The 143,503-nt window shown below is 29.7% G+C and overlaps 18 protein-coding genes, 3 long non-coding RNA genes and 2 pseudogenes across 30 annotated transcripts; 12 read left to right on the top strand and 11 right to left on the bottom strand.

Moving 5' to 3' along the window:
* The first annotated feature begins 20,755 nt into the window (after positions 1–20,755).
* Positions 20,756–32,441, top strand: LOC128388291 (8-oxo-dGDP phosphatase NUDT18-like). The gene is made up of 5 exons (XM_053347684.1): positions 20,756–21,210; positions 23,600–24,137; positions 31,445–31,550; positions 31,626–31,745; positions 31,835–32,441. The coding sequence occupies exons 1-5, from the start codon at positions 21,078–21,080 to the stop codon at positions 31,955–31,957; spliced, it is 1,020 nt and encodes a 339-aa protein (XP_053203659.1). The 5' UTR covers positions 20,756–21,077; the 3' UTR covers positions 31,958–32,441.
* A 126-nt stretch (positions 32,442–32,567) lies between these two features.
* On the top strand, positions 32,568–35,276 carry LOC128388283 (aspartate--tRNA ligase, mitochondrial-like). The gene is made up of 6 exons (XM_053347674.1): positions 32,568–33,177; positions 33,268–33,444; positions 33,516–33,695; positions 33,760–33,837; positions 33,902–34,132; positions 34,240–35,276. Exons 1-6 carry the CDS (start codon positions 32,575–32,577, stop codon positions 34,789–34,791), a joined length of 1,821 nt encoding a protein of 606 aa, XP_053203649.1. The 5' UTR covers positions 32,568–32,574; the 3' UTR covers positions 34,792–35,276.
* Positions 35,277–35,708: 432 nt separating this feature from the next.
* Positions 35,709–41,059, top strand: LOC128388298 (TLD domain-containing protein 2-like). Its single transcript, XM_053347689.1, has 4 exons — positions 35,709–35,944; positions 36,075–36,227; positions 40,305–40,474; positions 40,587–41,059. The coding sequence occupies exons 1-4, from the start codon at positions 35,828–35,830 to the stop codon at positions 40,720–40,722; spliced, it is 576 nt and encodes a 191-aa protein (XP_053203664.1). The 5' UTR covers positions 35,709–35,827; the 3' UTR covers positions 40,723–41,059.
* LOC128388279 (uncharacterized) lies at positions 41,060–64,289 on the bottom strand. The gene is given in 6 exon segments (XM_053347669.1): positions 41,060–41,695; positions 42,748–42,921; positions 42,924–43,054; positions 43,121–43,346; positions 43,429–46,302; positions 63,717–64,289. Coding segments are annotated over 6 exon segments (4,122 nt in total). The 5' UTR covers positions 63,964–64,289; the 3' UTR covers positions 41,060–41,225.
* On the top strand, positions 46,594–51,293 carry LOC128388307 (uncharacterized). 9 transcript variants are annotated; one of them, XR_008325254.1, is made up of 7 exons: positions 46,594–47,180; positions 47,517–47,650; positions 47,759–47,869; positions 48,097–48,305; positions 48,473–48,692; positions 49,908–50,418; positions 50,919–51,293. It is a non-coding gene; the product is annotated as an uncharacterized LOC128388307 (long non-coding RNA). The 9 variants fall into 9 exon arrangements; XR_008325253.1 differs by having other exon boundaries at positions 47,759–47,898; XR_008325250.1 differs by having other exon boundaries at positions 47,759–48,305; positions 49,908–49,968; positions 50,184–50,418.
* A 148-nt stretch (positions 64,290–64,437) lies between the features above and the next one.
* On the top strand, positions 64,438–65,396 carry LOC128388297 (NADH dehydrogenase [ubiquinone] 1 beta subcomplex subunit 5, mitochondrial-like). Its single transcript, XM_053347688.1, has 2 exons — positions 64,438–64,753; positions 64,870–65,396. The coding sequence occupies exons 1-2, from the start codon at positions 64,537–64,539 to the stop codon at positions 65,265–65,267; spliced, it is 615 nt and encodes a 204-aa protein (XP_053203663.1). The 5' UTR covers positions 64,438–64,536; the 3' UTR covers positions 65,268–65,396.
* A 273-nt stretch (positions 65,397–65,669) lies between these two features.
* On the bottom strand, positions 65,670–66,874 carry LOC128388303 (uncharacterized). Its single transcript, XM_053347695.1, has 2 exons — positions 66,479–66,874; positions 65,670–66,374 (listed from the first exon to the last, which is right to left on the bottom strand). The coding sequence occupies exons 1-2, from the start codon at positions 66,549–66,551 to the stop codon at positions 66,031–66,033; spliced, it is 417 nt and encodes a 138-aa protein (XP_053203670.1). The 5' UTR covers positions 66,552–66,874; the 3' UTR covers positions 65,670–66,030.
* Positions 66,875–69,742: 2,868 nt separating this feature from the next.
* On the bottom strand, positions 69,743–74,093 carry LOC128388292 (clotting factor G beta subunit-like). The gene is made up of 4 exons (XM_053347685.1): positions 73,156–74,093; positions 72,442–72,526; positions 70,545–70,960; positions 69,743–70,459 (listed from the first exon to the last, which is right to left on the bottom strand). The coding sequence occupies exons 1-4, from the start codon at positions 73,295–73,297 to the stop codon at positions 70,128–70,130; spliced, it is 975 nt and encodes a 324-aa protein (XP_053203660.1). The 5' UTR covers positions 73,298–74,093; the 3' UTR covers positions 69,743–70,127.
* A 1,553-nt stretch (positions 74,094–75,646) lies between these two features.
* Positions 75,647–96,909, top strand: LOC128388284 (G-protein coupled receptor dmsr-1-like). The gene is made up of 4 exons (XM_053347675.1): positions 75,647–76,784; positions 81,286–81,531; positions 84,373–84,514; positions 92,016–96,909. The coding sequence occupies exons 1-4, from the start codon at positions 76,342–76,344 to the stop codon at positions 92,808–92,810; spliced, it is 1,626 nt and encodes a 541-aa protein (XP_053203650.1). The 5' UTR covers positions 75,647–76,341; the 3' UTR covers positions 92,811–96,909.
* Positions 87,567–90,242, bottom strand: LOC128388293 (band 7 protein AGAP004871-like). Its single transcript, XM_053347686.1, has 5 exons — positions 89,368–90,242; positions 89,009–89,112; positions 88,650–88,805; positions 88,326–88,585; positions 87,567–88,012 (listed from the first exon to the last, which is right to left on the bottom strand). The coding sequence occupies exons 1-5, from the start codon at positions 89,420–89,422 to the stop codon at positions 87,676–87,678; spliced, it is 912 nt and encodes a 303-aa protein (XP_053203661.1). The 5' UTR covers positions 89,423–90,242; the 3' UTR covers positions 87,567–87,675.
* Positions 96,910–98,946: 2,037 nt separating the features above from the next.
* Positions 98,947–99,390, top strand: LOC128388186 (GMP reductase 1-like). Its single transcript, XM_053347553.1, is given in 1 exon segment — positions 98,947–99,390. A coding segment is annotated over 1 exon segment (444 nt).
* A 289-nt stretch (positions 99,391–99,679) lies between these two features.
* Positions 99,680–101,148, top strand: LOC128388185 (GMP reductase 1-like; annotated as a pseudogene).
* Positions 101,149–101,677: 529 nt separating this feature from the next.
* Positions 101,678–102,912, top strand: LOC128388294 (GMP reductase 1-like; annotated as a pseudogene).
* Positions 102,913–105,141: 2,229 nt separating this feature from the next.
* Positions 105,142–111,482, bottom strand: LOC128388281 (ATP-binding cassette sub-family D member 3-like). Its single transcript, XM_053347672.1, has 5 exons — positions 110,821–111,482; positions 108,664–109,523; positions 108,169–108,582; positions 107,585–108,086; positions 105,142–107,090 (listed from the first exon to the last, which is right to left on the bottom strand). Exons 1-5 carry the CDS (start codon positions 110,952–110,954, stop codon positions 107,030–107,032), a joined length of 1,971 nt encoding a protein of 656 aa, XP_053203647.1. The 5' UTR covers positions 110,955–111,482; the 3' UTR covers positions 105,142–107,029.
* A 481-nt stretch (positions 111,483–111,963) lies between these two features.
* LOC128388280 (ubiquitin carboxyl-terminal hydrolase CYLD-like) lies at positions 111,964–120,207 on the bottom strand. 2 transcript variants are annotated; one of them, XR_008325234.1, is made up of 4 exons: positions 118,892–120,207; positions 115,407–116,912; positions 112,935–114,919; positions 111,964–112,863 (listed from the first exon to the last, which is right to left on the bottom strand). XR_008325234.1 is itself a non-coding variant. In XM_053347671.1 (3 exons), the coding sequence occupies exons 1-3, from the start codon at positions 119,631–119,633 to the stop codon at positions 114,729–114,731; spliced, it is 2,439 nt and encodes an 812-aa protein (XP_053203646.1). In that variant the 5' UTR covers positions 119,634–120,207; the 3' UTR covers positions 111,964–114,728. The 2 variants fall into 2 exon arrangements, 1 of the variants encoding a protein (XP_053203646.1); XM_053347671.1 differs by having other exon boundaries at positions 111,964–114,919.
* A 1,463-nt stretch (positions 120,208–121,670) lies between these two features.
* Positions 121,671–124,237, bottom strand: LOC128388301 (cofilin/actin-depolymerizing factor homolog). Its single transcript, XM_053347693.1, has 3 exons — positions 123,894–124,237; positions 122,889–123,067; positions 121,671–122,453 (listed from the first exon to the last, which is right to left on the bottom strand). Exons 1-3 carry the CDS (start codon positions 123,996–123,998, stop codon positions 122,288–122,290), a joined length of 450 nt encoding a protein of 149 aa, XP_053203668.1. The 5' UTR covers positions 123,999–124,237; the 3' UTR covers positions 121,671–122,287.
* Positions 124,238–124,266: 29 nt separating this feature from the next.
* Positions 124,267–125,727, top strand: LOC128388309 (uncharacterized). Its single transcript, XR_008325256.1, has 3 exons — positions 124,267–124,881; positions 124,945–125,446; positions 125,540–125,727. It is a non-coding gene; the product is annotated as an uncharacterized LOC128388309 (long non-coding RNA).
* A 284-nt stretch (positions 125,728–126,011) lies between these two features.
* Positions 126,012–129,198, bottom strand: LOC128388302 (uncharacterized). The gene is made up of 3 exons (XM_053347694.1): positions 128,790–129,198; positions 128,538–128,699; positions 126,012–126,442 (listed from the first exon to the last, which is right to left on the bottom strand). The coding sequence occupies exons 1-3, from the start codon at positions 128,859–128,861 to the stop codon at positions 126,230–126,232; spliced, it is 447 nt and encodes a 148-aa protein (XP_053203669.1). The 5' UTR covers positions 128,862–129,198; the 3' UTR covers positions 126,012–126,229.
* Positions 129,199–131,430: 2,232 nt separating this feature from the next.
* On the bottom strand, positions 131,431–132,520 carry LOC128388295 (uncharacterized). Its single transcript, XM_053347687.1, has 2 exons — positions 131,940–132,520; positions 131,431–131,882 (listed from the first exon to the last, which is right to left on the bottom strand). The coding sequence occupies exons 1-2, from the start codon at positions 132,387–132,389 to the stop codon at positions 131,688–131,690; spliced, it is 645 nt and encodes a 214-aa protein (XP_053203662.1). The 5' UTR covers positions 132,390–132,520; the 3' UTR covers positions 131,431–131,687.
* A 2,379-nt stretch (positions 132,521–134,899) lies between these two features.
* On the bottom strand, positions 134,900–136,041 carry LOC128388308 (uncharacterized). Its single transcript, XR_008325255.1, has 2 exons — positions 135,423–136,041; positions 134,900–135,337 (listed from the first exon to the last, which is right to left on the bottom strand). It is a non-coding gene; the product is annotated as an uncharacterized LOC128388308 (long non-coding RNA).
* A 133-nt stretch (positions 136,042–136,174) lies between these two features.
* On the top strand, positions 136,175–138,454 carry LOC128388285 (ran GTPase-activating protein 1-like). Its single transcript, XM_053347676.1, has 3 exons — positions 136,175–137,018; positions 137,110–137,568; positions 137,655–138,454. The coding sequence occupies exons 1-3, from the start codon at positions 136,414–136,416 to the stop codon at positions 138,160–138,162; spliced, it is 1,572 nt and encodes a 523-aa protein (XP_053203651.1). The 5' UTR covers positions 136,175–136,413; the 3' UTR covers positions 138,163–138,454.
* A 131-nt stretch (positions 138,455–138,585) lies between these two features.
* LOC128388278 (serine protease filzig-like) lies at positions 138,586–139,879 on the top strand. Its single transcript, XM_053347668.1, has 2 exons — positions 138,586–139,166; positions 139,560–139,879. Exons 1-2 carry the CDS (start codon positions 138,602–138,604, stop codon positions 139,877–139,879), a joined length of 885 nt encoding a protein of 294 aa, XP_053203643.1. The 5' UTR covers positions 138,586–138,601.
* LOC128388299 (serine/threonine-protein phosphatase 2A 56 kDa regulatory subunit epsilon isoform-like) lies at positions 139,642–141,780 on the bottom strand. The gene is made up of 4 exons (XM_053347690.1): positions 141,499–141,780; positions 140,247–140,476; positions 140,020–140,166; positions 139,642–139,849 (listed from the first exon to the last, which is right to left on the bottom strand). Exons 1-3 carry the CDS (start codon positions 141,661–141,663, stop codon positions 140,067–140,069), a joined length of 495 nt encoding a protein of 164 aa, XP_053203665.1. The 5' UTR covers positions 141,664–141,780; the 3' UTR covers positions 139,642–139,849; positions 140,020–140,066.
* Positions 141,781–143,503: the final 1,723 nt, after the last annotated feature.

Below are 143,503 nucleotides of genomic sequence, written 5' to 3'. Positions count from 1 at the left end.
GCGGATGCTAATCTGTTGATGATTTGATGATGAGTTGAATTCATCTACTAGGATGGTAGATGAAATTTCAACAATCTAAATGACTGATTAACTGATGGATGATGATTATGATTAATTTACTGTTGGATAAACGTTTTTTCAAACACTTTAATCATTTGATCAACAATTAAAAAGGATTGGTCAGTGATAGAAATCAAAAACTGACCAATGAAATTTTTATTAGTTCATTTTGTTTGTTTTTTAAAAATTAAGTTGAGATTTAAATCAATGATAAGGATTAAAACATGATTTTCATGGTTAATATTATAACGTTGATTGTGACCAACGTGTTACCCTGATTTAATTAATTGCCTTAATTAATTAATTGCTTGGATCCTCTTTAAACTGACCACCATCAATGGTTATCCATGAACTTGAGTACAATCAAACGATAAGAATCATGATTCTCAACATGATGGTGAAAACAATGGACTCAGAATTTATATTTTCTCTCTCATTCTGATGATAGTTTCATGATAATATTCATCAGGTTCATGATTGAACGTGAGTTTAAATAAATGTATCATGTATTTTGGTTGTAACGTGTTAACGTGTTAGGAAAAAAATGTTGCGAAAACAATTAAATGGTGTCAAGTGAATCAGGGTAACAATTAATTCATTTAAATCTAATGTAAATCTGAAGGAAAAAAAATCATGTAGATTTTTAGTAGATTATAATTAATGATGATGATTATTAATACTATTTTAATCATTTACCCATGAAATCAATTAATTTTAGTTGATTGCATCTAGAAAATCATGAATTTACTGATGGTTTCATGAAGATAACATTGGAATCCTAAATGTTCATTGTTTTTTTTGCTTCTTCTTGAATCATTGCTTTTGAATTGTCGAAGATTATAAAATCATTATTTATCCATATTAATGATCATCATGAGATAATGATTATTCTGTAAGGTGAAAAGTTCTGAGAAGAAAATTGGATTTTTTTTCTTCTTTTTCCACAAAAAGTTTCAACTCAATGAATTCGATGAAAATTTTCGAGGATAATTCAAGTTAAATTTTTCTATTTCTTTGGAAAAAAAGAAAAATAAAGCAATAACACTTTGGAATTTAATAGTATTCAGGTTTAGAATCATTTGTTTCAGATGATCATCATCTTCTTCTTCATGATGCTCATGGATGATGATGATGATATCAATTCAGAGACATTATATGAATTCAAAATTTTTCCCAAATTCTATTTGATATTATTTTCTTTTTCGTTGTTTGCAAACATCATGAAATTTTTCCATAAGAAGATAACGAAATTCTGTGAGAAATTCAACCAATGAAAAACTATTTGAGTTCGAAATTTTTTCCCTTCGAACCAAAAGTTTTTTGGTTTTAATTAATTCAGATAATTTTCTGGAATCGGTTATAAAGATAATAGCGCCACCTTCTGTTATCATCTGGTAGCATTGAATTGAAAAAGAATTACATTTAATTGTTGATAGAATTAATTTGGTTTGGACTTTTCTCTCGTTCGAATTGATTATTAAGATGGTTAATCTATTATTTACATATGGATTATTGAGATGGATTATCTTGTCAAGTGATAAAGTTGAAGTGAAATTTTGTCCATACAAAAAGATGAGGATGAGGATGATGATTTACTCTCTCTCTCTCTCTCTCTCTCTCTATTTTTGTGTCTTTCTCCTCCATTGATATACCAAAGTGTCCAATGGTGATAAAAGACTGAACTATTTTCTGTGTTGATGGTTGGCTGAATTGAAAAATAGACTTGATTGATGGCCATGGAGAAAAGGAGGAGATGAAGATAATAATCATTATCATCCTGATGGTCATCATGGTCAACATGAGTTGCAACGAAACTGCAAAATGATTGGGTAACTGTTTATAAATTGCACTTTATACACCAAAGGTTCAAAACAAGTAGCATGAAGATTGAGCAACATGATGAAGATGAAAATGAGCAAGATGAAGATGAAAATTGTATTGTGGAAAAATAGTCTCTCGAGTAAATCAGTTAATCATCTTTAATCAACTGGACATTTTTCTTTGGTCTTCTAATTTTTCATCATCCCTTTGACTTCAATAGATTTCCATTTGTAACTTTGCCTTGTGAATTATTTTTATCATCATCGTTAATCATACTCACCAAGTGGAGTATTAATATGAAGTAATAATAACAGAATCAGAAGTGATCAAAGTTTCATGGAAATTTGTCCTGAGTACATCGTGTATACATCGCTGGCAAAGGTCAGTTTCAAGTGTTTCAAGTACTCAGAGAGACATTCAGATGACAGATAGCATCGAACTGACCAATTTACTAATAAGAGAGGGAAAAGGTGCTGATCTGTTAGACCATGAAGTCTAATTTGTTTCTCTTTCCAGTCAGAATTTCCTGATAAATATTTAATTACTCATGGAACTTTCTCCCCCTGGTTCATGGTGTAAATATGGGTAGAAAAAAAGAAACAGTAATAACAAAGATGTCGATGGTTCCAATTCGAGAGTTTCCTGAACTTTTTCTGGTATTCATAGAGAAAACATAATATCTGATATGTATTCATATCCATTAGACAAGATAAATATCAAAGTGGACATTGGTCAAGCTCTCTTTCTCTTTCTTTTTTTTTGATCATGATCATGATAATATTATCATAAATGATATGATAATATTGTTCTAATAATACCAAATGTATATTATTTCATCCTTGTGTGTCCACTTCCTTTTGTTTATTTTATCCATTGGAATCATTGACCATGGTGTTTATTTATTTCCTTTACCTAATCATCATCACCATGAAGATCAGAGGTAAATATTGTGTTTCAATGATAAACTACTCATCAGAATCTTACCATTGGCATAATTTTGATTAACAACAGGATTGGAACAGTTAATTGACCATTTGATTAACTTTGTGAACAATTTTCCACCTCAATGGTCAAGAATTAATTCAATCAAAAGGTAAACAATTTTCATCCAAATTGAGAGAAAGAAAGAAACAAGAATCAATATAAAACGTAATTAATCCCGAAAATCCGTTAATCATTCAACTGACCATAAGAAAAACATACTTATATAAGGTAGGAAATCTGATTGATTTTGAGATGAAAGAAAATTAAGAAAGGAAAAAGTAGTGACCACTGACCACCACCAAAATATATATCATGGAAACACCCAAACAATACAAGCAAAGTATAATAGCGATAATAATATATACTTGGAACTAGAATTGAATGGAATCAGAAAAAAAGGTAAATCAAACAAAGAGATGAAAATATGATGAGGATGAAGATGATTCTATGTGTATATTGATATTATTACCTGAACGTTCAATGGTCAATATTATTTCAAAATCTTTCCATTCATCCACTGGTCATCATTGTTCGTCTCTCTCTCTTCTAATCCTTCATCTTCATCATTTTCTTCAGAGAGAAGAGATAAACTGAGAATACAATTTATATTTTTTTCTTTTCTTCTTCTTCTGGTCAGTATTTATTTTTTTCTCTTCATCTCTATTGTAGAAAAAGTTTTTTTTTCTATTATCATTATTTGTCAGAATGAAATTGATAATGATTGACCCAAGAGTCTTTTTATCTCATCTTCAACTATCTCTTCAAGTATATTGACCATTGGTCAATGAAGTATTATCATGATTGAATCTCAATCAATATTCAAAATTAATTATCTTTTATCATTTATATGAAAACTGATCCTTCAATTTGGTCAATATGATTTTACTTGAGGTCAAATATCATTTGGTTGTTGAGGTCAGTGTTTAAATTAGCAAAGGTAGTTACATAATCTTTCTGGACATTTATTGATTTGATGGGATTTTTTTTAATAGCACCAATGATGAGCAATAATTAAATCTAATTTCTTTGTTAATTGTAACACTTAATGTCAATCTAATTTCTTATCAATTAAAGAAAACGTGATTAAACTTCAACCACTTTTAATGGACACTTTTTTTTTACTATTTTTGTTCACAATTAAACTGACCAGTTGAAAAATCAAATAATCGTGATGATTATTTCAACTTATCAATGGTCAATATCTCAGATAACTTGTCAATCAATTAACTGGTCAGATTTATCAATCAATAAAGTAAATCAGATTATCCAAAGTACAAATTGAATCTTCATCTTGGTTTTATCAATGAACGATTATCTCGATCAACGATTCTGAGTTTCCATGAAACTGAAAGAGTGAAACAATTGAACAGATCAGATTGAATTGAATTTCCATAAGAAAATAATAACAAAGGTTATTTATGATTCATTTCTGTTGATGATTGTTCAGATATGAGATACTATTATTACCATGGACATTATCATGAACATAAATTAATATCAGATGGAAATAATTTCATAAACATCATCATGATAACCATTAAATTGAATACAAAATATCAAAGTTATTGGAAACAATGTATAACATGGGATTGAGACGAGAAAGGAAAAGGAAATGAGAGGAAAAAAAATCGAAATCAAGAGAAAAAAAAATTAGAAGGAAAAAAAGTTCCAACAAGATTGAAATTAGATTTTCAATTAAATCTGTAATTTAATTCTCAATGGAAATTGAATAATCTCGTAAAGTAATTAAATTTGATAAGATTGATGATGATATGAATATACTAGTGGATTATAATTATGGGATTAAATTGTCACCTATTGTGACATGAAGATGAGTAATCATGTTGACCAGAAACTTGACCATCACCATGAATCCAATGTTAATACATATTAAAATATTGAATCATGAATCCATTTGACTGATTACATTTTAATTAGATTTGGACACAATGTCCCTTGGTACACTTAGATGACCATTATCATCCTTATCTTGTTGGTCATCTTTTATCATCTTAGTCTAATTTACTTTACTTTAATCAACCCAGAAAACTAAAGGTGAAATGTAACTGTAAACCCTATTGAGAATTGATTAAATGATAATTGTAGTTGACAGTTTGATCAACAATTTAATTGATGTATCTCATTACAATTAAATCTCAATAGGTTGGAAATTGGGGGAAAGGAAGAAAAAGTTCTTGATTAATTTGATTATTCTCATTAATCATAACTAATTAACCTCAAGATTATTGACCCTATTGGATGACCAGTAAAACTTTGAACAGAAACAACAACAACAAACAACAATTAACTTTATCTAAATTATTAGCCAATTACAATTAACTGACTTGATAGTGAATCAATTTAACAACCTGATGAATGTAATCAGTTGCAATTTACAAATCAATTAATTTAATCAACAATTAACAAAGCTAAACTGTTTACCCTCATCAAACTGGTCACTCTTTCAGTTTTAGTTTAGGCTTTTGAGTTTTGTTGATTACGAAATTAAATTTTTTCCGTTAATCCTTAACATGAAAATTGATGATAATCTTGATTTAAGCTCATTTAACCTCTCATTTCTTGGTGATGGTGATGATCCTCATCTTCATCTTCATCAATAGGGATGAGAACACATATAAATATATAAGACAACATGATCAGGTAAGATCATCGACCTACCTGTGCAAAAATAATAAGGTTGATGTTTAAAGGATCACCAATCAATCAGGTAAAGTGAATGCTCATGTCCATCAAAAAATTAACCTTCATCTTGATCCACTACACCTCCTTTTGATTTACAATGCACGATGTGCTTATTTTATCATCCTCATCACTATTATTATTATCAAAGATGCAAGAGCAATAAACAGTAATAAGAGGAGGGGGAAAAATTAGACATGAAAGTGATGAGGATGAAACATCAATGATATATAACTTTTAGGTCAATCCGGAGATGAAGATGATGGTCAATAGTGTTAATAATAAGTGAGTAAACTCTGATATGTGATTTTACAGATTTTAAAATGTAATTAACACGAATGATGGATAAGATTGATTAAGATTAAGTCCTATTAAGTGTTTGATGGTCAATTAATGGTTAAACTTCATCTTTTTCATCAACTAATGGCCATTGGTCAAGAGTTGGCAAAGTTATCCCTTCATCTTGATTTAATCGTATCTTTTATGATAAAAATCAATTGCTCTTCTTTAAAGTTTTACTGTTTTAATCTCAATGGTTTTAAACATTTGATCGTTTACTTTAATCATCATCAATCGTAATAATAGTTATCTGATTGTTTGAGTTTTAATCACTAATTGTTGTATCTAACAATTAGCTTAATTGTGTTTTCATTGGAATATCAATTCATCATCATCATAATGGTAATTGGAAAGTTGAAAGTTTATTCTAGATTTTGAAAAATATTTTCACAATAAAATTGTTAAGATATATGGTAGTGACCATTGGTCAGTCTTTTTGTTTTGTTATTGTTTGATTATTTTGGCTAATCAGATAAATAGAAAGCAGAAATTAAAGTTAATTTATCATTGGGTTAACTTTTATCTGGTGTCACTTAATTTTTGCTTAATCAGTTGAATTACAATTATTATTCTGAATTCTCTGGATTTTTGTTTAGATAATAAATAAGCGATTATTTACAGTTTTTGCTGACCAATGGTCAAGATAATGGTTTGCAATCTCATGAGACTCATTAGGATGAAGAAGATGAACTTAATATGAGGTTAATTTAGCTAAGAATCAATATGATCTCATTTTATGGATAACATGAGATAATCTAACCCATAGATCTTTGAATGTCTTGATTACTGTTTCATTTGATGATAATGATTACGAGTCCAGGGGAAGAGGTGGAAGAGAGAGAGAGAGTGAGAGTGAGTGAGAATCGGATATTAGGTAGTTACAGGGAAATCACCGGGTAGCCGATGAGGTTGATAACTAATCTGGAAATGGATGGAGTAAACTATTAGTGATGAAGATGCTACCGGCAAGAGATTCAAAGATTATCATTACTATTATTTTGAAATAATGGAAATGATAATAAGGCCAAGGTCAGTTTTCTGGTCACTCAATTACCATAAATGACCAAAGATTTATAAAGATAAATCTTTATCTATTTTCATGATGATGATAATGATAAAAGATTAGAGATGATTAAGAAAGTAAAATTGTCTTTTATTGATAAGTAGACATTTTATATTCTTGACCAATGGTCAGTGTATATTCATTTTCATTTGTAATAATAATAATATGTAAGCTGTATTATCTAAACATAAGAATGAGATAAAATCGATGATAATGATAACAAGTGAGAGAGATAAAGGATAAGTGAGTTTCCCCTCTTATCGAAACTGAAAATGAGTCAACCAGGAATCTTTCATGAGATTTAATCTAATTCAATGAGTCATGTGATTTTCCATCATCAATGATGATAGAAATATGAAGATACTGATGAGCCGGAATTAAAGGTCTAAGAATTAAATTGATGAGGATGCTAAAAATAACGGAAATGAATCGAAAAAAAAATTAAAGTCAACAACTTTTTGCTTTTCTTTGAATGAAAAAAATTATCATCATTAAATTAAAATCTAACGGTTGATCATACAATCAACTCGATTATCTTGATTACATTAACAAATGATTGTGAAAACATTGGCACTTGATTAACACACTAATCACCTTGTGATTACCATATGATTTTGAATGGGATAAGATTAAATTACCAGAAGAAGCAAAAAAAAGTTAAACATGATTAGTTTAATTTGATTTTCTTTTTCTCAATCTAATCAAAAGTTGGGTATCATTGATAAACTTTTCATCTGCATCAATAAGTAATAATGTTCAATGAGGTAGCACAAAAGTCATCCCATTTATTTCAAGATGATGATGATGATGATGATGAGAAAGCATCATGATGATTATGAAGTAAAAAAATTGACAATAGAAATGTCGTTTTATCTGTTGCTTGTGTATCATTGATTTAATGATGCTGAGAAATGATGAGAGAGATGATGATGCCTTCCCTCTGAAGTGAAAACCACTTCATCCTTTTTCATGCTTCTCATCATCATCATCATCATAAGTATCTTTCTTTTCTCTCTTTCAATTTGTCTACCTTTTTTACCCTTGAAAATTGAATTTAATAGGACACATCATCAGGAGTTTCCATTACTTGTGCTGTATTGTTATTGTGATGGTGATGAGGAGGCAGAAGATGAAGATGAGGATGATGAGGAAAAGTTTTCTTTTTCTTTTATTCTATCATGTTGTTTAATCCATTGTCATTTGCAGGCAAAAGCTGTTATGTGACTCTCAAAGGACTCGATGGGTTTTCGTTGAAATTTGTTCAAAAAATTTGCCTTCTCATTTTTTCCTCTTCATCCTCATCTTTTTCGTCTTCCACCCTCTCATTTTCTTCCTCCTTCTTCTTGTTGTTTTCAACTTTCACTTTCTACTTCATCTTAATCTTCATCCCTTTTTTTTATCTTCATCTCAAATTTTCTCTGTATATTCACTTTGGATGAGAAAAATGCATAACAATATCAATTCAAAAGTTATCAAAGATTTTAAATGTATACAAATAGTAATATCATTGATGATGAAGAGGAGGAAGTTGGATGAGGATGAGGATGAGGATGAGGATGCGGAGGAGGAGGAAGATGTAAGCAAATTGGGTTGACTGTTGATTGTCAAGTTACATTGTTAGTTTCGAATTTCTCTCAATTATTTTTTTTCCATTTAATTTTTTTCTCTCTCATTCTTATTATAACAATCATGTTTCTCTCACTGGTGATGAAGCTAAGAGAATACGAATTACCATTGATGAGGAAGAAGTAGAATAAAAAATTAGAAAGATAAAGAGGAAAAGATAATGACGATGGTTGAGGTGAATAATAATCTTTTCCCTTTAACTGCTCCTTTTTATAAGAAAAGAAAAGAAAAGAGAGAGAGAGAGAGATGAGATAATCCTGGTTGGATTAATTTGCCACAATTTTGATAGGAAAAAAATGAATTAGAGATCAACACCAATGAATTTATCTTATCCAGAGACGATCACAAAAAGATCACTAATCTCATAGACTCGCATTCACACTCCGTGTTAATCGGATTGAACAATAAAGAATTAGGAATATGAAAAGAGAGAAAAAAAGATCATCTCTTGTCATCCAAATTTGTCTTCATCTTCATCCTTTATTCGAGCCAATGTGACCTATCGTATTGCGTCGAGATCAGATGGCAATGAGATCTAAAAAAAGAGCGAAAATTTGATTTAAAGAAAAAAGAAGAATTTTTTTTCGATTCTGGACCATTGTTATCATTTCGCTATTATTATGATAATCGAAATTGTTATTGTAATTGGGTGAACCTGGAAGGTGGGAGTGATTTCTGTGTGTGTGACCGTTAATTTTGATGGAAATCATTTCCATGTTTATATTAATTCAATGTAAATAAAAGGCGTTGATATGGTTACTCCTTATTGAGACTATGGAGTATTTTTTTTTGCATTCACTTTGATTTGAATACTTCTCTTGACCAAGACAATGGGAAAAATAATTTGACCAATCAGTTGATTGGTAATATTTTTACTAGTTGACTGTTGATGCTTTTGATTATTTTTGATGATTTTTATTGTACTTGGATGTTGATATTATTGATCACTACCCTTGGATCAACCTTGTCTATTAAATCCAATGGCTTTTAACGGTTCTCTCTATGAGTACGTTTTTTTTGTTATTGTTACTCTGATGTTGGGAAAATGAAGCAACTAAATGAACCTATGGGAGTGAAAAGTTTAGTTAGTTAGTTAGTAGGGTTAGTTAGCTTTCGATACTATCAAGGGACATTAAATTTCGGGATGGAAAAAGAAAGAGGAAGAAAAAATAAGTTCGATATGAAGATAATGATTATGATGGTGATGAGACAGAAGGATGAGAGGTAAGTGAATGAAAGAGAGAGAGAGAGAGAGAGATGAGATAATCCTGGTTGGATTAATTTGCCACAATTTTGATAGGAAAAAAATGAATTAGAGATCAACACCAATGAATTTATCTTATCCAAAGACGATCACAAAAAGATCACTAATCTCATAGACTCGCATTCACACTCCGTGTTAATCTGATTGAACAATAAAGAATTAGGAATATGAAAAGAGAGAAAAAAAGATCATCTCTTGTCATCCAAATTTGTCTTCATCTTCATCCTTTATTCGAGCCAATGTGACCTATCGTATTGCGTCGAGATCAGATGGCAATGAGATCTAAAAAAAGAGCGAAAATTTGATTTAAAGAAAAAAGAAGAATTTTTTTTCGATTCTGGACCATTGTTATCATTTCGCTATTATTATGATAATCGAAATTGTTATTGTAATTGGGTGAACCTGGAAGGTGGGAGTGATTTCTGTGTGTGTGACCGTTAATTTTGATGGAAATCATTTCCATGTTTATATTAATTCAATGTAAATAAAAGGCGTTGATATGGTTACTCCTTATTGAGACTATGGAGTATTTTTTTTTGCATTCACTTTGATTTGAATACTTCTCTTGACCAAGACAATGGGAAAAATAATTTGACCAATCAGTTGATTGGTAATATTTTTACTAGTTGACTGTTGATGCTTTTGATTATTTTTGATGATTTTTATTGTACTTGGATGTTGATATTATTGATCACTACCCTTGGATCAACCTTGTCTATTAAATCCAATGGCTTTTAACGGTTCTCTCTATGAGTACGTTTTTTTTGTTATTGTTACTCTGATGTTGGGAAAATGAAGCAACTAAATGAACCTATGGGAGTGAAAAGTTTAGTTAGTTAGTTAGTAGGGTTAGTTAGCTTTCGATACTATCAAGGGACATTAAATTTCGGGATGGAAAAAGAAAGAGGAAGAAAAAATAAGTTCGATATGAAGATAATGATTATGATGGTGATGAGACAGAAGGATGAGAGGTAAGTGAATGAGAGAGAGAGAGAGAGAGAGAGCAAGTAGGAGGAGAGAAGAGGAGGTGAATAATGATAATGAAATGACAACATTGATGCTTAGTGTCTATGGATTTGTGTTCATCTCATTTTCTCTGTTTCCGATCGGTCTCCAGTGGTGATTTGAAATGTGGCCTGGCTTATGTAAAGATAACGGGACTTGATAAATGAAAAGGAAAACAGAAAAAAGAGAAATCTTTTAGTCTTCCATTCATCTTTTTCTCTCTATCATCTGTTTCATTCATTAATTGAAAATACATAAACTCCATTGATACAATATCAATGTTATAATCTCTCTCTCTCTCTCTCTCTCTCTCTCTCTCTCTCTCTCTCTTCTATTTTTATTCCTTTTCCCACCCACAACTTTTGTTCCACTCTTTGCCTCTCCATATATACTCTTTTCTCATCCACTTTTTGCCTTCTCTTTGTCTTCCCAAATTTTCACCTTGTCCTCCAATACTCTCACTCCTCGTCCTTCAATCTCATGGGCTTCTGATCATCTGACCATTCCAATCAATATTAACCTTAATTGAACTTTTTTTCCTTCATCAAATAATTTTATCTTACCTTCATCTTGAGGTGAAAATCTTTTATCAATCTATCGGTCTTTTAATGTACAACTTTTTGTTGGTTTGTTTTTTTTTGCCATCTTTCTGACAGATGATAATGATGAAATAACCGAAAGGACAAAAACAACAATCCTCATGTGGTCAGTCTGATTCCTTCAAAACTTATCACAAAAAAAGAATCATTATCATCACTCTTCATCAGATGTACGGAACAGTTTTTGGTAACTGGGACTTTTCAATGAATATCTCGAGAAGAACTGAATTTAAAAAAATGTTAAGGTTCGCCTGGACCAAAGGAAATCAAGGTCATTTGACAGAGGAAAAACCGCAATAAATTATCATCGTTAATGTAGATCATTCAATAGAAAATTATCTGATTAGAAAATCTAACTCGCTATCTTATTTAGTGCGAACGCTGTAGCAAACTAACCTTCAAACGATTTGAGTTATTTTCGTTCGATTTTTTTAAGCGTTTTGATAAAGAACTAATTTCTTCTGCTGTTAATTTCAATCAAGAGATTATCGCAAGTTTAATCGGGAGTATAATCTATCTGTCATATTATCCATTCAAACTTTTTGACTATAATCGTCTCACATCTATACATTTATACATCTAAACTTGATGTTTCTATGAAGCTCATAAGCTTCACTCTTTACTCAACCTGAATGTCAAGTTTTCGAGTTTCGATGAGTGAGGGAAAAAAGAAATTAGAAAAGTTCTTTTGGCTCTTACATGCCCCAATTAAAGAACTGAATTTTCAAGTTTCTCCTTTTCTACTTCCATTGAGCAAGAAACATTCCTTCCACCCACCTCACCTTCTCTTCTAGTGTCATTATTGCTTCAATTTCATTCTTGAACATTTTTAGTCTCATTCTCTACGAAAAGATTCAATGTTATATTACTCGAATCAGCGATGAAGATGAAGACGATAAGTAATATGATGGAATAGAAAGAGGCGGAAGAAATGAATTGATGAAGAAAATAAGAGAAATGAAGATAATAAGGATGAAAAGTGCAAGTGGAATAAAAGATTCTCTTCCGGTGAAAAATTTTTATCATTTTTACTCTTGAAGAATTTGAGATTCTCCCCTGAAGGCTATGAGCTTTTTTTCTTTTTTGTCATCGCCAGGAAAAGTTCACTAACTAACTGAATATCTACTAACCCTGAATGTCAACCAAACCTTTGGAAAAATTTGAAACTTTTCTCTACCTTTAATTTTCCTCTCATGAAGTTTCATGAACTTCTCGATACACATATATTATAAAATACTAGTTATAAGAACTTTTATCTCCATCATCATCATCATCTAAAGATCTTGGATTTTGGTTATCGTCAAAATTCACGGGCCATTTCCCTGGAATGGTGGAAAGAGAAATATCTCCAAAGTAGTGAGAACGGTGGTTGGTTTAATGCTAAAGGAAGAGGATGAAACCAAGGGAGTTGCCAGAGAGAGAGAGAGAGAGAGAGAGAGAGAGAGAGAGAGAGAGGTAAATATTACTACCATTATTACGAGAATCTTTGGAACATTGGAATTTTCATCATGAAAGAAAAAAGAACTTAAGAAATTATAGCTTTAACAATCGACGAACTGGAAACAATTTCTATTTTCAATTCTCTTCTTCTTAAACCAATCAACTCTTTTATTCCTATCATTCTGGTACATCACCATGAGGATATTCATGATAATCAACGATGAAAAAAGAGAAAGTTACAAACAAAGGAAGAAGAAAAAATCTCATAATCATTATTATTTTAACTTTTAGAAAAAGTTTTCATCTCTACAAGAGATTTTATCTTGAATTCTAATGAATTCTTATTGGATTCAATTGGATTAACAAGATAAATCATTTGTAATCGCGTTTTTGTTTCATCAATTAACTTTAATTGTTGTTTATAAATTGTAATCATTGTTAAAGTGTAAAGATATTGATCAACTTTAAAAAATCCTTAGTTTTACCTTGCCGACAATAAGATAATCATCATTGTTGTTTTATCATTTTACTGTTGATTATCATCATCATCGGCTTTTTAGTTTAGTCTCTTTATCTCAATTCCAATCATCATCATCATCATCATCGAGATCTTGATTACTCACTCATTAATCCTCAATCAATCATGTTATTTGAAACACAAGGATAATCACCCAAAGAGATCAGCATCTTGATCCTTTGGGCTTGAAATCCTATTGTGTCAATATATTAATACCTAAGAGAGGTAAACCTAAAGTGACAAGAATGAGAAATAATTGTTGAATTTGATGAAAATAAGATGATAAATGATGGATAAACGATTAAGATGATGGAGACAATTAAGAAAACCAAAATCTGATGAAATCAGATTAACAGATTATCATCAGATAATGTTTATCATCCTACATCAAGTCTAACAAGAAAATCAGTCTCAAGATATTAAAAGTTAGATAATAAAAGTAACAAAGAAAACTTTTTTCAATATAATCATTAATAATTGGATTTATCTTTAAGATGATAATTGTGTTGATTGACAATCTCATCACATGGTGATAACAATTACCAGGTAAGATAATCAGTGAGTTAATTCATATGACAGGTGAATTGGGTTAATCATTGGATTAATTTCTCATCTATTCTGTTTCTCAATCATGATACAACATGAGTCTATCTCTCATCCTCCCACCTTTACATTATCATCATCATCTTCCGACAGGTAAAATTTTTGATCCTTAATACCTGAAGATGAGGATCATCATCATCATCATCATCATGGTGATTCCGTGAATTTCATTGATCATGATGATGGAAGATAATGATTGAAGGTACTAATCATCATCGATGAACATGATTCCTTAATTTCGTGATACTTTTCCCCCCCTTTTGAATTGCTTCTTAATCACTCATCAAGAGAGTTAATTGTTACTATCGAACTAATCAAAATCTAATTGCAATCTGAAAACTTGTGATCAATTTAGATTCCAATGATTTCAGTAGGATGTTAATTGTTCAACTAATTGACAGTTTTTTTCCTTTGAAAACTCAAATGTTTGATGTTTGTTTGAATTTCCAATCATTTAATTGTCTTGGTAATAATTATCAATGACGAGTTAATTGTAATCTGTTATGATTTAATACTAATGATCAACAATTAATGATCTCAATCAACAGCAAAAAAGACATTGAGAAAGATAAATAAATATAATTACCCGCAGGTTGATCAATGATCAACATTTGATTAGTTGATAATTGATTTAGTTATTAGATGAATATTAATTTTTTTTCTCAATCAACTAATCATGTTGATTGATTGATTAACCAACAAACAATCAAATAACAAAATGGTAACATTAAGTTTGATTAACTATATAAATAAATGAAGAAGAAAAAAAAACTTGATCAGATTTAAGTTCATGATTAGATTTCATTTCTTATCATGAACCTTATCATGAATGATCATTGAAACAAAGGTACACACACACACAATTGTAATAAAGTTAATTGTCCTGTGGTAGATTAATTTGATTTGAAATAAGTTGATGTATCAATTATTAAATAGCCTGAGAGATAGTGACTGGTTCATGGGGATACTCATGAAATTTCAATGGTCAAAAGTTCAGTGAGATTATTTTTTTGCGTGAAAAAATTGTGACAGGTAAATATGATTAAGTTTTTAATGAAAGGTTTATCTAAAGATAATGGGATGATGGAGATGAAGATGAAGATGATATTGATGAAGATGTATTTTCATCATCCACTGGACATGAATCTTTACCTGATAGTGACCATGCAATGAAGATAACTGAGTCAATCATATGATAGATAGTGAGTAGAATGATAATTTTTTGTTTTGTTTTCTCTCTCAGAAATAACATCTTAATTGATGTTCCAATGAAAAGATGAATGACCAAAAGATTGTGTGAGACTTTGATTGATTGTTTATCAATTGAGAGAGAAAGTCTTCCATTATCATCATCTTTCTTGCCATGAATCTCAATCTCATCATATTTAATGTCCATCTTCAAATAAACTTGACCAGTTCCTTTATCATCATCTCGTTCAATCTCAAGCTAAAACTAACAACTTTCTTGGTTCCAACTATGGCCAATTCACCATGAAAATTGTGTTGAAAAGTTTCAGACAATAACAGGTTACAGTTACTGAAAGTTACTTTTCCAACTCAATGAACTTTTCATTTATCAGAACTTTTCCCCTATTCTTACCATGAACCTGGTCAACTATCATTGAATAGGTCAAAACCTTTTACAACCATAAACCCGTGAGTTTATATGTAATAATAATAAGGATAATCTAATAACAATCAAAGTTAACTTATCGGATATCATGAGAAGGAGATAATTTCAGAGTTGCTCTTGAAATTTGAGCGAGAAGAATGAAAAAAAAAGTTTCATTCATTCAATTGGATTGAAATCAAATAATCATCATGATATCAAATGGATAATCTTATTTTCACTGAATCAGAGAGATTCTGACATTTTCGGTAAGAATGAAAAATTATATTCTCACCTTCAATCTACACATACCCAACCCTGACCCATTCCTATTCACCTTTGGTCAGTTGAAAAGGAATACAAAAAGTTTATCATTTATCATTATGGTCAGTTGACCCTCTCATATTTAGCCTGAAAGTAGTGGACAGAAGTAAGAAGAGAGAGAGAGAGAAAAAATGATTCCAATCATCAATTGACCAAATGAATGGTGAAAACAATAAACAATATAAACTAAGATCTAGATGATTGAAAATTGGTATGAAATTGCATTCAATTGATTGTTATTATTACTATTATTGACCAATGGGCATTAGATGCAATCTATTTACAATTGAAAATAGGAACACAAAAAAATCAAAGTATCACTTTTCTGATCATTTTTATCATGACAATATTTTCAATATAATCAAGCTGACGACCACAAAAAAAGCTTAAGCAACAATGTCCAGTTACCTATGAATCCATTATAATATGAGTTTAATAATAACATTGGAAAATAAATTGCCTAATGGTCAGTGGTTGTTAGGTCAACTTGTCAACCTTTTACTCAATGAGAAGAGGAGGAATAAAAAATTATACATGTTAACCCGAATTGTAGTTTATTTTATTCTGGTTCAATGATCACCCTGAACTTTACATGAACCATTGGTTCAGATGTGTGTGGGTGTGAGTGAGTAAGTATACTGGTCATTTGTATTATATAAATTTTTGGCACTTTTACCTGAGACTTTGTGTTTGCAAACCGGTGACAAGTTCAATATGTAAGGTTTTAAATCACCATGTAAAAAGGTTGGACCATGATAATTATTCTGGCAAATTATTCAACAATGAAAAGGCGTTTTTTTAGCATCATTCTGTGTCATGAGAGCCATGAAATCTATCATGAACATGATTCAACTAGAAATTCAACCTTTACCATGTTTCATTTTGTACTTTTGCAAGATTTATCTTTAATCAACTTTGAGCATCATTGAATTAACTGATTGTTGTAACTTGTCAGTTACCAATTAATAATGTCAAATGAAGTTTATAATTAGTAAAACTGAATAGGAATACTTGGAACTTTTTTCAATCCTGACTTATTCACTTGAACTAATGCTGAACTTTTTATTTGCTCAGTGGAAATTGAATTTTAAGCTTTAATTATTTGATAGAAAAAAAAAGATTCTCATTTTCTCATTTCCTATCTTAATAATATTGAATTTGACAATATTCACTTGAATATCAATCCTGGTTTCCAATACTTTAACATGGTGGAAAAGTTCAGTGTGTTCATGAAACCGATGAATTTAATGTAGAGGTAATAACATAAATTCAGAGACCAGGTTGCAAATTCAGTCAAGTTAATGGAAGAAGGAAAAAAATGTTCAGGGTGAGAAATTTTCTCTCTTTCTTTTGTTAACATTTAGTCCCCTGATTGCTCAATTTTTTCAGGGTGAAAAGTGTGAAAAACTCATAGACCAAAATTTATGGGTCAATTTGAAAAGTGTCTCAATCCTTTTATTATTATGCTTTTTAAAAGGTTAAATTTATCATGACTTAAGTTGTGACATAAAATATTAGTAATTTCATCAGGAAATTTATTTCCAACCAAAGTTTCATGATGAAATGAACTCATGGATTTGTGAAAATGAAATTGAAATGTTTCATTTTTTTTCTTTGCTCTCTTCATGATAACTTATCAATGAGTTTAATGAGTTTTCTTGGATTCAATTTCTTTAAAGTTGATTCATTTTCTTATACTCTTATGAATTTACCTTAGATTAAACTTTTCCTCTTCATCAGAACTTTTTTCTACTCAGTCTCTCGAAATTGTCATGATATCAGATGGAAGTAAAGAAAAGATGACAGTTTGTATGTTGAGGTATTAAAAAAGTTCATTCCATGTAATAGATTGTTCAAAGTCGATCAACTTTTCTTTGTCCTTTTCATGTCACAGAAAAAAAGTTCTGATACTTGACTGATTTAATATCGATTTTTTTGTTCCTGATTCGAAAGAGAAACTTTTTCTTTTCTTTGAATAATTTCACACTGATTGTAGCTCTCTGATTCTCTGAGTCGGATTAATTTTCTCATGGAAACTTTTATTCACTTAAATTTGTTAGTGGTCGAATCTAAATTCAGCAATGATCAAAATCGAAAGAAAAACTTTCGAAAAACTTTTTTTCTTTCTTCGATTCTCAAAATTGTTTTCTTTTCCGATTGTATCTCTATCATTGAATTATACTGATTGAAAGGATAAGACTTATTACCGAAGTAGATTTGATTTGATAATGTTAATATCAGATAATGGAAAGTCAGTGAAAAGAATTTCGAAAAAAAAAATAAAGTTCTAAATAAGAAAAAATTCGAAACTTTTCTTTAACATCACTTTATTTTCTTTCTAAAAAGATAAACTCAAATCTCTACCATGCAGAGAGATGAAACCATCGCAATTAGAGATGATAGTAAACTATCAAAGTTCTAGAACTGAATTTAGAAATCAACTTTTCTTCAATGTCCAGAAATCACAGGTTAGTATGTCCGGTGAAACCAAAACGATGATAAGACCAAATTAGATTATCTTGACCAATACGGTGAAAAAGATACTGAAAATTTTGGTGAACTTTAATGCAGAAAATATTTCATGATAATAACATCAACAATCAGTAAAGGATGCGACAAGTAACAAGAAAACAAATTGAAATATCAACGATGGTCAGTATGATAAAAAAAAAAGATCCTCATCTTCGGAATGGTCATCGACATCATCTTTTGTTGCTGATAATGATGTTACTTTGTAAAAGGAAAAGAAAAAAATAAAATAATATCTCTCGTGAATCCAGATAACCGTTAACAAAAATACATCTCAAGATCTTGACCAGAATGCTGAGTTTCCATTATATTTTTGGAGATATTTTTTCATTGATTCTTATTCAATTTCTCCCCCAACTTATCATGAAATAAATTCAATTGAATGGTGAACAAAAAAAACTGATAAAGTTGATTTTAAGCTCAATTTTCATTACAATTCTGCAACAATTGTTAACCCAAGCAATTTACACCATTTGATTTGTTTGCAATTTTTTGTTGCACTTTTCACTTTCCATTGGTCAGTATGCTAGTGGTCAACGTTACGGATTAAATACCTTTTCTTTTGTTGATGATAATCAGTTTACAATCAAATATCTATATACTTTTATTGTTGATATAATAATTGCAATAATCTGTTATTATTATTGTTGTTGTAATAGTTTTCAAGTTTTATCATGTTGTTGATCATTTTTGTTTTGTTTTGTTTGGTTTGGTTTTTGTTTTTTTATATCATCAGCAATTTACTGTTGATTTGGTAACAATTAAATCAGTCTAGTATTAATTACACACGAGATAATATTGCCATTGGAAATAATTTATTATAACAATCAATAAATTATCACCAATTGCAATTATATGATATTTGAAAACAAGGAAAATATTATGAGATTAAAAAAAAAGTTTATCCTCTTGTCTCTGTGGGTAAATCAATTTCCTCCTCCTCGCAAATTTCCCACTCTCACCATTAAGTTTATCCCTCTACTCCACCCTGTACCTTACCCTCTCCTCCTCCTCCTCCTCTGGTAAACCAGGTCAATGGCTTGAAAATGGGTTTAAGGAGCAAGGAAGATGAAGATGAAGATGAAGATGAAGATGATGAGAAAAGTGAAATTGGCTTTTAAGAAAATGAAAGGAAAACCAATGTAACTTGAAATGTTATTTTCACACTTTAATGGACTGGGTCAGTTTTAAAAGGTTATCAGTCTTGTTGATGGTCATTTTGTAGTTTTCCCTTGTCTAGATTACACCCTGAATCTTCATGATCATCATGTTACTGAATTTAAACGAGAAAATATAACTTATCAAGATTTACAAACTTCCAAACAATTTACTTTACGATTTATAAATTATTGTTTTCCTTTTCATATTGTCTTCAACTATTATATTATATGATGGATAAATGTTATTATCTATTGGAAAATTAGTAAATTGTTTCATAAATCTTGAGATAAATTCACTTTCTTTTCCCTGATTATTACAATTGAATTTTATTGTCTGAGCTTGATCCAGTTGAACTGATTGTCTTTTTGATTAATTGATTGGTTATAATGTTTTTATATTATCTCTCATCATTTTGATTAGTTGAATTGTTCAATTATCTATCATTGATTGATTGAAAATTATTCCAATTGTTTTGAATTGTTTTGTTTTTCTTGTTCACCTTGTTAACTGATATTACTATGAGGAGATGGACATAATGGTCAGTTTGTATCATTTTTTACTGTCTTTACAACTTTTTTACAACCAATTGGTCAACTTATTGACATTATTTAGCTTCTTTTTACTGTTGATGAAACAAGAATGACCAATACACTGGACACATGAAATATAATAAGTTTGATTCTGTTTTTCAAATGATCAACAATATCAGTCAATCACTTTATCATCATCCGCATCCTTTAAATGGGACAACAGCAATGAAACATTGAACACGAAAACTTGAAAAAGTTAATTTACTTGATCAGAATTCAAATCAATTGAATATATATATAACCAACTGATTAGTTATGTATAATTAACTAAATTGTTCCAATCAATTGTTCAATGGTTCATCAATTACAATTGTCACTTTGACAGCAAACAAAAAGCATATTGATTATCAATCCAACAAATCAAATTGATAACGCTTATTGTCAATTGATAATTATCAAGTATAATTAGTTTGATAATTGTCTTCTCACACCAATGATTAACTGATTGTGACAAAACAATTTAAATCATTTTAATGAAAGAAAAACTTATGTAACATGTTACCCTTTACACCACCAGGTGTCATTAGTTTAATTCATTCATCAGCTGATCAATAATTTTGATTTTACAAAAATTTTGACAAAAATAATAAAAGTAAACAATTAAAGTTAACAACTTTTAATTAGATTTTAATTAACCTGTTAAATCCTTAACAATTTAGTTACATTGATCGATAAGTGTTCATCTTTACCTATTTTGTGTTGTTGTTAAATTTGTTTTCTCAACGTTGAGATTTGTAAACGTTAACAAATCAACAAAATCGTTGGTTTCAAATTTTGATTTGGTTTTTTGTTTCGGATTTTCTGGTTTTATTTTGGTTTTCTGGTAATTTTATTTTCATATCAATGGATATCAACATGGATATGGGTACATCGACCCTGGAAAATTATATAAAGAGGATTATCTCTGGTAAATCTTTACCTGAGATTAAGGATGTCTGTCATTTCTCACTCAAAGATCAGGCCATTGAATTGAAAGGTGAGTTTGTGATTATCCTTTACTTTTTCTGGTTCCCAACAATTAAGATAAATCTTGATAATACCTGTTGATTAACTCGATTCATTTATCTCCTTTGATTGTGGAGAGACAATTTCTATCTACCTGGACAGTAGTTTATTCAATCTCACCGTATAAACAAATGGTTTAAACAGATGCACTGGTCAAGCTAATGGTCATTAGTTTGTTGTTGTTGGTCAGTTGAAAGTTAAAACCATTTAAATTTACAAACATTTTCCTAAATCTTATCGCAATAATAACCTATTTTTATTTTGTATTTTCAAATCAACAATCAAACAAATTGCAATTAACACACAGTCGTAATGTTGTTGTCATTGATGATGATGAAAAAGTGACCATTTAAAAAAAGCCTTGACCGTTTTGATTTACTTTTTGCTTGACCATTGGTATTTTGTGTGTGTGTCTCTCTATGTTTGCAAACTTGTTTACAAATAAACAAAATGTTTACCCAAAATTTTGGTAGTAAATAAAAAATAATCTCAATTCCTAATGATCCCCCAATGGTCAACACACTTTATCTAGACTGGTCACTCTCTCGCTGTATGTGAATTAAGTATGTGTTGGTCATTTTTACCTTTTCTTTTTTAGTTTAAACCAAAGGGAGTCCAGAATCATTTTCATTAATCTAACCTCATGTAGTCTCAATGATCATCACTGTGAGTTCCAGATCATTATCGTTTCTCATATCAGAGATTGAGAAACATCAGTCTCACAATTTTGTTTATCCAAATTGATTCCTCTCTCTCTCTCTCATCTTCTCAGATCATCTCAAGATTATCTCGATTTGTAATTTTCATCTGCATCCTCCTATTTCCAATCTCTCTCTCTCTCTCTCTCTGATAATATTATTTTTCAGCTGAGAGATTGATTTACTTTTTTGATGATTACGATGTTCACATAATGGAAACACTCATCTTCAATATTCATCTTCCGGAAGATACTGAGAATATTTTTTTCTCTCTTCTTTTCCAATTTGTATTCAAGGTTATCACCATGATGATGATGATGATACTTGCTAATGATCATGATGATTGAAAATAATATTCACATTGAAATGTATTTTAACTTCATCTCTTTTTCTTTTTCTTCATCTTCTCTTTCTCTCTATAATATCATCATCTTCCTCATCAATTGATCATCACCATAATCTGTATCTCTTTTCTATTGCTCATCCATTTTCACCAATTCACTTAGCATCTTCATCCTTTCATCTCCTTCCTCTTACACCCCATCACCATCACCATCATCATTATCATCAATAATTTTCACTCTAAAAACCCAATCATCATGATAATCAAATAATTCTTGATGATACTAAATTCATATCTCAATCTCTCAATGATTATATATCATCATCTTCAAATTAAATTAATTTGTTGCAAAAAAAATTATAATTAGTTAGTAAAATTTGTAACAATCAAGGCAAAAACAATTAAATCAATATAGTTATTTCATATTATGTTAAAACTCATCAGTTTGTAACAATTTAATTGTTACCATTATTTCATTATAACTTTTTGTCTGTTAATGGTAATGATACAACAGTTAATCACGTTAATTGCAATCAAATTGATTATCATTCTCATTTGTATTTACTTGTTGAGCTTATCATTGATTCATTTTAATTGATCATCCTTCACAATAAAAGGTTCAATGATGCTAAGCTAATGATGAGAAATATATATTTTTCATCCTTTCCATTGAATATTATATTAAGATAATCATTAGCATCCTTGTTATTATTTTGAATTTGCAATTAATTTCATTTGCATTTCACTGTCACTAATTACAATTAATTTCTCAGACACTTTAATCATATATGCAAATGAGTGATTTGTATCAATGCTTTTTTTCAATTGCAACAAATTACAATGTTGTTGTATCTTCAGTTTGGTGAAGGGAAAATTTTTTTTTTCTAATCCAATTGATTTACAATGAAAATCATCATGAATCACATATTAAATCAGATATTAAGGATTTGAGCTCATAATCAATAGATAGATATAGATGATAATTTACTAATCACTTTTACAGTGATTATCATAATGATATATTCATCTTGATACTTATCATTATCATCCTCATGATGGTAATAATCATTTACTGTTAATTGTAAACAAGTAAATAAATCAACATCTAACATGAAGCTCATTTGAATGTCTAATTTATTACAATACTTATATTTCTGTAGGTAAACAGAAATATTAATGTTTATATCAGGAAATTAGGAATTTAGATCAGCTGATTAGCATGTTCATCTTTAAATGAATATAAGTAACACTCCTTAATTTGATATTCTATTTATTTATTTATTTTTCTTTCTTCTTCTTCTTTATTATTATATTTTTAGCAACCAAAGGAATTGAAAGTTCAACATGTAAATTTACACCAATCTGTAAACAGAGTATATTTTACATCGTAACTGCGGTTATATTCAATGAGAAAGATGAACTTCTCATGATGCAAGAAGCTAAAAGTGAATGTGCTGGAACTTGGTATTTACCTGCAGGTAGAGTTGAACCAGGGGAGAATTTGGTTGATGCGGTTCGTCGTGAGGTCACAGAGGAAACGGGACTACAATTTGATCCATTAACGTTAATCTTGGTTGAGAATGCGAAAGGTAATTGGTATCGATTTGTATTCACTGGTATTATTGTTGGTGGTCAATTGAAAACGGTTTCACTTGCTGATTCAGAATCACTTCAGGCTTCATGGATTAGTGATATTAATCAATTGTCTTTACGATGTCGTGATATATTGCCCATTATTGATCGAGCTCGAACTTATTGGAGAGAAAAACTTTCCTGGCATCGATCAATCTTACCTGTTATTCAGAGTCATGATAAAATTTTACTTCGTCTCATCATGATAATCAAAAAGAAGGCCAAGTAAGTCTTAATCATCAATATTAATCTAATTCTTTCTAATAATTGTGATATAATTTATATGCAAACTCTAAATTATTTGACAATCAAGTAAACAAAACAAAACTTTCACTTCTTGGTTGGTAATTGCAAAATTTACCAATGAAATTTATGATAAACAGTAAAAAAAGATTAATCAAATTGTTATTAATTGTAAATGACAATTATTTGGTTAAGATTTATTGACTTTTTTTCATGTTATCATATTAATAATCATTGATGATCAATGTCCATCGGTGTTATTATTTATTATCATTTTCTGTTCATCTATTAAACAAAATGCTATTTGTTATTAGTTAATAATACACAACAATCAGTGTGAAAATCTCATGTGATTTAGGATAATTTACCAACATTGACTTAAACAGAATTGGGACTTTACACATGATTAAGGTATTATCATTATCATAACTGCCATTCAATCAACCCGTTTAAAATTTCCCAAAGGTATTCATACAATGAGAGATATTATCAATAATACTATTGATTATTAGTACATGTGAATACCTTTTGTATATTATAAACTCGAGTCAATATCTCAAGTTTCAATTACATTTCTTCCTGAATATATTATTCATGTGACAATATTAATTTTATCACCAATGGTAATAAGATGACACATTCAAAGGCAATTGTATTTTCGTAATGATGATGATCCTCATCATTTATGTGACTTTTTTTTTCTTCTCTCTTTCTCTCTCGATTGGTCAATCAATCATCATTGTATCTCAATCCTTATCTTCATCTTCTACTCTCTTACAAAACTTTCTCTCTCTCTCTCTCTCTCTCTCTCTCTTTGCTTATCTTCTAGTTAATCTGATATAATACTTAAAGGGATTATCTCATCGGCAGATCAATGTTATCTTTGCGCTCCTTTTATCCAAATGATATCCTCTTGCAATTGAAAAGGCTAACTCATTGTCTATGAGTAACCTACTGTAAATGCTTTTCCTCTCGGCACTTTATTTGTGTCACTACCTTTAAATATCTCAAGCCTATGGGTCGATGTATCTCCGTGCTCAAAGTCATATATCTTATTTTAGTTACTCCCTTAATCTACTCTCTTCATCTGTTTAAGCCTTAATCTAGAGACGAGTTAATCTTATCCATGGTCATTTCCCTATTTATCAACATCTCGATAACTATCACCAGGTCAGAATATATTAAAATACGAAAGTTACAAGGACTGGGCAATTGATTGGCTTTAAACTTTCGGTCCTTAGGTAAACATTTGAAGAAAAAGTGAAAGGCCAAAATTTACCGATCACAATTGTATATAGATTATTATTAATCCATATCTATTAGATAATAAGATATATCCAAATCTAATCGAAGGGAGAAAAAAAAATGTTCTATTTCATTTTTCTTATTATTCTTTTTTTTTCTATCTTCTTATTGTTGAATTTTTTTTTCTCTCTCTCCCATTGATACATTTTATCTTCACTTCTTATAAAGTTTGTAATATATTTTCGGATATGAATATTATAAAGTTTCCCCTTAGGCCTCTTTCCTTGGTGATCCTTGTCCGTCTCCTTTACCTCACCAACCTCCCAACTGACCAACCCCATTCAACTCCCCTTTAAATGGTTTTACCTTTAGATTATTACTAATAACAATAAAACCCTCGCAGTAAAAGTTTGAACTAATTCTCGTTGAAAAATATATTACATCGGCTATTATTGTGCTGACCACCCAGAACTTACCATTGGCCTCTCTTTTACTCTTTCTTTCTCTCTTTCTTTATTGATGCGGTCTTTTGATTCACTTTGGATCCTCCTCTTACCTCTCCAATGGTCGTTCCTCCTCCCAACCAATTCAATGGTATTGCCCTAATAATCTTGCCCCCTGATGGTGATGATGATGAATCTGCATTCAAAGTAATTTCTTAATTTTCTTCATCTTTCAGCTCTCTCTCTCTCTCTCTCTCTCTCTCTCTCTCTCTCTCTCTCACTCTGTGAAAAGCATTGATGAAATGGTGAATGTTGAACAAATGCTAAGATGGTCAAGCGCAAGAAAAATGTCCATCAATTGAGAGAAGGAACAAAAAAAAGGTGCAATAGTTAATCGTCATCACAGAGCAATTGAAATAGTCAAATTTGGAGAAAATTTTCTTCTCTCTCCTGTGATGGACTCAACATTTTACCCTAAGGAAAAGAGGTCACTTTATCCTTACCATCTATTGACCTCTTCTCTAAAGTTTTTTTAGCTACACATCTTCCTTTCACCTTCTCCTCCCTCTCATTTTCTTCATCATCTTTATAAAAATGATAAATCACTTGACCGTGACTTGTTGTTAGTCTCCCTTCACAATAAATACTGACCATAGACTTTTACAGCTTCTTGGTAAATCTTCAGTCTTCAGTCTTTCTTTCTTTTCACTTCTTCCTGTATATTACCTGTTGTGTCCATTGTGTCCATTTCTATTCGATAAAGCTAAATAAGAAATTATTCTTCTCATTATTTACCTTTGACCTCATCTCTCTCTCTCTTCTCTTGACCACCATAACTCATTCATACCCCTTTCACCACAATCCAGTTCTCTCCTCATTCTATTGTCATCAGTTTCTTTCTCTTCATGGTCATCCTTTCATCTTCTGTCCATTAAATTTTTTGCCATCTTCATTTCATGGTCAATGTGATGACCATTGAACCGGCTAAGAGTTTATCTTAACTCTCGGATAAACAAAAAAATAATAATAATAAGAAAACTTTAACCAATGTTAATCTAATAACATTTTCTTCATCATTATTATATTAAAAATGCATTTGTTTCAATTTTTTAAAGATGATTATCATCTTAATCCATTGTCCATCCACTTCCTTTTGGTCAGTAATCTTTGAGAAACTTTTCAATTCAATTTGCAAACTTAATCAACCATTTATCTTGATGTTTTACCACAACAATCATCCTTTTTTTATCCTCATCTTCATCTTAATCTTTATCCAATGAAGGATATGAATGGTCAAGAAAAGATTAGTTTTTTTTTGATAAAATTTTTTTTCTCTTTTTTCCAAAGGTCACTTTGATTTCTTCCACTAACCTTATGACCTCTAAATTGAATATTTTTCAATGTCCAGTTGATAGTTTTTGGAGTTTCCCTCTGTCCACTAGTCTACAATTATTACTTCAAATGTTTGCTGACCAGTTTTAATGATAATGTTTATCACTAATAATTGATTATCATCAGAACTTGTTGATTTAAATTATTGTTAATATTTTCCTGTTTCTTTTGCTATTAAATTAAACTAAACACTATTATTATCACCTTCAACTATTGACCCATCAATTGATTGACCATCAGGTTTTACCTTTTGTTTTTTTTTCTGATCATTGATTAAGTGATCACTCTTTATCTAAATTATCATTGATCAGCTATAATCAACTTTGACAATCAGTTTTAATTCACTTTTACCTCATAATTATACAAGAGCTATAATTTCAATCTAAACTTTGTTGATTATTGTAATTAACTTTCTAAATTGTTCCATAACAAATCAAAAGTTCTGACGATGAAAAGTAATTAGAACAGTTTTCCTTTAAACTGTAATAATCAATTTTAACCAAGTAAATGACGATTAACAATTATCTAAATTGTTAGAACTTTTTTTTCAAACTTTTCTCATGTTCGATGCCTATGGCGACATCTATTGAATAAAAGCTCAACTTACGAACAAACTTCAAAATGAAACAATTGAAATTAATTGTTGTTCCGTTTTAATTGTAAATTTCTCTTCTCTATCGACAATTTATTTATAAGCAATTTACTGATCATAATCAAATTTTGTTTCTTTTTTTAAATCTAAATGTCACCTTGATATTTGTTTACAGTTTCTCATTAATCAAGTGTTGGTTGAGATTATTTAACTTGATCAGTAATTTAAATTGCTGATTATTATCAAGGGAACAGCAGATTAGGATTGAAACAAACAAAGTGATTAAACCATTAATAATAGAGATAATTATCATATTAGTTGACCATTTACCTGGTCAATATTGTGTGTGTTTGGTTGGGGAGGTTAGAAACAAGATTGATGACCATGGATAATTTTGGTCAGTTGACCCATGGTCACTTTGATTGAGTTTCTATTTATCTTTATCAATGTGACTTGAAAAGGTAAGAAAAACAAAGATGAAGAGACAAAAATTCAAACAATGATAATGATGATGAAGAAGAAAAGATGAAGATGGTCATCTCTCTCTCTCTCTCTCTCTCTCTCTCTCTGCATGGTTTCCTCATCATCCTCATTATCATTATTACCTGTGGTCAGTGGTTTTTTATTTGGACATTATGATGATTTCAGTTGTTGTTTCAATAATTATGATCAGATAAACTGATTGGAAGACGTTGACACTTGTAAAACTTTTAAATGAATGACCAAAGATTGGACCTGAGATGATGATGATGTAATCTATGTACAAACATTGGTCAAGATTGATTGTTTGACCAAATTAACAAAGCTAAATCAGCTTGACCATCAGTCTTACAGTAATTGACATATTTGTACAATCATCTTAATAATAATGTATTTCCCTTGAGATTCAACAATCAGCATAAATTAAAATTGATTATGATGAATAAAAAAATATTAACCTTCATCATATATATAAAATTAAACACTGACCATTGGTCAGTAAGCTAATCTAATCTTAATAATGTTGATTTTTTAGTATTTTCTCAACACAATCAAATGTAATATCATCAAGAAAACTAAATTGCAACAGTTTTAATCACTTTGTTTCCCCTAAGGAATTGAGCCAATTAAAAGTATAATTAAAATACAATCTAATTACAATAAAGCAATTGATTAATAATTAAAATCTTTATTCAATTAACTGTTTGCACTCTGATAAACTTGATATCTTATTATAACTTTGATTATGATTGCAATTGCTTTTTAATTAGATTTGTAAATTCATTTCATCTCATATAATTAGTTTACTGTTATTACAATTAATTGATTGTTGGTCTTAATTTAAATTGATTTACATTTGGATTAACTTGATTATTTTACTCATTTTAAATTATGAATCTTTGTGAATTAAATTAACATGTAATTAAATTGATCCGATGTTCATTTGAACCCTTTTTTTAAGCTTGGACATTGAAAATGACCAATCATCAAAAAAGTACAACTAATGTCCAGCTGATAAACATGATGGTCAGTTAACTGGAAGATTTCATTATTCTCATTATTTTTTTTTTCGATCTCAATTAAATTATATTCCTTGTAAATCCTTTTCTTTTGCTTGATTAACCTTAATCCCTGCACACCTTGTAATCCAATGTGTAAGATTAACTTGATTAGTATGAAGCCAAGCAACAACAAAAAAGTTTCATTGATTGTTGAAAATGTTTCCACTTCACCTGAGCTTCATTTAAATCATTTACAATTTGTAAATTGTTGATGGTTAACATGATGATCAATATCACACTTTAAACGGGTTAATCCTTTAGTTGCTAATCCTTTTTTTTTGGTTGGATTTTTAAATCACCAGGAAAAAGTGTGACAATGGAAATTAATTTGATTGCTTTTTTGTCATTGATAAACATTTACAAGAGATTTGTGTTGATTGGAAAGGTGATGATAATGATAAATGGACATCAATTGGTCAGTATTGATGATAATTAGATCATCTTATAATCAACTGATTCCATTAAATTGTAGTTAACAAGTCAACGGTTACATTATAATATGAATGGTCATCTTGGATTAGGCATATATTTATTATATAGACAGGGGTCAGTTTTTGATAGATAAGGATACGTATGGGTGATAATAATAAGCCTCTGTGAGAGAGAGACCAATGGTCAGTGTTCAGAATAGGATGACCATTGTGATGATGAGAAAAGTGGGCGAGATAATATAACAAAATGGAAATGTAAATATTGAACTAAAATGAAACAATGATAACAATTGAAAATCAAATGGTTTGTAAATTTACATGATAATATTTATCATCACCATCTTTAGCATCCTCATCATTTACTGTCACTTCTCATGAGAGACAAAATTCCCATTCATTAATGGTCATCCCTTTGGTCAAGCAAAAGGTTCACCATTTGAATAACTTTCATTGTGATCTTTTGATATTTGAATATTTATGTTTTCATTATGTTGACCCATCCAAGGGAAAGTAGCCCCTTTCATTTGACCTTAAGGGATTTTATTTTTCAATTTATCATTTGTAGCATTGATTTGTAGGTACACAGGTCAAAGGGAAAACCTATTGAGAAATATTTTTGTTTTCTTGTAGTATTTGGATTGATAAAAAAAACCCCATAGGAAGTTATCAATGGGGATCCATTGATTATCTGAGTGTCAAGGCGAGATTCAAGTTTTTGCTTACATGGAGATTCCGAGTTAACATTTCATTTTTTTTTCGTTCTTTTTGACTTTCAAGTTCGTTGACCAATGGTCATCAATTGTGCTGATAATCATCACATAATCAACATCATTTTCACTTCATCTTTTCTTTGGTAGTTTATTATTTTTTCTTGGGTGTTCAGATTGAGGTTATCTTTTGCTTGTTAGCAAATTGTTAAATCAAATTGAAGGGTCAAAGTTTGTTTATAAAAGATTGGTCAGTGTCCAGGGCTCAGGTTATTGCGATAAATTGAAAGGTTTCATTGTGTAGTATTAATAATGATGAGAGATGGAGATGATGATGAGGAAGATGTAAATTGAATTGAATAGTTTTCAGGAATTGATGATGGGATGAAGAGTGAGGGAGAGATACTCATGAAAAGAAATCACTTTTATATATTGATATTATCTTCCCATGTTGATTGTTGATTCATTATCATGATGATACTTGGAGATAGAGTTGTAGTAATGTAACTTGAATTATCTTAATCTCTTTTTTTTGTTCATCTTTATCAATGATTTCAATGAATCTCATTCAACTTTCATCAGTTTATTATCAACAAACAAACGACATTCATGTTTATTTCCGGACTTTTATACATTTCATGATATCTTTCAAACAGATTATCAGATTTATTAGCATCTCTATTTTTCTTCCTCTTGAATATCAGTATTAGTTTTAATCTCCATCCTCATCTTCATCTCTTTCTTTTGGCTCTTTTCCATTTTTAATCCTCCCTTTTCTTCATCTCTGTAAGTTCTGATTCCTAATTAGCACATGATAGTATTTCCACTCATTGTAAATGATCAAGATTACGATAATATAATTCCAAGCTGATTCGATCAAAACTAATCTATTTCATCTTATTTTTTTTCTTCTTCTTCGAAATCACAATTTATCTCAGTAATCGATTGCACGTTCTCGTTGGGGATAAAGATGGTAACCATTTACCTGTTTGCGAAATTAATCCTCTTCGAAGTGTCCATGCAACACTTAAGCGATTCGTTCAGGTGATTTGAGAGAGAAGTTTTCTTACTCTGGATATTTGCTAATTGTCTTTCATTTATCTTCTAAATTAATCACAGTATATATTCAACAATCAAGCACCACTTCATCGTCCACACGGAATCTTGTCCATTGAACATAGTGGTTTCCCTTTAACGGAAAAAGATGGCCTGTGCTTGACTCTTCTTGTCTCTTGTGTTGTAAGTTAATTCTTGAATTTAACTATTAATAATTAAATTTAATTGTCAACCTTTCATCTCTTTTTTTTCTCTATCAATTAATTATTCAGCTACCAATGGAACAATCAACTCCACGTGAAAATTTCTCATGGCAAGAAGTTAATATTGACACCGAATCTCAACTTTTGGACAGTTTACCCAAAAATCGAACCCTTGCTTTCCACATCGTCTAATTGGAAAAAGAACAAAAAAATCCAACAATTAACTTAATTGTCTCTCTTTTATTATTATCAACCTCTCTTCCTCTCTCTCTCTCTCTCTCTCAAGGCAATTCTCATTTTCATTTTGATATTACATGTAAATCACTTCATCTCCTTTAGATCTGATTCAATTGCAATTTCTATTAATTCATCGCTAATAAATTGTCATTAATTTTTTTTATTTACAATCATAATTATCTATTGTAAAAGTTGGGAACAATTAACTCACTGGAAATTGAAAATTTAGGCTAACAAAATATTCGTGGAGCTCCTGCTGCCATCTATCGGTGAACGAGAAAAAGTCAATCAGCTGATCGAGAAATTTTAATTCTCATGTGGTTATGTTGATTTCTGAAAGTTTTCCCTAATTGTGTTTATCACCTTAATTGTGTTCCAATTTTTTAATTTTGATTAACCATCAATGTAGTAATTAAATTGTCTCTTCTTCTATTTTGTATATTTATTGATTGTGTTCATTGTTTCTTTTTGTTTTCTTTTCTCATAATTTTCTCTATTTCTGTTTTTGTTTTGATTTCTTTAGTTTTACTTTGACTTTTCTTTGATCTTAATTTTTTTTTTCTCTGCTAATTATGATTAAATTTAATCACAAGTTTTACCTTTTGGGTAATTTGATTGGTGGTCGATCGTTTAACTTACCTTTTATCAGAAATAATTGGGGATTATCGGCTGTTAATCGGTTCACTTGTCGTCAACATAATTGTAGTGACCTTAAGATTAACGATGTTGGTAAAAAGGTTACACTTTATGGTTGGGTTAAACATGTACGAACTCATGGATCGGCACTTTTTCTGGTCATAAATGATGCTTATGGTGATGTCCAGTTGATAATAAAAAATCCTGATTCAAAAGTTAAAGAGCCAACCATTGGATCGGTGGTAAAGGCTGAAGGAATCGTCTCCAAACGTCCAACTGGTCAAGTAAATGAAAAGATGAAAACAGGAGCCATTGAGGTGAAAATTGAGCAACTTGAAGTGATTAACAAGAAAACAACACACACAACTATTGTCAAAGAATCGGATCGATTAAAGTACCGATACATTGACCTACGAACAAAAGATCTCAGTTCTAATCTACGATTGAAAAGTCAACTAATGAACAATATAAGAAACTTTTTCCACCAAGAAGGTTTTATCGAGATAGAAACTCCGATTATCCAGAAACATACGCCCGGAGTGAGTAACAATTACTGTTTAATTAACACTGTTAAATCGTTCACTTAATTGTAATCTAATTGTAATTCCAATTCTTTCATTCAACCTCAGGGTGCTCATGAGTTTATCGTACCAACCAGAGATCCAAATCAATATTATTGTTTAGCTCAAAGTCCACAGATATTCAAACAATTGTTGATGGTCGGAGGTTTGGATCGATATTTTCAAATCGCTCGATGTTTTCGAGATGAAGTCTCTAGGCCCGATCGTCAACCCGAGTTTTCACAGGTAAACAATTAAATCTTATGATTAACAATCGTTTAGATCATGTTTCTATTTTTTCCCTTTCGTTTATAAAGGTAGATGTTGAAATGTCTTTTACAACAGCCGATGGAATAATTGATCTGATTGAAACTCTTCTTGTCGCTATTTGGCCTTCGTTTGCCGGCTCATTGTCGATTCCTTTCCCTCGAATAACCTATCAAGAAGCTCTGGCCAAATATGGTTCAGATAAACCCGATCTTAGAAGTGACATTGAGGTTTGTCCATAGGATCAACAATTCAATCGAGTTTAAAAAAATATTTTTCTCTTTTTTAATTTAGTTGCATGATCTCAGTAGTCCATTGAGAGCAATTACTAAATCATCAACTTTGGGTCTTGCAATTCCTGGTGGAAGTGATGTAAGTTATATTAACTTTTAAGATTGATTAACTCTAATTGGATTTAAATTATCTTTTTCTCTAGGAAAATTTGAAGGAAAAACTTTACCAAGAAATGGTGACAACGGCAAATGATTTATCGTTCAAGGGCAATGTCATTGGACTATTTATTGATGATTTAGATGGTAACTGGACAATGGACAAAGAAAACGATTCGTTTAGTATTGATCAATCAACCAAACTTTATATTTCTCAACAATTGAAATTAAACAAAGGAGATTATCTTTTCATCACTTATGGAGATCCTAATGAAATTGTTCGTAACTTGATATTATTGATCTTTTTTTACTTCTGTTTCCTCGATAATTTAGAAGATTAATTTGATTTGTTTCTTTGTTTTTTTTAACTGTTTCGCCATTTTAGCGACGTTACATGGGAAAATTTCGAAATTCTTGTATAAAATGTATATCAGCTAATGGAATTGCCAATGTTCAAGATAATTCATTTATTTGGATAACTGATTTTCCACTTTTCGTTGAATCGGAAAACAAAATGACAATTGAAAGTAGTCATCATCCATTTTCATCACCTAAACCCGATCAATTAGATAAACTCTATTCCAATCCATTGGAGGTGATCGGTGATCAATTTGACCTTGTTCTTAACGGTGAAGAAGTTGGTGGTGGATCAATGAGAATCCATGATGCCAATATACAAGAATTTATATTTAAACAAATTCTCAAAGTAGATTATAAATCATTACAATTTTTCTTGGATGCTTTGAACTCTGGTGCTCCACCTCATGGTGGAATAGCCTTAGGGCTGGACAGATTAATACGAATAATTTGTAACGCAAATTCCATACGAGATGTAATCGCTTTCCCCAAATCATTCACCGGTAAAGATCCACTAAGCGGAGGTCCAACACAATTACCAGCAACGATTCTTGAAACATACAACATAAAACCAACATAAGAATGGAAAATTTAATCAACCAAACTAAATCGAAATCCCTTCTTACCTTACAATTGAAAATTAAATGATAAAGACAAAAAGAGGAAATTAAATTGTACAAATCAGCCAAGAACGAAAGATAGATCATACCCGCCGTTTTCAACTCTCACGAACGAATGATCAGATCCTTGGACATCGAAGTGAAATGAACCTATTTTTCACTCTCTCTCCCTCCCTCTCTCTATTTAATTACTTCGAATATGTAATAAAATTTTGATAGAAAATTGTTTTACTTTAAATGTTCAAGGATCGTTTTCTAGAATCTCATACATGTAAAACCTTTGGTTCTCGAGATATTTGGAAAAACGTTCGTTAAGGTTAAAAAACGCTTAGTACAATCGACGCAAAAAATGCGCTGCAATTACGATTTTGACTGGAAAATTTTTCATTAAAATTGATTGAGCTGCTAAAAATTATTTCTATCAATTGTGTTGATTATATTCAAATATTTAATTGTGAATACGAAGTTTAATTAAACCGTTATTAACAATTGCAATTTTCAACTTACTTTTGGGTCAACTGTATGAAAATATGAACTGTATGATCTTTTAAAGTGTAAAAAAAATCAAATTACCAAAACTCATTAGGAAAATAAAAATGGTCAAAATTATTACAACGCAAAAGTCTCGGGCTTAAGAGCAACGAGATCAACTGAAGTATCTGTTGAACTGTTATAATTTAGGCATCAAGTTGATCTTTGTGATAAGATGAACATAAAATTCAATTTCAAATTCACAGGTAAAGTTAATTAAATTAGAATTCATTTGGAGCGAGAAAAGTTGAACCTAAATCGTTAATCGATGGCTCCATCTATCGGTGTTAGAATTCATTGTATCAGTTGTTGGTGACATCTAGAGATTTTCGAGTTGAATGAGAATATTGATTGTTTATTTTGTTTCATCTTCTTCTCCTGTTTGGTGAGTTAATATGATGATGAAGAGAAGCTTTTCTGTTGTGATAAAATAAAACATCAACATCATTCCGTTGGTATTAAAATATGTGTTCGCAAATTGATCAGTGCAAGAAAGGAATATCCATCAAAGAGCCTATTGAATTTCCTCTTCCTGATTTAATCGGAGAATCAGAGATTCTCAATGAAGATCGAAGAAAAGAGGTAATGACGATAATCTCTCTCTCTCTCTCTCTCTTTCTTTCTCTCTCTCTCTCTCTCTCTCTGTCTGTCTCTTAGTGTTTTTCTCTCTTATTCTTACATCTTCATTTTCTTCCTTATTACCATATTATAGTTGGCACGTCATCTGCCCGCTCGTACCGAAGGCTACTCATGGGCTTTAATATATTCAACATTAAAACATGGATTCAGTTTGAAGACCATTTATCGTAATATGGTCAACTACGATAATCCAGTTCTGTTGATTATCCAAGACACTGACGGATCAGTATGTATCTTATCAAATTTGCTTCTTACATGTCACAACATGATGATGATTATTGTTATTATCCTTTTATGAAGAAGAGCAAATATTATTCAAACAATTAGCTTACAATATCCTTCCAATGGAAAAAAAATTATCCCTTGAATTTGATAGGTGTTGTTAATCGTTTGAATATTTTTCTTCTCGTTGATTATTTTTCTGAAATATTGTAAAATAGACAATCAACAATCAACAACAACACCAATTACGTCAATCATTAATCGCTTCAACCATGAATAAAATACATGATGAGAAAACAAATGAATTGTGCTGATAGAAAAACAATGAAAAACCTACTGTACCTGCATCCGGTTAATTGTTATCACTGATTGTTTTCTTTTGGGTTGCTTGTTAATTGTTATTCTACCACTGGTACCTTGTTACCTGTAGAAGACTCAGTTAACTACTATGGTTTAATTACCCAATTTAACCTTGAGTAAATAACACAAGTAATTTAACCTTTTAACTTTTATCCTCATGTATATTTAATGTAAACAACATCTCTCAGGATAAGATTTTCTTTTCTCCATCATATCTGATTATTATTATTTTTTACCCTTTGAGATGAGAGTTTATTTATAAATCTACATGATTTACTTTCAATTTCAATTGTATTCCCAACAAAGGTTGATGAAAAATGTATGTTCCATTCTCGAAGTAGATAGAACTGGATTAAATTGAACACAATCAACAAAACCAGGGACAAACTAACGTTACAATTTTCAATGGGTTCTCTTTGTTTATCAATTACCATTTTTATCCAACATGCTCATTGCTGATGATGCTAATTTTTGCTTCATCAATACTCACCTATTGATTGGTTAGTGGTAAAAAATTAATGTTGTTTCCAATTCGTTGATTGTATAATATATTTACTATCATATTGTACAACATACCTGGTGTAATACCTTTTGAGTGTTACAATCAATTGAGACATTTAATCCTCTTGATTAGATTTCAATTGTTATTCTTTTTTTCTCCGAGTTTCGATTTGAAACTTTTTCTTCCCACCGAGTGTAAACCAAACTCTCTTAACAATTATTATTAATATCTCAGAATCAATGGTGAATTTTGCTTATTTCAATTTCATGATGATATTTGTTTTTCTCCATTATTATTACGATTGATTCAATTAGATTAGGTTCATCTGTGTTCTGATCAATATGCAACACTATTAGTTTGATGGTAAAACATGTTAGGTTAGTCTTGATAAATTCAATTGATTGATTGCACTTGAGTCAACAATCAACAACAATTAACTATTACTTTGTGTATATCTATTGGAAATTAATTTCTTATATTATTATCTAAATTTTTATAACTTTTTTGTTTGTCTAAATTTCAATATTGAAACAATTCTTGATGATTCAGTTATATTGTTGTTAGTAATTGTAATGGCGATGATGATGATTAATACTCGGTGTCATCTCTAATTGTTTAAAATGATTCATTTTAAAGGTAATTTCATGTTTACAATTAATACTCAATTTCATTGACTTTTATTGTTGAAAGAAGGTAAAACTTTTTGTTCATTAATTAATTATAACCCTTACTGGTTAATCATATCAACCTTCACAATAAAATGATAATCATTAGCTTATTATATCTTTTAATCCAATTGTTATCATCATTACTCTTTAATTGCTTACCTTTGATTTAATCCTTGACAAATAAGTCAACATAATAATCAAAAAAACTATGTAATAATAACTTTTTAACATCAATCAAAAGGCAAAGAAAAACTTTCTAAATTGACAACAATCAACTTAATATCTTTGTTGATTTAAAAATTGATAATCATCATCATTGTAATCATGGTGAAGTTGATTGACGATTATTTTGGTTAACATTGACTATAGAGATGTGACCTAATTTGACATGAAGAAAAAAACAACGACAAGATCAAGTTAATTGTGACAATTTGTAAGATTGATTTTTCACTCTAATTGATGATATATAAAATCATCAGTGTATTATTATTATTATTGTTGTATATGATTTAACTTACAGTTGATTAACTAATTTTGATGTTTTCGTAAGAAATTGGCTATTTAAAAGTTTATTATCAAGATCAATTGTTATTATTTACAGACATTGACATGATTATTATTATCTATTTACTTTGATTTAAACCAGAAAATCCTGACAGAAATGGTATCATCATCATCCTTAATCATTTCAGTTAATTCTGATAATTTGACAATTTAACTCTCTCTCTCTCTCTCTCTCTCTCTCTCTCTTTATCTGGATTTTATCATTTCAATTTTGAGTTTCTATCATCTCGCTTATTATGATTATAATTGAGTTACCTCAAATTGTTCAGCTCAATAGTGATCATGATAACCCTGATGATTGAAAACAATATTGAAATAATCAAGTAATCGTTAGTATCTCTTATTAGATAGTAATAGTATTTATATATATCACTAATAGTAACAATTATCTAATTGTTTCAATGCTATTCAATTGTTGTTGTTTTTCATTCTCATCATTATCTGAGTAGTTTCTGATTCATTTGATGCTTAATCTTCATAAGTTTATTGTTTTTTTTTTGCTTTGATTTTTCTGTTCCCTGGTTTTTTTTTCGGTTTTTTTTTCTACTGAATATAATTTTGATGATGCTGGTGTAAGGGTTGTGATGATACCAATGAACATGGAAGCTAAATGAAATCTGAGTTTAATTAACAAAATTAATAGCATATGAGAACAAAAAATCGCTTAGGAAACTGAACCATTATCATCATTTGTTTACTCATGAGCAATCAGATGATTGTTTTTTTAATGTTTTTTTCACTCTCTTTACAATTTTCATCATCATCATCATTAAGAGTTACAATATTTAACATAGTCTCTTGTAATGATGAAGTTTTTGCTGTAAAGCAAAGTCGACAATACCATTTACCGTTATCTTCTTGATCGTTATTTAATTTGATCTCTATTTCAATATTGATTGTCATATAATGATTATGACAATTATGAATGATATCTCATGAAATAGTTGGTTTTTTTGCCAATTTACAAATGGAAAAGTTTTTTTTTTCCAAAGAAAAAAACAAAAACCTTGATAGATTTACATGGGTTTCCATTTTCATTTTTAGACATGAAAAAAATGTGATATTTTATTATTCAATCTCCATGATACTTTTAATGATAATTATGTTCACTGTTAGCAGTTATTGTAATAAACAGCTAAATAATAAGAAGAGATAATTATTCTGATGGTGGTATTTACTAATGATGTAGTTGCATGTTTAATCCCTTAATAAATTTCTAATCCTTTCATTGGGACTCATAGACCTAACTTTTTGCTTATTCTTTCTAATATTATTAGTTCAATACAGTAATGTCGCTTAGATAGTGCTTTACTGTTGAGACCGAGATCTGTTGAGTGCGGCAAAATTTATATCATCACTATGAAACATTAGATTGATTATTTTTGATATTTATAATACAATTGTCTTTTTTCAATTTTGAGTTTTTCAACGATCATTTGATCTAATAGTACTGATTTTAAAAATCTAGATCAGATTGTTTGAACATGAGTTGACTATTGGATATTGAAGTTTGATCATTTAGGACAATTTCGAAAATAATAATAAATTGAATTGAAATGAGTTAACATGGAAACTCCATTGACTTGTATTTTCTTAATCCTTTTTCTAATTTTGTCATGGTTTTAAATGGTAAATAATGCATAAAATTCTTAATTTTCAATTCATTTTATTAATATTCAATTGTCCTATGATCAAACTTTATATCGAATAGTACTCATGTTCTATAATCTGATCTATTTTGATACTTAATCAAAATGACTTTCAAATAATCTCTTATTTGTTTAATTTATAAATTATCTTAATCAATCGATTTCATGTTATATTATTTCAGTTAATTGAAATATTTAATCACTTTTATTCTCTTAAATTCTCAACCTATTATCTGACATTACTTATTATACTAATATCTCATGACTATGCAACTTATTCACTTAATTATTGCTAATTGTTTTCTCTCTCTTTTTTTACTCTTCTAATCCATTGACAGGCATTTGGAGCACTAACTTCCACTTCACTTCGGACAAGTGACCATTTCTATGGGACCGGTGAAACTTTTCTCTTTTCTTTTTACCCTGAATTCAGATGCTTCAGGTGGACCGGTGATAACGTTTACTTTATCAAAGGAGATTCAGAAAGTATTGCATTTGGTGCTGGAGAGTAAGTGGAAACAATTGAACGATTTCTATGATACTTTAACTGTTACAATTGTTTATCGATGATCTATCAATCATTTTGGATCAAAATTGATTTTAATTTTCTCTATTCCTAGTGGGAGATTTGGCCTGTGGCTGGATGGTGATCTTTACCATGGATCTTCAAATCCATGCCAGACCTTTGGGAATACCCGACTTTCCAAGAATCAAAATTTTGTTGTGAAAGCGTTGGAGTGTTGGGGCTTCGTTTGAGCGTTTTTATCAAATGATGGACTTTAGTAATCCAATTGAGTAACGAAAAGATAACTTGTTGATTACTTTCCAATCTTAGTTACTGTTTACAATCAAATCACTGATCTCAACTTTGAAAAATCTTAATTTCTGATTAAGTTATTTAATTGTTAGCTAAACATTAGCATTGTAATAATTTAATTTATCATTAATTACTATATTGTAAACACAAAAAAACATATATATTAAGTAACTGAAAAGTTCAAAGTTGATTCAATCAAGAACCACCAACAATTAATAATCAATCAAATAATCAAAGTTAATCATTAAACAATCAACTAATCATTTATACTCAAAATTTAAAATTTAAAATTGTAATTATTATCTTTGTATTTAACAATTGAATAATAATCATTGTAAAGGTAAAAATAACTTTTAAAATGGTGGTTGAAACTTGATGAAGATGAGGATGGTTAAGGATGGCAAAGGATTTGATTAAATGATTAACAAGCTATTTATATGGTTTAATTTAAATTGTTTGAGGTTCCACCCACCCAGGGGTACCTATCTGGACAGGGTTGACATGTCTTCATGAAACGGGTTCCACTTTGATACCGGACATTACAAACATTGGGATGGTGACAAGGTCCAGGTCTCTCGGAGGTCAAATTATCACATGACCAAGGTTGAAATGATTTAATTGTTGACAATGGAGTTGGATTTCTGATCCATTCAATTAACTGCCAATTGGTTAACAGGTAAACATTTTTATGGGATAAAATGGTATCGATGAATTTCATGAATCCTCTTCGATGGTGATTGGTGTTAAACCAGGCCGAATGGTAAAATAGTCCAAACGGAGCTCGATTTGTGCTGTAGTGGCGATTGAAGTTCTTCAATAGCATTTCATAAACACCCTCTTCGTCTGAAGGATTGGAACATGAATCCGCCATGGAGCATCTCCCGCCCTTGAGGTCTTCCCACATCACCATTCCTGTGGTACAACAATTAAAGAAAACATTAATTAATTAAGTAGTTATTCAAATCTCCAGTTAAAAGTTAATTGGATGTTAATTTTTACTCAACAAATTAAATTGTCAGAAGTTTTTAGTTCTTAATAAAATGGTAACAATTGTAGTAATTAACTCGTATTTTCACCTAAATTAAATCCTTTTAATTATCACCAACAACAAGTTAAATTTAGATTAATTGTCAAACAATTTTATTTAAGGTCGCAACTATTATTTTTTTTTTCTTGTTGAATATTATTAGTTAATTGCTGGACTTGAAATAGGGAATCATTTTTTGATGAAAATTTCAATCACAATTTGTAATTAGCAAGCAATTTAAATATAGAAAGACAAAAAGGAATTAGAAACAATCATTAATTATACGAGAAATTAAAATAACAATTAAGAATTATTTAAACAGCAGTTTTTTTTTGTTTACAGTTTAATTACAAATATTCATATCATTGTATTTACTATAATTAGATTCTCAACAATTAAAACTAATCACTTGAAACTTGTTACATTTAAATTGGTTAATTGTGATGACACTAATGTGTGTCTATAGTTAATAATTTAAAGGTCAATTTATTGGTCTACAATCAAATTAACTTGTTTTAAGATAATTTGATTGTTTGTCTGAGAAAATAAAATAAATTTTTATTCAATTTAAAAAGTTAATTGTTGATAATGTTGCTTAATGTCCGGATTGAATTAGCAATTAGTTGCAAATTAATTTTGATTGTTGTTATTAGTTGATTAGGTCACGATGATAAAGTGCGTGCTAATGTGATGATTTGTTAATTGTTAATTGTTAATTGAGAGTATCATCAGTGAGTTAAATTTGATTCATCGTAATTTAAATCATCTTTTCACTTGTTTATAATTAAACTTTCCATTATTTTTATATGTATCAGCTGATTAGACAGTTTAATAAATCACAATAAAAAAAAGTCTAGAATAACAATTAATAAGCACGAGTAAATCTATTTGTTTAGTTGATTAAATAATCTAGTTAATTGAATTCACATCGACTTACCAACTTCCCAAACACCGGGAAATGATTTAGTTGGACATGGACTAATCATACAATCGTGATTAAGTGAATAGTCCAAAGTGTAAGGCCAGAATGGAGGTCGATTATCAAAGACGGGCATCGATGAATCGTAGGTGAAATTATCTTCATGGAGCATTTCAAACATGCGATTACCCCGATCTGTAAAAATGGCGCTCGCATTCCCCTTATATCTTCTAGACGGACACCGCCGTATAAATGTAATAATTCCCGTTGACCATTGACCTCTTTGTGCCATTGGCTTTTAGAAAATTTTTCACCGAAACTATGACTGAAAAGAGAAATGAAAAAGTGCTCATAAATGAATCAATTCTGGTTTCAATGGATTAGTACTCACGTTACAGTGTGAGAAGCAAATTCGTGACCTCTTGAATAAAGTGTTTGAACTTGACCATAATCTGTCCATTCGTGGGAGGTATAAAAGGTCCCCAAGATTGGACATCCATTTGGATTCAAGCGACCGCTGTTGAAGATTTCCTCGTACAATTCCCAATTTAAATCGTTAACCGCGTCGTCGAAGGTTAATAATACAATTTGCGGAGTCTCTTCTAGAGTTAGTCCACCTAAGAGTATTTTTCAAGGAAAATATGATTAGATTAATTACACAGTCTATGAATTAATTGTGAGAAATTAATTAAGATTTACCTGGTATTGCAGGTCCACCGCAATTGCAATCAGGAAGACGACATTTTCGAGGATCACATTTAGTTGCTGACGTTAATGGTTGGGGTGTTGGGTAAACACTTGCAGGGCGAGATGGTGGGATAGGTGCTATTGTAGTTCGTTGTTTAACAACAAGACGTTTGTTTGTTGGTCTTTGCTTTCGGGTAACTGGACCACGAGTTCGAGGACCGAATGTTGTCTCTGAATCGGTTGAAATTGAAGAGGCAAATGTTGGTGACGGAGAAGGAGCGGAATGAGATTTTGGAGAGGGTGTTGTAGTTGTTGGTGTACTAGAGATAGATGATTGGTAAGGTGTTGGTATCGAGGTTGAGTCTACAGGGTAACTTTTCGGGGTTGATCTTGGTGTTGATTGTTGACGCCCGTTAGTTAGTGAATTTGAAGGCTCTTTGTTTGGTAAGAATCCATCTTCAGGCCATGTAAGCTCATCTTCAACTTTTGGTCTTGTGTATGAAGCAATTTGTTTATCTGGTTTTCGAGTAGATGATAAATTTTCAGTCATTATTTTCACTGGCTCAGAGTAAACGGTTTGTGGCCTTAAAGTACGTATAATTTTACCAACAAACGGAGTATTGGTAACAAATGGCTCTATTGAAATGGGCGAAGGTGTTGTCGTTGTCGTTGTGGTTGTGGAAGTGGTTGTTGAGGTGGAAGTTGTTGTTCTGATACCGTTGGTTGTGGTACTTTTGACAGTTGATCCATCAGAATCATGATTATTGTCTCTTATTGGAGGTGAGGTCAATCTTTCATCGGACAGTCCGTTATTTGAATTTAAATGATTTCCATCAAGATTAACAATCCTCTTGTCATTTGACAATAAAGAGGCGATGAAATTTTCACCATTTGAATAAGAATCGGTGATTTCAATTTTTCCTTTGTTCCATTGAACATTTATCGCTGAATTGTCGGCTGAATTTGTGTTCGTCAATGGCAAGGACATTAAATTAACTTCCTGATTCGAGGGTGGTACAGTCAATGGTTGAATTAAAGTATTCGGGAAGGAGCTCAGTTGAGGTGGTGTTGGTTTAACTGAGTAAACTGAGTCTCCTAATCGATGAGGTGAATTGAGTTGTTGCTCGGGTGGAGTGGAAATGGAAGGTGAAGGTGAAGAGTATTTATTCATTTCGATTGGTAGGTCAATAATAGGTTTGGCACGGACAATAACCGATCCATCAGTTTTGGCCTCAATGAATCCTGGTAACATTTTACCATTTTTATTCATCATTTTAACTTGATTCAATTTGTTCTTGGAAACAATTTTCGGTACAACTCGAACTCGTCCACGATTACGACGTCGACCATCACCAAAAGCAAATGGTACAAGAACAAATTCCTCGTTACCCTCTTTACGAAGTAGTTGACCCATAATCTCAGGTCGATTTTTTTCAACATTCTCATTTCTATTGGAATGAGATTGTTCCTCTTTTGAATTTATTGTTATTCCTGAAATTCCCGCGGTTCGAGTAACATTTTCATTTATGTTAAAATCAATCTCAGAATCCATGGGTTTAACTTGTGATCCAACAGCCGAAAGTAAATTGCCTGTAACTTGTTCATTTGGTCTAGATGCTGATCGACCTCGAGAACGAAGCATTTTATCACCAAGGCCATGGGTGAGCTTAAACAATGGATTACTACGAAGTGTGAACTTTTCAGGAGCAATAACTGGAATATATTCATAACCAGAGTCCACATTATCCTTAAGTAAACGTGACTCCCGATATCGTGAGTTACCTTTATCAGAATCAGTTGTCAATGGTTTAACGAAAACATTTACACTGTGATCCGAAACACTGGGACTTAGAAGACCTGGAAGTTGATCAACGATACCGAAAGTACCACCGACTCCATCAGAGAAATGGATTCCACCCTTACTATCAACGACAGGAGGAATGGCCTCAGCATAATTTGGTGCTTGAGGGTCAAATTCAAGGTTTATCTTATTTCCATGTTTTTCTTGGTAACGATTGGATTGAATCTCAGTTTCTCGAGTCAAGGATTCAGCTGATGAACCGCTTGGTGATTTCTCAGGGTGAGTTGAACCATTCAAATCAACCGAGTAAATTATTGAAGGTCGAGAAACTGGAGTTGGACTTGGTAAAGGTAACCCATCGGTCAGATAATCTATTCCCGGAGTTGAATCACGATTCAGTGAAATCTTGGGTTGAGAGTTTATCTCGAAATCAATATTGTTACGTCCGCCATCGGATAGAGGAGAGGGAAACGAAGAGGAAATTGGCTGGGTTAAAGGTGAAGGTGTTGGTTGAGGTGATGGAGAAACAGTTGATCTGTTGTTGTTGTTGTTGTTGCTCGGATTTAAATTGATTGGTTGTTCATCAACAATTGTATAATCGGGAATCTCTTTGTCCACGACATAATGTTCAATGGGTCGGACGATTGATGAATTGTGAGTTTTGATTATAATTTTATTGTAATTGGCATTGATTCCATTCGGTTTAGAATCTCTATCGTCATCATCATCGTCATCATTTAATTTACCAATTTGATTGGGTGGGGTACGAACATCATAATCAAAAGGATCATCACCAGTTCCAATATCAACTGTACTGAAAACCGATTTCTCATAATTTTTCTTCTCATTTGGACATTGAACATTTCTCGGCCAGTCACATGTTTGCAGTTCAGCGGAAAAGTAAAGTCCACCCGTACAACTTTCGTGAAGAGGTTCACCAAAAACACAGACAAAATATTTGGTACAATCACGTTTATCAGGAAAGTAACCAAATTTTTCTGGACAAATGAAAACTGACCGATTAGCAGCCGAAGGTAATAAAGAAAAAGCAGTGAATCGATCGGAATCACGAACAGCCCCCAAACCTTTAACCAGAGAAAAAGAACAGAAAGAAATTAAACTCAAGTGAAAACTAAACGCAAATTTAGAAAAGAAAACAATAAAACAATAAACAAAATTAATTCCAAATTATTAATCAACTGTGATCAAAATAAAATCCAAACAATCAATTTGATTCAAAACAAACGAAAAGGGATAATTAAAAGTGAAAAACATTGTAATTACATTCTCATTTGTTTTTGTACAATAATAATTTCATTTATAATTTACAAATTAACAACAAATAAATTGATTTAGAAGTTAGTCAAATTCAAGAAACAATGATTCTGCAAGATAAATGAGAAAATAAAACAATAATTAGAAAATGAATTCATTGAAAACAAACGTGGTTTGATAGGTTTCTTTAGTCATTTTATTCTCAAACCTCCAAGGAGATTTCAATTGTATTTTTCACTAAAATTTTCTTCCTTTTTTTATTATCATTTCATATCAATATGATCACTAGTTTAAATTACACATGTTGATAACAAAATCGCAATTAAAAAAACAATAATAAACAATTAATTTAATCACAATTTAAATCTTAAAACAAAAACACGTTTTTTTTGATTCAAAACAAACGAAAAGGGATAATTAAAAAAGTGAAAATTGTTCTTCTATCAAAGGTTAACTTTAATTCTTCACTTTTGAAACGACCCCTAAATCTAAATATCTTCTGATTTTTTTGTTCCGTTAATTGTTATTAATTAATTTCTTTTAATTGTGAACCTTTTTACCACTGTTTTACTGTATTATTCCTAATTGTTGATTGTTAATTTTGTTGGGAATATAAACTCGAATCGATAACCAATACTAAATGGTCAATATTTGTCTTCTAAAAGTGATCAATGTCCACACCTTAAAGGTAAGAAATTGACACATAAGGTTTAGCTTTTTTTTGATTGTAATCAAATATCACTGTTTAAATTGATCTCAATCAATTTAGATAGTTAATTCACTAAATACTTTAATTCTCTAAATCTAATATTTGATATCTCTCTAATACACCCAATCGATTTAACTTATTGAACTAATATAAGGGATAGGGAATACCGACCAACAGATATAGAGAACAAAAAAAAAAGCTAAATGTATTTAGATGAGATTACAAGTTAGATAATTAAATAGCTTTTACATTATGAAATTAATGATTTATTTTAAATTTCATTTCTCTCTCTCTCTCTCTCTCTTTGATTGACAGGTGAAGCCCGGGTGATGGTTTAACAATTGTTACAAATGAATAAATGATTTGAAATAAGGGTCCACCTTAAATGTATTGATGGAAATTGTGAAAATCTCAATATAATGGTCACCTCTTGATGATCCATATACAAGGTTAGTTATTTACTTTCACTTTTCCATATCTTCAAATTCAATTCATTATCTTTCATGTTAATCTGATAATTCATTTTCTTTTATTAACCAACAATTAAATTCTGACAGGTTGGTAACAATTAAAATATATGATTAGAAAATCGCAAGCGGAAAATAGACAAATTAAAGGATCTCTCATTCATTGGATATTGTGATCAACGTTTTCTATTAAAATCTCAAGTGATTTCTTCATCTTAATGAGTTTGATTGTAATCAAAATTGAACATCATCATCATCATCATTTAACTGAAGAAGATGGAGATGAAGATGATGATGATGATGATTATAATTATATTCCATCTAAATATTACAAGAGTATTTTTTGACTTTTGATCAAATGAAAAGATGAAAAATCAAATAATCGCAATTTGTTTGTTAATTGTCTTGTTATTGTTTATCATTTTTAGCATCAATTTATAATTCGCATCACCATTACCATCCTGTGTAAAAGTTACGCTTAAAACCTCAATCAAATCTCAGCAAATTTGGGTCATCAAAATGTTTACCTGTTAAATGAACATTTTCATTTTTCAGGGTTTGGTTTGGTTAACAATCAGTTAATCATGTTAATATATATCTTTGATTATGTTACCGTTTACAGTGGATTTTACCAAAAGTAAGTGAGATTTACAAGATTCTAATCCAATCGCAACTAATAACAACAACTAATCAACACACAATCAATCCATCAATTGTAATAATAACCGATAATATATTGACATGAATTTTTATTATTCTCATAATATTCATTATAAATTGTTACTTAAACTTTTCTAATTTCAGAGCTTCTCCCAACTACTTAATACTGGAAGCATAATAATCAACAGTAACAATTTAATCCTAATCTTTGAATTGTTGATATTCTGATTACTTATTATACAGAAAAAAAAGTTGATCAGTTATCAATCTATTCTTGATTTGAACTGATTAAACCATGATAGTGATAACGATGATTAAGATATTCATAACATTCATTGAATTGATTGGTTTGAATCTCCCAATGGTTAGTATTATTATTATAACAATTAACATCCCAATCAATAAGATGGACATGCAATTTATTAGTATCGTTAGAATGTTAAAGAAAAAGATATTAGATTGTTATGATTAACTTGATGATGATTATTATCATTATTATTATTCTGATGATTATCAACCTTTCAATCGATACAATTGAGTTGTGTCCAGTTGAGATGGTCAGTCAAGAATAACAATAATAACTGATAAATTGGTTTCCATTGTTGAACTAATATTAATAAACGTTAGTTGATTGTAAGGTCAATTACATTGACCAATTGTTGGGACATTTATTAAATCATTTGAGATGATTTAGTTTTTTTCATTTTTCATGCTTCTCATCATTTAATCAAAAACTCATAATTTCCCGATGATTAGTGATTAGTGGTGATGATGAGGATGATAATGGTCACTTGTTGCTAATTCTTGTTGATTGTTACTCTTTTTTTAAAATATGTTTCCATCAACTGTCAATCTAAATTGAATTTCAATTGTAATTACAATTTTTGTTAACATCAATTCAACCTGAACAATTAAACCATATCAAACTCCAAACAGTTAGTTAACTGTCTGGATGATTTAAATTGTTTCCCTTGTTTAACCAATCATCACAATTTAATAATGACAATCAAAGTGAAAGTTAACCTTTTGTATGAAATTATTTTTAATTGTGAAATTGTTAACAACACTAATCTATTGTTACTTGTGATCAATTAAACATTAATAAGAGATTTAATTTCAGTTAAATGAGAGGTAAATTTAACTGGTCATTTGATGGTCAGTTTTATTTGTTACCAGTAAATTAGTTAATTATAAAAGTGTCAATATTATCATTCCCTTTGATTTATATAAAGTTAAATATCATTATCAGAATTGATCTTGATTCACAATTTTGAACAAATAACGATAAAAAAAAAGTTCATGTTCGAGAGCGTGAACAATATATTACATCACGTTCATTGTTTGTTGTTGATTAACTTTCACTTTCATCTAATAATCTAATTCATCAGGTAAATACATTTATTTGTATATTATCCTGTTGATCCTTTGAACAATTTAACCAACAATCAACCTCTTTCACCTTGATTGTTGTTGTTATTTGATGATGATTTACACCGATGATAGTCCCGATTGTCCTGAACTGTTCAATCTGATTGTTGAATTTAAATCAACTTGTTTTTTTTTTTTCCTTCTTGATTAGTTAATCTGATAATCCAATGATGATTATAATTTACCTTTGCAATCATGGTCAAGTATAAAAGGTTAATACCTGTTGATATATTATAACAAACTTGATCAACATGATGTTTAACTCAATTGAGATCACCGTCAACCGTAATTAAACCATTGGGTCAACCAATTAAAAGGCTCAATTGTTAACAAACTGACCATCACTTGATGTTTTTTATTTCTCTCTCTCTTTCTTATCTTCATCTCCTTTTTTTTTGTTTCATTTCTCTTTCTTTGTTTCTAAAAGGGATGATAATGGTCAATATGATGATGATGATGATAATCTTTGGTGTCCATTTACAATTAAGGAAGATACTTTAAAGAGGTGAGAGACACAATGGTCAATATTAATTGGATGGACAACAGAATGGCAAGGAAACAAAGTCAATACAATAATTGGTGTAACAATTAAAGTTGATCGTCTATTCATTTATTTGGATTGCGAAAACGGATCTTAAAACAATTGATTTTAAGACAAAAAGGTAAACTTTAATTAACTAATTGTCAAGCGACTAATACGTGACCAGTGAATCTATTGTACATTTATTTATCAGTGACTAGTAACTGTTGACCATTAAGTGGACATTAAAGGGGTAACTTGTTTGTTTGGAAAAGTTTATCAAGGTTGATCACCAGAATTGATAATAACCATTTAATTGTAACAGTAAATAATCAGCGGGGACTCGAATGATCAATTCTTAATCCTTTACTAATCTCAGATAATAATGATCACTTATAAAACCATTTATTCAGTGCTACCTGTTTGTTTACCGTTAGATTATATTACCTGTAATGAGAAACCATGAAAAAGAATAAAAAAGAAAATTTCGAACTTCGAAAACAATATAACTTTTCGAATACGATTAATTATTACTAATGGTAAATTTTCGTTCTAATTGATTGGTGATTTGTTTTTCTCTTTTTTCTATTATATTTCGAGAACGAAACTAATTTCTTTGATATTTGTTCTTTTCTTTTCCAGGTCAAGTTCGATATTCGGGATAAAAAAAAACTCGTAAAAAGGTACGAGCTCATTTTCTTTCCGCTCGAGGCCTCAAAGTTTATCTTTCTCAAGATTTGGCGGATTAATTTCAATTGGAATAAAAAATAATTCCATCTCACCCTTTTTTCTCATATACTAAACAATTAGAATCAACAATTAGCTTCATGTGAGACTTGGCGATCTCACTAGTGGTCAGTTATTGGTCATTTGTCTTACCTGGAAAAAAAAGTTCCATCTTTTTTTTGTCTGTTTGATTAACTTGATTGTTTAACTAATCAACAATTAGACTTAATTGGTTTCCTTTCATTAAACGGAAACCTTTTTAACCAAATTAAAACTGTATAATATCAAATAGTCAACAATTTAATTGTTTCTTGATTGTTGTTGTTTATCATAACTGTTAATAAGCGGGAAAAGTTAATTGTGAAACTTTTTTTATTATTATCACAACGATCACAATTGAAGTTAATTATCATTGTTAATTTAATCATCAACTAAACCATTGAAGCTTGCTAATAGTTGATTATTTGATAATCAAGGTTACAATTAACTTAGTGAAAGTAATACAAATATATTTATATAAATATTAATTGTATTAATTGACCAAACAATTAAAGTTTGACCATGAAAATGAAAGTTTCTGACCATTGGTTAAATTGTAAGAGTTAATAATTAATAAAGTTAATCGTTAATCTATTTGAAAACAAATACAGTAGCCAATTTAATGATTGAATAACAACAAAATTGATTGATTGTTATTAAATATAATTGTTTATTTAACAATCAATAGCTCATGATAATCAATGATTCTGATGCGTTTAAATAACTGTGATTTGTTGTTTATATCAATAAAGTTGTGATTTATTAATTTAATCATGATGATTAAGGTTAATTCAGGTTTAAGGTTATACCTGATGTTTAATCACAATCAGATAATTAACAATCAACCTTCACAATTAATCCTTAATTGTCAAACAGTTTCTCAAACACAATATCTAATTACAGAAAAGGTGAAAAAAAGTTTCCATTTTTTTCATATATCATAATGATGATTTTTGAATTCTCATTTTTTTTTTCATCAACAATTAGACAATTTATCATAATCGTAATGGTTATCCAGTATTCACTGACCACTATCCCTTTTACAGTGTCCAGTTTAAAGAAGTGAAAAAGTTTCTACCAAAATTGTGGTCAGTTAAATGATTGTAATTGTGAGAATCGACCTGAATGAAAAGTGCCGTTAACTAGTTGACCAGTGAACAAAATTAACTGTTAACTAATAATCAACTTTTTTCCACCAAAACAATCACATGTTCATTATGTATATTATTGTTATTACAGTTTCGAAGTGGACAATTGACCAGAAGGAAGAAGAAAAAAAACGGAAAAATGACCTCTAAATGAACTTAAAATTTTGTTTTCGTTTACAATTAAATCTTGGGAAGACACCGGACATGAAAGAGGTCATTTTAAGGCCAGAGAATTGAAAGAAGAAGATGAAGAAAATAATCTCAGGCAACAATTAACCTTTAAAATGATTTAATTTAGAACAAAATTAAAGTTAATCATTTGGAGATTCTCATCAAGTTAAATTCATCAACAGTTATCACGTATTATTGACCTTCGACTGACCAATAATCTATCACAAAAGTTATTGGTCATCTAACTAATAACGTTCCTTGGTCAGTGAAATAAAGTATCTATTCAATGGTCAGTCTTCAAATCCTTAACCATGATGGCGATTGATTCAATCAAGTTGACCGATAAAACAAATTTCCATTGACTATGACTGGACATTAGCTAATCAATTGTGGTCAGTTTATTGACATTTTGATTGAAAATAAAAGTTTTCTGATTATGGTCACTAATCATTGACCGTTTGACATTTTGATTTGATTTGATTTGATTTGATTGTAGCCATGATTTAAAATGATCACCATAACCCTTTCCAGCAATTAGTTAATCATTAGTTGGTGTTTATTTGTATCAATTGGACATCATAATTAAACGCTTTTCTTGATATGCTATGTTAATTTAATTTCCTAAGGTGATTAGTGTTGATTGTCAAAGAAAGTAACTACAATCAATTTACGCCTGAGAAATTAATTTGTTAACCAAGCTTGTTTAATTGTTAATTCTAACTTGGCAACAATCATGTTATCATTAAACTAATTACAGGAATTGATTTAATTGAAAAATAAACTGGAAATTGATGTAATAGTTGATTAATATGATTTGATTGTCAATTGTTATCAGTTAATTGTTTGTTGTCCGTTTTCCCTCCAATAAGTAGATATTGATTGATTGATTTGATTTGATTTATTGATCATAATCAAGGAATTTCAAACCAATATGAATTAAGAAATCACTTCATTTCCTAATCACAATTATCAATTTTTGTTTACAGTTAATTTTTTCCAACTCAATTAATAGTAATCATCTGATAACTTGTAACAAACTAATCAATTATCATAACAATTTAACAACAAATTAATTGTAATAAGCAAGTTGACAACTCTGTCAACACTAATTGACAATCAAGAAACCATAAAATGAATAATTAATTTGTATCCGTAATCTGGTCAACAATTAAATAACAATCAAAACAAAATCATCTTCTAATTATTTCAGGTAAATTAATTTACTTTTGACCCATTAAGACAATTAAAAACTGACCAATACAACATTGACTCTGATGACCACTCGGACGGTAAGGTAGACACATATTCAAATCAGTAATTACAAGAAAAAAACAATTGATTATTTAACCAATTAAACTAATAACTAGATCAGTTTAAAGCCTAAAGGGTGAACACAATTAATTTAAATTACTCAGTAAAAGAAAACCAATTAACTACTTGTTGATTGATTGATCCATAATTGTTAATTGTTACAACAACTAATCATCATCCCGATGATAAATTTAAATCTATTGACCGGAATGATTAAATTACGTGGTCAAGAGACTGATGGTTGATGATGATGATGGTCTTGATTGTTGATTGTTACCAACATTTAAATTGTGCCAACACAATCAAGATAAATCAACGATTCGAATGAAAAAAAAACATCTAATTTTCCTTAATCATGATTAACTTAAATTGTTGATTAATCTATGTACGTGTTGTAATATTTAATATCCATCCCAATATTTACACACTAATCATGATCGCGTGTTGGTTAATCAACAAATAGCAAAAACAAATTGTCATCAAATTAACTCAACTGGATTTATAATAATCATAATCATCTCTAATCCTTAATTATAATCATCATATAATCAACAAACAATCATTTCTTGCGGAAAAATCTCAACCTATGATTAACTATTAATTATCATGATCATGATTGTTGATTGTTGATTATTTTTGATGACTTTGGTTGGATTAATTAACTTGATCATTAGGTAACAACGGTTAATTTTAATTCACCTGGTTTAACAATTAACTTTCACTTTTGTTTTCAACATTTTTACTCAATTGGTTTGATTGATTTGATAACAATCAAGTAAATCACTTTGATTGTACAATTAATAACGGTGAATGTGTTTACTCATTAATCAGTTACGATAGCAATCAGTTAATCATGTTCATCTTTTATATCAAAGTTATTCATTGATTTTCAATAATTAATCAATTGGTAATCTAATAAACTGCTACAATTAACTCAGAAAAAAAAGAGATAAGGATTCAAACAATTTGTTAATTGTTGAAACCAGAAACGTGATTTAAACGTCATTACCTTCATCTCAATCAAGGTAACAATCAAAAAAAACTTTTCAACAATCAACTTTTACCGTTATCATGATGAAAATCTGATCATTGGTTGATGATTAAAATGTTTTTTCAATTTTACTTTCAACAATTAACTTTAATTATGATTAAAAACCCTGGACAATGGCTACTGGTCAACCTTTGATAAGGTGATAATTAGACAAATAGGATTACATTGAATGAAAAAAAGGAGAAAAGTTAATTATAAAAAATTAAATTTGCTACAATTTGAATTGTTGAAAATTAGATTTACCATCACAATTAGGATACAATGAGTTAATTTGATTTTAAATTGTAAATCATCGGGTAATTTTCACCTCATTCATTGAGATAACAATTAAACTTTTAATTTAGTGAACAACAAGTTAATTCATTGCAAATTCAATAAGCAAATTTAATCATAAACAATGTTACTAAATTGTTAAGATCACGATTAATTGTAATTTGAATCGTAATCAAGACACAAAAAACAAAACAATTTAATCACTTGATGATTTAATTGTTAACTCGGAGACAAAGTGAATGTATCAACCAACAATTGAATCAATCGGAAGGATAATCATACCTACAATTTACTGATTGTTTCACTTTTGCCTAATCTAATCACAATTAGAATCAAAATTAATTGTCACCCTTGTTGAATACTTTTCACATTGTGATAAGTTTTGTTTGTTTCTTAATTGTTTTCATTGATTTAGATTATTTCATTTTCGGAAATTTGATTCGCAACTTGATATTATTAATTATTGTTGATTCTGTTTTCTGTATTGTTTAGGGTTGAGATTTTTAGTTAATTGTAACAATTTATTTTTCTACAATCATAATAGATTAACTTTCACTGGACTGGTCATTTCCTTGGGAAGAAATGTATCACTTGTCCACACCCTTCCGCTTTTAATTGTTGGAGATGTTGATTAGTAAGGAAGGAGGAAGATTAAAGTTAATTCTTAATTGTTGACCAATTTTGTATTCTTGTTGTAGTTTATATTTTGATTATTGTTACTATTATTTTCGTGATTAGTTTACACAACCAAGACAATTGTGTGTGTGTGTATTTAGTTAATTGTTATCATGATGATTAAGTTTAGTGTATGTTTAAGCTTTTGTATAATCAGAATTAAATTAAATTGTAACAATTGGTTGATAATTTGATGAGTGAAAATTTTACTTTTATAACGAGAAAAAGTTAATCCTAATCAACAAAGTTAATCAACTTAATTGCATTGTTTGTGTGACCATTTCATTTGAATTTACAATTAATAACAATTCCTGATTGCTTAAAAATAGCATTAACAACAAAAGTTAGTTAATTGGTTAATTGTTGTGAATCTTAATCAGATGATAATTACAGTAATAAACAATTTAAACTCATAACATTATAACGGATACAAACTGACCACAAGCAAATCTGATAAATTTAACCAATCAATCAAATTGATTATTAAATCAGTAGTTATAAACAATAACCTTTAATCAATTTATCGTAATGTTATTAGTTAATTGAATGATAAAACTAAATCAATATGATTAACATTTTGTTATTGGATGAACCTTCAAATTCAATTGTATTTGCAAGAATCAAGAGCAATTAAGGAAATGTAATGAAGGTAAATCATACAATCTATACAATAATGATTCAAATTACTTGACAATTAAGTGTTGTAATCGTTAAATTAATACAAGTGACACTTAAAATTAAACTTATTAATCCAAATACAAAACTGACCTTAGTCCAAGATGGTCAACAAATAAGTTAATCCATAAAACAAACTAATGTAATTAATGAAATTTAATTTAGTTCTAAGACAATTGTTTACCCATCACCACCATCATCATCTTTTAATCACCATTATCATTAACAGCATCTTCATGTTCAACAATTAAGGTAAATTATCAAGGGCAATTAAGTTAACAACAATTACAAAAAGAAAATGAAGAAAAAAAAAGTTTTTTTTTACTTCGAGATTGAAAATATAATAGAAACTTTTTTTCTTCTGGTAAACTAATTTTACATCGTAAAGGGACAACAATCAAATCTAATTCAAAGTTAATTGTTACAATGATGATGAATGAAAAATTAACAGTTAACTGGATTGCGTGTTTATCTTCATCATCATCATCATCTTAATCCTCGTCATCATGTTAATCCATTTAACTTCCTTACTCTTTATCTTCTTGGTGTCGAAACTTTTTTCTTTGAATGAAAAGTTTTCGACTCTTAATTTAACTCAATTTAGCTTCTTAATTTGAATTACTAATTGTTTACCTTGTTTTATCCTCTTAATTAGTTAACAGGATTTTAGTTAATCATGTTGTTTATATGTTCAAACAATTTAAATTTAATTGAGAAAAGGGGAAAGTGACCGATTGTCCAGTTATACTAATAGTCGGTGAATAGTTGGTTGACCAATTGATGGACATTGAATTGAAGTTTTTAATTGTTACTAATCAACTAATCATCATTTACATGGTGTCACGTTTAGATTGTCAAGACAATTCAAGGCTCAGAATCAACTTTAAATTGTTGGTTAATCTTATTTTTTTTTTGTCTTCTAATCTAATCAATTGACAATCAAGTAACAATTTGAAGGTGAGTTAATTATAAACAATTAGTTTGTAAATTGTCACTTGTGTTTGGTCAGTAAATTGTTGTTTTATCATTCTTAATTGCTGTTAATCACAATGTTTTCTTGGGTGTGTTTTTGTTTTAAATTTAAATTGTTGTTTTTTTTGTATTACAATCAAAATAAACAATCAGAGTTAAATTGATTTTTAATGATGATGATAATCAAGTTACAATTTAAATTGAGAGCACTATTCAAGTGTAAATGGTCAAACAAACACAATTAATTGATTGACTAACAAGTTGATTAATTGTTGATTACATTGGATCGACAATTAATCACCATTATCATTGAATTATATGATTGAATATTAAATTGTAAATAATGAAAGAAATTAAATTAAACAATTAATATCAAGAATGATAATCAACGATGTTGATATTAATTTAATTGGAGTAAAAAAAATTTTTTTCACTATTTAATTGTTAACAGGTCAACAGCAATACAACAACAACAACAACAATCAGTTAATGGTAACAATTAAAGTTGATTATTAATATGAAATCAACGAGCAATCAAATTAAATGTACAATAAATATTGGGGTGTGTTAATTGTTGTCAATTAAAAAGGGAAATGGTTGAAATGATTAAGATTAACTTTGGATCAGTTTAAATTGTTTGCAGATCAGAAAATGATAATCAATTGATAATCATCAAGGAATTACAGTTAAAGATGAGAATTAATTTATTGATGATTAACAATTTACCGATTCAATTGAAAGTGATTAGTTTTAAATCAGTTGGAGGTCAGTTTTTTTTGTTATATTGAATCGTCAATCAAGTAACTGGATTAATTGTCATTCCGATGATTTTAAAGATTAACTTGAAAGTGTCAATTAATTTTAATCATCATTGAGATTAAAGGTTTAACTTGATTTCCTTTCTGTTAATTAACACCATTAAATGTCAATAGAAAATGTTTGATTGTTATTAACAATTTAAATTCGGTTTCACGTAGTTTTCAACAATTAACATTTAATTTTATCAATTTATTTTCTAATGACACTGGATTAGTAGGAATTAGATAACGGATTAGGCCATTTAGTACGTGGCCTTGATTTAATTGTCCGTTCGTGTTAATTGCGCCTTCACCTAAGGCTATTAATTAAGATACTCGATGATAACAATCAAAACAATTAACGTTGATATTTATAGTATTACGCTGACACTAAATTGTTACAATCATCTGTCTGGTTCTTAATTGTTCCCAATGTGATCAAATTAAATATAAATTGTTAACTTTTAGCTATCGACTATGATTAGTATTAGTTACTAATCATCTTGGTCTTGATTAATTATTGATTATTTTGATTACTTCAATGAAAATTATTACAATGACAACGACCTGTTAATTTGATTGTTACTTAATTGTATACAGGTAATGGATTGTTAATTGTTTCCTTACCAAAACGTTGTAATTAAAATTTTCTGTACTTTAAATTGTAACCAAAATGTTGATGACCATTTTAATTATGATTATGATTGTGATGATGAAGATTAATATCAAACAGACATCACAACAATCAAACATTTCCCAAACCATTTAAATTATATATTTAAATGATTTACCAGTTGATTAATGGGTTAATTGTTACAATCAAATCTTAAATTACGATTCTGATTTTGTTTTACAACTTTCTCTAGGTCGATCTCATCGGAATTGAGACACTTTTGATTGTCTTCCGTGTTAAACTATTAACATGATTAGTTAGACGATTAAAACAATTTAGTTGACAATTATAAATGGAGAGATGGTAAAGTTAATTAGCAAGTTAATCAGAAAATTTAAATTCGTTTGATTTAAAAGGTTAAAAAAAAATTAATCTCAATGGATAAAAGTTAATCAACTTTTTCGTTGGCTAATTCGTCTTTTTTGTATGATAATAATTTAGCCAACAATTTAATAATCTAATTGTCAATGATTGATTAAAAGTAAAGGATTAATCATCTTGAAAGATTTAACAATTTAAACTTCATCACAATCCCAAAGACAATCAAATGAAACTGATTGTTAATCATGATTAAGTTGTATTTACATTAATTGGTTGTCTAAAGTAATCAACAGAATCAAATTTGAGTTGATTAAATGAGTGAAACATTAAATATTACAATTTGATGATTAACTGATTGTTGGTGATTAGAAAGATGAGTTTTTGTGATTGTGATTAAGTTAACTGGGTTATCAAAGGATATGGTCACACGCAAGCAAAATGGTTTAACAATTTAAATCACAACAATCAGGGAAATTTTCCTGATTAATTAACTTAAATTCACAGTTTTATTGGTTTAATTGTTTTCACAGGTAAATACAAGGTTGACCAATCGATTCAACAATTAACTTTTATGATTTTTAATCAAATAATTTTAACAATCTAATGATAATCACAATTGTAACTAATTCAAGTTTCAGTTTATTTTTGGGATTTAAAGTTTTATATTTGATTGTTTCCTTAATTGTTGGTTTAATATTGATTATTATTTGGTTTTGATAATACTTTCAAATTATGATATTATTATCTGTTCAATTGTTACAGTTAATTGTACAATCAAAACTGAATAAGGATAATTGTGGCTTGATTGTTGTGATGATTTTCACAATTGAATCTTAATTGTTGATGGGATTTACTTTTTTTTTCATTGATCACAATTAACAAATTTGTATAAATATAAATATCATCAATTTGATTGATTGAAGGTTAGTATTAAATTGTAACAATTAGACTTAATCAAGATAATCTTCAGCAACAATTAATCATGCCCTTGATCATACACTTAAAACCATCACAATTAAATTGTTGTGAAATACATACAACCAAAAAGCCAAACAACAATTAACGCAATTGTGAATATTAAATATCATACAATCAGTTAATCATAATAATCTTTTTTTTTTCATTTATATAAATTTTAAATCACAATCGTGATTTAGAAACAAATGATTTTGATTAACAATCAAATTAAAAATTTAGAGGAAAATTTCACTCTGAATGTTAGGCTTAATTGTAAAGATGATCATTAGTGTTGATCAGTTGATTACGATGGTGATTAAGATAATCTCATTGATTAAACTGGATGAATGTTTTAACTGTTGGATTTTAAATTGTTAGGTGTGTATTGAATCAACTTCCGGTCAGTTTATATATCGAAGGACAATCAACTAATTACTGAATTAGGTGTGTACTCAATGGTTATTTAATTACAATTAGCAATTCATTTCCAATCCACAGCTACTTTTTAATCTGATTGATTTGATAGTAATTAATAGCTACGTTTATGAATGAATAATAATTCATTGATTAAGATTACCGATTGTTTTAATTTTAATTGTGTTACTTTTTTTGCCTTAATCAAACTTGACCTGAATTTGGTTAACTTAATTTGGTTGTTTAGGATGAACAATTTATGGTTAATTGTCATTGAATTAAATTTACAAAGAGATAACAATTTAATGTTAACACCTAATCATATTGATTGCTTGACATTGTATTAATTGGAAAGGTTAATTTGATTGTGAAAAAGTGTTCAGATTGTTTTATTGATTGATTTTGCTACTTTAACAATTAACTTTCTGGATCTAATTTACATTTGATTGTTAAGGTCAATTAAATGCTGTAATCAATTAATTGTTTTACTTTTCAAGTGTAAATATTTGATTTTGAAGCAATTTTCTTAATCAACAATCAATTGGTCATTTAAGGTTATTGAAAAGTGTGGGCGAAAAGTTAATTGCTCAATATTTTTCCAACAATTAACTGACCAGACACTTCCGTTGAATCACAATTAACTAATTCTCTAGCTCTTACTGACAATATTGATCAATAGAAAATATTATTCAACAACAATTAACTTAATTTCACCTTGATTTTTGGGTGAGATTAAGTGAAATTTATACTTTAATGATGATTAAACTAAATCACAATTAATGATTAACATGATAATCGTTAATTGTTATGAATAATAATAAGTTAAAGTTATCAGAAAAAAGTTTGAGGTCAGATTTTGATGATTAAATTGATACTACTGTAGCTCTGATTGTGATTAACGTTTCCAATTAACTTAATTAAAGTTAAACAATCAAATCGTACAACAATCAATTATCAATGATCAGATTAATTGTTGGAAAAAAGTTTTTCTTAATTACTTATATTTATTATTACATTGTCATAATCTTATATTGTCAATTGGTATGAAAAGTTTCATCTTGATTGTTAAAATTAATCACGATTAAAGTTTAATCCTTAATTTGAAAGTGTTGATTATTATTGATTGCTGACCAATAAAATTAACTAAATCATCAAGTTAATTGTTTCAACATATTATCAACCAAACAAATAGTTAATCATCAAAGTACGGAAGTTGATCAGTTTAATTGAAATTGTTAATCAACTTAACAATTAAGAAAAATAAACTTTCTCTTTTTAAACAAATTAACTTAATCAATGTGAATTTAATTTTAATTAATCTGATTAACTTTATTGAATTATCATCATCATCATCATAATAATAATATCAATCAATTTCTGATTGATGATTAATTAACTTTACTGATTAACAACAGCAAAAAAAGTGAAAGTTAATCAGGATGAAAAGGTTTTCAATTAAGTTTTAAATTGTTACCGATTATGATCAATATGATTTAAAGTAATTATAATCACCAACCTGGAGTTGAACTAATTTCAACAATCAACAATCAACATAATCATCATCATCTATTTATATTGTTAAGAAAAGGAAAGTTAATTGTAAAGTTTATCAATATCATCATTATATCTTGATGATTTAAATTGAATAATATTATTGATTGTGATTAAGAATCAATTGAGGAAAAAAATTGATCATCAACAACTAAATCAATCGTTTCCATTCAATCAACTTATTGATTCAATTGATGATTAAAAGATGAGAAATCAAATTAATCAGTATATTGATTATAATCAAACAACTGATTACAATCATAATTAGGTCATAAATTGTTGTTGATTAATTTTTTGTCTGTTCCTGAATTTAAATTAACATCTTTATCCTAATAATTGATCATCATCACAACCATGTGATTGTTGTTGACAATTAAAAATAGTTGATCAAATGATTAAAATCAATATCAGCAATTTAATCATTCACCTTAATTGTTGACTGATTTTTTTTGGTTTTAATTGTATTTCAGTGAGTTAATTGTTATTATTAATTGTTGTTTGTTTATTGGTTAACTTTGATTGATCATCAAACCTCATCTTTGTAAAATCAGATTAATTTAGTTTGAATTAATTGTTTATATGGAATCTAAGTTATCCCTTTGATTGTTAAAGTAATTGAACCGATTAAATTGTGTCCATTTAATGATTAACGAAGACAATTATAAACAATTACAATTAAATCAATTTTATCTATTTCTCCATTATTTTAAATTGTAACAATTTTATATCCTAAAGAAAACTGATCAAAACAATTTATCAATTTGCTATCAATTTCATCATATTATCAACATTATTATTAATTGTTTCTTAATCAATCTAATTCATTGTGAGTACTGACCATTGGGTGGACAGTGGTGGTGCATTATTGTTCACCCCCCAACTGACCCACCACACCTAATGGTCAGTTTAAAAGGCTAAAAGGTGGGATATTAATCATAATCATTTAATACTAAAAATTGATTGTTGAATATTAATTTTCACCTCAACTTTTCAATCAAAGATATTTGATAGTTGAAAGTTAACCAGAGTGTTGATTAATTAGCAATTAAATTGTTCAACAAGTTAAACATAAAATTTAGGACTTAATTGATTACTTAATGTGTTATTATTATTTAATTTTGCTTTTCCTTGTCCATACAATTAAATTAATTAATTTTGTACTTTATTGATCCTGATCAAATCAAATTGTATTAATCAAAGATTTGTAATCAAAAGGATAATAAGTAATAATACAATTTGATTCATTGATTATGATGATTTAATTATCATTGGGTTACATTGATTATCTTGATTGTATTAATTTTTATTTTATTTTTATTCCTTGATTGTTTCTTAATCACTATGATTTTACAATCAAGCCCATAGTTAATTGTTTCATCCTGAAAGTTGATTGTATCAATATTTGTCCAATGATGAGAGTTATTAATAGTTAACAATTTAAATTTATATAAATTACAAATGATTAACAGTTTTTGATTATCATTCGGATGAAATTGTATATGTAATGGTAACAATTAAGGTATCATTATAATGATGATTAAAGGGATTGATACAACAATCAAGGAGAGAGAGGAATAGAGTTGATTGTTGTACTGGATTGATTGTAATTCCTATGATCACAATTGATGATTGGATTAATTTAGCAATTAAAGTTAAGAAATAGTTTTATTTAGTTAATTAACTTACCTGATGATGAAATTGCTGGTGATTTATATGTTGATCTTTTACTCCGATGATTACAATTAACACACTCATTTGATGATAATGGTAAAGTTAATAGTCTAAATTGTGAATTGACTAGATGATGATCAGTTGATTGTTGTTTCTTATTCCATAGGATTTGATTATCACTCAGGTAAAATGATATACAACACAATAAACCAATAGTAACAATTAACTGTTCAAATGTTTTAGTTTTAATTGTTGTTGTCATATTGATGTAAACAATGAAACCGGTGACAATTAAGATAATTAAAGTTAAATCCTCGCCAAATATAAATATTAATTATGGTTAATTGATATGGAAAAAGGCACGAGAACATTAAAAAGTTTCCAAAGATATGAAAAGTAATCAAGGAATTAAATTGTAACAATTAATCATTTTTTAATTTGTAAAGGTAAAAAAAAGTAACTCATTAAATTTAATTTATTTACACAAAAAAATTTAATCAAATTAAAAGGAAAATCCAACTAACTGATGTGGAGAAAAACGAAAACTGGACTCACAATTAACAAACGTCGAGTTAAATTGTTCTGATTGTTCAAGAGTTTGTTGGTTAACTTGTTATGATTACGAATCAGAAATAACAATTGAACAAAAAAGTTTTCGCAACAATTTAAAGTTGGCAGAAAAAAGAATTCACATCGCCATCTATTGGACGAAATAATCATTTTCTCCAAAACAAAATGGTCTTTGTTTTGATTGTGTGAAAGTCACTTTCACATTGAATTGATTGTCGTTTCCTTAATTGTTTCGTGTGTTTTTAACTCTCTAAATTGTGCAATTATGGCCTTAATTAGTAAATTAAGCTCGTTCATTGCTCCAACCTTGACTCGAGCTCGTTTGGTCAATCTAAATATTAAAAGAATGAGTCATGGACGTAACATGAACGTTGAAGGTTCTAATTATGCTCTTAAAAAGTCATTGGATTTAATTCATTTTTATTTTTCGATTGGATTAATTACTAGTATACCGGTGATCATCTGGGTCAATTTAACTCATGGTATAGTTGATTTGATACTTTATCTGTTGATTTTGTGCCCCTGTTGAAATTGTTTTTTTCTAATCTTGAATTTGTATCTTCTTTTACATTTGTTATATTTCATTTTCATTCAATAGCTCCAGCTGAATTAGCTGATATACCGGAAGGATATGAGCCAGAACATTGGGAATATGATAAACATCCAATAAGAAGATTCCTGGCTAAGCATGTTTTCGGTGATCCAAGGATAATGTATGAGCAACAATTGGCTACGGAGTATTTGGAAAGAGAGCAAGAGTTTATCATGAGGTTAAAAAATCGAGTTGAAAGTGTTATGTCAAAGAAACAAGATTCTGCTTCCTGGTTCTATGCACCAATCGATAATGCCCCATCTAGAATAATGATTGATGATCAAATTAGAGATGAAGCTGCAGGTATTGTTCAAATAGCACCCATGGGTTATCATCTTGAAGGTCCTGATCCACCAGCTGATTTCCAAGGAATCCAAGAATCCAAAAGAACCTTCATAAATTAATTAGAAAGATATTTGTCAAATTACCTGAAGAAGATGAAAAAACAACTACAATTTATCCAGAGACCGAACATATTAATCAACTTGTAATTGGCAAGACTAAGTAGCAATTAAATTAAATATGTACAGTAACATATTGATTGGTGAACATATTGATTACCAGTGAAAGTGAAATTACAAACAGTTTTAAATCAGTTTTGTTACGGAAAACTTTCACTTTTTACCGATAGTTAATCGATAAGCTCAATTTTCACTTCTCAACGATCAGAAACTGTGACAATTAACCATCAAACGATTAACTAAATCAATATTCCCGTTGCCAGGAAAAAAGATACAACAATTAGCTGATTCTGTCGATATTATTTCAAGAATAACTTGATTAGTTTAAATCAATTGACTAACGAATTTTTGATTTATAATCAATTTTTTTAATTGAAAAAAAAGTAATCAAGTTGGAAAAATTTACAGTAAATGAGAACAATTAACTGGACAGTGGTCACAAGGATGATCTAGAGAGGGGACAAATTTTTGTACTTGAGATTTTGATTTTCTCGATATTTACAATTAGTAAATTGGACACAACGAAGACGAAGACAAGAAGAAGATGACGTTAATTGTTAGGAACCAAAGTTAATATCAAATAATTTGGGAAGAAAAAAAAACGATTCGAAAAAAATATTGACGGAGAAAAAAATTGTGGTGTTTTTTTTGTTCATTTTCCAATATGATCGGAACACCATTTCGAACACGGGATAAGGTCAACTTTTCACATGGTTCCAGCGATCGGTATTATAATTGGTCCTACGACTGGAGTACTTGTTGTACTTTGTACACTTGATGTCGCAGGTTCTTGAGCGGCTGGAATACTGTTTGAAAGAGATTGTCCATTGAGCACCGAAAGTAGTGGACGAAGGAAACGCATCGGCCGATTGGGCCGATTAGGTCGATTTACCAATAACATAGTTAAACGAGCGGGTAATAAGATGATATTTCGAGCAGTATTGGCGATATCGTTGGTAATCAATTTGGCCGCATCTCTAATTTTAAGTACACTGTGTTGATTAGTTCCCTCCTTGTCCATCTTATCAATGGACATTCCGATAATTTGGGCTAATGTCACAAAATAGAAAACGAGAAAGAACAAAAAAAAACGATTAAAACTGACCACTACACGAATACGCGAGGGAAAATAAATGACAAAGATTTTTACTTACATTGAACGAGCGACTTTGCACTGGTCATCACAATGATGGTCAAGAAAATGAAAATCGCTGGTTTCATGTTCATGGTGTTTTAATTGACTCTGATTTCTTTTTCCGTTAATTTGTCCAAACTCGATCAACGATCAAATTATAAGTGCTACACTTTCATTCATTTGTAGGCCTTTTTATACCACTATAAATGTCCATCAATACGGGTCACTCACGAGTTCCGACCGAAAAGTGAATGTGTGTATATATTTAACGTGTCATCCTCTTATTTTTGGACATTAACGGTAAAACTTTGTTACTATAATTAAAGCGATTGCATTTATCGTCTACAATCAGAATTAGTTAAATTTTTTTTCAAGTTCGTTATCGTTCAAAGAGAAATTAATTCAATTAAATTTTAATTGGTTGACACAATCAAAATTCATCATCTAATATAAACTTGTGTTAAATCAATTTCCACTTTCACTGTTGTGTTACAATCAATGATGTTAATCATTGATTAGTAAATTGTTAACTCTCCGTAAACTTTTTTTTCATGTTAATTATAAACTTGTTTATCTTTTAATTTATTTGTTTACATCAATTTTGTTTTGTGGCTTTTAATTTGATTGCTCAATATTATTCAACAAACTAACTGATGATTAAGATTAACAATCTGTTGATTAGTTAATCCATCTTCTTATATCCTCTTTCATAAGCCACTTATGGATTAATTATTTATATCGAAAACTTTCATTTTGATTGTAATCAGTTGATTGTATCAGATTAAATTGCAGCTCTTTTTATTTTTCTCTCATATTAATCAGTTAAATTTACACCAATTCAAGGATCAATATCAACAATTAAGCTTGATTAATTTGCGATAAACATTCAAACAGATCAGGGATAATAATTTAAGGATTCATGATTAGCAAATCAATCGAGAGGGAGAGTCAACAATTAAGCTCCAATTAGATGTTGATTGTGTTCACAATTAACTCGTGATTAAATTTTCATTAAACTTAGGACAATTGTAATCAATACTGACCACTTGGTCTTGTCCATTAGCTTGACCAGTCATTCAATTAGATTCAACTTGATTTTGTCAACGTAGCAAATTGTTTTTAATTAACCCTTTTTTTTTGATAGTTTCATTACATTAACTAATGTAATCAATATCTAACTATCATCATCATCATCATCATCAGGCAGCAATTTACTAAATCCAGTTTCATCTGATTAATAGTTCCAATGATCAGGTTTTCATCCTTTGTAATCAACCAGAAAAAAAAACAATTAGTTTTATAATCAACATTGATTGTAACGTTGATATTTACACGATTAAGATGTTGATCAATCATATACAAGATTAACCTTAATCAAAAATACCTGTTTAGAAAGTTAATCTGATTGATTTAATAAGAAACATAATCTTGTTTATTGTTAATCTTTAATTAGAATCTTATTTCACATGAGTCGCTATCTACAATTAGTTAATTACTCCAGCCAAACACACCAATCGGAAACTCAAATGTATCTCTCTAATATATATAACTTATTAATTTAATCACATAACCAGGTATCCATTTGATTATCTCAACTGGATTAAAGTTAATTGCGATGATCCTTGATTATAACCACAATTAACGGTCGACACTTTGTTTTGACCACAAAGGATAGAAAGAAAATTGAAATTAGTCACAATTAACATTAACAAACTGACCAATTGATAGTATTTATATCCGTTTAACTCATTGACCAATTGATTTAGCCACAGTAATTGTAACAATTAAGCTGATAAACACCATACAAGTTAAGGTTGAGTTGAATGTTTTTTTCTTGTGTACTTGTCTTAATGTGATTAGGTACAAATATCGGATTAAATTGAACTGAAACATTAGGAATTGAACTTGAGTGAACTGAAAAAGTGCCTAAGTGTTGATATATATACACATCAACAATTTAAACGCTATCGTATGTGTGTCATTATCAATCAACTATTAGGGTCATCGTTTATCCGACATTCCGGTTTCTTTTATCGTTAAAGTCCAAATTTAGATTGTAATCTTGTGTATATTATATAATACACAAAGTATATTAGTTGATTATACATGTTAATTAAGTTAATTATCATCGGTAATTTGTAATAATCAAGTTTTCAATCTTAGAAGAAAAGTTTTCAAGTCAAAATTTGGAGTTTTTTTTTATTTTTAAATATTATTTGTTTGCACATTGATGTTTATGTAATCACAGGGTTAATTGTTAGACATTGTTTGTTATTACAATTAAATTTAATTTTCTACTTGAGAGAAAGAGATTGATTGAGAAAAAAAAACTTGGAACTCGTGTAAAAACGTTTAACCAGCGTTTTGCATTGACGATATTCCCATGACCACATTGCTGATCATACCATTGAATGCGTTGTATATTCTGTCGGGAATGTATCGGATTATATCTCGAATGCGATTCAAGTTTTGCTGAGCTAATCCACCGGGTGTGGTTGGCTTAGGGTCTTCGTCCTTATTGGGTGATCCATTTGATCCATTGGATCCATCTAATTTTTTCGGTAAATGGCCAAGGAATAGAGAGGAAACAGAAAAAAATGGACATTGAATAAAGATCATGGTGATGATGGAAATGATCAGATAAACATGATAATCGTATTGAATAGGAATCACATGCAGAGAGAGAGAGAGAGAGAAACAAAAGCAATTAACTAATTTTGACGCTTACCTTTGGTACCTACTGATGCAGTTGAAATGTAACTGACCATTAAGGTGATGACAATCAAACACAACACTAATTGTTTATTCATTTTGTGAATTTGGTTGATGAGGAAAAAAAGTTCTGAGTAAAAAAAAGTTTCAAACTGAAATGAAAGGTAAACGTTTCAATAGATGATGTTAACTGGATCCACGATCAACTTAAACTGCCAGCATCTCAATTTTTCAGCTATATTCAGATTGACCTTTTAAAACATTATCATTATTAGTATCATCCTCATCCTCATCTTCATCCTCATCATCTTCATCATCACCATAATCAACTAAATGTACTATTATTAGGGTCAGTCCTTTAGTCCTAATTCAAGATTCCTGTTTTTTTAGGGTTCATGATAATATTATGTTGGTGTAATCAGACATCTCTAATTTAGCTGGATAAAATATTTACACCTTATTTATTATCGGTAGTTAAATTTAAATGATTAACGTAATTAAATCACAATTAACTAAAATGATTTCCTATCTCTTTTTTTCATCGGCTGTAATTGAACTCAATTGATTTCCAATCGTAGCAACAAAAGTTGACCAACACGACAATCTATCAACCAGGATATGTGATTGGATCCACGATCAATCAACAATCAACAATCTAATCACAATCAAAAGGATAATAATGATTGCAGAATGAAAATCAATTAATAAATAGTTGCTTTAATTTATACATGTATATAAAGTTTACAATTAGATTTAAACAGAAAAAAAAATTGTCTCAAGGTTTACAATTAACAATTATTAATTGTTGGAAATATTGATGTACAAATTACTATTATACAAGAGATTATTAAATTGTCACGATTAGTTTAATCCAGGAAACAAATGTGAATGAAAAAAAAAATGTTCAATATTTGATGAGATGTTAATTGTTTGCGCTAAATTAGTTAATTGTTGATCTAATAATGACAAATATGACTATTTGGTGCTAAATCTCTGACCATGTATCTAAAGTTACGAACCAGCGTATAGAAACCGGGTGTATGTTTATCACCACATTGATCATAAGCACCCGATACAATACCTATCAGATAGAAGCGATTGTTACCTGGATTAAGGTACATTAATGGTCCACCCGAATCGCCTTGACAAGCGTCACCACCGGTGTTTCCGTCAACGGCACACATATGATTCTCGTGGATCGGAGGGATCTTATACTTTTCCGGATTACGACGGACAACAGCGTAGTTACTGTAGATATAATCCTTGACCATCTCGTAGCATTTATTATCTAGACAATTGGTGAGAGATTAAGATTAGATTTAGAAAAGAAAACGAAAATTGAATCGTTTCAATCTGATTGATCTTTGACCTACTTTTTACGTGATAAACGTCAACGTGTTGTAATATCTTTGCCGTCTTTTGATTTGGACCTAGATGACCCCAACCGGCTACCCTGAGTTTCCGATAGGGTTCATCGTCCGTCTTTGGTATACAAATGGGTGAAACTTTATCGTTAAACTTGACCGGTTTGGTTAAACGGAGAACGGCAAAATCATTGTGAACTGGCCTTTCGAAGTTGTAATTCTTGGGTAGAATAAATTTCTCAACTCGACGGACTTTCGGTAAATGGTACAGATTATGGGCACCAAGGTAAACATGGACTGCGTCAACGTTTCGAGGGTTACCCGAAGCGTCATGGACACAATGGGCTGCGGTCACAATGTGCTGATGGTCAATCAATGACCCACCACATAAACCGTATTGAGTTGATCCAACGTGATCATAAAATCTGATTGAAATTGGAAAAGAAAATTTCAATTTCAATTACACCATTCAAATAATTAATTGTTCCAATTGATTGTGTTGATTAACTTAATTCATTCAACTATTCAAGGCAAATTTTTTTTTCTCATTTTCTATTGATAATAAACTTAATTCTGATATTTATCATCATGATTAATGAACATAATTAACTGATTTTGCTTTGGGACAATCAATTTAATTTGATCAACTTAATGACTTTGTCGTTAATTAATCAATGCATATACTATTTAATTGATTGTTAAAATAAAATCGATCAGCTTAATAATGAAATAGTGATTTTAATCAAGTTGTTATTAATTATAAATCGTTTCATTAGTTTTAATTGTTGAGATAATCAATCAACTCGAGTATTTAAATTAAACTTTAATGAACTTGGTATATGTTTGATGATTTAATCAAAGTATCATGGATACAAGGATTATGGTAATCAATTGATTGTGATGATGATGATTGTTACAATTTAAACAACTAACATTGAGTTAACATTAGCAAACTTGGAAAAACTAATCAACAATCAGGAAGAAACAATTTAATGATAAATAAAATCTAAATCATTTGTTGGTATTTGATTGACTTGAAATAATTTACATTTTCCTTTTCAACAAATCAAAGTTAATTGTTAAAAATTTAAATTGTATAATCAAATCAACAGCTTTACACAGATATTTAATCAGAAACAATCTCGAAAGTTAATCATACACAATTGAGCTAATTGTTTATTCAGTTATTATGATTAGTTAATTGGTGTAAGATAATTAAGTTTAGTTTGTTTTTTTTTGAAACAATTTAACTAAATTACGATCAACAATCAATTTGAATCTTGAGTTGATTGAAGAGATAATCATAATTAGAACATAGGGAACATAGAATTAGAATATTCTTTAATCAACTTTGATCCAACTTTTTCTTTAGAACTTTTTTTCGAATCCACTTTCTCTATCCTCGAATTTGCATATTCAATAATATCCAAGATTAAACTCTCCTGAGTCTCTATTGTGTATATGTGGATAATGTGTGTAGTTCATTGAATCTGAATAAACTCATATCTCCATGAATGAACTTTCGGATATTTATTACAATGGGAGAAAAAAATTTTTCTCCTTAGAAGAAAAAAAAAATTCCATTATCATTGATTTTCTTCTTCTTTATTATCCTCATGTTCTTCTCATGGAAAATCTCCATGAAAAGGTTACTTCTTTAGACGATATTTATGTAAGAATGAAAAGAGAAAGTAAGAAGTAAACTCTGAGTTATATCGAAAATCTGAGAAAATTCCTAGACTCATGATTATTTCTTGCGAATTCCCATGAATTAATATGCTAGGCTGAAAGTTTGTTCCACTATATTCCAATCAAATTGAAAGAAAAGAATAATAATAATTTTCGTTTATGATATGAACCATTCCAAGTATTCAGTATAAAGAGAAAATTTCATCATGAAATTTACCTGAGATGAGCCATCCATGGGTATTGGTTGTTATATGTTTCATTACCACCAAAGACACGCCTTTGGATTCCGGTTCGTCCACAATCTGAGTTAAATGATATGAAAGTGAGAAAAATTTGATAACAAAAAAAAACAAACTACATGACATTCAAATTCAGTTACATGATGATTAACATTATCATGGTGAAAATGGATGAATATCGGAGAGAGACTGAAAGTATTTGAATTTGTCAGGATGATTTCTTGTTCTGTCAAATGTCAACAATCAACTGATTGTATTATTATATTCAAATTATAACCTTTAACCAGAGGATGAGACAGATAAAAAAAAGTTAATATCATGTCTCATGGTGAAAAAGTTGATGATAAGATATAATTCAAATAATAACAAGATAATATAAAGAATTGATTTATATACATTCTAACCTTTAACTACTGACAATTGATTGACACAATCAATTGTTTTTATAATAAAATTGGACAATCATTCATTTTATGGTTATGGTGAAAAATGAATTGACAGAATTGTGAATTTACCCTGAAAAAGTTACTTCAAATAGTAATATAAACTTGGAAAACTATTGAAACAAAATGTAAGATTATATTTAGATTGTAACAATTAATTAATCATAGCCTAATAAACTCAATGAAACCTTATTGTAACTCAATCTTGTGAAACAATCAAGAGTTAATTTTAATTATTAATCAACTTACCACAACGATCATAACAATGAATCAAATTAACAAGGGATAATGTGATCACCATAATAAGTAAAAGTTTAACACAATTAACTTGATTAGCACTTTGATTGTTGTTATTTTTGGTGAAAAAATCTGAATCAGTTTTCATGGGCATAGTTAATCAATTGATTGTTATTAGTTGTTAATATAATTTCCAAGTTTTATTATTTCGAGTGAGAAAAAGTTGATTAATTAATGAGCGAGATGAAAATCCTTTCTTATTGATCAATATAAGAACCAAATGAAACAGTTAAATATTGATACACAATTTAATCACATGTAGAGAGAATCCAATTGAATAATTTAGATGAATGTTGATTATAATCACTGATTGTTGAACATTAAATTAGTTGATTCGAGAATCAATAAGCCAATTGCAATTAAGTAACTATCCTTGCTTTTCAAAGTCAAGGTATTAACTTGGTTAGGGTTAAAGGGTAAATTACACAAATGAAGCTTGTTGATTAATCTCATTCGCGGTGGTGAATTGGTTGGTGTGTGTTCATATAATGAGCACCAATGGACAATATAAATCACATAAACACACACACACACTCACTCGGTGGTAAACAAAATGTGAAGTGACAACGAAATTTGCAAAGTGTAATCAAGGAAAAAAAGAGAGAGCGAGAGAGAGAGTGAAAGTATCGAAATATCGAAATGTACTAACTCGAAAACGAGTTAGAACTTTTGTTTTTCACGCCCTTTCGTTAAAGTAACAAATTTAAATTCGCGACCGCGAATTGTTGATTGTAACAATTAACCGAATCCATGAATTATCACTGATGAACCGGAACAAGAATTAACAAATTGAAAACTAGATCAACTTACTATTTGTTTAATACCTTTTATCGTTGTTAAGTTAATTGTTGTTGCTGTTAACTAATAGATTTCATGTTTATAATTGTTGTTGTGTAAAAATTAAGGCTTTGAGGACAACAATTAACGAAACCTTTTTAATTTGATTCTCACTTTACTATCGCAATTGTAATAATAGTAATCATGATAATCAATCAGATTGAAATGATAAACTTTATGTTTTTTTTTGCTTCTTGTGGTTTTTGTTTTTCTGTTAACAATTAGATTTAATTTGATTTGATTATATCAGTTTGTACATATATTTAATTCAGTTTATCTTATTACAATTAGTCTGATTGTAAAGTAGATTAGTTTGTCTTTAATTTTAGGGATCAATTTGATTGTAGGTAAAATTATTTGGTGGTAAGTTGATTTAATCACTTAATCAACACAATTGAACTTACATTATACAGTTAACAGACCGTGAGTATTACAATTTGGTTAAAAGAGAGTGAAAGTTAATTGTAGTTAAATGGGTAACAATTTAAATTAAACTGATTGTATACATAATGTCAATTATCATCATTAGCTTGATGATTTTATGATTAGTCAATCATTGGGAAAGTTTATTAATTTGTTCAGATTATTATTATTACCAATCAGCCGGAAGTATTTACAATCTTAATCACTCACGGTTAATCAACAATTAACTTTTACCTTAAAACATGTTAATTATATACTTAATTTCTTGTAATTATTTAGTTAATCATTAAGCTTTTAATTGTGAGTTTAATTGTTTGAAACGTTTGACTTTTTTTATCAGGAACCCAAATTGATTTAGTTAACCATCTTCAAGGTCTAACAATTTGATTTGATTTGATTTGATTTCAGGGACAACAATCAAACAATTAATATTAAATTTAATCATTTAATAAGTTTAATTTTACCTCAGTTGATTAAAAACAATCAATCAATTTTATCGGAATTGATCAATACTAATATTAATTGGATTAGACTTTGATGGATTGATTAAATCAGTAATTAGTTAGTTTCTAATTGGGTCTAATTATTTTAAATTGTTAAATAGTTTGTTTTGATTGTTGTTTAATTGTTGTTTTCCTGTTGTTGTAATTAACTTGACCTTCTAACATGAATCTACTTTGTTTCGATTGCTGTAATCGTTAACCAAAATAATCAGTGTCATTATCACAATTAACTTTTGTTGGTTAATAAAACGATTCAACAATCAATAAATTGTACACTAGGTTAATTCAATTGATCAAATAAAATTGTGCAATACAATTAAACCTACGAACTGTAAATTCATTGAGAGTTTTGTTTTCTGCTGAATCGACTGATGAAATTATCATCAACTCGAACACAATTTGAACCTTTTAGATGAAAAATTTCCCATGTGAGGATAAACTGATTATGATTCCCATGTTATATTCTGAGCACCGATAAAATGAACTCATCGAATGGCCATTAGAACCATTAGATGGCGTTCGAAGGGCAAGAAAATGAAAGTTTCTACAGAATTCACCTTAAAAGGTTCTAATGGGAAAAGGAAAAAGTTCTTGCTCATGAGTTATCGTAAATTCATTTCTCCCCATGAATCTTGGAATAACCATGACTTCGACTCATTCCAAATTTGATTGTGTAACTGAGAGTGATGATTATTCACCATCGATGATCGGAGTGGGTTTTGTTTCATCTCAGGGTTTAATGAAGATGCGAACAAGAAGATTAGTTGAATAAGAAGGAAGAAAAAGTAAGTGAGAGAGAGAGAAAGAGAAAAAAATGAAAATATTCGAATGGTAGAAGATAAATAATGATGATGTTCATGAGGATGACAATGAGAAAAGTTCTGTAGATGATAATCATTCCTGGAATGAGAGAAAATGAGAGAAGAAAAAAGTTCCATGGGTTAAACTTCATCACTTGTTATCCATTAACAGTCATGATAATGTCTTCATATTTTATCACATCTTTTCAAATTGAAGACTGATAATTTATCATTATTATCAAATGCTGAACATTTATCATCATCGGTGTTAACTTAATCATCTTGGTGATAAGATAACGATCTGGTTTTAGTGACCACTGTCCAAGATCAAACCTCTTTTGTGTTTTTCTTACTCATTTCTAGTTTGTCATCACAATTTGTGTCTCTCTAATTGTTAACAAAATCCACTAATTGTTACCTGTGTTTATCCATTTTAATTATTAATATGATTTCTATTTATAATCATGAAGTTTTCAATTAGCTGATTGAAGTTAATTATTTTTCTTTCCTCGTAAAATTGATTGAATTTTTATTTCATCAAAGTGTCGTTTCAATTGTTGACCTTCATCATTAACATGATGATAGATGCATCAACAGCATCTTCATCACCATTACCGCAACCTTTTTCATCACCTTCATCACCACCACCACCACCACAATCAGCATCATCTGCATCATCATCATCATCATCATCATCACCGACAACAACATCAACACCACCAGGAATCATTAATATAAATGAGATGATGTTACTCAATGAAACTACACAGGTAACAACAACCCAATCGACAACAGTGACTTCATTTTATTCAAATTATGAACAATCAACAAATTGTGTTAATTGTAATATCACAATCAACAATAATCCAATTGATAATTCAAGTGATTTGTTTAATTCAATTTCATCAACTTTGTTCAAGTTTAAGGATCAATACAGTTCAATTCATGGATATTTAAGTTTGTGTATCTGTTTCTTTGGCACCGTAACTAATATACTAAATATAATTGTACTTACAAGGTAATTAATTAACATTTCATACCTAAAATTAAATTAATTGTCAATCTAAAATTAGTCAATGCAATCAACCATTAACTGATAATATTCACACTTTAATCAAATTCAGTTGATCTCAGTAAAGACAAAGTTGTAAATTATCAACAGCAAAGGCGCAATTTAAAATGATGAGAATCAATTTATTGATTATAATAATTTTTAATTGTGCAGGTCATTTGATTGATTGAAGGTTTAATTGTTGTGAACTGTTAATCCGTTGTTATTTAACTAATAACAATTAAAGATTAAAATTATAATCGTTGTACTCATGAGATGAAGTGAAAAATTCATACAATAAGTTGAGTGATTTTAGATTAAAGTTTTTTATATTTTTATCCATTTGGGTGGATTAATAAACTTTCAAATGTAATAATAATAATAATCGTCAACTAATACATTATCAGATTAAAATGGATTAAGTTGATTTGTTAATTGTGTATTTTTAACTTGAAATGTGTTCAATTTAATCATTCAAGTTGTATGAATATTTTTTTCCCCATGAAATTCATCATGAAATATGAATAAAGATAAACTTAATTCTTGAACAAGTGAAAGAGACATTGAATTTAATCATAGAAAAGTATTATCATGATAATGATTATCAAGAAACATTGTTCAGATTCAGGGTTTTAATTGTTTCAGCTCTGTGAGTTCCCATGATAGTTGAGACTTTAATTATGAGCACAATGTGATTTGCATATATTATTAAACTAAATAGCAATAATATTGAGTTGATTGCAGTTAATCAACTATAAAGAGTAATTAACATTCTGATAGACTAACAGTTTCAGTTGAATGTGATTTCCAATGATAATCAACCAACTCACCACAAATCAATTGGTTAGTTAACTGATTACTGATTATTGATTTGAATAATATTATTATTATTGTAATAATATTCATTGCCCTTATTTAGTTGATTACTATCCTTAATTGTTTACCTAAATCATATCAATTTACTGATCACCAACAATCAAAAAAGTTTTTTCTGATTTTGTTTTCTAGTTTTATTCATTATTAATCATCAATCTTACTGTTTTCTAGTTTATTTCCATACAATTATCTGATTACAATCATTGGAAATGTAATACGATTCATATTCATTCATGATAAAAATACTCAGTTGATAATAATGATGATCAATAAACAGAATCAGTTGAATATTCAGAAATGTTTGAAATATTATCTCCAATTAGTTTGTTATTCAGTTGATTTCAATTATCTTCTCCTTGTCTGAATAACATGAAAATCATTTAGTAGTGAAAATATTATTCCAAGTTGATGATAATGACGATAGTCCATTTTTCCTTTCATGATAAATCATTTATTCTCAATCAGAATCTAAGTGAATTCTCATTATCCTAAAGGTTTTACCTTTGAAAATTGAGCTATCAATTTTTAGGAAATCTCTCAGCAACAGGTTACATGAAGAGACTCTTGAATTTCAGGGGAAAATTTTGAATACATTGAAACCTAATAAGAAACAAACAAAACTCGAGTTGACAATCTTTCATTGAATACCTCAAATTACATGATAATTAAATGAGGAATCAATTAAATCGGAAATGATGATGAAACTTTAATTAAAAAGCTACAGAGTATCTTAGCCAATTAACGCACACTCATGATTAACATTTTCCTCAGAATATCAAATTTCCTGATAAGTTAATTAAACTAAATGATTAACACGTTAATTAAATACAATTTGAAGGAGAAAATTGTTCAACCTAATCATCATGAAAAAGTCAATGAGTTAATCCTTTTAATTTGTATTAAATTACTACAATTAGAATGAGATTATTTAAATTTACCATAATAAGATTGTATTAATAATATCTAATTGGTGACTCGTTAAGTTAATTGTCAATAGTTAATCAGAATTACTCTTATGTAATAGTATCATGAAGGAGCAAAATTGTTGCTCTCATGATTTTTGATCATTTTCATTTTCCACCAACAAATTGATGATGAAAAGATGCTGAGTAAATGATGATGGAAATTGAATCATCTTCATCTTTATCATCATCATATTTTTAAATACCAATTTGATGAAAAGAAGATGAACCAAGAGAAGAAGAAGAAGAAAAAGTTCTACAGAAAGAATTGAATTCGAATAGAAAATATAAAAAACAACAATGAACATCGTTTTTTACTCTTCGTTGGTTGAATTCTGATAATTCTGACAGAATTATAATTCTTCTTCATCTTCCTTCCTTATGTAATACAGTGTATAAAGTTTAGTTACCATGAATATATTTTTTTCCACATGAATAAATATCATCTTTTTCTTTCTCTCTTTTTTCCTCTCACTTTATATCTTCCTGAATTTTCATTCCTCTGAATTTACAGGCTTCTTTTTCATGATGATCATTATCATTCACCTTTTATCTGCATCACATCAACACAGTTTAACTATTAATTTGATTTCCATTTTCATCATCTACTCACAAGGAAATAAGGTAACATTTTCATGAACAGAATCAGTTACCACCATGAATAAATTGGTTCATCTCATTCATGGAGATGATTCCAGTTTTTATTTTCTCTCAAATTCTCTCACCATGAAAACATTCTCTCAGATTCTCTCATTTTCAAGTTCTAACAAAAATAACTAACAAGAAAACAATATATTCTCATGTTAGTAAGTGGACACAGTGGTCAGTTCCAGAAAACTGTAAATATAAGCCAAAAGTTTCCTAAAATTCTGATGGGAAAACATGACCATGATGAGGAAACTCTGAATAATATTACTATGTAAACATGTTGGTTGATTATCTTTTCAGTTAATTGTTACAATTTTCATCCTATTCTTTAGATTGATTCATTTTTTTTCCGCCGTCTGAACCAATTCATAAATCATCATGAAGATAATTCAGTATTCAGAGTATCATTACCACCACATGAAACATTAATATAAAACATATACACTAGTTATTAAATCACATTAACAACAATCAACATTTATCATCATCATCACCATTTGCATGGTTAAAGATTTGATAGTTAATTTTTCGTTTAATATCAAATTAACTATTCAAAAGTTATCATGTTAATCATGTAGTAATTTATCATTCTAACACTTGAATCCAGTGAATGAAAGTTGAGGCAAAGATTAACTATTAGACCAATTGAATCAGTGATAAGTTTCAATCAGGTAAATTAACAAATAGATTGAGATTATTAATCTGATACAATTGATTGCTAATGGTTTAATATGCTCAATTATCATGACGATAATCAAGTTAACTGATTCTGATTCATTCTCCTCCTCCTTGTCCATTTGGTGATGGAAAAATATTATTCCGAACATGAAATTATATTAAATCATGATGATTATTCATTCTCAGTGCTCTGAATACTTTTTCCTTCCTAACGATAAGTGTATGTGTGTAAGTGACTTGAACTTCATGAAGAATATTTTTTTTTTCTTCTCCATGAGCTTAATGATAATCAAACATGAGAGAGAGAAAAAGAAATTGGAATCAGTGAAAAGAAAAGTAAAATTAATAGTAATCTACTTTCTTCATGATACTTTTTTCATGATGGAAATGAATGATTCCTATTCCTCGACATTCACCTTATCATTTTCAGAACAATTTTCCACATTAGAACTTTACTTAAGTTTCTATTCTCTTTTTTACTCCTTTTGATTGTTGTTTACGAAGAAATTACAATTGTAACGATCATGTTACTCTCTCATTTGGAATTAAATTTAATCATAATCGTAATTGTAGTTAGTGAATTATTATTATTTTCTAGAAAAAGAATAAGGAAAAAGTTAATCATCAAGGAAAAGTTTAACAATTCAAATTGAATCATTTTCTTTCTGTACCTTAGATTGTTAATGTAGTTGTTTAATTTTGATTGTTCGTCCATTACAATTAGACTAATACGGAAATTGATTCATTAACCAATTGATTATCCAAAATTGACTTGGTAATTTGGTTGTCATGATAATCAATATCATTGTGACGATATGATAATTATGATGGTTAATAGCTAATAGCTAATTGTTGCTATCAACACTCAGGAAATTAGATTTGCCAATTGATTACAATTAGATTAAATTGTTTCCACTGTAACATTTATCTAAATATTCACTCATTACCATATCCTTTTTTTCAGATAATAATATTACCCAATGATTAACATACAGTTTAATGAAATATCAAGTTAAATTGGAAACAATTTAACACCAACAATCAATGTGTTGATTGTGATTAAATTAAACTAAATTCAGTTTAATTTAGTGAATACTTCGCGGTAAAAACGACAATTAATAAAAGAGAGATATGAACACAGAATTACAATCAGAATAATAGTAATAAGATAGAAATTTGGAACTTGGAAAATGAGTAAAAAGAAAAAACAACAATCGAACTGACCAATGGAACTTTTTTTTCTTCCATGTCATCATTTATTTTTCTCTTTTCTTTTTTCGATAAAATTTTTGACCAATACACAGGAAGGAATTACTATCAGCTACCAATAATATCTTAACTGGATTAGCAGTCGCCGATATGCTGGTCATGATGGATTATATTCCCTTTGCAATTCATCATTATATTCAAGTTCATCAATCAGCTGATGAAATTTACAGTTATGGATGGACAATGTTTACACTTTTCCATGCTCACTTTACTCTGGTTGTCCATTCAATATCAACCTGGTTAACAGTACTTTTGGCTGTTTGGAGATACTTATCAGTAAGGTTTGTATCAAAAGTGTATCTTAATACAGTAACAATTTACTTAATCATTTACAATTTATCAAATTTTGCCTCTTATTGTATTGTGTTAATTTGTTTTTCTATCAAGTTTTTTGTGTTTAATTGATGGCTTTTTGTTAATCAATATTGATAATTAAACCCTTAAGGTGATGATAACTGTGCCCAAATTGATAATCAGATACACAATTAACTAATCAATTACTTGTTTAGGAAATTGTTAATAAGCTATCATTAGATTGATAAAGTTATTTGTACAATTTGATTAAGACTTTTTCTTGTTAATCATCCAAGTTTTGATTAACTTTAATATTCATGCTCAACCTGAGCAATTAACTAATTGTTTTGTCATTATTATTATCATAATAATTTGGTATTAATTATCTTTACCTCTCGAGTGTTAATAATTTTTACCATAATTAGTTAATTATCTTTACTTTGGTTGAGGATAATTGATAATCGAAATCAATGAATCCAGTAAATAATAATTTTAATGTTCTAATAGCAAGAAATTAGTTCGAGCGACTTTAAATTGTTGGAAAGTTTTTGTAGTTTTACTTGAGATTTGAATTATTGAATCAAAAGGGTTCGAGAGATGATTCTTGGAAAAATTTGATTGTGATCATTTCATACGATTAAACTGATCATCATGTTGATAATTTCAAGATGAACGGTCAAGTATCAATATTATAGTATTTCAAGATTATCATGATCGAGGTTCAATGGATTTGATTCATTTCCCACTCCAATCAAATCCACTCTCATCTATTTACGATTTGATTGAAACATCATTTTTTATCATCATCATCATGGCAAAAGCATTAAATAAGATATTAGAGTGAGTTACATGGGAGAAAAAAACAACTAATATCAAGGAGAGAGAGAGAGAGAGTGAGAGGCGGAAGATGAAATCTCTCCTTCAACATATTCACAGAGAAGAAAAGTAATGCAGATCAATACACAGAGATGAATAAGATTCTCCCGCCCTCTTGATCATGATGACGATGAATAATACTGAAGTCAAACTAGAAATTCATTGAACTGAATATAAGAGGGAAAAAAGGAGAAACAAGAGAGAGAAAAAAATCAAATTTCAAATTGAAACTTTTCTCGCGCTCAACTGATTATCAATTCTCGAACTGTTTGTTTGTCAAATATCACGAAGAACAAAACAAAAACATGAATTAGAATACACTGAATTTAAATTCTCAACTCAAACCGTTGAATTTAGATGAACTCAATTGATATCAAATATTATCCATTGAATTTTCTGGCTTCTCTTTTTTTTTGTTTCATTTTCCAACTTCCTGGAAATGTTCAAATTCAAATCTTAAACATTTTCCCCTGCATGTAATCAAACACATCGACCCTAGAGTCAAACATTATGAACCATAAACCCTTTTGTTATCAATATCATCATGTATTTTAATGAATATATATACTGAGAGCCCATGGTAATATTCATTGAAGATGGTAAATTAAATTCAATTGTTGGTAACAATTGAATTAACACCTCACTTCACCAAGCAAAATGTTACCAAGCAAAGAAGATGAAGAAAGTTCATCCTCATTTTCATGATATTCCTGATATATAATAATAATAATATCTTCTTGCTGAGTTATTAATTTAAACAAAGTAAAGTAGCAATAGTAAATTCATATTGTATATCCTAATGCTTGATGATTATCATTAAATGTATCAGGGTGAATGTTATATCATGTTGATTACTATTATCATCCATGATAATCATTATACCATCATCATTAATAATGATAATAAGTTTATGAAACTTTTTTTTTCCATCATAATTTTTTTCCCCATTAATTTACTTGGTAGAATTTCAATTTTTAACTCTCAACAATTAGTAGATTACTTTTCATTAGTATTATAATCATTTTGTGTTGTTTCATCTCATCTTTATGGTGAGGAAAAGGATACGAGGTGAAAAATTAAACGAAAGAAATTAACTTAATTGTTAATTGTTTGACAACAGTGATAACTGATTATCCATTTTCTGCTTTATTTACATTTAACTAGTAAATGTCAACTAATTGTAATCATATAACTTTGATTGTGATTCAACATTAATGAATTAAAGGTTAAATCAGAGTTTTCGTCCTATCGTTAATTGTACAATTCATGTTTCCGTCTTTTTTGTTAATTATGTAAATTAAGGTTTTTACTTTAATCGTCACCTCCTAAAGGTCAGTCAATGTTAATTTACTACAATTTGTATCAATTGTCATTAACAATTATAAATGAAGATCATTTTTTTTATTTTTGTTTTAATTACAACAAATTGGTTGTGATAAATGAGGAAAGATTCAGCTTTTCATGGACGTTTTTTCATCTTCTCAGAGACTTGAACACGTTAGTTCACCAATGACCTGAACGACATTGATGTTTCAATACGAAAATTGAATATCAAACTCATACCGTTCAAGTCTCGAGTCTCTAGGACTCATAGTTATCACGAAGATGAAAAATCATCGGCGAGAATAGCTGAATAGTCCTGAGTAGAGGCAAAGGTTTGATTCTTACATCGTGGTTACAGGGCTGAGCAAAAAAATCTTGTACTGTTTGTATACTTATACAAGGAAAACCAAAATAACGGTAAAAATGCCCTAGGGGATTTGGGATTTGAATGCAACATGATAAATACAAGATTACCGTTATGTTTTCATGTGGCATAAGATTATTGCTCTAACAATGATGATCATGATTGTTACTCTAGATGACATCTAATGAGTAAATTTGAATTCTCATTGGAAAAATAAATTTAGGTTGAAGACAATCAGCTAATTGTTTACTTACTTTCTGTTCAGATTTCCAACACAAAGTCGTGGCTGGTGTACAATGAGCAATGCCCGTTGGTTAATCGTTGCGACCTACATTTGTATTCCCATTTTTTTCGTGCCAACGTATTTGACTTTTACCGTTAAAGACAATGGTGCTGGAGGTTTCAAGGTAAGTCTATTTGACTAACTATCATCATCATCATCATGATCATCATCACGAACATTATCATCATCATGCCTTAGACAACTGTTTACTATTTGATTTAATTCAATCAATTGACAATCAGTCATTCAACTGTAATATCCTGATAATGTATTTATACAAAGGAAAACAACAATCAGTTAAGTAAAATAAATAACTAAATTGGCAATCAGTTGATCGGTATGATAGTGGTGAAAATGATAATAATAACGTTTCAAAGTGAAACTTGCTTCTGAGTTTTTGTTGTTGAGTCTTTATGGTAATATTATTTAATTTGATTCAGTTTTTCCTCGGTTGATTTCATGATAATATTTATCTATTATCAAGTAAATAGTATGTTTTTTAAGTAGCTTGGTGACTTGAAAACAGATTTCATGGAAGTGAAATGGATTCTATCATGAAGAGAGAGAGGAAATTGTTCAGATAACATGTTTATACATGTAAGAATCAAGGTAAATACAAATACAAGTCTTTCAAGTGGATGGAAATATTTTTCCAACTTGTTATATTTATATCATTGGTTATTCAATGTTTACTTCTGAATTCATCATGTGAAAATGATCAGAATTTTTTATCAGGCAAATCAGGATGAAAGTTTTCATTTCTGTGTTGGTGGAAATTAAAAAAAATCCAAATTCTCCATAAAAAAATGTTACCCTAGTCCAAATAATATAACAATCATCTGATCACTTTTTCAGCTGAATTACATGATAACAATGAATAGATGGGGAGAAAACTCTAACCATGAAGATAATTTATCATCTCATGAATTCCTATCAACTTTTTTTATACTCATTCTTGAGCTTCTAATGATATAATATGACAAATGTTGAAACTCTTGATGAATAAAAAAAAAGTCGGAAATGACTTTTGTGTATTTTTCATCTTCCTCATCATCATCTTAATCATAATGAAATAAATATGAATGAAAACCTTGACGAAGTAAAAAGAAAACGAGAAACTGTAATGATAACCATGGATTCTGGATCAGAATCTGAAAAATTGCTTCCATGTAACTGAGTTTCCAAGTTGTCAGAATGAGTGTTTCAGATTTTTTGAGATGTAAAAACTTAGGAATGAAAAATTGGCTTAACTTTGATAATCAGATAACCTGGGAAGTAGTAAAAGTTCATGGGAGAAATCAGAATCCCATGTAATAATAATATGAATATTAATAATTCATCATAAAGAATGAGAAGAAAAAAAATTGTTTCAACTTTTTTCCCTCTCTTATTATTCATATGGAGTAATAATAATAACGGAATCCTGAAGTTCTGATCCTCATGGAAAATAAATGTTAATCTGATGAAGTAGAACTTTTTTTTTACTCATTCTAATTGTGAATTTGATTGTTATCAACCATAAAATCATTAATTCACATATTTCAAACAATCAATCAAATTCAGAATTAAATTAAATTTGATTTGATTGTAATTGTCTAAACGGTTTGATTATTTTGTCAACTTGATGTGAAAAGTTGATTGCAAATGTATATTTAGACATTAATCATTCAATTAATTGGGATTATAATTAGTTTAATTAGTACAAACTACACATAGGTAAGGATATAGAAGACAATTAATACCTTAATTGTTATGATTGATATAAAATCCTACAGTTATGATCAAGCTAATTGTTGATGATAAACCGTCTAAATGATTAAGAAAATATTATCAAGTTAATTATTATGAGAAAAAAGCAAATGATTACAATTAATTACAAAGAGTAATTAATAAATCATTCATAAGGTAGAAACAATTAGTAAGGAATTAAAATAACTAAAACAATGATTAATTAATTATTTCACCTTAATCCCTTTACCTTTCAGATAATATTAAGATTATATTTATTGATTAATTACAATTAAAAACTAATGAGTATTTACAATTAATTAGTTTTTCTAATATATTAGATAAGTTAACCTACTCAAAGTAAATTTATTAATTGTGAACTTTTTACACTCAAAGGATAATTTAATTGTTGTAAGGTTGAAAGTTAATTGTTTTCTTACTTGAGTTAATTGTATATAATCAAGATGATTTTATTATCGCATTGTTAACATGGTGAATTCATGGGAAATCTGAACTTTTTATGAGTTTTCCCTCTTGTTAAATGAACCTTTTCAATTGTGTTTCCATACTGATAACATGAACTAAACTATTAGTTGATTACAATGTTATTTTGTCTGGACAATCAATCTGATTATTGATTAACAATTAAGCTTCCATGTTGATCATTTTAATCATGATTTAAGTCAACAATCAACTTGATTAGCTATTCATGTCAATGGCAATTAAATATTGTTTTTTTTTGCATGTGTAATAGTTAATTGCTTTCAATTTGTTTGATGAAAGTTTTATTTTATTTGTACTTTTTAATTGTTCAACTTAATTGTTGGAGTTGTTGACATTTCCAATTACAATTAAATCATTGAGGTGTTGATTTTAAATCAATGTTTTAATAAATATTTTTTATACTTAATTAATGTCAACCTTAAGATAATCAGATTTGTTTATTAATAATTAACTAGTGGAAAATGTAATCAACAATTAACACTGGTTGATTTTTTGATGTTGCACCAATTCAACAATTAGTAAATGATGATGGTGATGTTAATGACAATTTATTAATTACTGATTCAATTAAAATTATAATTAATCTTTAAATTTGATGAAAACTCAATTATTATTTACCAATTTTTTTTTCCACTTTTTTCGGATCAATTAAAACTTAATTAAAGTCACATTGAGTCTCACCGTTAATTTCATTTGCCTAATGATTATTTCAATGATTAAGTTAATTAGCATTCAATTAATGGGTTAATTTAACTATTAGTTTTTTGTTTCTCATTTATGCTTATGGAAGAAAATTTTTCAATCAATTCTAATCAAATCTAATTGACATGAAAATCAGTCCAAATCTGCAATTAAACTTGAGTCAAAGTGACCTGGTAGCTCAATGTTATCCAATTGTCTTCTAATTGTCAGCAATTAGCTTGTGATTAATTTTGAAAAAATGCTTAAATTAGTTAATTTTAATAAATAATATGACGAATTGAATGATAATCAATCTAAATTATTGTGATCAATACAATTTAGTTTTATAATTTTTGGTTGGATCTATTTGATTTACTTTTTGCCATTAATGATTATCGGATGATTTGCTGATTGTTGTTGATTTGTTGATTGATTAGTTGTTGTTAAATTAGTTAAACCACTGAACATGTCAATTGGAATTGGATAAATTATCGTTGAACTTTTTTCCGCTGCAATTGTGCTGAGTGTTTGAAGATATCGCAATTGAAGGGCCGCCGGTGATTCGGCCATTATCTCAGATGCCGCTCTTAAAGCTCGAGAAGCTTTTTGCTCACCCTCCGAGGCGACAACTTTAGCTCGAGCTTCCCTCATCGCTTCCGCTTCCGCTGCCATCGCCCGTTGAAGTTGAACTGGTAGACGAATGTCTTTACTTTAATCGTAAGCAATTTAAATGAATAGAAGTGCAAAAAAAACAGAAAATTTAGTTGATTGATTTACCATTAAATTAATAAATTTGACTATCGATTAACTTTAAGATGATAATATAATATTAATCATTTCTATTGATTACTTATTAATATATTGATGATTCGAGGTAATTAATTTACTTCCAGGGTTACAATTGAAGGTGAACTATTTGTTTTTAAACCAATTCTCAATTGATTTTTTTCTTGGTTAATTGTTTGCAATGAGAATTATAATCAAGTTAATTGTTATCCTCTAATAATCAACTGATTACTTACATTTCAACTCGTTCAACTTTAACTCCCCAGGAATCAGTAGTTTTATCTAGATTAGCTTTTAGAGTTGAGCTAATTGTTTCCAATTCGCTCAACAATTGAGCTAAACTTTTTGAGCCCAAAATATTTCGTAAAGTTGTCGCAGCCAATAATTGGGTTGATCGTCGATAATCTTGGACATTTGTCACCGCGAAGATTGGATTACAAATACGGAAATAAACTACTGCATCAACGGAAACCGTTACCGAATCATTAGTTAATATCTAAAAGTGAACATAATTAAGAATGTGTAGAAAAATTTGTCAACAATTAAGTGAAACAATTTACTTCTTGAGGTGGAACGTCAAATGTAATCGTCCTCAGGTCAACCTTGGATAATGTATCGATACAAGGGATTAATACATGAACTCCAGGACCTTCAACCCCGCCCTTCTTTAGGCGACCCAATCGGAAAACGACCGCTCTTTCATATTCCTTGATTATCTATTTGATTAGACCAACAATTAGTAAATCTAGTTGTGAGAAGACTCAAAACTATGAATGAATCAAATGTTATCCATTTAACTTTTTTCATTCACTCGGTACCAATGATTGTTGGTTGTTATCGATAGTGATTTGGATTATCGGTTTAGTAGTTTAATTTTGCACATTGAACAATTAGTTAATTGTTGTTTTGAACAATTTACCTCAATCACGAAGAGAAATGATAACGGTAATAAAGCGACAATCAAGAAAATTGAAAGTGAAAGTAAAATGAAACTTATTACTGGTCGATCTGCAACTTCTGATTCTGTAAAATTAGAAACAAACAATTTAATTAATTGTAGTAAAATTAATTCATATTGATTGTGATCTAGTTAACAACAACTATTAATAAATTGTTTTCTTTCAAAATGAAATTTAATCGGTTCAACAATGTTTATTGATTGATTATTGATTGATGGTTTTAAGTGTTCATGGTGGTAAACAGGACAATTAATTTAGTTAATCAATTGATTGAGTTAAGAGGATCACAATTGGATTATAATGATTACAATTAACTCACCGCTTTGTTGATATCCTATTGTCCTTTCACTTGACTCAATTTGATTCAAAGTCATTGTCTTAAGTAATATATAAATTGTAACAATTAGTCGGGAAAATAATTAAAATTGAATCAATGGTTTCACATAATTAATAAGGATTACTGTTGGTAATATGAACGAGCACAATTTAACTTGATCAAGAACAATTAAACATCAATGTCAATAGTTAGGATGTTATTTACTTAGCTAGTAAGTTTAATATGATTAACAATAGTGATTAACTAAAGTAATTAACTAGTAAAAGAGTAAATATAAATTAACCTTTAGGGTAAATTAAAATTGCTATAATTAAATCATTCAAGAGAAACCAAATTAACTGTAACAGAATCAAGTTTAAATTGTCTCAATGAAGTAACGATAATCATGATCAAAGACAATGATGATCATAATGATTATGATGATTTCGGATGATAATTTTCAAGGTAAATAAATGTAATTTATAAATCTAATGGTTAACAATTAAATCAATATGATCCCTTGTGATCAATAATCATCATCTTGATCAGTTTCTAAGCCAATGTGATTTTTAAATTTTCAACAATTAACCTGATTGGGTAACAATTTACTTGATTTGATTCACATCAAAATAAGTGTATTGATTAGTTTAATTGTTGATTAATATTCAAGTTTTAAGTTTGACAATCACGTAAAGATGATGATTAAGACTATGTTGATGATAAATTATTAAATCACGAAGCAATTGATTAACTATCACTGTCAACAATCAACAAATTATGAAAGATTTTTACATAATAAAATCAGCAATTTATTTCAAAATTTTTACTACAATTGATTATTGAATAGTTAATGTATCAACTTAATTATCTTATTGTTGATCATGATTGTCACGATAAGATGATTGAACTTGATCACTATCGAATTGAAAATTCTAGAACTTTTATTTTTCACTTTCGATTGTTATTAATTCAAATGTGATGTTATTTAATATCTTGATGATGATATATAAGAATTGATTACTTAAAATTGATCCATCATGATTATAATCATGATGAAAGGATAATCATGTTGATGAATATAATTGATTGGATAATCATAATCAATGGATTAAATTTCATTTGCACTCTCATATTATTGATTGTTGATTGAATAAAATATAATGTGAATTTGGATAAACTTTTTTTTTTCTTATATCTAATGGATCATGATGATCCTGTAGTTAATCATGAGACAATTATAGTCAATGAGTATCAGATTATTATAACTGTAATATTGATTGTCCACTAAGATGATGACCATCTCAGCATCAACATTGAATATCAATTGAAAGGATTTAAGATGGAAACAGTTTCCCTTAATGATTGGATATATTATCTTGTTGATAACAATAACGGAATCTATTTGTCATCATTATTATCATCAAATGAAATCCATTGGAAATAAATCTGAGCAATTATTTTCATCACTTTTCCCTTTTGATCAACAATCAAAGAGTATTAAATATGATTAACATTTATCTTGATCAAACCCATGAATAGATGATAACACTTATCATAATCATCAGAATAATCAAACATGATGTTAACAGAATCATTGTCACAATCAACTGATTCTCTTTCTTTGATAAATATTACACATTATGTATTCTGATTGAATCCACATCATAATCAATTGAATACTAAACAACCAGACCAACAATCAACCAGAATATCAAAGTGAATCAATTATTTACTTAATCAAAGGATGAGTGGATCCTGGTTCCTCAGGATTAGGTTGAAAATGGATAAATTCACCGACTATTTGAATATAATTTCAATTACAAAATCCACTGATAATCCGATGTATTTGCATGTAAAATTTTCCCTTTTCCCTGTGGTATTCATTTCATCAATTTCTCGTTTACATCGATGGTTAAACATACATTTTCCTGATTTAGAACAAAATTTCAAAATGTTTCGAGTTCGAGAATTGAAAATAAAAAACTAACACTTTCTGTCTTTCTTTCTCTCTTCTTTTCCAATGTAATAACTTTGAATTATGAGTTCTCCATCATGTTTATCCTATTGTTATCTGTACTTTCCCTCCCCTGTAACTGAATTTTATGTATACCCTGCTAATTGAATTTACAGTTATTTCAATTTCTCTCTGTTGATTCAATTCGGAAAACTTTTCTCTTCTGTTCTTTTCAAATTTTTGTGACACAATTTACTTCATCATCATGATTTAGTTCTGACATTCTTGTTATCATTAAATATTTATCGAAAAATAAACTAAAAGATGCTATTAGTTAGTTGATAATTTATAAATTTCATGATTATCAGACTGAAATCGATCAATAACTTTTTCCCTCCCTGATGAAAAATTCAATAACTTACTCTAACTTAATTGTAAGTTAATCTAATTTAGCTTTTAAAAGTTAATTGTTTCCTTTGTTTTTGGTAAAACTCAATTAGGGTGAGAAAACGAATGGATCATTGGTCAATAATTGGAATCAATTTTTTTTTCAGTTTCGATTCAATGATCAGCAAGATGATCATTTTCATGGCGATGATGATGATGATGATGATGGAACATTGAAAATGCTGAAATTTGATAAATTTTCTTGATTTTATTCTTAATTGTTTTTCTGTTTATTCTGATCAACCAATAGATTGATTGGAGCGATATCTCTGTTAATCATAATGAATCCTTGAAACGAATCAACTTTTGGGTTTTCAGTGTTGGAACTAAATTGGTGCCTTGTATACTATTGACCTACTTAAGTTGGGCTTTAATTCACGCAGTTCTTGAGGCCGATAAACGGAAACGCCGTCTCAAGGAAAACTGTTACAATTTAGCCTCATCCAGTGGTGGAACCGTTAAAAGTGAGTACTCAGAGGATTCATTAACAGTCTGCCCACCATTAATCACCAATCACAATAACAACAACAATCAATTTCCTGGTGGAGGATCACCGACCCATCCAGAGGTAAATCCATATCGTAAAGTAAAGCTAAACCCGTCATCAACAACGACAACAATCAATGGTACATCAACCTCAACCTCGACCTCGTCGATACCAACAATAGCAGCGGTAATCACTTCACCTTCAATCACAACACTTCAACCATTTCAACCTCAGACAAATGTTAAAAGTGTCGCAACCTCGCACCATCAAATGTCAACAAGTATCAGCATCGTCAACTCAGGTTCGAGTGCTCAAAGTGATCGAACCACTCGAATGTTATTAAGCATTTTATTACTTTTCTTGGCCACCGAGTTTCCCACCGGATTCATCGCTCTATTAAGTGGCATCTTTGGTGATTCATTTTTTCACGCAGTCTATTATCCCTTAGGCGATATACTGGACACTCTAGCGCTGATCAACAGTGCGGTCAACTTTATCCTCTACTGTACAATGTCCGAACAGTTTCGTCACACCTTTGCCAAACTATTTTTCCTCTAAAAATTAACTTAATTGAGAAAGAAAAACCAATTCGTATATGTAACAATTAAACGAAAATCAATAATTGTGAGAAAAAAAAATTGTATTAGTTTAAATATAATCAAATTTAATCAACTGTTGAAACTTAATTCATTCATTAATCAGACTCACCAATCAATGTTCATAGTGATACAAGTAAAATAAGAAAATGATCAACAATTAATTACCAGAAAGAAACCCGAAGATTTCAACCTAATAATAAACAATTAATGATTCCAATTAAATTGCCACAATCAAACAATATGATTAATATTATTATGTAAAAAGTAAATATATAATTATTATCATTGTTACTGGAAAATAAATGTATTTAATAAATTGTCAACAATCATGATGATCATCAGTAAATTATTATCATTTGAAAGTTAATTCAAATAAATTGTAATATTATTGTTAAGTAAATCATCATGATTTAGAGTTGCTTATATCAACTTAACTCACAATTAACTGATTGTTTAGTATAAATTGGAATGTTATTTTTTTTCTTGAATAAGTTGATTGTTTTGCAACAATTTAAAACTTTCCACAAAGTGAATTATCATCTCATCAATCAAGATTATCTCGCGGAAATACAATTAGATGACTCATCCCCTGGTTCTGTGTTTAGATTAGTTGATTGATTTTTGATTGGAAGAGAAAAGTAAAAACGAAAATCAGAAAAAAAAGTTGAAAGAGGAAAGAAAAAAGTTTAATGAAAGTAAAGAATGAGAAAAAAAAAGTTCTAATATTAATATTGGAACATGATAAAATCGATATCATGATAATCGTTATGCTGAAACAATTGAATTTGACTGAAATTAAATCAGAATTTGAACATGAACACACCCTGTAGACTTCGTCACAATAAATAACAATTTCCAGTTTCTCCTTCGTTACCTCCCATTCCCACCGCCTTTTCCTACTCCCACTCCAACATTTAGCTAATATAAACACACCGGGAGTCTAAACCTCTCAAGCTAATTAATCACAGTATCCTGAAGGATTGACCAACCAACTGACCAACAGTAAAACTGTTGATAATCAAATTTTAATTGGAAACGTTTTCTTATCTGGTCAAGTAAAGAGGAAATAATTTCATCAGATTTTCACCTGAGATTTCAAAGGATTCTCATGGTATTGATAATCTATTGATCTTTCATGATTGATTTTATTTTCCATCTTCATTTTCATCTTTATCCATTTGTTCAGAGTGTTTATGATTTATGAATATGTAACTTGAGGTAATTTCAAACGTTTACTCATTCAACTGAATTGAAAGATTAAATCATCATCATAACCAACATGATTGATTCAATTCTATTAATCAGATAACTTTTTCAATGAAAACCCCTAGAAAATGACAGAAAGTAATTGACAATCATTCTTATTAAATCAATAACAAGGTTGATCAAAATTCATTTAATTTGTTGATCAATTTCAGGTTTTACCAATCAAAATAATTAGATTATAATTCAACAGACTCAACAGTAAATTTGTAAGTATGTTGATTAACGTGACAAAATTGATTATCATCATGATGGTAATCATTAAATAAACACCAGGGAGTGATTATCATGATAACAATTTACCATCAACAACAATATCAACCATTTAACACCAAGTGACCAATATCATGATTATATTAAATCCAATTAACGGTCAATATCTTATCAGAGGCAATTAACTAACCATCACGATGGTTAGTTAATTTAGATAGATCAAGTTTGATTAGGCTAATTGTTGAAAGCCTCTTAAATTTAATTAACTGTGATAGTTTCACTTACAGACAAACATAAGGAATCAGTTAATTGTTTCTCGATAATCATGATGGAAAATCGTTCCAATTGTAACTATTTACTGATACGATTCAATCAACGATACAGACAGTGAAATAGTGGGTGTGATTATCGGTGAAAAATGAACTGAACAATTTTCACCATGATTATCATTTATTTCCTTGTATGTTGATTATCATAAGATTGGAATAAGTTATTACTTCAACTCTTTTTTTGTTACTCTTTTATTTCCTATCATGAACATGGCGATTCTGATTATTTCAATTGTTTCCTACTCGATAAGTTATCATTACAATTGGATGATAATGTGATATTAATCATTATTATTATTCAGTAAATGAAACAAATTGAACAAAAAATGTTTTATTTTTTTTTCGAACTCAATGTTTCCGTTATTTGATTTGTATTGGGAGTGCTTAGTGAATCGAGAGGAAGATTGGACATTCAGAATTGGAAATGATGATGATGATGATGAAAAGGAGGAATAAGGGATAAGACTAATAAGAGTGGAAAGATTTGTTTGAAGAATAGGAACTTGAGAAAATAATAATCATGATGAAAAGAATGAAAATGATGACCATCATCATCATGATCGAAGTTACAATCAAATGGAAAAGAAAATCGTTGGAAATTTTTATTTTTATTCTTTCCTTTTTTTTCTCGATTCTGATTGTAAATTCTTTTTATTTTTATTTATTTTTTACTCTAAATTTCAAGATTCAGATTCATTCGTAAGATTAAACTTCAATATGATTTTCGATAGGTAGTGATGATAATCTAATAGAATGATTTTCTTTCTCAATGAAGATCGAAAAGCTTAAACTGAACTTTTTTTTCGATGGTATTCAAGTTGAAAAAGTTCATGGTGCTTAAGAATAGGAATGAAGGTGAAAATTCAGCTGAAAGGATAACTTTTATTTTCTTTCGATTAGAAAAATCAAGGTGAGAATTTAAAGATTGTAAAAGAATATTTTTTTTTCCTTCAATCTTGTCTCTGAACAATTTTATCGCTGACCAGTCAACCAGCGATCTCATGGTCAGCAACTTAAATATAATCGATTCTGATTTTTCATCTTATTCTTTGCATCTTTTTTTCTTTAATCTTCTACTGATATTATATAATTTCCATTCCAACGAATTGTACTTCTTCCTGTTCATCAAGTTTTCTCTCATTTATCATCTTCTTCCGCCGGGTAATCTCTCTCTCTTCCAATAACAAATTCTTAGGATAATATTCACCTCCTACTAGTTGCAATTCTCAACCAGATTGATTGGAATACAAACAATTTCGATGATCATCATCAATCTTGGAAAAAGAAGAGGATGAAAAACATTGAAACGAAATTCTTTCTTCAGTTATAATGTCACAATTATGATGAAAATCAGCTGATAAAAATGGTTACATGATCAAATCCTGGATCAATATTGTAATCATATCTATTTATAATCAACCTTTATTTACCTTTGATACCTTTTACCATTCCCTTGACAATAATCACTTCGTTTTATTCCCAATTGAGGAATAAAATTGCTCCAAATTCCTAAAATATTATCCTTCTTAATGTGAAAATATCACCATGAAGATGAAATTTAACTTCCATCTGAATGTTTGTTTTTATCTTTCTTGCATAATAGAAAAGGATAAATCTCAAGAAAGAAGGAAACTAAGAAGAAAACTACAATCTCATGATAATTCCTCAAGTTCTGAAACAGTTTTGACATTAGGAACACTTTTTGTTATACCAGACACCACCACCCACTCTCTTCCTGGTGAAACAATTATTATATTAGTTGGAGAGAGGTGGAAGATTATATCTCAATTCAGAGCATAAACTATACAAAACTTTCATACCTTGAGTTGAATATGAAATACTCGGTGTAATCTGAAAGGTAAAAGGATTACGACCTGAAACTTGACTTTACTACTATTCTGTTTATCTTTGTGTTGATGATAAAATGTTTTCAATATATAAAAGTGATATATTAAAGTTAAGCAATTAGGTTACCACGTTAACTGTCAGTTAAATTGTTATCATTTTATTTCCAATTGAAATGTTGTTTACTAATTCCCATCAATCTTATACAATTTATATATATATTTATATTATATATAAATGGTATTTCCAAATGATAATAATAATGCTAAAATAAATAGGAGGAGGAGTGGGTGGTTGTTGTTGTGGTGGTGGTGGTGAAGTTGGTTGAAGAAACATGTCAATAGCAAATCAGTCAGATATTCTTGATGATGAGGTGAGTGGGTGGGTGTGTGGTTGATGGTGTGTTGATTGGAAGAGAGAGAGAGAGAGAGAGAGAGAGATGAAAAAAATATTACCAAAGATACATAACAATAATAACTAAACATAACGGTAAAAGTTACGATGATGAGGAGGATTAGGATATTGATGGTGATGTATCTTATTGTGTAATATGAAATGATGATTGAGAGGTATTAGATTAGTGATCAAATGATGGAAACAACAATCAACTATAATCTAATCAAAAGTTGAGCATTTTCTCTCTCTCTCTCTCCTTCTATTAGTTATCAATTGGATTGATTGTCTACAATTTAACCAGAATTTTTATCATTACATTAGTTCACCTTGGAAAGTCAGGTAAGGTTATCGAAAGGTAATGAATCAAAAGGATAAAAAGATGTTTGAATTATCATGTTAATCTGATTGGAGAATTGTGATCTCTGAGTTAATTCCATGGTGATAATAGTTTAAAGGGAGATTCAGTTGAGTTCTGTTGATTTGAGACAAACGAGACACTTTGAATAAAGTTGTTAAATTTTTCTTCACCATGGTAATAATATTATTCACAGGGAATAGTTTTTAATATCATTAGATTGAGATGAGAGATTGAAATTGCCTGAGAGAAAATGGAAAAAAACTTTTCTCAAATAAAATTGTTCAAGATGAGATTTTTTCTTCTTCTTCTTCACCTTCTTTGATTCCAAAAAGATTCATGACTAAACATGATGACGATAACCCTGAAGGTTTACCATATCTACGATACTTGTTGTCCACCATTTCCATTGGAATAACGGTAAACCAAAATTGTAAGGAAAATCTAACGAAAGGATTATCCTTGAAGATGAATATCTCCTCATCCATCATCTCTTAATCCTTCATGTTTTTCTCATCTCAGAAAAGTGTTGATGATGATTATAAACAGAGATTATAATTGTTAACCATTATTTTCCATTATTCTCATATACTAATTATTTGGATGAAACAATTAAATCAACAATTGATGAGATAATATTTACCAATAGGTTTTAATCCCATTGTTACACTTTTCTGTTTATTTGTCAACCAAGAAACAAAAAAAGTTTCATTATTAAATCTGATTGTCATGTTAACTATAAATACCTTGTGTCAATATTAATTGTAATGATTTAGTTTATTGTGCTCCTTGTAATTGATTAATTGTTTATCATTAAGCTTTTCTCATTATTTTCAAGACTAATAATTATCGTGTAAAAATATTAATTGTTGTTTCCCATTAACGGTAACGATTAATTTTAAAAGCAAATTAAAATGTATTGGATTAGTTAAATTCAATTAAAAAATATTGATTGTTAATTAATCTGTTGAAAATGTTGGTGGCAATCATTGGATTGGATGAGTTTGATGATTACAATCAAAAAAACCTGAGCAATTAAACTTTTGAGTTTTTTTAAAGCAACAATTAAGATTAATTTACTGATTAATTGTATGAATTGTTGAAAATCAGGATAATTAAAACAAGGGTTTACATTGTAATCCAATCAAGATCAATTACTGTTACTATTTTTTTTAACTTCTGATGAGATTTCTTAACTATCATTATTTACAATTATCTACTTGCCTTGTAGGTTGAGGCTTTAACTATCTACATGTGTATGATTTAATTTATGGTTATTGTTGATTATTGTTTCAATGAATCAGATGAAGTTTGCTAAAATTATTAATTGAATCCTTTTATCACTCTCTCTCTCTCTCTCTGCTGTAGTCCAGTGTTTAGCACCGAGGGAAAGCCTTATCATTGGTCTTGCTAACTTTGGGGCTCTACGTTCGACTCCTGACAGAGGCGAGTACCAATGCTTTGATCCTGCATTGGGGAGAAGAGAAGCCTTGGCGTGGGATTAGGCCTCTACGAATAACCCTTCATCCCTTCCCTCAAGCCCGTTATCTATATATACAGCCAATTGAGTACGTCGGCTAAGATAGACGGGATGAGGCGCCTTAAAAGCCACAGTGACCCCCCTGGCGGGAGTTCCCTGAACTAAAATAATCTCTCTCTCAGAATGTAGCTGTAAGTTCTGGTATCGGAGAATCATGGCGGGTAATGTGCTCACCGAAGAGATGGTCGCGGAACTGATTCTCGCCGGTGCAGATATCAAGGTAGGAATTGGTCCTGGAAGTGTTTGTACCACCAGGAAAAAGACTGGAGTGGGTTATCCACAGTTAAGTGCCGTCATTGAATGTGCCGATGGCGCTCATGGGCTTGGTGGTCACATTATTTCGGACGGTGGTTGTATATGTCCAGGTGACGTCTGCAAAGCTTTTGGTGCCGGTGCTGATTTCGTGATGCTCGGTGGTATGTTGTCAGGTCACACTGAGTGTGGAGGTGAAACTATTGAAAGAAATGGTAAAAAATATTAAAAATTTATTGGGATGAGCTCAGCCACTGCCATGAAAAAACACCATGGTGGTGTAGCGGAGTATCGAGCATCAGAGGGCAAAACTGTTGAGGTTCCATATCGGATTTCACCAACCTGAGTGATATTCTTACAGCAGTGCCTTCAATACCCTTCATTTGCTTGGATGTTGCGAATGAGATGTGGAGAATTTGAGGTGCCATATCCATTTTTATCTTTTCTGTGGTTTATCAGTTCTTTCCATAGATGTCACTTCTTGAGAATATAAAAGATTCAGAAACTAATCCCAATGAACAATTTCAACTTTTAACTTTTGCCTTGTAGTTAATTTTTTTTCTTCTTTTTTACAATCAACTTTATATCTCGTTAGTGTTTAGAACAAAAAAATGTTTAAATGTCAATGTAATGTAATGTCAAAAATAAAGAACGACATCAAACTCGATTTCAAGGATGTTTTTATAGTTCCTCAAAAAAGTACTCTCAAGAGTAGATCATAGGTGAGTCCGGTTGTTTACTTTTATCTCATTTTCTATTGTGGTGCTTTATTCTAATTGATTGCTCTCTATATTGTGACGTTAATTTAAAAAAATTACAACAGGTTGATCTTAATCGAACGATGAAATTTAAAAATTCCAATCAGGAATATTGTGGTGTACCAATTATCGCTGCAAACATGGACACCATTGGCACTTTTCCGATGGCATTAGCTTTGAATAAGGTGGGTTCATTTTTCCCTCACTCTTTTCTTACCTTTAACCTTTTTAATTGTTGATTAATTGTTTTTCTTTAATTATTTTCAACAGCACAATCTACTTACTACAATTCATAAAAACTATTCAGTTGATTAATGGAAACAATTTGCGGATCAACATCCAGACGCAATTAAGGTTTGTGATTATGTTTACATTTTCTATTTTTGAGAATCAGATTCTATTTCTAATTCTATTTGATGAATTTAGTACATGACCTTGAGAAAACTAGGCCATATTATCCTAGATACTCAATATTGATTGAACTTAACAAGGGTTTACATTGTAATCCAATCAAGATCAATTACTGTTACTATTTTTTCACTTCTGATATAAAAAAATCGACTAATTAGATTAGTGTTATCACTCTCTCTCTCTCTGTCTCTCATCTCTCTCTCAGAATGTAGCTGTAAGTTCTGGTATCGGAGAATCGGATTTCACCAACCCTAGTACTATTCTAGAAGAAGTGCCCTCGATACCCTTTATTTGCTTGAATATGGCCAATGGATATTCTGACGTTTTGGTTGAATTTGTCAAAAAGACACGAGCTGCTTTTCCCGATCGAACCATCATGGCGGGTAATGTGGTCACCGCTAAGATGGTTCGAAGAATTGATTCTCGCTGGTGCTGATATAATTAAAATAGGAATTGGTCCTGGTTCGGTATGTACCACTAGGAAAAAGACTGGAGTTGGTTATCCGCAGTTAAGCACTGTCATTGAATGTGCTGATGCCGCTCATGAACTTGGAGGGAACATTATTTCTGACGGTGGGTGTGCCTATCCAGGTGACGTTTGTAAAGCTTTTGGTGCCGGTGCTGACTTTGTGATGCTCGGTGGTATGTTGTCAGGGCACACTGAGTGTGGAGGAGAGACTATTGAGCGGAATGGTAAAAAATATAAAAAATTCTATGGGATGAGCTCAGCAACTGCCATGAACAAACATAATGGTGGAGTAGCTGAATATCGAGCATCAGAAGGTAAAACTGTTGAGATTCCATATCGAGGTGATGTTGACCAAACAATCTTGGATATTCTTGGTGGCCTGAGATCGGCTTGTACCTACACTGGTACCACCAGGCAAAAGACTGGAGTGGGTTATCCACAGTTACAGTGTAAGTGCCGTCATTGAATGTGCTGATGCCGCCCATAGACTTGGTGGCCACATTATTTCGGACGGTGGTTGTAATCGATCGGAGTGAAATTAAATTACAATCAACATGAAGATCACTATATAACAATTAAAAGTAATCTTCATCAGTTAATTGTAATCTGATACCAAGTTAACAATTAAAAATCTTATAAATATGTGAATAAACAATTAACTTTCCAAATAATTAATCAGTTTAATTGTGTTGATTTAAAGTCTTTCCACTAGTTCTAAACAAAGTCGATATCGCGATCGAGTTTTAATCTCAAAACAAAACAAACACTTAACCTTCAGATTGGTTGAAGAATTGACCCACCAAGTTAATTGTTTAATCATCTTCGAATCAACAATTAAATCCATTTTTATCTTTTCTGTGGTTTATCAGTTCTTTCCATAGATGTCACTCCCTGAGAATAAAAGATTCAGAAACGAATCCTAATGAACAGTTTCAACTTGTAATTCGTGACTTGTGGTTAATTTTTTTCTTCTTCTTTTTGACAATCAACTTTATATCTCGTAATTGTTTCGAAAAATAAACCACCATGCCAACCATAATCAACGACATTAAACTCGATTTCAAGGATGTTTTATTTCGTCCAAAAAGGAGTACTCTCAAGAGTAGATCAGAGGTAAATCCGATTGTGTTTATGTTATTTTTCTTTATTGTTAATTTGGACTTTAATCTTCGATTTTTTGTAGGTTGATCTTAATCGATCAATGAAATTTAAAAATTCCAATCAGGAATATTGTGGTGTACCAATTATCGCTGCAAACATGGACACCATTGGCACCTTCACCATGGCTGCTGCTCTCGCTCAGGTTAGTTTTTCCTTTTAATCTTAGATTCTAAGATTTAATTGATGTTTTTTTCAATTTTTCCACAGTACAATATGTTGACTGCTGTCCATAAGCACTATTCTGTAGAAGAGTGGGAAAAGTTTGCTAAAGAATATCCAGAAGCGCTTAAGGTAAATCAAAAATTAAGATCATAATTTTCTATGTAGATTAACAATTGTCTGTTTTCTCTCTCTCTCTCTCTCTCTCTCAGAATGTAGCTGTAAGTTCTGGTATCGGAGAATCATGGCGGGTAATGTGCTCACCGAAGAGATGGTCGCGGAACTGATTCTCGCCGGTGCAGATATCAAGGTAGGAATTGGTCCTGGAGTGTTTGTACCACCAGGAAAAGACTGGAGTGGGTTATCCACAGTTAAGTGCCGTCATTGAATGTGCCGATGGCGCTCATGGGCTTGGTGGTCACATTATTTCGGACGGTGGTTGTATATGTCCAGGTGACGTCTGCAAAGCTTTTGGTGCCGGTGCTGATTTCGTGATGCTCGGTGGTATGTTGTCAGGTCACACTGAGTGTGGAGGAGAGACTATTGAGCGGAATGGTAAAAATATAAAAATTCTATGGGATGAGCTCAGCCACTGCCATGAAAAACACCATGGTGGTGTAGCGAGTATCGAGCATCAGAGGGCAAAACTTTTGAGGTGCTATATCGTGGCGATGTTGACCAAACAATCTTGGAAATTCTTGGCGGCCTGACATCGGCTTGTACCTACACTGGTTCGTCTAAACTCAAGGAGCTCTCCCGTCAAACTACCTTTATAAGAGTGACACAATAGACGAACGAGATTTTTCACCGAATTGAAGTTGACAATTAAACGGGCAAATTTGAATGGGCGCCGTTTTAATTCATATTTTGTCTCAAAATCCCAATCAAATTAAAATTCAAGTTGAAAAATGTAAAAGAATCACATTAATTAATAAACTCCAAAGTGACCAAACAATCAACAAGTTGTTTCTTCTGTTTAATTTTCTTAATAACAAGGAAAACCAAGCGATCAACATGATCACTTTTCTGAATAATTCTAGGAGATGGAATTCATGAATGTCATCTTTTCTGTCTTTTTTCATGCAAATTTTGTCAACCTTAATTTAAACAGAGTAGTTGATCAAATCTTTGATTAACCTCTCAAAGTTTTAATATCCCAGGGCGTGCGGTTGATGGAATTAAAACTTACATTCATCTGATGCTCTTTCTTTTCTCTTCCTCTTTCATTGCCTCAAACGTCATAATTCACCCCTTCTCTCTCCCCCTTTTCTCTTTCTTTTCTGTCTAATCCTCTTATTAATCTAATTAACACTCTAATTTGGTCAATTTAACGGTCCTTTTTTTTCATTAATTAATAACTTTTGACCCTGACCACCTATGACATTGGTTCTATTTTTTTTGTTGAAGATTTTTGTCTTCTTTCTGTTGATATTTTTTCCATGTCTGTACGACTCCTAGTTTTTCCTAGTCTTCATATAAAAAATCGTGAATCGTAATAATTGTTTGTTGATTGTGAAACTTTTTTTTGACTCAATTATTTTGACCAATTTTTTAGCAATTAAGCTCATTTCTGAACAATGTGACAATTTAGATAAAGAATCAATTAATTTTTACTTCATCTCGATAATCAGAAGTTAAAATCATAATAATTATCAATTTGGTGAAACAATTAAAATTATCCATCATTAGAATTGAACTTGACTTGATATTAATCAAATGAATTTTGGCTTAATTATCACCATGATTAACATCATCATTAACCTAATTGATTCCTTAACTTGCTGGGAATTTATCTTGAATTATCTTTATCAATCTCTTTTTCATGGTAAATTGAACTTTACTCTGAATTCAATGTTAATCATTTCAGGGGAAATCATCATAATCATCATCACATTATTATCTAACTTGATATTTAATGAATATACAGCTTCATCTTTTCAGAATCTAAATAATATTCATCATCATTATCCTTTTGATTATCATCATCATAATCAACTAATGGAGGATAAAATAACCCTAGTGATTAAATCCTAATGTGAGATATAAGTATAATTGATTTAGTTTCAAATTATCATAACTATTAACATAACATTTATCATAGCAATTAGTTAATACATATATATGAAAATCGTAATTGATTTTCTGATTCATTCATTTCCCCTTCTTAATTGTTACTATTTGATTGATAATTATTAATAAACATAATCAAATGAGCACAATATTATTATTAATATAAAAAGGTTGATTGTAATTTTGATTGATCAAATCATGATTGTGACATATTGATTATTTCATTTATCAATCTAATTAATTTGGTTAACACACTCCACTGGTTAGATTAAGATTGATAATTGAAAATATGACCATTCATTGTTTGCAATTGAGATTTGTAATTTAATTGATTTGACAACCTTAAAGGTTAATCAACCTGTAATCAAAAATGTACGCTGGTTAATTATTATCCAACAAGGTGGAAATATTAATTATAATTACAACTGATTTTTCGGTAATAAGGATTGAATCAGATTAAGAAGTTTGAAATCATTCACCATGAGGATAGAAAGTGAAAAATGAAAGTTAATAAACGATTAACTTGAAATGGTTATTCAATTGATAATATTATTGAATTGAGGGTGAAAGTTAAACAGAAAATGAAATATTATCATGGTGATATAACGATCATGATGAAAGATGAACAACTAACTACTCAAGATGAAGTGAAAGAAAAAAGTTCATTCAAAATCAATCCGAGTTACACTTCGATATCATGATAATATCATTAACTTTAATGGTCAAATAACTTTAATCTCCTTTGGTCAAGAGACTTTTTTTTTGTTCTCAGCGTTAGTTTCGTGTATTTAGTTGACCATCTCTGTACGTGGTTCAGGTGGACATGGACCATAGACAGATAGTGGACATTATATGAGAATAGTCGAGGGGGAAAAAGTTGGAGAATTTTTTTTCTCTCTTATTAAATTTCAATCAGAATAACCGGCGGAGGAAAATAAAAGAGCTTTTTTTTACTCCTTCTCTCCATGAGAATCCTTTTTGTGCCATGTTACCACCTAAGTTTCTGTATGTTCATTGAATAAATCGGTGTCTCGTTCATGTGCAAATTGTTTTCAACAACTTGAGGCGATTTTCTGATGAAAATGTTCAATATTTTTTTTTTATATAAATCAATTCTTCTAATATCAATTCTATTGTACATTGTGAGAGAGTGGAAATCTGGATGTGGGGTGGAAAATAATACATTCAAGTGAAACCTCGCATGGTATGTGAGCAGCCATAAGTTGACAATGAACCTGCATCATGGTCATTTCAATTATGTTGTTGTTGCTATTATTATGACCATTGTCCGGTTCAATAGGTTCTTGATTTCCAAAAGATAGACAGAAACAAAAGATTACAGGGTGGATAATGGGTGGTGATGGAGGAGGAAAATATCACACAAAAGGAGCCTCTGTGTAGATCATACAATAAACAAAAAATACTGAAACTGAATGATGAGAAGATGAAGAAAACAAAAGGAGAACTGAATTTGTCTTCTTCTTCTTCTTGCTTCTCTTTTGCTCTCTTTTCAAGATCTTTTTTAGTTTCATTTTCATCTTTTTTTTTCTTTCTTTCTTTGCCATCATCTTCTCATCATTCTTGTATTCATTGGTGAAAATAATAACAATAATAATAATAATAATGTATAAATGATACATAGAAAAACGAAAGGTTCATTAGACAACGAAAGACATTGGACAAAAAGATGAGAATAGAAAAGGAAGAAATTGATTAATCTAATCACAGAATCAACTTGATTTGACTTGTTGACATATTGTCCACTTTGGAAGATGGACAATCAACAGATAAAGTAAAAGCTGATGATTCCATTTGTAGAGATTCACAAGTCAGTATCAAATTTGTTCAATTGATCATCTCAATGACTGGATTTCCGTTTGTATCATATTTTAAATCAGTTTCCAACGTTGATTTTATCTCTTTTTTTGTCAAATTATAAGTTAATTAACTATTTGTCGTTTTAATACTTTGAAACCAAGAATAAATATCCAAATCAGCCCAAGTATATCAAAATTCAGATAGAATTTCTGATGCTCTTAACCATATCGGTTAACCAGAATTGATGACAGGTATCAACAGTAAAAAGAGTTATTAAAACGTTGGATAAGTCCAAAGGCAGAGTAAAAAGCTTTACAATAGGTTGAGTTAATCCAATTGAACTTATTCATTAACAATTCAAGATTTATAGTAATAGTAAAAGCGAGAAACTTTGTCCAATGGATATTTCATCTAAAAGAAATCTCAGAATGTGACCTTAAACTATTCATTGAATGGACATTTATACGTCCAGCAAGTCAATAAAGTAACATTAAGGCTAAAAAATGAAAAATCCTTTTGACAAAACGACATCTTGATCACTGCTTGTCGACACCAAAGTGCAATTAAAATGAGTACAGAATTGATTATAAGTATTTTTAAGTGTTAATCTCAGAGGATAAACGGGAAATGCTTTCGATTGGCCAGTTTTTGGACTAATTGGACCAGAAATAAATGAGATTTTATTATGATTATGACCAAGCTTGGATTTGATATTCAGTCTTTTCATCCTATGGTTTTATCCAATGATAATTTGATGATTGAAACCATTATAATTTGATAGATTTTTTGATTGTAAATTATTTAGTGATTATTTGTAGGTGATGATTCCTCATTGCAATTGGTTTAAATGCTTTAGTAATTTGTTCCCCTGCTAAATCATGTATATCTTGACTTGCATGATTATTATACTGATGATTAGATGATCATGATGAGTTAATTTTACAGATGATTAATTATATTTTGTATCAGTCTTAAGTCACTATATATAAAGTTTATCCATTGAGTTCAAAAAGTTGCTTCCAATTATTAGAGACAACTAATTGAAATTCAAATAGTTGATTATCCCTATTAATATTTTGATAAAAAAATTATCAATCTATTTACAATGTTAGTTAATCACGATGAGTTCGTAATCGATTTCAAACCAATACTGAATCCTCTTCGATTTCTTCAAATGAACAACTTCCACATCCATCGAATCTGTAAAATTATCAAGGGAAAAAGTGGAACATTGATTAGTTGATTGTGACCATTAAATTTAAATGATTTTCAATGAAAGAAAAATGTCAACAATTAATTTAATCTCGCATTGATTGTTGCAGTTTTCCAATTAGTACTACATGAATATGATTGCATCGAGACAAATCAGTTGATCTATTAATAGAAAATTTCAATGAGAAACCTGATTAACTATTAACTAAACTTTGATTGTAGATTAATCTTAAATTTAACTGATTCGTTGGATTAATTATGCAACAGAAATTAACCTTTAATGTTAACAAATTAGCAAATAGTTTACTAATCATTCAAAATGAGCAATTAGAAATTATTTCCTCCTTTTCAGACAAAAAATAAAATGATCAATTTGAAAAAAAGTAGAAATTTGCTAATTGTATTAGATTATGTTGATTGTACATGTATAAGAAATTTTCAATCGATAATCAAAAGTTTTCGAGCACAAAAAGTTAACTTACTTGAGGGCAAATTGGTGAAATTGTTGTAATTGTTTAACACGATGAGTTACACTGAGTAAAGTGCATCCAGTTTCAACGGTCAGATATTGATAAACTCGTTGTTCGACATCAACCGAAACCGCTGATGTACATTCATCGAGAATGGCAAACAAAGGTCGATTATAAAGTAATCGAGAGATGGCGATTCTTTGTTTCTCACCGCCGCTGAACACTTCAGCCCAATCGTGGATCGAATCCATGTTGTAATCTCTTTCAAGTAAGTAAGTTAGTTCAACTTTGGCTAAAAGTGTAATCAAATCTTCATCGGTGACTCCCTTACGTCTCATATCAGCAACGGTATCGGGATAAATGATCTGATCTCGAAGAGTCCCCAATGCAAGATATGGTTTTTGTGGTATATAAAATAATCTATTATTTGGTGGTTTGATTAATTTTCCTCCACAAAGTGGCCACAATTCACCAATAATACGGAAAAGCGATGATTTACCGCATCCATTTGGACCTGGAATTGTGAAGAAACGAAAAAAAAATGATTTAATTTGATTTTTATCGCTTTAGGTTTTTTTTTCGGTATTAACATTTACCTGTAACAATTACGTTCTGTCCTTGTTTAATTGTGAATGATAAAGATTTAACTAGTATATCACCTCCCGGAGTGGCCAGAGGTACATTTTCAAAGACAATTTGAGGATGAGCAATGTCACATAGTTGAACTACACCTGATCCAGTTGAAAATATACCATTACAACGTCGGGACGAGGAAAGTGACCTTCTATTGGCTTCAATTGATCGGATCAATTGGGTAACACGTTGAGTGTAAGCAGCAAGACGAGAAAGATCACGACCTGCAAGAACCAGTCGACCGATACTTTCTGCTAATCGAACCATCATACGACCAGATTTGTAATAAGCTTCAAGACGATCTTGAGTAGTTCCAGTTATCGAATTAGAAAAAAATGGAATTGCAAGTGACAGATAACCAACTACAACAGCGAAATCTAAATAAAAAAAATATGAAACAAAAATCAGGATCAAACAATCAATACAAGACCAATAATCATCATCAACTAAAAACTTACATCGGGCAATTAGATTGTCTAAAAAGTCAATGTTGAACTTAAATATAGCGACATTGTTTAGATGATTCTTAAGACGCCCTAAGGCTCCCATGAGTGTTAACCTTTCACGACTATTCCCTTGATAGAAAGCAACCTCTTCACAATTAGCAATTAATCTGGAATGAACGTATCTTAATTGTCCTTCCAATTGAGTCTCCTTGATTGTTAATCGAGTTAAGGGTCGGCGAACTGAAGTCAAAATTGTACCCGAAACCAATAGATAAGTTATCATGGCACCCGGAGTCTTGAAACCAGTGTAACTGACCGATAATCGGTAAACAAGAGTGAAAATGTCCAGCAAAGGTTTAGCAATATTGGAATAGACATCAACAAGAGTGTTACAAAATTTTTCCACATCACTTGTTAACAATTGATCCAAATTGCGACATTGATCATCGAACACATTGATCCGATAATAGGTAAGTCCATCGATATATTTATCGTATAAAATGACGGATAATTTGTTTCGCAAATTAAGACGAAGTTGATTAAGAAAATATTTAAACAAATTATTGGTAACTGCAAGGGTCGGCATAGCCAAGAAAAAGGCGGACAAGTTGGACTTTAATTTTGACAAATTGGCCGTGATAATTGCAGCCTCAATTTGGGTTCCATTGCTCATTAACCAAAGATCGTTAATTGTTTTAACAATTAGAATTAAAATTACACCAGCTCCATAAGCATATTCTTTACCACCAGCAATCATATTAAGGATAACCTTTAACTCGGACATTGTTTGTGATAAATTGTCTGTTTTCCGTTTTGATAATTGTCCATCTTTCTCAAGAAACAATGGTTGATCATCGACATTTTTAGATCGCCTAAAGGGAAATGATTCAGAAAACAATTAGTTAATTTTCATTATAAAATAATTACATGAATATATGAATAGAATCAACTACCAGTTAATGAGAGTCTATCAAAATAACGTTTCTATTGTAACCAAGACAACCGAGCTGAGCTTTTAATTGTTTACTTTTGTTAATTAATCATTTTTAAGAAATTTGCTAATGATTAAAATTAGCATTGGTCATTTAAGGAGGTAAATTGATGAGAAAGTCTAATTACCTGACAGTCTCATTATTTGACAGTTGACTTTAGTTATAAATGTAAACATTTATCAAGGTAAACGAGACTGTCAATGATTGTCATCAATACTCAAGAGTCAATTTAGTAAAAGGGAAACAATAATTAATTTGCAATCATGGTAAGCTAACAATTAGAGGGAAATGATTTGAAAGAAATCAAACTTTCACTAATTAGTTAGTTAATTGATTCAATTTCTTAAATTTTTTTTTGCTTATTTCGTTTGTTCCTGTTGTTGATGTTTTTCTTTTCGTTGCCAAATCAAATGGTGAATATAATAAATCGTATCAACAAGTTAAATTGTAAAGGTTAGAACAGGTCAGTTAATTGTAAATGATCAACACAACCTTAATCAAGATTAAGTTAACCAAATGATAATAAAATTAAAATAGGACAAACACTGAAAACTGGATATAACTTGGATATATTAATACTCTTTAAGCTAAATCAGTTTACCTTATGACCCGTTTTCAAAAGAGTAACTTAATGGAGAGATTAACAGTTTTCAATTATTATTTCCTTTCCTTTGATGATTGTCAATAAGCTTATACAATATAATATCAACAATTAAGGTGTCTAATCATGATTATAAATCTAATAGTTACATTGGTATGACATTAGGAACTGGAAATAAAAAAAAAAGGGAAACCTGAATGTTTATAATGACAACATGAGAGGAAAAGTATTATAATAACAATGTAATCATAAAACTATTAAATGGTAATGGAAATGAAACTGGAAATGATTAGATTTTCAATGGATATTAAATTTGTTAATTGTATTGATTTAAAGTAATAGAATGAAAATTCAATGGTTAAAATTGATTAAATGAAAAAGAGAATAGAATTTGTTTATTCTCAATTTCTAAGTTTACCCTTTTACTATGGAAATGAATTAACAAGACACACAAACGTACTTATATGATATGGATTGATGGGAAATACTAATTATAGAATAGAATAAATGTTTGCTAAAGAATTAAATTAATCACTGATTTAAGGAAAAGAATAGAATTAAAAATTGTTCTCTTACCTGTTTGATTTTCCTCTTGATAAAACACTACAAGTCCATAAGGTTAAGGAAAGAGATGAACCAACAATAAGTACCCATTGATTTCGGGTAAGCTTGGACCTATCGGGTATACTTAATTTAGAAAGGATTGACATGGTGGTTTAATTGTAACAATTATGGAATGTGATTAATGATTAATTGCCACTGGATAGAGAATCACAACCATTTAGAAGACGATTACAAATCAAATAATTGGAAACACTTTTTTTGGGTTAAAGTGATGATTAGACAACAACAAGATTATAGATACACAAGTAAAAGGAGAAGAAAAATAAAATGGTTAACAACGTATTGCGAATTTTGATTACATTAAATTCACTCTTGTAGTGAATTAAGTTGATTGTTGACTCGTTAATTGGTGATCTTAATTGTTGAATGAAAATAAAGAATAAAAAAACAAACAAATAAACTGTTAACAAGTTAAAAAGCTCCAAACGTTTTGATTACATGAAAGGAGTTAAAGTTCACTAGGTAACCAGAAATTGGAAGTAAACAAAAAGACCCGGGCAACTTTGAATCTATTTGATTTTGTGAGAATTTTAATTTTCTGATACTTTTTTTGGTCACAATTAACTAATCACAATTTAGAAAAACTATTTCATGAGGAAAGAGAGTGAGACTGAGAAAGAAGGAGGAAAACAGTTGAATCTTTTTTTTTGTTAATTCTCCTCTTAAATTATCATCATCATCGTCATCATGATTATATTTTAAATCATCATCATCATGAAACTTGATCACTTTCAATTGAATTAAATTTGATTGTTTCTGATTTTGAGTAATCAAAATTTTCTCTCTTCTTAATTAAAGTTAAATTGTTCACATTGTAAACAATTTTTTCATCGATTTGCTTTTTGTTTTCCTTAATTGTTGGCAATTAGCCGACGGGAGAATAATATAATTGATGCAAGTTTCATTTTCTGCAGTAATTAACTGATTGTTTTGTTACACATTTACAATCAAACGAGGAAAATTAATTAATCATTCAAATTTGACAAAATTTGACGATTCAAAATTTAATCACATGTATCAAGAATCGCAAATTAAATTGATTGCAATCTAATCAAATGAATTATCTATTGAAACATTAGAAAACAATTGAAAAAGTTATTAATTAGGTTTACAATTGGTTTAATTGTATCAACTTATATACAAGAAATGTTATTATACTATGTGATATGAATCTGGTTACCGTGGTGATAAAATAAAAGATAATTTAACTTGTTACGTTAATTGAGATGAGCGAGTGTAATTAACAACTGCAAACGGATCGTGGTGGCAACACATTTGAAGCGGTACAAAGGTAATCAAAATCATCGGTGGTACAACAAAGGTCACAAAGATCATTAATTTGCTCCTTATTGTAACCCTGATTAACGAAAATTGTTTTATGATTTAATCGTAAACAATAATAACTTGACGTTGAACAATCTGATCGATCAGAGGTGGAATCTTGAACACTGGCGGTGGTAAATTGTCGATAAGCGAAATACTTTTTCGGTAATATGATCGAGGTCTTTTTCCCTGAGCCCCAGATAAGCGATTCACCGGAAGGAGAGGAAGTGTAAGCCAACCAGTAATAATATCGCTGGACACAAGTTCTACCGACAAAGTTAATTATCGATATGGACATGTCAATGGCTTCGGTCATTTGATGAAATTGTGCAAGAATCCGAGTGGATGAAATTTCGGTTATCCAAATGGGCGATTCTAAATCTTGTGGATAATTTTTCGTATCATAATAAACTGATCCCCAATAGATTGGATTAAGACTTGGAGTGTATCCATGGGTCACTACGGTTCGACAAGCATGTCGACAATCAACACCATGATAAGAATAATTAAGATAAATTTTCGATATTGAAAACCAAGCATTTTCTGGGCACAATGAGATGACCGGATCATCAAAGGTTTGTATTAATCGGCATAACTGCTCAGCGGGCATTGTACATTCATCCCAAAGGGCAACCATGTTTTCGGGTTCATTGGCGATTGAGATTCTTTCAACTGTTAAATTGTATTGCTCTTTGATTAGTGAAGTTATATTGGTTATATAATAATAATATGATTGCTCGTACTCGGTTTTCAGTTGACGCCAAAAGGTTTTCATGTAATAAGGTGGAGACCAGATCGATACAATCAGCGAGATGTTTGTTAATTTGGAAAGTTCGGAATGCATGGTGATCCATGAACAGGTTTTAATATCTACACAGTCAATGGAATATGTGTCCTCTTCGGCGGAGAATTGAGGTAAATATTCTGTTCGAAAATTGCGAATCATTAAATCATCGGTAATTAGAGACAGAATATTTTCTCGGACATCAGCTGATGTTTCATTAAAAGCTTCCAATCTTCCAAGGTAGACTCCAAATCCTTCAAATGGATATTGACAGGTTGAAGAAACACTGGACAGTAGATGAGAAGATAGAATAACAATTGATAGAATAATTAACTTCATCACAATCAGAGCAACGATTAAACGTTTCATTAGAAAAAAGATGATTAGAAATTCAATAGATGAACAATGTTCCCTTTCTTGGAAAGAGACATTTTTTTGTTTACATCGAAAAAGAAAATAATAAAATAATCCAAATTATGGTTTCACATCTTCATTACTTATGATCACTTGAGATTCTAATCGACTTGAGGATCACCCGAACAAAGAAATTTACTAATTAACAATTAACAATAGAAAATTGGAACAACAATTAAAAGAGATGAACAAAATTAGAAATTGATAAACAGATTGAAAGGTAAACAAAGAGCAAAGAAAAAACAAACGACAAGAAGAAGCGGGAAAATTTCGATGCGAATTTGTTTCAATGGAAAAAGAAAATTAAATCAAATTAATTTTAATTCTCATGGAAAATGAATTAACTGTTCAATCAAGTTTGATTAAGGTAAATAAAATGAAACAATTACCTTGGAATAAAGGAAATCATATTTTTCTTATCAATGGTGATTTATGATTGCAGATAAAAACAAAGGAAAAACATCTGATTCTATGATAACAATTAACTAATCAACAATTAAAGTGTCGGATGATTTTCTTGTTTTCCTCATTTTCTGATAATTAGGCTGATTGTTGAATTATCTTGATTGGTTGATTGTTATCTAATTAATCCATCGAGTACATTAAACCTTATTGATTGGTGACAGTTTTGTAATTTTGCAAAAAAAATAATTAATTTTATTGTTTTAATCATTATATTAGTTAATTTGATGATTTGAATTGATAATAATTTTTGTATAATTATAATAATTAAATGTTTCTCACTTTCACTTGTTATGGGTAAGAAAACAAAAAAAAAATGATAATCTCAATTGTCCACAACGGGAATAAAATTAAAGAATTGATTGTTTGGGACTAAATTAGAAGGAAATTTGAAATAACAATTAATTGAACATAAAAATAGAACGAAAAAAAAAGAAACAGAATCAACAATGAAAAAGAGGAAAAATATTTAGATACAATTAATATAATCTATTAGAAGGTAATTAGTTAAAGAGAGACGGAGGTTAAGACGATTAATTAAATTATCTAAGACCTGAAAACAGAGCCTTTAAATTGTTTGATTGATAATTAAGGTTTTCCTTTTACAGTTTAATCAATGGAAAACCACCTGTTGAACAATTAATTAAATGATCAAAGGGCCAAGAGATATTAGAGAGATTCATCAAGTCTTAATCATCTAATTATTATAAAGGAGAGAGAAAAAAAATTAGATCCAGTTAATCAAAATCTCCAATGATATTTGATTAGATTCCAACTTGTTGATTGTGAATTGAAAAGAAAAAAATGAGTGAGTAATCATGAGATTTTTATCAGTTCCTTTTGGAGTTTCTTGTTCCATGATAATCAGATTTCTTAATCATCTGTACATCATTAAATCTGGACTTTGGTACATGCACATATAAGCATCACAAAGCAATCGACGAGTCATTTCTGGTAACAATTTATCGTCCTTGGTGGTTAATAGCAACGCAGTTCCTTCATCAGATAGCCACCAACGTAAATTTTGAAATGGAGTCACTTCCGGTATATTATAACCATCTTGTTCACCTACACAACAATCAATCAGAATCAACAGAATCAAAACAAGACAATCAGTTAGTCATAAATTGAAAGAGAAATTCCCATTAATACAGAGCAATTCAGCTAATTTGTTGGTTTTCTTTTCACGATTACTCCAAAACTACTTGACGGGGTCCATATTTCGATTATGGAAGTTTGGACGATACTCAATTGTCATATTTAAAGGTCATAAAGGTTATTCGTGAAAGAACGCACTTGAATCAGACCTTGTAAGTACAGGAATGATGCAACATCACAGGTAGGCTTAAAAAAATTTCTAGTTTTCAAAAAGTTCTTCAAATGACCTTCCAGTGCGTTCTTTCACGAATAATCTTTATGACCTTGACCTTGAAATATGACAATTGAGTATCGTCCAAACTTTCATAGACGAAATATGGACCCTATCGGTCAAGTAGTTTTGGAGTAATCGTGAAAAAAAAACCAAAAAATTAGCTGAATTGCTCTGTATTATTACCATTTCTATCAGCCATGCTATCGAAAAAGCACCAAGGGGCATCAGGACCTGATCCACATTTGACGAAGGCGACATAATGACTTGTCTCGATACACAGAACGGCAAATAGCTCCATGTAAATCCGTTGGACTTGAGTGTGATCTTTAAGAATACTGAATTCTGTGGGTATAGTTAATTTGGTTATCTTGTGTTTAACGCGCTTCTTGTGGGCATGACTTTTGTCCAAACACTTTTGACAAAATGCAATCGAATCTAACCCTTCACCGAACTGTCCAAAGCATTCTTTACACTCGTATTCAGCCAATTGTCCGCAAATTGAACATTGTCGAGGTGAATTTTCTAGTACATCGGTTATGTCCAAATAAAGACTTGGTATTATTCGTGGGTACATTTTAAATTGTCTACCAAATCGAGGCATTTGAATGAGAAGACAAGGTGGAATCTCTCGCAATTTAAAATCAGAGGCCAGAAACGATTGATCAAATAATTGTTGAACCGTGGGTAGAATAAGTTTCTCATCCTTATCGACAAATAATTGATAAAAATAAGATTCTAGGCCTGAAGATAATTTTAAATAAGGATCAGCTTTAAGTATTTGATTTAGTAGAAGATTTAAAAATTCTTCCGGATCTTTTTCCTCTGAGGTAAGTCCACGGACAGAGGTCAACTTTTCAAGAAGAGTTCGTAAATGCATCACTCGATCAGCTGAGACATAAAGATTGGCTCGAAGTGGGTTAACAATCTCCTCTTTTAAAACCTTTTGTACCTCCGAGTATTCAGCGATATCCGATGATGATTGAGGTCGATTGAGAAGAGATTCAAATATTGTTGTACATGAAAACATCGCGAACAAAGTTGCATCAAGGTAACATGAATTATGGTGACCTTGAATTCCACGAGCTTTACCACAAAGATATTTAAGGTCATCATGAGTAGATAGAGGAGGTATATCACAGGTAATTCGAGATGAATCCAATCTTTTGCCATAACGATCGGTGTTCATGTTACTATTACTACTATTACAGTTAACCTTAAGAAGATCAATATTATTATTAGTATGATGATTTGTATTATTTGATGATGAAGGTGAAGTTGATGATGATGACGAAGATAAATTTGAATAGTTATTAGTGTTATTCACAGCAATAGATGACGATGAGGATGTTGTGAAATGTGATTGATGTGAGGGTTGATTAGGTATTTGTGATGGTGATGAAGGTGAAAAGAAACGGGAATCACGTCGACAATGTGCCAATCGGATAAAATAGCCTCGTTTAGGTCCACAATCAAAGTAACGTTTATTGTTCCAGGTTCCATCGGTTCCACAGGCACATTCCTCTTCTAATTCAATTCCAGCAATCAATTGATGTTGATGATTAACGTCATCAGTTAAATTGTTCATTGAACCAATCCATTTGATTACACCATAACGAGGGATATCATCAATGGTCACTTCAACCAGTGAACCAATGTCCAGTTCATCTTCATGGTTCATATTCCCATTACCTGGAAAAACAATTAATATTCAATAATAATATCTTCTTGATTAACAGCACATTTATTAACAATGGTTAATGGTTTTATTTACTTGAATAAAAAGGCTTAATTGTTGTTTCTGTTAATTAAATAACTTATTCGTATTTAAATTGGTAAATTGTCTAATTATTTAGGTTAACAAATAACATTTTAAGGTGAAAACTGTTTAATTGTATCAAACAGTTGACAATTTAGTTAATTGAATGTTGAATCTTTTAGGCTGGTTGACTTTCAATTATAACTCTATTAGTTACAAGATACATTAATGATCAGATTATCAACAATTAAACCTACAATAATCAAGATATAATATCAACCATTGTTTAATGGTGATTATGATGATGGAAATGTACAATTGAGATTCGAGTTTGTATCAAGTGAATTGTATTATTTTAATCAGTGTCTTTCCAAAAATAATCACAAACAATCAGACAAGAAGCCAAGAAGTTGGTTCTTGCTCTCATTAACTTGGTAATCAAGTTAATCAGTCTTTAAATTATCACAATATTATCTCAATTGAGACAATTTAACCAATCGAAAAATGTTATTAATAATAATCGTAAGTTAATTGTGATTCAACGATTTACATTGAATATTATTAAATGTTGTTGATTATTATTAACCTTAACCTTTACTATTAATTAATTTTGAGTCAATAAAGTTAAACTGTTGGTATAATTAACAGGAAGATAATTGAATCTTTAATCATTATTATGTTAGTCAAGACAATTAACCAACCAGCTGATATTTTAACCAAAATTTACCGAATTTAATTCAGTTTTTCAGTTAAGTTTAAATTAAATTGTTTCCACTAACCTGACAAATCAAATTAACAATAATTTAATGAGTTGATTAAAGAGGTGATAGGCAATTAATTCAGGATTAAAATTTTTTCGTTATGTTATCAAGTTGCAAGAGAATCAAATTAACACTTATTTTAATTGTTAAACTTGAAATTAATTTGAAATAGTTAATAATTGAAGGTGATTAATATTTATAAAAATTACAAATTAACTACTATCAGTTAATTGTTACTGTTTTCTGGTGTTTGCTTTTTGTATTTGAACAAGGTTTTGCTTTGATAATTAGTTAAATTTTATATTTACACCTTAATTATGAAAATTGGAAGTGATGATTTAATCATAGTCAACAGAAATCTACTGACCCAGATTAAGATAATTATGAAATTGAGGATGATAATAAATAGAGTAAAAATTGATAAATAATATTCTTGATTGTTTAGTGAGAAATCTAAATTAGTGGATAAATTAATTGTGATAAGGTTGACTTACAATAGCTAATTGTTTTAACAATTCGAGTTAATTAATTCGTTAAGGTGTTTGATAATTAGTCACCAATGATCGTCATTAATTGACATGATCAATGCTTTTGCCAAGTACAAATTGTAATTATGATTATGTCCCAAAACTGTATTTTATGATTGTTAAGTTAGTTAATTGCCAACAACATGATTAAAAAAATTATGATGACATAAGATGGTGGAAATCATCATCATGGTGTTAAAAATTGAATCAGAAAAGAGTTATATTAATAGTAATCATGTAAATTCTTGGAATCTATAAATAACATTTCCTTTAAACTACTGTAGTTTTTTTAACATCCACAATTAGAGACAATGAATCGAAATCAGCTATGTCAACAATCAATACTGTTTAAATGTTCAGACAGTTGATTGTAATCAAGTGAAATTTACTTCTAAATTCTGAACAGTTCAGTGGTGGTTGAGTTGTTTTCACTTTGATGGGAAACCTTTTCAAACTATTTTAATGAAAAGGTTGATTGTTGTGATTATTTTTTTTATCCACAATTATTATTTACAATTAATGTGAACTAATAATAGTCTTATCGATGTAGACAGTTGATTGAACGGTCTTTGAGGGTATTTGTAAGAGAGAGAGAGAGAGAGAGAGAGAGATGTTATAACTTACCTATTCTAGAATCTGAATTAGAATCAGACTTTGAGTTGAATAAGTTCACATGATTTAAATGGTTAACATATGAATTGTGACTCCGAACTGATGGAGGTGGAGGTGGTGAGTAGGTTGATGTTGTTGCTGAGCCAGTGGCAGTTGACGATGATAAGGTAATGTGTTGATCAGTATAAGATTTACTCGATTCAGTGGTTCGAGGTGATGTTCCACTTGAATCAATAGCATCACCGGAAGTGTTCAGATCATTAGTTAGAATACAATCTGGTTTATCATCAATTCCTGGTTTCCGTTTATTTCGTCTTGGTTTGAGGGGAAGGTCACTAATTCCAGCCATAGATGAAGAAGGTAAGGATTTTGAAGTGGACACAAGGTGATGATTATCGGCTGATGATGATGATGGACCACCACCAAGAAAATCTTCTGCTCTGAGTAACCCAATCACTGGCACTAGAGATGCATGATAAACAGGAGCCTCGAAAAGTTGATGATCATTGTAAATTCCTGTCCCAGAACCAACAGGATTATCAAAATGAACTCCAGCCATCCAATCTGAGCCTACATCGGGTAGTTTACCAAGCCATTTGATATAACCAAATTCTGGGCCATTGTCACTTAACCATACAATCCGATTACCAATTGATAATAAGGGCGGGGCATTTTCCATGGCACAAACTTCGCCCTCAGATAAAGGTCTCATGTTATCATTGGTCTTGGTTCCTGATTTCCTGACAATGTTCATATTTGTATACACTACAAAAAAAGGGGTTACTGAATAACTGTAGATTCTAATTAAACTCCAAGATCCTTTAGAATACTATAGATTTGAACTGTAAATTGATTACGCAAATTGAGTCACTTATCAGGTCCATTTTTCTTCGAATCACATCACTTAATTTAGTTTAATAACATCAGCGACCAAATGACAGAAATTTATGAGATGTGTTGTTGTTGATAGAAGATCTTAAATCAGGTGGGTAGAAAAAGAGAGAACATGAGAAAATGTTAACTGGTTGCAAATGATGAAAAGAAAGTTGTGATTATATTTGGTAGCAGAAGAAATCATTACAAATGAAAGAAAAAAAATACACAAATAGATTAATCCAAATAAAATAACCAACAAAATAAAGTGAAAAAAATGATGAATACAAAAAAAATGAGGTAATCTAATATTCAGCTGATCGTTTACTCCATCTAGTGATGTTTGTGATCATCGAAATCATCGATGATCGTCGGAAATTTCGATGTCGATGATTTAAAATTAAACATCGATTTTTTAGCCTCTTTCTTTTTCTCTTTCTTTTTCTACTGAACTTTTCCCTTTGTCTTTTTCTCTTTCGACAAAATATCGATGATCATCGATTTTGGTAAAAATTATTGCGTCACAATCGATTATTGGCAAATCCAATGATCGCACATCACTAACTCCATCCAAAGAGTAAAGAAGAATTCAATTAGAGAATTAGAAAAACTATTAATATTTTATGAGATAAAAGATCGAGACTGAGAAAGAAGGAGGAAAATTTGTTAAATTATTTCAAAATGTTCCATGGTTATGGTAACATTAAATTTGGAAGATTTTTAAGTTTTAATTAGGATTAAATCTCATCTAATTGGCCTAAAAAATGAAAATTAATAATTTTGCTTCAAGCTCAGATCGTTTTGAGAATTATAATTGATTAATTTCAACCCTTTCGAATGATCGTTTTCACCATGATGGGTCATTTGAAAGGTATCACTTTGATTATCCTCTTTAATTATCATCATCATGAAACTTTCAATTGAATTAAATTTGATTAAAATTCTGTTTCTGATTTTGAGTAATCAAAATTTTCTTTCTTCTTAACTAAGTTAAATTGTTCACATTGTAAACAGTTTTTTCATTGATTTGCTTTTTGTTTTCCTTAATTGTTGGTAATTAGCCGACGGAAAAATAATATTATTGCTGCAAGTTTCATTTTCTGCAGTGATTAACTGATTGTTTTGTTACACATTTACAATCAAACGAGGAAAATTAATTAATCATTCAAATTTGAAAAAATTTGACGATTCAAAATTGAATTACATGTAACAAGAATCGCGAATTAAATTGATTGCAATCTAATCAAATGAATTATCTATTGAAACATTAGAAAACAATTGAAAAAGTTATTAATTAGGTTTACAATTGGTTTAATTGTATCAACTTATAAGATTTGTTGATTGTGACAAGTTAACCTTTTTCAATTCATCTGATTGATGATTGAAATTTAGTCTTTTTTTTAATCACCAGAGTCTTGGGACTAATTAACTGAATTTTTGCAAAAATTTAAGTGGTTAGTTTGATCGGATTTTTGTTCATCACTTTGATTATCAGAATTAATATTGTAATTAGAATTAAATTTTCATCAGAAATGGAAATAATCTTTTCTCGAGCAATTAAATTGTCCAATAAGTAAATAAATTGAATAGACGAGGTGCAACTGTTAATTACGATGATTATGAGGTAATCATGATTATAGTTGATTAAATATCTAATTAAACAATCGGTGTTTGATCAATCAGAGACAGAGACGGAGGCACAAACACTTCAAGTGATGATTATGAAAATGAGTAAGATTGTAATCTAATTGTAATCAGGATAATTGGACCATTAAATAGCCTAAAAAGGAGAGACTGGGGTTGACATGCGGCTTGAAATTGATTAGTAAATTGTTTTGTTGTTTAATTAAATGTCAACAAGGATTAGTTGACCTTCAATGTTGATGAGCAATAGAGATTGGTTGAAAAATGATATTAATTCACAATAAAATGGTTTTTGTTGTTTAATTGTGAATCCCAATCATGGAGAGAAGGAAAAAATCAGCATAATTGTTGAGAGGATTTGGGTTAATTGGAGAATTGGTGTTAATTTAAACCATGAAATTTTCGGTTCTCTGTAAATTTCTTTCGTTAATTGTGAAGATGATTAGATGTAAATGAACATTTTCCTCCGATTGGTTTAAGGTTTTTGTTCTGTCACAATCAGAATTAGTTTTTTTTGTTCCTTTTCTTTGTTTCCGGTTGATTTTATATTGATCTTCGTGTACAACTTTGACAGCTTTTGAGTAAAGTTTAAAATTTACTTGGATCAACCATTAGTGTTGATTTTTAATTGTTTAAAGAGAGAAGAGTGTATGTTGTGTGTATGTGTGTGTGTGTGAGAGAGAGAGATAGAGCGAAAGAGAAAGAAAAGCAGGATTTTGGTAAGAGAAAGAGAAGATAAGAGAGAAATTCCATAAGGAGGGCTTTTGCTTTGTAAGAGAAAAAGAGCGAGAGAGATAGAGAGATAGATAAAGAGAGAACGAGAAAAAAAGGTATAGAGAAGTTTTAAAAGGAGAAGGGGAAGGTTTCTTATGCTTTGTGTCGTTTGTAGAACTATTTTCCTCCGCTCTTCCTGAAGGCATCATCAATGGCTGCTTGACTGGCCTCCTCGAATTCACAAGCTTGAATGTATTTGTAAATTCCAACTAGTGCTCTTTTGAGAGCTTCGTAACTACTTGAGTACAACATCTTTTGTTTAACTCTGGCTCCCTCTGGGCACCTGTTTAAAGGTCATGTTGGAAATTTATTCATATCCGGATGAAGTCATATTATTGAAACATGAGTCAATTTAGAGTTGAGTAAAATTCCGTTTCCAAAAGCCATTATATCCAATTATGGGCGTTAATGTTTGATCAAATCCACATTTAGTAGTAAAAATAAGCAGCGAGAAAAATGAGAGAGAGAGAGAGAGAGATGATACCGGTAGATTATCAATGATTGTGAACATGTTAGAGAACAAAATTTTGATGAGAGATGGTGTGGCAACCAGAACGGAAAAAGAGAAACGGAAGAGAAATAGAGAAAAAAAAACAATAAAAAATTGAATTAGTTAAATGAGTATGGAAATTGATTATCAATTGGATAGAACATCCTTGCTAGATAGGACTAGAAAAACCGGATCATTCAAAGAACACTTAGAATAAAGTAACGTTACCATCTCATGAGTATGAGTCTGTTGACACTCATACTTGATGTATCCTGCGAACCCTCGACAGGAATATTGGCCGGGAAATCGAATACACAGTATCGACATTCTGTTTTGAATTTATTTAACTCTTCTAGAAAATCAGCATAAGTTGCATCCCGAGGTCCTGTTGATTCTACATCAATCACCTAATATGGGCAGAAAAATAGAAAGAGAAAACGAGATGTTAGATAATGATAGGGTTTGAATGATCCATTGCAGAAGAGAAAAAAATGTTGGAAGATAAAAAGAGAGATATCAAGAGAGAGGCAAAAAGGGTGGAAGGAGAGAGAAAGAGTAAAAAAGAGAAGAGAAAGAAAGTTAAATGATAGGATGATTCGAATAGACATGAAATGAAAAGAGTTTGCAGAAAGGGGTGAATCATCATGGATGAAAAGAGAAACTATTTAAAATGTGACAAGGTGAATCAAGGTCAGGGGTGAGAGTGAAGATTGATAGATTTAAATTATTACCGAAGGGATTTAAAAAAAAGGAGAGGTTTCTAAAAATGCAAGAAAAAGAGACAGAGAAAAGGCAGAGACTAAAAAGAAAGAGGAATAACAGAGGAGAGAGAGAAGGTAAAATATGAGAGGAGGAAAAAAAGAAAGAGAAAAGAAAGAGAGCATTGCCAGACAGACAGAGATTTCAAGTAAGAGAAGAAAGAAGGAAGAAAAAAAGGGAAGAGAGAGTGAAAAGAAAAAATGTAGCAGCTAAAAAGCAATTGAAATTTGTTCCAAAGATTTTTAGGTTCTGGTAAAATGTTTAGCGATGGAGAGGTAGAAAAAAAATTATTTCTCACCATGAGAAAAAGATGAAGTTATAAAGACAACAGAAAAAGAGAGAGACTACAAATAGAGAGATAGAGAGAGAGAGAGAGAGATGACTTTATGTTTTAGATGCGAAGAAAATTGATCAGAAAAGGGACACACAAACGGAACAGAGAAAAAACAAGAGAAGGAACAAAACAGTAATTACTCTTTCATCCTTAATATGGTAGATTATGAATCGGTATTTCCTATCTTTTTTCACTTCTTCATAAACGGTTTTAGCTTCCGTGGATACAGTTACTCCAGAGGACATGATGTTAAGATGATGGTTTTACAAAGGATGTAAAAGAGAAAAGAAAAAAGAAAAGAAAAAGAAGGAAAAAAAGATACAATGGTAAATTGATGTACAATTTAATTTTCTTCCCAACGATTGATGGTAAATAATACTAAATAATTATAATAATAATAGTTTAAACACTAATAATAATAATAGTAGAAAAAAAAAGGTTGAGAACTTATATTTAAACTTATTACCTGAGGAAAATAGACAAGAAATGAGAGAGAGATAAAAAAATCGGTGTGAAAATTAATCTGACACCGGGTCTGTTCTGCGCATGCGCAGTGCGGGTCACGTGATATTCGTCGCGTCACATCCGGAACAAACCGGTTTCTTTTCTCTTTTCTTCTTCTCTTTCTAAAGGGAGAACAAAATTCATCCTCATCTTCTCTCAAGTGATGTAATGTTTTTCTTTCTTTTCTTCATCTTCTTTCTCTCTTTTCTTTCTTTCTTTTGAGTTTTTTTGTGGTTCATCTTCTCTCTTTCCCTCTCATCATCTTCATCTCTGTCTTTCTCGCATTTTTAAAAATATCATTTCTTGTTTTTAGTAACATTTTTTTTTTCTTTTTTAAATTCTTCCTTTTGCCAATTTTGTATTTGGTAGATCGTGTATCTCTCTCTCTCTCTCTCTATCTCCCTCTCTTTCTCTAATTATAGTCTCTCTTTCTCATCATCATCATCATCCTCCCTCCTCACAAAAGTAACTGTAATCGTTTTAATGGGTGTTTCACTTTTGTATTATTTTAGCTATGCAAGGAAGTGGAAAAGGATTAATCTTATCCATTGGTGTTATTCATTAATTTACTACAGATGATGAAGATTATGATTTTTGGTTTCAGTTTGTTTTTCAGTGTCACAGGTAAACGGGAATCTTTTAGTCAATTATTATTCTAACTTTCTCTCTCTATCTCTTTTTTTTCAGGCTTAATTTATTTATTGGTTAATTGATTTCTCTTCGTCAATGACAACAGGATGACACATGAATTTTTCTCTTCAAACCAGGAGAGAGAAGTAGAGAGAGAGAGAGAGAGAGAGTATATTGAGAACAGAATTCATTATAAATCTACTTAGTAGGTTTTCCTAGAGTTTCTCCTTGCGTCTAAATTTGAATACATAACATTGTATCATGAACAACAGTTACACACCAGTTAGATGTTCTAAAAATAATCGTCCCCGGCTAATTAACTGATAATCTCTGGACAATTTTAGACCAAATAAGTCTCGTTGGGACCAATTTGTATTATTCATGGGAAGATAAAAATCTTTTATCGAAATGTGATAACAGTTATTCAACAAGAAATAATAATCACAAAAGATTATTGTCCTTATGATTATGGTTTTCATAATTAATCATCAATATTACCTGGCAAAATTTACATTGGAAAGCAAGTTAATTAACAATCAACTCGATCGTCAAGCGTTTAGTCAGTCATGAAGTCACATCGTTGATAAATCTCAGAGCCATCTAGTGTAACTCATTTTAAAGTTTTAATTTTCTTTTCTTTTTATCTCATTAGATGACGTTGGTAGATAAACTTTATTTCAATCAAAGGATTTGATTATCAAGATAAATTTAATCATCATAGAAAATTAATCAGATCGGATAAAACAAGACAATTATGGTAAAGATTAATATGTCAACAAAACCATTTATGGAATTGCAGTTAATTTGTAAAACAACACTGAACATTTTAATTGCTCAACAGATAAAGTTTCTCGATTAATTGGATAAAAAGGAGATCAACTCATATGATTCTATACTAGAAATTGATGAGGACAGATTCATGTTTATCCAAATTAACCGTTACACTTTAATTAGAATAGAAATTAATTTCTATTAGACAATTGATGTTGAACAATATAATATATTTAATTGAGAGACTAATGAAGAAATTGAACTTAAGTATAATTTGGGGAAATAAGAAAAAAAAATCTAATTTAAATTGATGATTTGAGATTGACAATTAAGGCTAAGGACGAGATTGTTAATGACAAGACGATTTGTTAGTTTACTTTATAATAAGAAAAATGATGATGATGATAAATGACGATGGTGGATTATAGAGTTAATCCTTTGGTCATCTTTGGATGTCCATCATAAATTGAATGAAGAATATGAAAGAAAAATATAAACAACAAATTTACTTTGAAAGATAATGAGAGAGAGAGAGAAAGATATTAATTTCGTAATTAATTAATTCATTAGATTATTTTTGTCTTCGAGCACCGAAATAAGGAGCAGCTCGGTCGACATCCTCTTGTCGGTGTAAAGGTTGATCGGAAAGTCCAAGGAGTTCATTGAGATAATAGAAATCAGGTGATGACGAACATGGAATCGCTTCCGATGGATGAGCGCAGGTCATTGAATATTGACTGAAGACGGTTTGGTTACCACAAGCGAAGGTGTAATGAGCCATTTCCTGAGAATGAGAAAAAAACGAATTTGAAAAAAATTCGATTAACGAAAATTCTCACTGATTATCAATTCGAAATAAGTTTTACAATTAACTACGATCATTGTATCAGTAACACAATCAAAAGAAAAAGGTGTAATTACAACAACAGATTGGAAGATGATGATGATGAGACTAATTAGGATGATGAACATGATGATGATCTGAATTTTCTGAATGAATTTTTCTTCTCATTGTTTTCGAAAAAGTTTCTCTCCAAACAAAAGGCGTTCCCCTAACTGTTGAAAACTTTTGTTCTAAAGTAAATGTTTGCGTGACTTTCACTTAGATCACAAATTCGAGATTATCATCATCATCATCATCTTCTCATCTTCTTCTCATCTTTTTCTCTTCAATATTTTTTCCCTCATTAACATCACCGTGTTTTCGTCTACCTGTTGCTCTCACTTCCTTGGGTCAGGGCGTGAGGTTGAAACTCGTGATTAAATTATAACGGTAAACAAGATAATCATTGAAAGAGACACAATTTAAATTGTATCAATGATAACAATCAAAAGCTGATGATAATTGTCCTGAAAATGAATCATCTTGATATTATTATTATCATTTGATGTTTGATAATTTGCAGGAATGAAAAGTTAAACCAGGAACAAAATGATTTTATTAACAATTAAGTTGAAGATTTGAAGGACAATTAAAGTTTTTATCATGTTTTTGTTTATCTTTTGAAATGATTAACTTAATCCTTTCACAATCAACAATAACAATTAGAAAACAAATCATATTAAATGACAATTAAATGAAAATGATCAACAAAAAATCAAGGGTTCAAATGTTTTCAAGTTAATTTGTTTGTTTGTTTGTTTGTTGTGATTTCCTGATCAATGAATTAAATCATCAAGATTAAATTGTTGGTGTAAGATGAAAAATAATTTATCATCATTATCATTTAATGATTAAGATGATAATAAGTGGATTTGAATAGTTTCCGAGTTAATTGTTGGCTTAATCAATCTAAACAATACAATAGTTAATCATCAACAATCTTGTTGACAGTTAAATAATAATAATACAACTTATCAATCAAAATGTACAAGTAAAAGTTATTAATTAATTTTCAACGATTAATAAATAAATCTAGTCAATCACAAGTAATTAAAGTCTATTGATTGATTGGTAAATAATAATATCAATCACAGAAACAATCATAATCAATTCAATTAAGTGTTTACAATATAATCTGAATACAAATTAACTTAAGTATTAATTAACTCTTGATTCAGGTAATCGAGATAATTACAGAATCTATTTGATAACAATCAGTTAATCAAAATATGAAGCTAATTATAATTGTCATGAATTCAATGAATTTAATATTGTACAACAATTTTCTCGAGAATCAAATTAATCATTATTCAAATTAACAATCAACTCAATTTGTTTATGATTAACAGTTTGATTCTCAATGAGATTGTTGAAACTATTGTAACGTGACTGACCAACGGCTATTGCAATGATTAATCATCATCTAATCATAGTTTTGGTTAATAATCAACATCAGGTAAAAATTTAATCAACAATTGAAACTGAATTAATTTGCAAACGGTTAATTTAAATGCTCAAAATGATGAATGTATATTTAAAGGTTTATGATGAGATGAAAATGTTGACCGGATGAAGATTCTGATTAACATGATGATTTAAATTGTTTATATTACTTATTTTTTGTTAATCAAGTTACTGATTATTTTATGATATTAGATTTGCAAAAAAATTAATTGTTGGTTGTGAATTGTTATCACAATTAAATCCGGATGCTCAACATTTTAATTAACTGAATCTCTCGTGACGATAATCAGTTTTTATCACTTGTGCAAACAAATTATCATCTAAATATAATTAACTCAACAATTAAATACTAAAATACTAATCAGGACACAATTAAACCACTGACAATTTACTAGGTTAATTGTTGTAAAAATAACTCGACTTAATCACTGAACTGATGGTTAACAAATAACAAAAAGCATCAAAAGATGACAATCAATAGTAAAATCTATAGTTAGTTGATTGTTACGATTTGCTAATTGTTTCTACTTACTACTTTTCCATTGGGGAATTCATTTCTTGCACAAATGTGAAACAATTGACAATTATTGTCGACATCAGCATAGAAACCGGCGCCTGGACATTGGAAAGTAGTTCGAATGTCACCAATATAGAATTCAATTCCATCAGGTAATTCGTAGGCAGCACGTTTAGCCTGTTTAGATTCAATGATAGAAGAATAGAACAATTAATTAATCAATTATTGATCGAAGATACGAAACAATTAGGATGAATAATAAGATACCCTTTTCAATGAAACGGCCAAAACGAGGGTCAATCCAAAAGCGGCAAAAATGATAAGATGCTTGATACTCATTGTAAATTAGATGGACAGGTAATTAACTGCACAATTGATTATTCCACAATTAATGATTCTTATGGCACAAAAAGTTAAACAATAATTGTAATTGAAACGCTTTGTTGATGGTTAATCCCGTTTACTTTGTTTGATTTGATCACAACGAATTCACTTTGATATTCTAATTTACTTTCTAATGGTCAACTACTTTTTATACGTTCAGTTTATATATTAGATGGATAAATATCTAGTCGATGTTGGTGAAGTGGGATGAGCACTTTTGCCTCATTTGCGATCGTCCGTCCAAAAAGAGGGAAACATTTTACTTTCGATTTGTCTTTCGGCTTTTCAAAAGAAAGGGATTCATGGCGATTACATGGAAGTAAAGAAGATGATCAAGATGAGAAGGAAGAGATTAATGGTCGTGGTGGTGGAGGAGGAGGAGGAGGAGAAGGTGGTGTTGGTAGTGGTCAGCTCAGGAAGATGAGTAATGGAGGAAAGAAAGAAGATGATGAGAAAAGGGTTTGGCTTAAATGGAGAAAAACATGATGAAGACAAAGGTGAAAAAGATGATCACGATTTTCGAAGGATTAACATGAATGGAAGAAGAGAAAGTGATGAGATGAGAAGAGAGAGAGAGAGAGAGAGAATTTTCATTCTGAGTAACATGATATTTCACCAAGAAGCTTGAAGAATAAGAAAAATCAAAGAAAGAGAGATGAAACATTTTCTTTAAAATTTTTCTCTTCGATTATTCAGAACTTCCAAGAAAAAGAAAGAGAAAAAGAAAGAGAAAAATTGAATAATATTGAAAGGTCACATTATCATTATGATGATTAGTTTATTGTAATTATCATCATTTCGTTGATTATAACGATATTAATTTGATTGTTGTTGATTCCTTGAAAATTTCAATCTTGATCCGTTTCTCAATTCATGTTACCGTTAGATTTTAATCATTTCCCCCAAACGAAAATGATACAACTTAATTTATTTGATAACTTTGATCAAGAACAATGAATTCCTCTTCATCTTCATCTTCATCCTCATCTTTGTCTTCATTATCATCATCTCCTCCTTAATCTTGATGATTTTTTTTCTCAAAAATAATAAACATCAAATGAAAATTTAAATTGAAATTGAAATTGAATTGATCATCACGATTGTGATGTACAAACCAAAACATCATTTGAAATGTTTTAATTTATTACTTTATAGTTAATTATTGAGTTACAATAGTTAATCAGTTGACCTAATCACAATTAGTGGAAAAGAAAGTGAAAAAGAAAGAGTTTCCTTTGTTTTCCTCTCTATTTTTTTTTTCATTATCAATGTCCAGTCATTATCGATGGTCAATATTAATTTTCCTTTACTTTTCAATCAACAATCAAAAGCTGATTAAATTTATGGATGTCAAGTCAGACAATTAATTTGATTAACACTTTGATATCTTCTTAATGGTTGTCAGATAATCATCATGATTTAAATACTCTAATTGTTGATTGATATTAATGACAAATAAAAATGTAATTTTCTAATTGTAAGCAATCAAAAAGTTTCTTCATCAATTTTATCATCTTATTAAACTTTGATAGTCAAAGTTATAGGTCATAATTGTTGATAATTTAATCACAATTAATATTAAATTAGCATTTAATTAAAAAAATACCGACACAATAAATTGAATGATAATCAAAACTGACCAGAGGTTATAAAGTTGTATCAATTTGATTTATTTATTTTATTTAAAATCAACGATTAATATTGGTAAACAATCAGTTTGAGCCTTGAGAGCATTTAAAATTAATAATTAATCAAAATTAATTTGATAATCAGTGAATGATTAACATTAATTATCATATTGGTCAGTTTATTGGTTACTTTTTGTTTCAAAGTCAACAGTAATCAAGTATTAAATTGAAATGACCATCATCATTTTTGGTCCATCAAAAATTTTAATTGTACTCAAATTGTGAATTTAATTGGCTCCATGATTAACTTAATCCAGTTACGATTAAGATTTTGGTTTTCAGGTTAAATGCATGAGATGAAACTAGTAGATTGAGATCCAAGGTAAACCATAAGTGAAAGTGAATTTATTTTAAACGTGATAGACTTTCAATTGTGAATCTCAAGTTGATTGTTTTCGAGTTGCTGGTTAAGTTTAGTGATTAGTTGATCGTAATCAAAATCTAAATGTACCTTTAAGCGTAAATTGTAAGCCACAAATTTCGATAATAATTTTGCATAATTAGAACCAGTTACAAGTTCGAAGAGAGTTTTTCGTTTCTACCTCATCGTTGTTTCCATTTGATATTTTTTTTCCTGATTCGAATTCAAGAATAATATCAAATTCCTTGGGTTCAATTGCTTCGTTTGCAGGTAAATCACTTCTCTTTTTGTTTAATTACCTTGCAAATCCTTCAAATGGTTAGTTAATTGTGATGTTCGCAATTAATTGATTAGCATAATTTACGAATGTATTTTCTATACCGGAGTAATTAAATTGTAATTGTTTTAATGGGTTGGAGAAACAAAAAAGATATACTTTGTATCCAAATTGAAGGAAAAATGAGAAATCAAAAAATTAAATCTAAATGATTAGTATCCAATGATTTAATTGTATATTGGTGATGATAACTTTCAATGATTAACCAACAATTAAAACAATTCAACAAAAATAAGTTCATCTTGATGATCACGAAATTACAATAATTCAAAATAGTTGAAAATTATTTTTGATTAAAAATCTTAGTTGGTCAATAAGCAGATGACCAGTAACATGTTAATAAAAAAAGAGATAGTTGATTAAAAGATGATAAACAATTGATGAAAATATGATGATTAACAAAACGAACGATAGTCCGTTCGACGATTTAGTGGCCTTAAGGTCATCGAAGTTGAAATTGATGCATTTCTATCATAGAGAATAGTACATGAGGTGTCCTTTTCTTCAATACAAGGGCTAAGAGTCGTGTTATTAATAATCGAAACATTGGAGAGCGGACCGCGGCCAGATTTCCTTCTTAAGGCCACTTTCTGTAAAAGAGATCGTTTTTGTACATTCGAATGACATAAAATCGATGATTGACTTACCTCTGTTTTGATTTTCGTTTCTTGGATGTTTTCCTTTTCTTCGGACTGTTGTTGTTCCTGTGGTTGTGGTTGTGGTTGTTCTTGGTGTTGTTTACTTTGCCTTCGTTTCGGTACTTTTTTGACCTCAACTTTTTGCTCTTCGACGAAATGTGACTCTAATTTTGTCATTCGATTCAATAACTGGGACACAATTAACATGATCGCTGTTTGGGTTGTTTTGATTTCTTTCACATCATTTGTGAATTGACTGAAGTTTTTAATCATCTCATTGATTGTAAATTCACAAAAATGATCACCAATGGTCTTGTTATTGTCCAGTGGACTGATGTTGGTCTTATTAGATCCTCTTGGTCCAGGATTATCACAATCACTTAAATTCAATTTAAGATTTTCCAATTGTTCACATAATCCATTGATTTTATCAGACATTTTATCACAACAATCAAACATTTCAATTTCTAATTAGGTACTAATCAAGCTTTAAACACCAATGAGAATTATATTGATTATACAATACAAAGAATTAATTTCTAACCTGAAATCGTTCAACTTGTAACAATTTACCTCAATCAATATGATTGAAAATCTATTACCAAGTGATTGACTTTCTATTGGATCTAATTGGTTGATGATTTCATTGATTGTCAATTGGTTTAAATTTGAATTTTAAATTGTTTGGGTTTTGCCGTTGGATTGTGTTTGTTTTTAGAGTTAACAATTAATCATTGGTAGTGATTAGTTTTCGTAATTAAAAAGTTCACCTTGATTACTGAGGAATACAAGGATTGTTGTAACCGTGTTAATCTGGTGAATTAAATTATTCATTTTACCTTAAAATTAAAATTTAACAATTAAATGAATGATTAGTTAACATTAACAACGTTTTCTCAATCAAAAAATCTGAGCAACAATTTCCTTATTGTTTATAAATTAAATCATTAATCATAATCCAAATGTAAACATGACTGAATTACAATTGTAATCGTCATTAAATCAGTTTAGTGAATAAAGTTAATCACTAATAAGAAAGTGATTTAATTACTCAATGAATTAAAGTATTATTACAATCAATGAATTAAAACCAATGATATTTCAATTATAATTATTATCATGATGATGATGATAATCAAAGGTAATCAACATTACCAAACAATTAAGAGTTTACATCTTAATATTTATCATTAGGTAATTGTAACAATTGACTGATTATGTTAATCAATTATAAAATTATAAATTTTAATCATTCGTGTTGTTTGTTGATTGAGCAAATTGAAAATTATAACAACAATTTGTTTAAATCAATGAATCAAATGTTAACAACTTAACAACTATTAATTACAATTAAAAAGCGTGACCATTGAATAGATAATTAAATTTGTTGATCATCTTCACTTTCAAACAATCAAACAATTGCGAAAACAAAATGGAAACAATAATCTTAATTATCAAACTAATCCATTAATCACTAGCACATTAACAAGAGACAATTAATTATTATAATCAATCATTGTAACTAAAAAATGATCAACACAATAATTGATCATCAACATTGATAATCAACTGATTGTATGGACTTGAAATTTATTTCATTTATTCAATTAGTCTTAATCACTGTGAACAATTAAGCTTTTCAGCCATTTGATTTGTTTTTCTTGTCTCTCATTGTGTCCAGTAAATTGTTTCCTAATTACGATTGACCATTTGACCTTGTAGTTAACTAATCATCTCGATAGATTGTGATGATTAGTGTATATTGTCAGAATTAAATACAATAATAATAAACAGATTACGACAATTAGTATGATTGAGAAGAAGATAAAAAATAGTTTATCTTCAATTGACCATCTCGAGAATCTCGAACTGACCAAAAAGTTTTAGAACGAAAATTTTTTCTCTCGAAAAAAAAAACGACAATTAAAACTCTTATTTTGATTAAAGTAGATTAATAATCATTAAATATTAGTTAATTATCTCAGCAACTTCATTAAATTTGATTGTGATGTTTACACTTTGTAATCAACATTTAAATTGAAAACAATTAAAACTAAATCAAAATCTGAAATTTGTATAAACTCAACTCAATTGTTAATCTAATTATTATTAGTTTAATTTTGTTAATCATGATTACCATTGATTTTTACTTTGGTAAATTAATTGTTTCCGTTCACTATCATTGGTTAAATAATTAACTATACATGCGATAGTTAAATTAACAATTAATTTAGTCTAAGTATCCAAGTAAATCATTTAAAAATCGTTTTAATTAGTTAATCATTTCAATTCTTGTTGTTTCATCTCGGCAATTTGACTAATGTTTATCGTTAATTGTTTCCTTTTGACTTTTTTTCTTAATTTTTCTACTCACAATTAACGATTAAAATATACACTTATCTTAATAATCATCGTCTAATTAAATCGTGCAAATAGTTTTAATCATCTTCTTCTCATTCGTTTATTGTTATTAGTTAATTTACAATCAACTCAAGTCGAAAAAGTAACAATTTAATCAAGAATAAACAATCTCTAAATTATAACAATAATTTAGGTCAACCCAACTAAATCAGTTTGGTGAAAAAACAGATTGACCATTGAAATTAGAAGACTAATTATCAACGATAATCACAATCATCATGTCAGTTTTAATCAGTTAAATTTGTTTCAATTTAAAAATGAATCAAGTATTTTTAACTCAATTTAATTTAATGATTAGGGATAATCATTAGATGATTCACTATTTTTTGATTGTTAAATTGTTACCATTGAAAGTTATGAGAAGTTGATTGTGATGATGAGTTTGATTCTCAACAATCATTTTTAATCAATCATCATCATGATAATCATCATAATGTATAATTTGATTGTTACCAAAATAATAAGTTGAGTGTTAAACATGTTTTGTCAATGATGAAATAGGTTTAACCTGACAAATTGATTATGAGAAAAGAAAAGTAATCAACAAATTGTTGTCATTAAATTATAATCTTAAGATGATCATTTTCTAATTTGTAATTGTCATTACAATTAAACCTTTCAAATTCACAATTATCTTGTATTAGTTGTAACCGTCATGATCATCATGGTGATTGGATTGATTATATGTAATATAACTCATTCTCTTGTTGATTGTTGTTGTTTGTACTTTCACTTGGGTTGATTATCATTTTGGGAAAGTTAATCCACTTCATTATTATTGAAGTTTTTCTTTGTATAAATGACAGGAAATCCAAACAATTTGTTTATCATAATCTGATGAATTTTTGTCAGTTAATTTCTATCTCTCATCCATCTTCGTCAACAGAATTTTGTTTCATTTCCATTCCGTTTTCCATCATTACGGGTTCATTTTAGTGAAATTCCTTCGTCTTCTTCCCATTCATTATTTTATCATTTGGTTTGATCTTGTTGATTAAGAAAAGAATAAATAAGAAAAGTTGATTAAAGATAAATAAACAAAATAAGATGGGAAGTGTCATTGTTACTTACATGTTATTCTGTGTGTGTGTCTGTCTGTTTGTTTATCTGTCACACAAAACAAACACAAGAGGTCAATAAATTTGAGCGCAATTAGCATATAATTTGCTGATTATCACCCTCATCATCACAAACAATTTAAATTATTGTTTAAACACTTTGATTGGTAAAGATGATAAAACCAAAACCACCAAAAAGTAACAAGATCATCAGCTGACTAATAACAAAGGGTAAAAGATTAATCTTTTCAAATCAATTGATTATAAACACCATTTACTTCAATCCAATTGTATCAATTCAGTCTCAGGCCATCCTCAACAATCAAAAAAGAAACCGATTACCATCACTAATAGACGTTAATTATTGATAAATAATAATTGATTTACCCGCAGCAATCAAAACAATATCAGTTCATTGAATCTCTCAAATTATATGTTTTAGTTTCTTTTTTGCAATTAGAAACATAAAGAAACTAAGAAAACAATTTAAATTTCTGTCACCAGTAAAATTGACCAATTGATTGAAATAACCAAATCAATTAAGAAAACAGGAAGAAACAAAAATAAAATTCAATTAGAGTTAATTAAATTAAATTGTTTCCAATTGAACAATGAACGAAATTAACTCGATTAATCGATAGCACAATCAATATTCTTCGATAGTATCGATACTATCGAAGATTTTATTCTTGGCGCATTTTTATTACCAATTTAAAGACAAACAATAAACTCACAATTTATGTTACTTATTGTTTGGTAATTTGTGATCCATTTTCTGGTTTAACCTTGATTGTTAATTTTTTAATTTCTATTCCATTTGTTTAACTAACCATTGGAACGGTTTGTTGACTAATTACCGGCTATCAGTTTGTTGTAATTCCATTCAATTTTTATAACTGTTTCTTTTGCTTACTCTCTCTCTCTCTCCTTACCGCTTGTTTTATGTGTGTGTCTGTTTCCTTTATTTTGTTTTTTTTAAATAAATAATTTAAAGTGAACTATCTATGCCTCCAACAATGAATGATACTGTTGACAATTTGGCCAATCAATTGGATGACCAAAATATTGAGAATGAACCAGAAGTTAAGGTTACCTTTGCTGGAGCTGCGATGAAATTGGATTCACATCATGATGCTGATCCCATTGTTACCGCTATCCGAGATGCTCCTAATCTTACTTACTTTAATCTTGAAGGAAATACTCTGGGTGTTGAAGCTGCTGAAGCAATTTCACAAGCTCTAACAAACACCAGACATCTCAATCAAGCCATTTTGAAAGATATTTTCACCGGTAGACTTAAAACTGAGGTGCCTCATGCTGTAAGATCCCTTATGGTTGGTATTCAAATGTCAAATGCCCGTTTGGTTGAATTAGATCTTAGTGACAACGCTTTTGGTCCTATTGGTATGGAATCCTTGGCACCTTTTCTTGAAAGTGAATCTTGTGAAAATTTGAAAATTTTACGATTAAACAACAACGGTTTGGGCACTGGTGGTGGTAAAATTCTGGGAAAAGCATTGAGTAATCTTACCAAATTGGAGATTTTTATCTGTGGTCGAAATCGTCTTGAAAATCCTGGAGCAAGAGAAATTGGTGCATCACTTTCTGGGTAGAAAATAATTTATTCTTTTATTTGTACACCTTTTTCTTTTTTTATTCTAATATCATCTTCTATTTTTGGATTTTTTGTTTCTCTTTAGAATGAATAACCTACAACATATTGAGATGCCTCAGAACGGAATCCATTTGCCTGGAATTGAAGCATTGTCCAAAGCTATTAAGAATAATCTAAAAATACTGAACCTTAATGATAATACTTTGACAATTGAAGGTGGTAAAGTTATAGCTGATGCCTTGAGAGAAACTCGACCTCAACTTGAAAGTGTTAATTTCTCCGATTGTTTATTGAAAAGCGAAGGATTTTCACACATTCTAAATGCTATGAAAGATACTGGTATTCTTGAAAATTTAAAATTTTTAGATGTTAGTGGAAACGAAATTGGTGGTGATGAAGTTGTCGACTTGATAACAATGACATTCGGTGATACCTCCAAAGACTATTCCGGTCTAACTTTAAACCTAAGTAGTAACTGTTTTGGCGAGTCTAATTGCTTAATTATCTCCGATGATTTGAATGAAAGGCTTAAATTGGTTTTAGAGTAAGTTCTCAATTAATACAGAAAATATACAGAAAATTCAACATTTTTTATCAACTTTTCTAATCCTTCTGTTGTTTTTTTTGCAGGGAAGATGAAGGAGGACAAGAAGAGTACGAGTTCCCTGAAGATTATCTTGAAGATTCTCACGATGCTCCAGTTCCAGAATCTGAAATTACTTCCGATAAAATTTCCGATGAGATTAGAGAACTGGCTGAAGACGAAGAGACAACTTTGGATCAACTATGTTCAACTTTTGTTAATATCACAATCCAAGGTTTTGATGAAGTAAACGGAATTGTCAAAGAAAATGTATTGAAAGAAGCCGATCTATTGATGAAAGCAATGATTGACAAAAGCCCTTCCTACGATTCAGTACAATCGTTAGCAGTTCACATGGGATTACTCAAAAGCGAAGAAGGTTATCATAAGAAACCGAAAGATTTACGAGGACCTTTCATTGCGTTAATCTCTTCTCTAGGTCACTTGAAAAAGAACCAAGTTGATGCATTTCAATTTCTTCTCAATCGACCCAATCCATCAGCTGATAGAACTGGAAAAATAAAGCACAAACTATTACAAGCTTTATTTGCCTAACAAAAAGTCAACAGAGCAACAAACATGGACCAAGTAAGATGAAGAAAAACATTCAAAGAAAAATTAAAAGAAACTCAAGGAAAATCAGAACTACAGGTTAAAGGATTTAAGGCTCGCACTTTTCCCTTCAAGCAAAATTCACCTCTAAACAGATTAATTAACTCATTTAAACGATCATATGAATTCAATTATCTTCCTATTCTCTTAAAACATTGTAAATTTTAAAAGAACCAAAAATCCAAGTAAAAACCCTAAACTGTTTAAGATTAAATTTGTTCACCTTTTCTCCTGAGCTTGTTAATTAATTTATTCATTAGTTGACCAGGTATTTAAGGAATCGTTTTTCGAGACAATATTCATTGTCGATTCTATTCCGGTCACATTAACTTGATTTTGTTCAGTTCTAATTCAACTCGAAACCTCAACTAGTCTCAAAACTATGAACTTATTTTGTGTTTTCATTTCGATCGCGTTTTCGTTGATCATAGTCACTGATTGTCGAATTGACAATGGATTAACTTCCAAACAATCATTCTCATCAAATTCACTAACACATATGATTAAGCAATTTTGTGGCCTGAGACCAATTGATTTTAGTTTCTCGGGTCGTATCGTCGGTGGTCGGGACAGTCAACGCGGTGAAATACCTTTTTATGCAACAGTCACAGAGTATAAATTTTTCGGCTCTTTGGCAACTAAAAAGTGCGGCGGTGTAATTATTGGATCACAGTGGGTTTTAACTGCAGGTCATTGTGCCCCAGGCTGGTTTGGGTCACTTAAGGTGACTCTTGGCGATGCAAGTGACAAGCAAACCGTTTCGGTTAATCAAACATTCGTTCATCCAAATTTCAACAGATCTACACTTAAACACGATATCGCTCTGTTGAAATTACAAAAAAACATTCAATTTGGTGATAACATTCAGCCAATTTGTCTACCGGAATCAGGTGAGGATGAATTATTTTATGGACGAATGGGAACTGTTTCCGGTTGGGGAAAACTAGGTAAGATAAGTTATCATTTGTATACATTTTTTTTTTGTTTTAAATTTTTTTCATTGGTTTTTATGTATTTTTTTTACCGATTCAATTTAGTTTTTTTTACGTTTTTTTTTCACTTCTCTTCATTCAATTGAGGAAGATTTTTCTGTTTGTTATTGTTTGGATGTTGATTTTTCATATATACGTTTACTCATTGGGACATGCAACCCTAACCTAAAATTTTGATTTCATATATTTATATATATATATTTTTTTCTAATATTTATATATTTATAATTGTTTTTTAGTCTTCATTTTTATCTGTTTGTTGTTATTGTGTATTAACACTCAATATTTATCCTTCTTTTTGTTTATATACGTTTTCATCTTTTTTTTCTCTTTCCTCAATCACAACAGAACCAAACACAAAGAAATTGCCTGATAAGCTGCAAGTGACACAAGTTCCGATGATAAAGTATGACAAATGCCAAGAATCGTATTCGGAGTATAATAAAGAGGTAAAGATTCCTGAATCGTCTTTATGTGCTGGTTTCCAGGAAGGAGGAAAGGATGCATGTTTTGGTGATTCCGGCGGCCCCTTGATGATCAACATGAAAGGCTATTGGACGCTTGTTGGTATTGTCTCAAACGGCATAAAATGTGCCCAGCCCAAACTTCCCGGTGTTTACACCAGAGTGAGCTATTATCTAGAATGGATTGAGAAAACAATCAAATGAGAGAGAGAGAGAGAGAAAATCAATTTTAAATTAATTATATTCTCATTATACAGAGATATGCTTATTTCGAATGATAAATGAAAAGGAAAAAAAACAAACAAATAAATTCATATTTCTATTGCAACGATTTAAATACCAACCTCTCTTTTTGCTTCTTTGTTACAATTTATATATATTTATGTTGTGGTTAAAGTCTCCCGTCTCCTATTGGTCCACTCTTGGCATCTAATTCCAATTCCGATAATTTCCTCCATAACTCGTCTCTTTCTTTTTCTTTTCTCTTCTCTCTAAATGGAAATGAGCACATTGAAATAATTTAGTCAATAACAACCAGAGAAGGTAATTTGGTCAGTGGGAACACACGCACTTTTGTCTTTCTTGTCTATAATTTGCAGTCAATTCGTCAAATAACTTAGAGTTAACTTCCATAAAGGTCTTCAAAACATTGTATACAAGAGCGATGATCGTCTGGTTCCAATGCTCCTTCGAAATCTTATATAATGCGGGAAACATGATTGGCATTATTGTGTTAGAGTTCTCCTCGATTAGACTTAATATGTATTCGTTATGCCAGAAGTAGAGAGCCCGCTCTGCAACCTATTGAGAGAAAGAGGGAGAGAGAGTGAAAAAGGAATAAGAAAAACAAAGAAAATTTAATAATTCATTCATGAAATATTCAATTACTAATACAGAAGAAGAAAAAACAAAATAAATCATTTTGTTATATGATAACAATTTACCGTACAAGGTGAAATTAGAAAAAAAACAATCAAGACATCATTCTCCTCAATCTGAGCGATAATTGTTCATTAAAAATATACAGTAGAAAATGAATTATACACAACCACATCTCTCTACCTGTTTTCTAACACTCGTTAAACTTTAAGGCAGAAAAAAACCTCAAACGATATGTCACACATTAAATGTTAAATAATTCAAAATTTTTTTCCAATTCTTATCGGATCAGGTAACAATATAATGAAATTAATAATAATGGTGTAAAGAACAATTGAAAAACAATTGATGTATAGCAATTGTTTTCATCAACAAGAAAAGAGGAAGAGTAAAAAAAAATTTCTCTTTTACTATTTACATTTTGAGTTGTCTGGAGATGTTCAATTTGTGATTGAATATTAAAAATCATTCAATCAATTACCTTGTGTGTGTTTATATCATCAAATAGTGAGAGAAGGTTGACAAATTAAACAGATCTAACTGATTGTAACAATTGAAACCTTGAAAAAGAATAATAATTGAGGCAAAATGTCAGTTCGAAGTGATCAGGTTGGCGGGAGTAACGATCAATCATTAATCGTTTCAATACTGATCCTTGCGAACATTAAATGTTAGATCCTTAAAAATTCATCCTACTTTATTTTTCTTCATTTCATATTCTTTTCTTTCTCAGCTTTCAGAACGTTACTACTATTTCTCACTCACTCTCTCTCTCTCTCTTTTCATGATAGTTTATCTTGTAGCTCAATCTTGATTATTGCTTGTTTATACGCAGAATATTTGACACCAAGACAAATAAAAAGATAAATGTTATCATGAAACAAACATTTTCACATGATGTTTCAATTCCGTCATCTCTTTGGGTTATCTCTCTTTTTGCTTACCTGAAAATGTGGACTCGATACACATTTGGCAATCTGCTTAAATAATGATTCTTGAATTTTATCGAACTGAGTAGGTTCAATTACATCAAGAATTTCCTCAATTTCGCCGAGGAACATAACTTCTTTTTGGCTGCAAGTTTTAGGCCAATATTTCAATAAGCCCATGATCACGGATTCGGTTAAAGTTGCGTCTTTTTCTAGGAATTGTACAACACAATAAGCAAGCTAAGAAAAATAATAATGAATAAGAAATGAATATAAATTAGTTCCGTGATAATGTTTGGGGGTAATTGTTAATTTTAATATTGAACAATTAACAATAAAAATCATCGTGTAAACCTTAAAAAAATTTCAATTTATAAAATAAATACAATTAAAGAGCAACAATTTTAACAATGAGAGAAAATCTAATCCTGTCAAAACTTTCACCATTTATTGACGTAGTTTTATTCAAGTTGCTTTTGAGTGTAAAAAAAAGTTGATTATCATGATTAATAAGACTATTTAATGAAGTTTCATCAAAAAATCATTCACATTTTCAGTAATTCAGGATATCAATCATGAAACAGTAACTTTCTTTCGCAGTAGATAATGATTAAATTACTGTTGAAATATTTCACCATCAATTCATCACTGAATTAGGTTCTTTGTTTTTTTTCGAGCTTGTTAAGTCAATTTTACAAGGTCACTGACTCTGGGTAAATGACGAGAGAGAGATGAAGTCTCTCTCTGTGTAGATTATACGAAATGATTCATGACAGAAGGTCAAAGAGTGTTGTTATATAATATGAATGAAAAAATGACAATCTTAATTGGAAGGAAAAAAAGTAAATAGTAGTATGGGAGAAAAATGAGTAGAAGAAAATAACTACACTAAATGGAATAAAAATAAGCATATTAAGTGAATGATAATAATGAAAAAAAAGGAGAGATAGCGATTATCAATATCAAGGTTAAAATAGCAAAAATATAATGTTTATGATTAAAATAGTTCCCGGGATGAGGAGTAGGATTGATCTGATCGTAACAGTAATTAGTTAATAAGGTAAGTAAAATGGTAAAAACTGAATGACATTGATATGATTAATATTGATAATATTTTCCATAGTAAATCATAAACTAGATTGTATTTGATGGAGAAAAACAAAATATCAACAAAAACACATACACACTTATACCAATCAAAATTGCAAGGAATCAATATACACCCATAAATTAATACTAATGGGCAAAGATGTTTTCAAGTGAAGCATTTTGACCCATAATCACAACCCAACTGATACAAAATAGAAAAGTATAATAGAAGATAAATCAAAACCAATAGTTAGCAAGGAGAAAGAGAGAGAGAGAGAGAAAGGAGGAAAGAGTAGATGTTAGAAATTGGGAAATTTTCAGCGAAATTGATCTATCAGGAACGAAAGAATTGAAGATTTTGGCTTCGCTGTGTATCTCATCTGATTCCAAAACATTGGAACGATAAAAGAAGAAAAAAGATTCCATTTGGGTTGATGTTTTCTGTTTCTGTTTCTTTTTCTTTTTCTAGTTTTTCTTTTATTTTGTTTCTAGTGTTGTTGAGAATTTATTTTTTTTTGTATTGCTCTGTGTCACATCATAATATTCATGACAACCTCTAGTGAGGATGAGTAAGAGAAATTGGAATAGGAGTTGGCGCAGAAGTTGTTAATAACATTTCCATCTCTCTATCAGTCTCTTTTTTTCTTTCTATCTTTCTTTCTTTTTTCATGAGAGATGCTGATAATAATAATCATGATCAGGTTGGTTAGGTTAGGTTGGTAACCTAACCAGCCAACCAACTTATCGATTACGTTTTTAAGAACCGACAATTCATCTATAGACACATATAAGCCCAAACAGTGTTTTATCCTTTTAGTTGGTGGCGAAAACAAGATCAAAACTTTCTCTCATTTACTCTCTTTTCTGGAGGTACATTAATGAAGCGCTTAAAATGATGGAAAAGAGACAAAAGATTGAAGGAAAATAAAGA

This window comes from Panonychus citri, unplaced genomic scaffold (assembly GCF_014898815.1).
Source record: "Panonychus citri isolate SS breed McGregor unplaced genomic scaffold, ASM1489881v1 Contig00096, whole genome shotgun sequence".
NCBI classification, from domain to species: Eukaryota; Metazoa; Arthropoda; class Arachnida; order Trombidiformes; family Tetranychidae; genus Panonychus; species Panonychus citri.
This window is presented reverse-complemented; position numbering and strand designations above follow the sequence as displayed.

Excerpts from the sequence above, each read along its gene's own strand:
- LOC128388291 (XM_053347684.1), top strand. The coding sequence starts at position 21,078 with ATGGATATCAACATGGATATGGGTACATCGACCCTGGAAAATTATATA. Across the intron at positions 24,138-31,444 it reads ATAATCAAAAAGAAGGCCAA|TAATCGATTGCACGTTCTCG; the intron begins GTAAGTCTTAAT and ends AATTTATCTCAG. Across the intron at positions 31,746-31,834 it reads CTCTTCTTGTCTCTTGTGTT|CTACCAATGGAACAATCAAC; the intron begins GTAAGTTAATTC and ends TTAATTATTCAG.
- LOC128388283 (XM_053347674.1), top strand. The coding sequence starts at position 32,575 with ATGATTAAATTTAATCACAAGTTTTACCTTTTGGGTAATTTGATTGGT. Across the intron at positions 33,696-33,759 it reads ATCTTAGAAGTGACATTGAG|TTGCATGATCTCAGTAGTCC; the intron begins GTTTGTCCATAG and ends TTTTTAATTTAG. Across the intron at positions 34,133-34,239 it reads ATGGAGATCCTAATGAAATT|CGACGTTACATGGGAAAATT; the intron begins GTTCGTAACTTG and ends TCGCCATTTTAG.
- LOC128388298 (XM_053347689.1), top strand. The coding sequence starts at position 35,828 with ATGTGTTCGCAAATTGATCAGTGCAAGAAAGGAATATCCATCAAAGAG. Across the intron at positions 35,945-36,074 it reads ATGAAGATCGAAGAAAAGAG|TTGGCACGTCATCTGCCCGC; the intron begins GTAATGACGATA and ends ACCATATTATAG. Across the intron at positions 40,475-40,586 it reads ATTGCATTTGGTGCTGGAGA|TGGGAGATTTGGCCTGTGGC; the intron begins GTAAGTGGAAAC and ends CTCTATTCCTAG.
- LOC128388297 (XM_053347688.1), top strand. The coding sequence starts at position 64,537 with ATGGCCTTAATTAGTAAATTAAGCTCGTTCATTGCTCCAACCTTGACT. Across the intron at positions 64,754-64,869 it reads CTGGGTCAATTTAACTCATG|CTCCAGCTGAATTAGCTGAT; the intron begins GTATAGTTGATT and ends TTCATTCAATAG.
- LOC128388303 (XM_053347695.1), bottom strand. The coding sequence starts at position 66,551 with ATGAACATGAAACCAGCGATTTTCATTTTCTTGACCATCATTGTGATG. Across the intron at positions 66,375-66,478 it reads TGCAAAGTCGCTCGTTCAAT|CCCAAATTATCGGAATGTCC; the intron begins GTAAGTAAAAAT and ends TTGTGACATTAG.
- LOC128388292 (XM_053347685.1), bottom strand. The coding sequence starts at position 73,297 with ATGCCCATGAAAACTGATTCAGATTTTTTCACCAAAAATAACAACAAT. Across the intron at positions 72,527-73,155 it reads TCATTGTTATGATCGTTGTG|ATTGTGGACGAACCGGAATC; the intron begins GTAAGTTGATTA and ends CATTTAACTCAG. Across the intron at positions 70,460-70,544 it reads TGACGTTTATCACGTAAAAA|ATAATAAATGCTACGAGATG; the intron begins GTAGGTCAAAGA and ends CCAATTGTCTAG.
- LOC128388284 (XM_053347675.1), top strand. The coding sequence starts at position 76,342 with ATGATGATAGATGCATCAACAGCATCTTCATCACCATTACCGCAACCT. Across the intron at positions 81,532-84,372 it reads TGGAGATACTTATCAGTAAG|ATTTCCAACACAAAGTCGTG; the intron begins GTTTGTATCAAA and ends CTTTCTGTTCAG. Across the intron at positions 84,515-92,015 it reads ATGGTGCTGGAGGTTTCAAG|ATTGATTGGAGCGATATCTC; the intron begins GTAAGTCTATTT and ends ATCAACCAATAG.
- LOC128388293 (XM_053347686.1), bottom strand. The coding sequence starts at position 89,422 with ATGACTTTGAATCAAATTGAGTCAAGTGAAAGGACAATAGGATATCAA. Across the intron at positions 89,113-89,367 it reads AATAGGATATCAACAAAGCG|AATCAGAAGTTGCAGATCGA; the intron begins GTGAGTTAATTG and ends CTAATTTTACAG. Across the intron at positions 88,806-89,008 it reads CATTTCTCTTCGTGATTGAG|ATAATCAAGGAATATGAAAG; the intron begins GTAAATTGTTCA and ends CTAATCAAATAG.
- LOC128388281 (XM_053347672.1), bottom strand. The coding sequence starts at position 110,954 with ATGTCAATCCTTTCTAAATTAAGTATACCCGATAGGTCCAAGCTTACC. Across the intron at positions 109,524-110,820 it reads TCAAGAGGAAAATCAAACAG|GCGATCTAAAAATGTCGATG; the intron begins GTAAGAGAACAA and ends ATTTCCCTTTAG. Across the intron at positions 108,583-108,663 it reads AGACAATCTAATTGCCCGAT|ATTTCGCTGTTGTAGTTGGT; the intron begins GTAAGTTTTTAG and ends TTTTTTATTTAG.
- LOC128388280 (XM_053347671.1), bottom strand. The coding sequence starts at position 119,633 with ATGAACATTGTCAGGAAATCAGGAACCAAGACCAATGATAACATGAGA. Across the intron at positions 116,913-118,891 it reads TAATTCAGATTCTAGAATAG|GTAATGGGAATATGAACCAT; the intron begins GTAAGTTATAAC and ends TTGTTTTTCCAG. Across the intron at positions 114,920-115,406 it reads TAGCATGGCTGATAGAAATG|GTGAACAAGATGGTTATAAT; the intron begins GTAATAATACAG and ends ATTGTTGTGTAG.
- LOC128388301 (XM_053347693.1), bottom strand. The coding sequence starts at position 123,998 with ATGTCCTCTGGAGTAACTGTATCCACGGAAGCTAAAACCGTTTATGAA. Across the intron at positions 123,068-123,893 it reads ACCATATTAAGGATGAAAGA|GTGATTGATGTAGAATCAAC; the intron begins GTAATTACTGTT and ends TGCCCATATTAG. Across the intron at positions 122,454-122,888 it reads AGACTCATACTCATGAGATG|GTGCCCAGAGGGAGCCAGAG; the intron begins GTAACGTTACTT and ends ACCTTTAAACAG.
- LOC128388302 (XM_053347694.1), bottom strand. The coding sequence starts at position 128,861 with ATGAGTATCAAGCATCTTATCATTTTTGCCGCTTTTGGATTGACCCTC. Across the intron at positions 128,700-128,789 it reads TGGCCGTTTCATTGAAAAGG|GCTAAACGTGCTGCCTACGA; the intron begins GTATCTTATTAT and ends GAATCTAAACAG. Across the intron at positions 126,443-128,537 it reads AATTCCCCAATGGAAAAGTA|GAAATGGCTCATTACACCTT; the intron begins GTAAGTAGAAAC and ends TCTCATTCTCAG.
- LOC128388295 (XM_053347687.1), bottom strand. The coding sequence starts at position 132,389 with ATGTTTGATTGTTGTGATAAAATGTCTGATAAAATCAATGGATTATGT. Across the intron at positions 131,883-131,939 it reads AAACGAAAATCAAAACAGAG|AAAGTGGCCTTAAGAAGGAA; the intron begins GTAAGTCAATCA and ends TCTCTTTTACAG.
- LOC128388285 (XM_053347676.1), top strand. The coding sequence starts at position 136,414 with ATGCCTCCAACAATGAATGATACTGTTGACAATTTGGCCAATCAATTG. Across the intron at positions 137,019-137,109 it reads ATTGGTGCATCACTTTCTGG|AATGAATAACCTACAACATA; the intron begins GTAGAAAATAAT and ends GTTTCTCTTTAG. Across the intron at positions 137,569-137,654 it reads AGGCTTAAATTGGTTTTAGA|GGAAGATGAAGGAGGACAAG; the intron begins GTAAGTTCTCAA and ends TTTTTTTTGCAG.
- LOC128388278 (XM_053347668.1), top strand. The coding sequence starts at position 138,602 with ATGAACTTATTTTGTGTTTTCATTTCGATCGCGTTTTCGTTGATCATA. Across the intron at positions 139,167-139,559 it reads TTCCGGTTGGGGAAAACTAG|AACCAAACACAAAGAAATTG; the intron begins GTAAGATAAGTT and ends CAATCACAACAG.
- LOC128388299 (XM_053347690.1), bottom strand. The coding sequence starts at position 141,663 with ATGGGCTTATTGAAATATTGGCCTAAAACTTGCAGCCAAAAAGAAGTT. Across the intron at positions 140,477-141,498 it reads TATCGAGTCCACATTTTCAG|GTTGCAGAGCGGGCTCTCTA; the intron begins GTAAGCAAAAAG and ends TTCTCTCAATAG. Across the intron at positions 140,167-140,246 it reads TATAGACAAGAAAGACAAAA|AGAGAAGAGAAAAGAAAAAG; the intron begins GTGCGTGTGTTC and ends ATTTCCATTTAG.